Genomic DNA, 144,179 nt, shown 5'->3' with positions numbered 1-144,179 from the left:
TTCGCCACGGCCAGACTTTTCGAGATATCAAAAATCCGCTCGCAATTTAGCATCCTGGATATGTTCACTTAATGCTGACCGAGTTTGGCAATGATCGAAACAATGGCCTCGGAGGAGTATATTAAATTCCAGAGCATGCGTTTTCCGAACAACCCATAATAGCTCACTTCCTGTAGGGCTGACGCATAACTTAGAGCACGAAAGTTGTTCGGCCCGATGAGGTCTATATGTGTACCAAGTTTCAAACATGTACGTGCAAGTGTGTTTGATATATGGACCAAGTTTTCAGACCCCACTTTAGGGGGCGCTGTCGAGCCCCCCTGCCACGCCCGGGTACCAGCTTCAGCCCGGCTCTGATGGCCGCGCATTCCGACGCCTGTGCGAAGTTTCAAGAGTTTTCGAGCATGTTAAGTGCCCCAAAAGTACCCGAGAAGTCGAGAAAAAAAAAAAAAAAAAAAAAAAAAAAACAAAGAATTAAAGCTGCGAGCAGCGATGACGGGCCCAAGCCGGTGGCACCACCACGCCGGTGGCATCAGCTTAACTGTGCACGGCAGGCAATATGCATTTAAACAGGAGAATATTTTAGAATCGCTCGAATATGCCACATTTACCGCAGCAACTGGTGCCACTATCACCACAAGCCACACCCATGATGTAATTTAAATCTAGATTAATTTAAATGTCATTGGATAAAATAGATAAAAGTTATATTTTCCTGCTCAAAATTTTGTAAGTCCAGAAGGCCATTATTTAATTCAAGGTGTTTGTAGTTCTTTTTTACTAATTCACACTAAAGTGATAGTTTTTTGTGATAGTCTATGATACGAAAGGGTTAAATTATCATTCCCAGAGAGAAAGGCACACACACAAACTCACAGGGTGAGAGAGACACCCCCCCTCCCCCCCCCCCCACACACACACACACCACACACACACGTGCACGCACACACACTCAAACACACACACAGGGTGAGCCTGAGAGTGAGGGGGGAGGGGAAGGACTGAGAGAGAGGCAATCTGCACATTGAACAAGATTCACAAGATTTTAACAACAAAAAGAAATATAATCTAAATGGTGGGAGAAAGTTTTTTTTATTTCACTCTCTGAAAAAATTATTTTGAATATATTTGAAATCAATATGTGTGGTCCAATATAAAAAATAAATTACAAAATTAATAAATGGAACCAAATCACAGAAACAGCAAAGATGATTTTAATATCAGTGTTAGGTAAGAGTAAGATGCGTGTCTACATTTTATAGAAGTTTATTATAAATAGACACTTTTATAAAATCATGTGAAATTTATGTTTTAATACATTTATATTATATCAGTAAATAATTAATTTAAAGACATATGCATCATCCGTGATCTTGGCAAACACATCACATGACGTTTTTATTTCAAGTGAAAGTTATTTGTGATAGCCTATATAAAAAGGGTTAAATTATCATCATCAAGAGAGAAAGACACACACACACACACACACACACACACACACACACACACACACACACACACACACACACACACACACACACAGTGATAGAGTGAGAGTGAGGGGGAGGGGAAGGACTGAGAGAAAGGCACACAAACAAACTCACAGCGTGAGAGTGAGGGGGAAGGGGAAAGACAGGCAGAGGGCATTCCATAGACTTAATGGTTTTTATACTGTACAAACTGTACATTCTATCCCCCTACACTACCCCTAAACCTACATATCACACACACACACACACACAGGGCCGTTTGAAGAAATTTGGGGGCCCCAAGCAAAATGGACATAGAGACAGTGCAAATACTGTTGTTGCATATACTGTCCATAAAATTTGAAAACATTTGCAAAAAACACCACCGTATCATTAAAAAAAAAATTGTAAACCTTTAACCATTTTTAAAACATCTATAAACATTACATAGATAGACCGACCAGATATTCCTAACACTTTGGGAATACTTAAGGGTTACTAGTTGGTTTGTAAACTGTCTATAAACATTATCTAGATGGTTATTATAAAGTTGCAACAGATGACTATAATACCTTGATAAATAGTTAATAAACAGTACCAGTAAAACATGTGGGTTGTCCTGATACTGTACTTCAAAATTTAACAGTGTAAAAATTGCCACAGAATAAAGTAATTGTTCAAGATCCATTGGTAACTTATAAAAATAATGTCATATTTGCAAACTGTCACTACCGTATATATCCCGACACTAGCACACTAAGATAAGCTATGAAAAAAATAATGTTCCTCTGCCTCTTTCTGGTTAAATAATGTTTATAATAATTGTTAATATAGCATGCTATATTAACTATTCCAGGTTATTTATGCATAGCATAAATAATAGTTAGTATAGCATGCTATGCCACTTTCATCAAAACATATTACAAAGCTATAGCAATCTCATGTAATTTCGTCTGTTCGAAAAAAAAAAGTTGCACTAACTGTTCATTACAAGCAGCATTTGCCGTCAGGCAGGTAACGATAGCTAACATAAACATATTTTTGCTAGCCTACCTGCTGCAAACTTACACCATTTTTGTACAAGACAAGTAGAGCTATTTTATCCAGTGTAATTTATCACATACCTCTATCTTGTTTTTTTCTTATCCTCCTCTTCCTTTCTCTATTTTCTTTTCTGGCTTCCTGAAGCATAAAATTCCGCTTCAAATCTGAGGTTGTTTTGTATTTTGCCGCAGCAGAGATCGTGTGGTTGGCTGGCTGCTGTCAGCGACTACTGAGAGGGGGCCCTTAAGGGGGATCCCGATAACAGTGTCATTGCACTTTACTGCATTGACTATCAATGGGGCGCTCACACAGTTTGTCGTTTCATTTTATTCTTAACCTGTCGCTGTCTTGGGGCCCCAGGCCAGCTCGGGGCCCCAAGCAATTGCTTGGTTTGCCTGCCTTGTCGCGACGGGCCTGGTGTGTGTGTGTGTGTGTGTGTGTGTGAGTGTCCCTTGATTAGCTGACATGAGACGCATCCACACAGACAGGACACTGACACACACACACACACACACACACACACACACACACACACACACACACACACACACACACACACACACACACACACACACACACACACACACACACACATACACACACAGACAGGACACTGACACACACACACACACACACACACACAGACAGGACACTGGCATACAGCGCGCGCTCTTGTGTCTTGTCGCGCTTGGAAGCATTTACATGAATAGGAGCGTGGTGATCATGTAACGCTAAGCAAAAATGGATATAAAAACGGACGCTGCATTATTTGCGTTAAATATTTTGAATGCGTTAAGCTTCCGTTTCACGTTGACCGAGTTTGGTGGAGATTGAATAAATCGCCTACGAGGAGAACGTAAAAACTCAGACCCTGAATTATACAAATATTCACGTTCAAACAAAAACTTTCTGTGAAAAAAGACACTTATAAACAGACACTTGTAGAAAATAATGTGAATTTTGTTTTAAATAAATTTGAACTATGTCAGTAAATAATGAATTTAAAGACAAATGTGTCAAAAGTGATCTTTGCAAACACAGCACATGACCTTCTGTAAAGCACATGTATAGAAAACACACTCACACTCTGTTTTAAAAAAGAGTTCTGTCTGAATGAGTACATGAAATCACGGCTGTCAGATGATAAGAATTGGAACTCAAATGTCATTTAGAAAATTAGTCCTGTATTAGTAGTGATATAGTGTCATAGTTCATGTCCACATTAACCACTACGTTGTAATACCAGTGTATGTCATCATACACATTTGTGTCCTCATAAATCACATAAAGAAGCACAGAGAGAGAGAGAAAGGGAGTTTCAAAAATAATACAACACTGCCACCTTTTGGTGATACAGGGGAGGGCACACAAACAGCCAAAAACATTATTAAACTTTGACATGTGGCCATGGCAGCATTATTTGAAATATCAGGAATTCATTCATATGTCTCTATCTGTCATGTTTTCACATTATACTGATGAAGTTTGAAGTCAATCTGGTGAAAATAAGATGGTGATTCAAAGCATTTTTGAAAGTGACACACTTCCTGCTGCCAGTTGGTGGCGCTATAACTTTGACTCACAAAAGTCATATCCATGTGATCGGCCTCTTACAACGAACACACAGCTGAAGTTTCATCCAAATCAGTCAATGTTTGCACAAGTTATTACACACTTCCTGTTTACCTTTTCTCGCCATAAATTCGTTGCTTCGCCACGGCCAAACCGTTTAAGATATCAAAAATCCGTTCGCAATTTAGCATCCTCTGTGTCTTGACTTCATGCTGACCGAGTTTGGCACTGATTGAAACAATGGCCTCGGAGGAGTGTATTAAATTCCATAGCATGTGTTTTCAGAACAACCCATATTAGCTCACTTCCTGTTGGGCTGACACGTAACTTAGAGCACGAAAGTTGTTTGGCCCGATGAGGTCTATATGTGTACCGAGTTTCATACATGTACGTGCAAGTGTGTTTGATATATAGACCAAGTTTTCAGACACCACTTTAGGGGGCGCTGTCGAGTCCCCCTGCCACGCCCGGGTACCAGCTTCAGCCCGGCTCTGATGGCCGCGGATTCCGATGTGTGTGCAAAGTTTCAAGAGTTTTTGAGCATGGTAAGGGCCCCAAAAGTGCCCGAGAAGTCGATAAAATAATAATAATAATAATAATAATAATAAGAAACAGAGGAAGAACAATAGGGCTCTGCGCCCTTTCAGGGCTTGGGCCCTAATAATCTGAGGAAGAACAATAGGGCTCTGCGCCCTTTCAGGGCTTGGGCCCTAATAAGAAACAGAGGAAGAACAATAGGGCTCTGCGCCCTTTCAGGGCTTGGGCCCTAAAAAGAATTAAAGCTGCGAGCAGCGATGACGGGCCCAAGCCGGTGGCACCGCCACCCCGGTGGCATCAGTTTAACTGTGCACGGCAGGCAATAGGCATTTAAAATGGGAAAACATAAAAGGACTATGTCAAAGTCATCTGAATTCACCACATTAACTGCAGCAGTTGGTGCTGCTATGACCACAAACCACAACAGCTACATCTATGAGATCAATTAAATTTATATGAATTTCATGTCAGATTATGTCAAAGGTCAAATTGGAATGAGTTCAGAATACCATTCGAATGCTGATGTTGTTTTATTCTAACACTTCTCTTCATGTGTTTTTGAGCTACCTTAGCTACCGTTTGTGCACCAATCTTATGCACCATAAAACATGCTTTCATTTCAATATGGGTGGTCCAATAAATTTCTTTTAATAAAAAATGTATAAATGGAGCCAAATCACAGAAACTGCAAAGATGATTTTAATATCAGTGTCAGGTAAGAGTAAGATGCGTGTCTACATTTTATGGAAGTTTATTATAAATAGCCACTTTTATAAAATCATGTGAAATTTATGTTTTAATACATTTATATTATATCAGTAAATAATTAATTTAAAGACATGTGCATCATACGTGATCTTGGCAAACACATCACATGACGTTTTTATTTCAAGTGATAGTTATTTGTGATAGCCTATATGAAAGGGTTAAATTATGATCAAGAGAGAAAGTCACACACACACACACACACACACACACACACACACACACACACACACACACACACACACACACACACACACACACACACACACACACACACACACACACACACAAACACAATGATAGAGTGAGAGTGAGGGGGAGGGTAAGGACTGAGAGAAAGGCACACACAAACTCACAGGGTGAGAGAGAGACCCCCCCCCCCCCACACACACACACACACACAGATAGAGAGGGGGAAGGGGAAAGACAGGCAGATGGCATTCCATAGACTTAATGGTTTGTATACTGTACAAACTGTACATTCTATCCCCCTACACTACCCCTAAGCCTACATATCGCACACACACACACACATACACACACACACACACACACACACACACACACACACACACACACACACACACTACCCCTAAACCTACCATCACAGAAAACATTCTGCATTTTTACATTTTTATTAAAAAATTGTTTAATATGCTGTTAAAGCTATTTTGATTTACGGGGACACATGAAATGTCTTCATAAACCATGATTATGTTGTAATAAACACCCCTCCACCTATATATGTTATATATATATTATGTTATATATACCATGATTATATCCCAAAATAATAAATGTTATATACTATATAACATATATGTTATATACTATATAACTATATGATTTAACTCTATACTATATAGAGTATAGTAATAATAAATGATAATAAATGGAATAAATAAATAATAAATGAAAATAATAAATGTTATATTTACCCATGGCCTTCCCTGTTATACAGAAATGTAATAGTTATCAAACCTTCCTTAACTGTATAAATAATAAATGAAATATAGATGAATCATCATTAAAGCTACAATTTTCTCTGTTCCCGTTGTTCTTTGATGAACATTAATGACAGGCTGACTCCACAAAATGACTCTAATTTGCCTCTTTGAAAAATAATTCTCTAATTTAACCTTATTACTATACTAATTGTAATATAAATAATACAAATATTAGAAGAAAAATATTTTAAGTGGTCATTATTGACAATAAATATTGCACAACTAGTATTTAGTACCAAAAGATCTCCTCAAAATATTCAATAAATATTATTGAACTAAAATATAGAACATTTATTTAATTGAAAAATAGTTAAGGTGTATGGTCACATTTGACCATCAATTAGTATGAGTATGACCAATTAGTATGGAATACCTGAAGGCTAAGTACAATAAAAAACATTAACATTAATGTTAACATTGTTGCATTACTCTCCATTATAAAACGATCCTGTATGGTTGATGTAATAATCAATGCACACTATGCTGTACTGTTTACCAAAACTTGCTGCAAACCCCTGTAAAGTGGAGCTGTTGTGTATCAAGCCATTCAAATGTATTGACACAGCGCTAGAAGTATTGAGATTTCTGTGAAGCACGACTGCGCGCGCCGCCGGGAGATGATAGAGCATGTCGCAACTCCGTATGGTTTTTCAACACTCTGGCTTTAACTGTTATGCCATATTAGCGCCAAAACGCTATTTATTGTTTGAATTTCGCATTAAAACTTTAAAAAATGTAAAAGCTTAGACATTGTTTAATATCAAAAGCAGGTTTGGCAATTTGGCGTGAGATTAAGTTGGGCAGCGTGAGAGCGTGAGACAGAGCCTGAAAGCGTGAGTGTCACGCCAAATGCGTGAGAGTTGGCAACCCTAGGCAAAAGAGAACTCGATGTGAGCAGGAAACTGACGCGAGTCTATCTATGCATCGAGTGTGTGTGTGTGTGTGTGTGTGTGTGTGTGTGTGTGTGTGTGTGTGTGTGTGTGTGTGTGTGTGTGTGTCAGTGTCCCTTGAATAGCTGACATGAGACGCATCCACACAGACAGGACACTGACACACACACATACACATACACACACACACACAGACAGGACACACACACACACACACACACACACACACAGACAGGACACTAACACACACACAGACAGGACACTGGCATACAGCGCGCTCTCTTGTGTCTTGTCGCGCTTGGAAGCATTTACATGAATAGGAGCGTGATCATGTAACGCTAAGCAAAAATGGATATAAAAACGGATGCTGTGTTATTTGCGTTAAATATTTTTAATGCGTTAAGCTTCCGTTTCACGTTGACCGAGTTTGGTGGAGATTGAATAAATCACCTACGAGGAGAACGTAAAAACTCAGACCCTGAATTATACAAATATTCACGTTCAAACAAAAACTTTCTGTGAAAAAAAGACACTTATAAACAGACACTTGTAGAAAATAATGTGAATTTTTTTAAAAAATAAATTTGAACTATGTCAGTAAATAATGAATTTAAAGACAAATGTGTCAAAAGTGATCTTTGCAAACACAGCACATGACCTTCTGTAAAGCACATGTATAGAAAACACACTCACACTCCTCTGTTTTAAAAAAAGAGTTCTGTCTGAATGAGTACATGAAATCACGGCTGTCAGATGATAAGAATTGTAACTCAAATGTGATTTAGAAAATGAGTTCTGTAGTGATATAGTGTCATAGTTCATGTCCACATTAACCACTACGTTGTAATACCAATAGCCATGTCATCATACACATTTGTGTCCTCATAAATCACATAAGCAAGCACAGAGAGAGAGAGAGAGAGAGAAAGGGAGTTTCAAAAATAATACAACACTGCCCCCTTTTGGTGATAGAGGGGAGGGCACACAAACAGTCAAAAACATTATTAAACTTTGACATGTTGCCATGGCAGCATTATTTGAAATATCAGGAATTCATTCATATGTCTCTATCTGTCATGTTTTCACATTATACTGATGAAGTTTGAAGTCAATCGTGTGAAAATAAGATGGTGATTCAAAGCATTTTTGAAAGTGACACACTTCCTGCTGCCAGTTGGTGGCGCTATAACTTTGACTCACAAAAGTCATATCCATGTGATCGGCCTCTTACAACGAACACACAGCTGAAGTTTCATCCAAATCAGTCAATGTTTGCACAAGTTATTACACACTTCCTGTTTCCCTTTTCTCGCCATAAATTCGTTGCTTCGCCACGGCCAAACCGTTTGAGATATCAAAAATCCGCTCGCAATTTAGCATCCTGGATATGTTCTCCTCATGCTGACCGAGTTTGGCGATGATCGAAACAATGGCCTCGGAGGAGTATATTAAATTCCAGAGCATGGGTTTTCCGAACAACCGATTATAGCTCACTTCCTGTTGGGCTGACGCATAACTATGAGCACGAAAGTTGTTTGGCCCGATGAGGTCTATATGTGTACCGAGTTTCATACATGTACGTGCAAGTGTGTTTGATATATGGACCAAGTTTTCAGACCCCACTTAAGGGGGCGCTGTCGAGCCCCCCTGCCACGCCCGGGTACCAGCTTCAGCCCGGCTCTGATGGCCGCGCATTCCGACGCCTGTGCGAAGTTTCAAGAGTTTTCGAGCATGTTAAGTGCCCCAAAAGTACCCGAGAAGTCGAAAAAAAAAAAAAAAAAAAAAAAAAAAAAAAAAACAAAGAATAATCTGAGGAAGAACAATAGGGCTCTGCGCCCTTTCAGGGCTTGGGCCCTAATAATCTGAGGAAGAACAATAGGGCTCTGCGCCCTTTCAGGGCTTGGGCCCTAATAAGAAACAGAGGAAGAACAATAGGGCTCTGCGCCCTTTCAGGGCTTGGGCCCTAATAATCTGAGGAAGAACAATAGGGCTCTGCGCCCTTTGGGCTTGGGCCCTAAATAATAAGAAGAAACAGAGGAAGAACAATAGGGCTCTGCGCCCTTTCAGGGCTTGGGCCCTAAATATGACATCTACTCGTTCTGAAATTCACCTCCATCACTGATAAAACAATCAACTGAGCAGTAGCCCTCAATATCTTTGAAGGAATAAAACCCACGCAGGACTCCCCTTCTGCCATTGCCAACATACCCAGGTGGGCAGTCTTTAAATATTTCACGGCACCGTAGGCACTGGGTCAGTGAATACGGCACCCGGAACTCCTCTCTGTATTGTGCAGAAAATGCACTCCAGTTCACGACACCTAATTTACAAAAAAGAACAAACAATATTTAAACAATATTAAATCATTTTGAATTAAGTCAAAAGGGTCATACAAGGAAAAGATTTTCAAATGTATTTTAAAATGTATTATAGGATGGTGTTAGGAAAAGAGGGTTATTTGCTTTGTCTGTAAATTACCAAAGAGATTTAATTCATAAACAACATTAACAATAAACTAAATTAAAAAAAAGTTTGTCAAGTCAAAATTTATGTGAGCTTAGCTTGAGAAAGCATAGCATAAAAGTTTGAAGATTTTTTTATTTAATTTGAAAGTTTAACAGTTGAGGGCAATACAGTCTATCATAAAAAAATTAAATAAATACAAAAAATACATAGATGAGACAGACAGACAAACGAGAAAAGACAGACAGACACTCAAATACTTTTTACAGTACTCACTACATGTTAGAGTTAAAGACTGTCAAGCCACATGAAGTGGGCCTCTTCTCTAAATTTCGTCTCACTGACAATGTCCCTAAAAAGCTTGCATGTGAGAGAAAGTCTAAAAAAGGCCATGTCTCCATCTTCTGAGACTACTCTCAACAGGATCTGCCAGAGGATCTCGAGTGGCATCTGTCCAAAATAACCAACAAACAGTCAGTCTAAAATGTGACTGTAGATAAGACATATTAAAAAAGGAAACTGAGAGATTGACAGGATTTTATACTGTGCTTACCTTGGTCAAGGAATCAACAGGTGGGGGGGCTTCCATTGCCTCTAAATTGGAGAGTAATAAGAGTAGCATCAATGTCAAAACCCTGTTAACTGTGCTGTACAAGAATTCAAGCAGAACTCATACCTGCTCTTTCTAGTCTCCTCTTTTTCCTGAGTTGTTTTCGTTCCACGTCTGACCTTCAAATATTTAAAATATAAAGAGCTTATGAAGACAGTTTGATCTTAATGACATCCCCAGAAGAAGCACTGAAATTCACAGATTTAGACTGATATACGTAATGAAATTATTTTCACTTTATAGTTAAAACGTTATGTTGTATAAACATCTTTTCTCGTAATAACAAAGTTGTCGTTAAAAGGACAATCATCTCAAAACATCATAAAAACAACATATATCATAAAACAACATAACGTGGAAGCAATATTGGCCATCATAAAAACACTTTGTACTATTTAATTTAAATTGTTAAATTTATGTTTACATATAAATTGGCAACATTTCTCATACAGTACAAATTGATCTAACTTACTTCAATGGATAATTCCTCAGCAAAAGCATACACCACCATCTTCTAATTGTTGGCATGTCATACTGTAAAACAGAGCACAGATGAGCTAATGATAAGCTAATGATAACTAAGAATTTCTAAATAAAAGACTTTGGAATTTAAGACTTACTTCGTTGAAATCAAAATGCCCCTCAAATACAATGTAGAGTGCATACTACAATACAAATTAAAGCACGTTTTAGCAGACAATATACAATCATATACCATAATGTTTCTTTTCTATTTAATAATACCAATAAACAAAACATCAAATGCAAAATCTTTCAGATGTAGGACATTTATAATACTTTCTGGTGTGACTTTGATTACAACATTGCATGTCTTACCATCAACACAAACACTCCGCAGTTATTTGAATTGTGTTGTCTGGGAATGCCCTGAAAAATACAACAAGAAAAAAACAAAACAAAAAACACATACATAATTTTTATATATATATATATATATATATAAAGAAATTCAAACATCAAAAGCTGGTAGGCCTTAGTATAGTTGGCGCTTACTGTAATGTCATCACAGCAGTACTCCCTCCATGGCCCAGGAAAGACACGTTTTGCTAGTTGCCTGTTAAGTGTAATATCAAATAATATCAAATAAGTGTAAGTAATTTAAAAGTGTAAGTTAGCAGAAGTATACAATACATTTTAAAAACACACGAAAAAAGACAGCCAAATCTTAATTAATCCATTAAGTTAACAATAAAAATAGGGATATATGGTTTAAAACAGAACTACCATAACCCCGAACTCATGAACTTTGAACATTTCACTCGTGAGACCTGTAACTGTTCATGAAACGGCAATCACTGAAGCCATGTCCGGAGAGGGAATCAAGCCAATAGATCTCTCTATTTTTTGGCTTCATGATCTAAAACAATGTAACTTTGACATCAACTGTCAAGTGCTAGCACTTTCCTTTACATTTGTAAGGTATGAAATACCCAAGCAGAACATTTAAACATTTCATGATTATTTGATCATTAAAAGATAATTATTTTGAGACCTACACAGATCTTCCAATGATTTTCTGACCAAGAGGGCAGTAGAATTATGTCATGACTTGCTAGATTTTCCTAAAAAAAACAAACAAGTAAATATGAAATAAATGTAGACATTTATAAATAAGTTATTTAGAATATAAATATTTTTAAAATGGCTTCATACTGCCTCAGTTAAACAATGATACTCACAGGAACATTGCACATTGGGTCTGTGCACAAGGGTGGCAACCAAGTCTCTGTCAAATATGAATTAAAGACATGGACCTTTATGCCCTGTTAAGTAAAAGTGCAACAATTAAATAAGGAACCACATTCCACACATCATGCATACAGAATATTTGATCAAGGGAATTCTTTGCATTACCCGAAGGTCAGCAGTATCCTTCACAGCACAAAGACAGACATTCAAAATCTGTCAACATTCAATGAAATGCATTTACAATCTGTGAAAATTTAAAGACATAAAAGGGCACATACTACTATACTGTACTGCATGGGTTAAAGGGTAAAAATATATTATTTTTGCTGCATCTCACTGTTGCTTCTACATCACGTTGGTGTCCTAAAGTAAGGAAATCCATCCTGGTGAGGACTGTAGTTCCAACAGACGCCAAAAATTCATTGGCTGGTCCCGTCTCCATTAAGGCATGGTTTAGCTATGAAAATAACAGCAAAGTTCTACAATGTATTTTTTGTTAGTCTTAAAAAATAAAAATAAAAAATACACCTTACCTGATTCAGCTGGACTGTACTGGGTGCCTGTTTCCAGCATGCCTTGTTCGGTTGCACATCCTGTAGAGCAGTAATACCCACCGTGGAAGACTCAGAAGGGACTGAAGAGTATATAAGTGTAAATAAATTGATTAAAAAAAAACAACAACATCCAGTTTAACATCACATTACATATTTTAAAAAATGTAAATGCGTACATTGCGTACTCTTGCCTAAATGACTATCGTCCAGTGGCTCTCACATCTTTAGTCATGAAGGTCTTTGAGAGACTCATTAAAAACAACATTTGCTCCTCCATTCCTGACACTTTGGACCCTCTTCAGTTTGCCTATCGTCCCAATAGATCGACTGAAGATGCCATTTCTCACGTCCTTCACTCCTGCCTCACTCACATCGACAGCAAAAGTGGGAACTATGTCAGGCTGCTATTTATTGACTATAGCTCAGCCTTTAACACCATAGTTCCCATTAAGCTAACACACAAACTCCTGGATCTAGGCCTGAATTCTTCTCTCTGCCTCTGGATTGAAGATTTCCTCACTGGCAGACCCCAGGCGGTGAGAGTAGGCCCGTTCACCTCCACCTCCATCACCCTGAGTGTTGGAGCTCCACAGGGCTGTGTGCTGAGTCCCCTGCTCTACTCTCTCTACACCCATGACTGTTTGTCCACACACAGCTCCACCTCCATCGTCAAGTTTGCTGATGATACTGTTGTCCTGGGTCTCATCTCCAACAACAATGAGACGGCATACTTGGACGAAGTGGAGCAACTGACATCATGGTGCCAGGACAACTGTCTCTCTCTGAATGTTAACAAGACCAAAGAACTGATTGTGGACTTCAGGAAGAGACAGCATCGGTCATACTCCCCTCTCATGATCAGCGGGACACCGGTAGAGAGAGTGAGCAGCTTCAAATACCTGGGTGTGAACATCTCCGAGGATCTGACCTGGACTACACACATCCAGACACAGGTGAAAAAAGCCAGGCAAAGACTGTACCACCTGCGCCAGCTGAGGAAATTCAGGGTTTCACCAGCCATCCTGAAAACTTTCTATCGAGGGGCGATAGAAAGTGTCCTGACTCAGTGCATCACAGCGTGGTACGGGAACAGCACCAGTCACGACTGCAAAGCCCTGCAAAGAGTGGTGCGCTTATCCGAGCGCATCTCAGGCTCAGCTCTCCCGTCTCTGCAGGACATCTTCACCAAACGCTGCAGAGGTAGAGCTACTAAAATCATCAGAGACATTAATCACCCTGCAAACTCTCACTTCACCCTGCTGCCATCTGGTAAGCGCTTCCGTAGCCTGATGGCAAAGACTGAAAGACTCAGGAGGAGTTTCTTCCCCCAGGCCATCAGACTCCTGAACTCAGTCACGTGACTCACTTCACCCCCGCACACGCATAAACATACGGTCTTTCAACATTAACATCCACATACTGCAATTGCACTGCACTTTACTTTACGTCCCTATTGTTACTGCGTAACAACCTGTAATAAACCTTGCACATTATACTTCTTTATATATACATATTATATATTTTATGTTAACCACTTATTTTTAAGTCTACAGTTTATCTCACTTATCATCCACATATTTTTTATATTTTTATTTTTATCTTATTTCCTATTTTTATCTTTTACTTGATTTATTTATAATTCTACTTATGTTAATACTTTTTATTCTAACTTTATTCTATTTCTATTTAATTTCTTGTAACTGTTATTTGCACTGTCCATGGAGCGGACCTGTTTACATTTCACTGCCAGTTGTATATTGTGTATATAACTGTGTATGTGACAAATAAAACTCTTGAATCTTGAATCTTGAAAACATTGGTCATGTTTTCGCTTTTTGTCTCCTGAGGGTCTCTCATCAATTTGAACAGATTCTGAAGGTGTGCCTTTAGATGGAATAAAATTTGAAGCATTATAGATCTAGCAATGCTCTCACAATAACCAAAAACATAGTAATAAGACTAATCTTACCTACAACAATCTGACCGTTACCATTCAAAGTCAACTGATCATTTGGTGATACAAGTTTTCTGAGATTTTCTTTCACACTTTCATGTTTTGATTTGTTGTAGTGGTGGATTATGCTTCGCATTAAGAATACGTGTGCTGAAGGTGTCAGCATGTTCATAAAATAATTATTTTTCCACATTCCAGCAAACAGTTGTTCTGCAGTTTGAGTGTTCAACCACCCACTTAGTTCTGGGACTAAGTCGATTCTTCTGAGGCCATCTTTCGGGTCTTTTGTATTATATTCATGAAAGCGGTCATACAGAGCATAATGCTCAGAAGAACCGCTCAGAGGATGGCAAGTGGGATCCTTTTCCGGCTGTTTAACTTTTAACCAAGTCAAATTCACGGTCAACTTCTTTTCTTTAGCCAGCTGAATATTTTCAGGTGTTGGCTCCGCAAGTCTGCCTTCATGAGGGCTAAAGGGTAAAGTGTCTGGTTCCCGAAGATTGGCATGTGTTGCTAGTCCTCTAGCAAAATCATATATTGACACATTTGGGAAGTGTTTCCAAGACAAGAGCAAATCAGTAAAGTCTCTTGGAGACTCTGCTCTAATGTTAAATTTAATTGAGTACACTACTCCACAGGGACAAGTAATTACTGCCCATCCACCTAACAAAAAAGGAAGAAATAATTAGTAGAATGTACAAATAAGCATTAAGTAGTCTAGGAAAATTGCTTTAACTTTTAGAAATATAACTGAAGTTACTATCAAGTGTAATGAATAAAACAATATAAAATAATTACTACATTATAATCATCATAGTAAATGCCGAGGAGAGTGGAAAGAAATCTTACCAGAAGCACCCCAGATCTGCTGGAACACTTTATCATACGAGGAGCGGTTTTGCATCTCCTGTCTTAACCGTAAAACAAGGTCCATCTTTGATCCTTTCGACTCCAAACCACACTCTTTGCAGAGTTTCCTTATGGCTTCAACCTAAACCATCATTATGACAATGATAAAAAGCATTGACTAATTTATTAATAAGTGTTATCTAAGATCTCACCTTCATCTTTAAGAGCTCATCTCCAAGTCGTTCTTCAGTGATATCAAGATCCACCATATCACATGGCTTGTTTTTTTTTACTTTCGCAAATTCTGTGTTTAACACCATTTCGGATTTCCTTGTGTTGACACCAATCCACGGAGCCCAAAAATCATAACTCGGGGGAACTACGAGGGGGTTATTCTTGCCACCTTGCATTAAAAAACACATTGTAAAGCACACAAATTAACAAAAACAGTACTATAACTATTAATAACACAAAACAATTAAACCACCACCATAGTAAAAATAATAATAATAATAATAATAATAAACCAACTTCGCAGAAATCCCCGACCAACCATCTCTCGTGTCACTTGCTCCCAGAAGGACACAATGTTGGTGTTTCCCTCAAAGTCTTCAGGGGGAGTTTTTATTTCACTGACTAAAACAAATGGAATTCATATAAAAAAACAAGCACAAACTTTTAAATTTTAGGTACTGTTCAGTGAACTAACTTACAAGGCACAGTAAATACTCCTTTTTTGTGGAGGTCCATGATTACCACTTTAGGGTAATAACCACAATTTATGCAGGAGTACATGTAATCATGGTTTGTCAGTGCTTCAAAATGAATGTATGCATGAAGCACAGTGTCATGACTAGGAAACTGAGTATTTTCAGTGGCTTCAAGCAGGCTGAGGACTCTGCTAACTGCTGTGTGATTCTACAAGAACAATTCAAACATTACAGTGGCAAATTTAAATCAAAGTTCAAGGAATTCAAATGCAATATATTTCAGTTTTCAAATATTATTTAGAAATAATTATTAAAAAAATATTTCTAATAATTGATTTAAGCAGCAATACCGGGTACTATAATGGGTAACATACCTGAATAGCATTGCGAAGAATCATGCATAAATGCAGACAAATCAGCAGGTGGTCATTAAAATGATGAATTCCATCTGTGTACTCTTGATAACGGAATGTCATTCTGCAGTTGCTGCAGATTTTGTAGTAGGTGGAAATACCTTAAAAGAGTGTGTTTTGCTTTTCAAACGGCAGTCATTCAACATTTCTGAATATTGTTGTATTAAAAAAAAAGAGATTTAACAACAATAACTCCTGTGAAGGTCAGAATTTTTGCTCTTGATGTTATGAGGATCGGCTCGCTTAACATATGATTTTCCTTGCATTGTGAGCAGAAAGTCTCCTCTGGAATTAGCCTGCGTGGGAATTCACACTTAGGCCTAAGTCCATTGACCAGTTCCTTTGGCAGGTCTGCAGGAAGTCTTTTCTCTTTCAATAAATATTGGACCATTTTCTTTATGCCTGCCTCATTTGGTGGGTACTGTTGATCTTGTAGATCTTCTGTTTGGTGCGGAGGACTCGGGATGGGATCAGTCCTTTCTGTGGTCCGTACTTTTCTAAAAAGCGACTTTTGAGTTTGAAACAAATGCCACTTAGTAATCGATTTATGCACACATGACTGTTTTGTCTTGTTGCATGGGCAACTCCATGCGATTTTTTTGGAGTGATACACAACAATTACTCTCCCAAGCCGGCTATAATATGAAGTTTTGGGTTCATACACTGAAATATGTTTCTTGGATGAGGATTATGTTTCTCCACTGAAAGGGGCACACCTACAATACTGGCTGTCCGCTGCCTTTCAATGCACTGCTTTTTTCGGTCTTCCCCGAACCACTTTTGTTGCACCATCTCCGTCAGTGTTTCTTCATGTAGAGTGACAGTGTCATCAGTGCTTCGAGGACAGAAATCCAAGGATTTCATACGGTCGCATTCGAATGCCTTCAAACCACTTCGAAATGCAAATTCTATGTTTGTGTTACACTGGTCTACCTCACACATGATTCTGTGGTTTGCACCCCATGTTCTCTTCTGCACATGTATTGGCAGTGATGGCCCAAAGAAAGCAAAAATACCATTCTCACTGTCGATGCACTGACTAAGAAAGTGACGTTCGGATGTGATCATTTGTTGCACATCTGTATGTTTTCTTTTAATGTGGAGCCGTAGGTTTTTCTTATTAACCTCAATTCCACAGTGAATACATTTCACCCTGCTTTGTTTTGATCCAGTTCGGACATGGCGTTTAGGAGACACAGACGTGTGTGGTTCACTTGGTGAAGGCTGAGGTTGAAGTAAGGGTGCTGTCTGAGCAGACACTGAAGGCTGAGGTGTATTACCAATCAGAACCATGGGTGTTGCAGTTCTTTGTGGAGACGGAATCTTTTGCTTCTTTTGTTTGCATTTTGTGAGATGAATGTTAAATTGTGCTTTTCTTATAATAGTGGCAGAACAGTAGCAGCAATGAAAATGAGAAACATCTCTGCATTTTAAGTTGCACCTGATGATAATAAAATCTGAAATATTAAAAAAAGTGTGAAAACGCAAATATACTCACAAAATAATGTTTATGGATGTTCAAACACTACACACCTTCTTCCTGAACAGCTGTTTTCAGATGATCCTCCACATGTTTCTTGACACTGTACAAGTCCACTGGTTTGTAGACCCAGGTTTCGCAAAATGGGCAGTGATATTTATCACAGCATGAGATGCATTGTACTATTTTTATGTTTTCTCCTTTTCTAAGGACAGAAGCATGCATCTAAACAAAAGCACATTCACAGTCAAGTAAAGGTTTCTATATCTCACATTTACAGGATTTCTGCCAGTCACATGAAGGTAAATTTAAGAGGTAACACTTTACAATAAGGTGCCAATGGTTAATATTAGTTAATGTATTAATTAACACAAACTAACAATGAACAATACAGTTGTTACAGTATCTATTAATCTTTGATAATGTTAGTTATGTTAGTGAAAAAGATGACAACATTTTTTTGCAACGCATGTTGGCATTCAATGGCATCAATCAATGACATTACTTCATTAATATAAGTCTTTCTGCTTTATTTTAAGACATCCTTATAGGCTAATTTTAGGCGAAATAAGACTTTAAAAGACCCTTTAAAGACCAGCAGAATCCCTGTCACGTCAAATACTAACACATCATAAAACATGTCAGAAATGTTTGACATCGCGCACATTTGCAATGACACTCTCTATGATTATGACCAAAGCATCCTTACAACTAAAAGCCGTTAACACAAACACACATTTGTTTTTGTTTTTTTTTAAACATAAGTAAATGAATGTTCTTTGACTTACTGCCACCGAATCTCGAATCCACCATACATCCGGAAGTTAATGAACATCAACATGCACATGGGCACATTGCGCAGTAACGCCAGTAAGTATGGTGCGCATGCGTGTACCATATGTCACTTTGCGCATGCGCGGTAAATACATACCTGATATAAGGCTTGTTTGAGATGAGCGAAATCTGCGCAGAACCGATCACCGGTGATCAGCGCGAGATGCATTCCGGTTAGAAAAGTGTACGAGGGCGGTCCGCCTTGCTCTGATGTCATGCTGACGTATGTCAAAAAACTCTCGCAAGCGAAAGGCAGATGTGTAGAAGGAGCCAAGATGGCGTCCTGCTGAGTTTGCATTTTTCGTGCTCCGCTGACAAATCTACTTTAACAGCCAAACAACATTACTTATGATCCTGTGACGTGTTTTAACTTCTATAATTACATCACAGTGCCCCTCGTTACTTTAAAGATGAAATCTGCTTCAGACAAAAGAAAAGAAAAAGAGATGTCGCGTGCAACACGTGTATCTGACAATGTGAGCTGCCATAGTTATGCGTCCTCCCAGTGAGATCCTCTTATCTACACCCCTTCCTGAGAGCCCAGGTAAGCCCCCCTTAAAGAAGGGCAAAGCAGAAGACGACAGCGTGATTTCTACTCTCTCTCAACTTATCAATAATCGCTCGGATGCCCTGGAAAAAATGGTGGGGGACAACGCTCTTAAAATTGAAGGGCTTAAAAAAACGGTGGACTTTGTATGCGCCGAGTTGAATGATATAAAGGGGAAGGTCGGCCACGTCGAAGCCAGACTTAATACTGAGGAAAAGAAGATGGTGCATTGCGAAAATAGAATAGCAGACTTGGAAAGATATTCTCGCCGATGGAACCTGCGTTTGCATGGAGTTCCTGAAAAAGAAAATGAAAATATTAGAGCCGAATCTATCCGCATCTGTATGGCCATTTTTCCAGAGGAGGGCAAAACTCTAACTGACAAGATAGACACCGTCCACCGCATTGGGAAGAAACTTCTGAATACTCCAAGGCCGCGCGCGATCATTATCCAGTTTTCCTCACGTGTTACGAGAGATGGTGTGTGGAGAGCGGCGAAGTCGTCAGAGTTCCTACGTGCGAACGGTCTTCGGTTTACGGAGGATCTCACTGCTTTTGACCGGGATAGAAGGATGCAGCTGTGGCCTGCTGTTGAAAAGGCCCGCGAGCAGCGGAAGAGAGCGCATTTTGTGGGCCACCGTGCTTTTATCGATGGCTCCGAAATTAACCCCACGTAAGCTTGTTCAAACTGCTTACTTCATTCTAAGAGGGTTTTTTTGAGCTCTACCTTTTTGTTATGGAGCAGGACACTACGGATGGCTGTAAACTCATTTGACTTGGCCTTGTCGTCAGCTGCTGCTGTGTTTTCTACCTCAGTAAACTCCAGTGTTATTTGCTGTTCATCGTTAAGAGTTCATTCTGTATGTCTATTTCTGTTATTTCACTAAATGCCAGGGGTCTAAGAGACATTACTAAACGGAAGGCTTTGTTCCTGTATGCCAAATCGTTCAAGACTGATTTTAGTTTTTTTCAAGAGTCTCACTCCGTTGCCAGTGATGCTGCTTTTTGGAGAAATCAGTGGAACAATGATGTCTGGATGTCTCACGGTTCGGAGCGTTCAGCTGGAGTTCTGACTTTGAAAAATCTTTTTGCTGGAGACGTTTTGCATAATTTTAGCCATCCGAGTGGACACTTCCTGCTTTTGGTCATCGATATAAACAATACTGTGGTAATATTAATAAATATCTATGGTTATAATGGTTCGCATGAGAATGACTTGCTGCTTGAAGCAATAGAAGAGAAAATTCTGCTGTGGCTTAATGCATACCCAAATGCCTTCATTTTTATTGGTGGGGACTTTAATATTGTGCCCAATAATAATCTAGATAGACTGCCACCTAAACAATCTGCTTCTACTAATTCGAAATTAAACATATTAATGGATACATTTGATATTATTGATATATGGAGGGAGAAATTTCCGAATATTAAATGCTATACTTGGAGTAACAAAAGTTGTTCTAGACAGTCTCGTATAGACTATTGGCTTGTTTCACAATCTGTCAAAGATTTTAAAGTTGATGTCAGGATTCTACCTTCCCCTATGACTGATCATAAAGCAATTCTTATCCAATCCCCTCTATCTTTAGTTCTTTCTTCTTTAAGACCTAGAGCCTCATATTGGAAGCTTAACTCTTCTTTACTGAAGCATGACCTATTGAGAAAAAACATTTTACTTCTAATTGAATATTACTGGAGAAAAGCACAAAAGGAAAATAAATACGGCCTAAATTGGGAGCTTCTTAAACACAAAATTAGTAAATGTGCTAGGAATTTCGCCAGTTGTTTAACTAAATTTAAAAGACGCAAAGAGGAGGCTGTCATTTCCAAAATAATGACACTCTCTGGGAAAATGCAGGATGGGTTGTCAGAAGCTGAGTTAGTAGAATTTACCGATCTACAAAATCAGTATGACTCTATGTATAAATATAAGGCAGAGGGCTCCTTTATTCGCTCCAGAAGAAGATGGCTAGAGCAAGGAGAACAGAGTACTGCATATTTCTTCAGGATGGAAAAAAACAATTCTAGAAATTTATCTATTAACTCTTTAAAAATCAATGGTAATCTTATTTCTGAGCCTAAGGAAATCAGCACATTTTGTGCAAACTTTTTTTCTAATCTTTACATGTCTAAATATTGCAAGGACTCTGCTTTGTCTTTTTTCCAGTCTTTGAGAGATGTTAAAACTTTATCTGATGAAGATAAGATCACCTGCGATAGTGATATATCTATTGACGAAATAATTGAGGCTATCGAATCTCTCACAAATAGTAAGTCCCCGGGCACAGACGGGCTGACAGCCGAGTTCTACAAAGATTTTGCTCTAGAGTTAGCGCCTTTATTTAAAACTTATTTGGAGAGTATTGCTCTTGAAACACTTCCACCTACTTTATCACAGGGATTGATTACTTTAATACCCAAACCAAAGAAAGATATTCTTATGATTGACAACTGGCGTCCAATCTGTTTGTTGAACTGTGATTATAAGATATTAGCTTTGTTAGTGGCCAAAAGACTTAAACGTGTTTTAAACACAATAATAGATGAAACTCAGTCAGGCATATTGCTAACAATATACGCCTTGTTTTAGATTTGTTAGATTATGACGAACTGATTAGTGATGAAAGTTTTATTCTTTTTTTAGATTTTTATAAAGCTTTTGATTCCCTTGAACATGAATTTATTTTTCAATCCCTTTATAGGTTTGGTTTTGGCGATTTCTTCTGCAAAACTGTCCGAACTTTATACAAAAACGGCAACTGCTCAATTAATCTTAAATCTGGCACTTCTCCAAGGTTTAATGTTTTTAGAGGAGTTCGCCAGGGTTGCCCGGTATCACCTTATTTGTTCTTGATTGATAGTCAATTACAAGGAATTAATATAACGGATAAACATATTCTTATAACCCAATTAGCTGACGATACCACTCTCTTTTTAAAAAACGACTTGCAAATCTCTGTCGCTCTTGATCTTATTGGAAGGTTCTCTAAAGCTTCTGGTCTATCCTTGAATTTAAATAAATGTGAACTCTTACCTTTAAAGTCTTGCTCTGCTCCTTTTCTGCATAATATTCCCGTTAAGTCCCAAGTTAACTATTTGGGTGTCATCATTTGTAAAGATATTAATGCGAGAGCTAAATTAAACTTTGATCCAGTAATCACTAAAGCAAAGAAAAAGCTAAATTCCTGGCTCCAGAGAGAGCTGTGGTTACGAGGTAGGCTCTTCTTGCCAAGGCGGAAGGTATCTCTAGATTAACCTATCCTGCTCTTTCTTTACATGTGAACAAGTCCATATGTGTAGAAGTGGATAGGATGCTCTTTGACTTTTTATGGAAACACAAGAGACATTACATTAAAAAATCTGTTGTCATAAATCGCTTTGAACATGGTGGCCTTAATTTTCTTGACTTTTCTTCTTTAAACAATACTTTTAAGATCAATTGGCTGAGGCAATTTTTGAATGATTCTGAATCCATATGGAACATAATTCCCAAGTATATTTTCTCCAAAGTTGGCGGTCTCCCATTTCTCTTAGTATGTACTTATAATATCTCTAAATTGCCCATCAAACTCTCAAATTTCCATAAGCAGGTTCTTTTGGCTTGGCACTTAATTTACAAACATCATTTTAGTCCCCACAGGTATTTTATTTGGAATAACCATGACATCCGATATAAAAATAAAACACTTTTTTTTTCTGATTGGTTTAATAATAATATTGTTTTGGTTTCTCAACTTGTAAACTCTAATGGTCATCTATTTTCTTATTCTGAATTCCTAACTAAATATTGTATTCCTGTTACCCCTCGAGATTTTGCCATAGTATAAATATATATATAAATATATAAATAAAGTTGACTTGCCATAGTGATGGATGCCATCCCCAGTGGAGCGATCGCTCTGTTAAAAACTGTGTTGATTCTTTCCCTTATTTTCCATTGTGGGCACATCCCTGTGAGACAGTGATAGGGAAGATCTGCTTTTTGTCTAGTCCCTCTCTCAGGAATAAAAAAATTAGACAACTTTTTCAGAGCGATATTATTACCGTCCCTTCCATAATATCTTATTGGAGTAATTGCTTCAATGATATTCTTTGGAAGAAAGTGTGGTCTTTACCCAATAAATATTTAATCACTAATAAGGTTAAAGAGGTATCCTTTAAGTTGTTACATCGATTTTATCCTGTCAATCTTTATATCAAAAAACTGTTTCCTGAGATGGATCCCCTTTGCTGCTTTTGTGGAGTGGAAGAAGAGTCTGCCCCTCACCTCTTTTGGGATTGTATTCATGTAGCTACTTTTTGGAAGAAATTTTGTTTGTTTGTACGTGTTTCTCTCTTAGACAATTTTTCTTTGGAGTTTAAGGATGTCCTATTTGGATTTTATAACTGACATGAATCTTAAAGACTATTATTTTTTGATTAATCTATTTATTTTTCTAGCCAAGTTTTTTATACACAAGTGCAAATTTTTGTCTGTTAAACATTTTTTTACTATTTTTTGTAAAGATCTGAAATGTTATTTAGATACCATCTCTTCTTCCAGCAATGTCAAAGCTTTGAAGTCCTCTATGCTATGTACAAAATATAATATTTATGCCTTCTTATAAATGAAAAAAAAAGGCATCTTTTTTTTTTTCCTTCCGGTTTTTTCTTTTCTCTGTCTAGCTCTCTTGATCCTAATTTATTTTAAATTGTATGTCACCCCTGGCTCAATATCTGTTTTGTGTTTTGTTTTATTACTTTTTACAACCTGTCTAATGTTAATAAGTTATTGTTGTTAAATTCTTTTTTGAATTGTGACTATTTGTTCTTATATCTGTTCAATAAAAAAAAAAAAAAAAAAAAAGGCGGATGTGTCGGATTCTGCAGTCGAGCGCAGTTGCTCTCCACCGACTTGCTGACGACACAGCTTAATGCTTATTGGTTTAAACAACCGTGATGTATGGTTCTTTTTTTAAATGTTTGATTTTAAAACTCTGAGATCATGTTTTTATGTGTGAATATTCCCAAACTCTCTAGCAAAGGCGATCTCTCTGTGGGTTATGTGATTGTTGTCATATTTATAAAAAATATATATATAAAAACATGTATGTAGGCCTAATTAAAGTAAAAATGATTGATAAACACGTCTTTCGAATGGAAATAAATAACAAAAACTTTGAGTGTTTAAATTACATCAAGTTTATCAGCAACAAAGCGCACGAGTGTGAATCCCGCGATATCCGCCTTTGATCTCGCAGGTGTCGGATCTGTCCGGCTTGCTGCACTTTTTTCACTCCTCCTCCCCTCACTGCAGCCGCCTAGTCTCGGCTGAATTTCAGACGAGGCGAGGCGCATCTCAAACAAGCCTGTTGTTACCTGACGTCACCGCGCTACAGTCTGCAGCGAGGGGTGTCTCTATTGATGACCGTTAAAACGCGTCATCACAGTCCGTGAAAATGGTCCAATGGAAAGCGCTATACAACTAAATGTGATCGGATTGACTACCTAAAACAAAACTAACTTTTATAAACTACCTACTACATGTGGCGAAGTGTTGACTTACATCACGAAAATAGATTCATTAAATCATATACAAATATAAATAAATCCAATTGTTTTGAAACCGCTCAAGCGCGCCACAGAGACTTTTAATTTGAAACGTGCTCGCGCAGGAAGCGGTTGATCTGTCGCGCGCTTCGCGGCTCCGTTCTTCCTGTCTCGTGCGCGTCTCTTCAGCACATCCTATAATCATCATGGTGAGCGTTTATGAGCTTAAATCATAATTCAGCGCGGATACAGTGAGATTTAATAATGTAGCGCAGCGCGTGTAACGGCTAGCGTGTGTGTGCGGTGATTCTGCCGCGCTTTATTAAACAAAAGTGACGGTTTCTGCGCCACATGCGCGTGAACACGAACAATGAGTTGAGCAGTGCCCGCGTTATGATGTTATGCGTTATGTGTTTGCCCTCATCATCAGGTGTTTTTGTTTCATTTGCGGTGTGATGAGTTTATTCGTGTGCGTTTCAATAGTTTGTGTTGTGATTGTGCGCTATAAAGCGGATCATGGTCTGGGAGTTTCTAGTGTTTTCTGCGGAGGGCGGGGTCACTGACGTCACGGCGGAGCGTGATAGTGCAGTTATTAATATTATTACACGGTTAATTATCAATAATGATGCTAGCGTGATGTGAATATGGACGGAGCTAATATTAGTATAATAATGGAAAAACACAATTAGCACAAAAGCTTTCTAATATGTGTTTTTTATGGAGCAAACACCATCCAATCAATACTAAACTCGCTGTCTATAATACATATTCATATTATGAAGAGTGTGTGGTGTTTTCTGAGGGCCACTGAATCATTATTATTCAGATTAGCTGCGTGATAGACCATATTACACAGCATTAGCAGTAATCATAACACAAAGTGGATTAAATTAAAGGTGCAGTGTGTAATATTTATGAGGGGTCTGACTGACAGAAATGCAATATAATACACACGACTATGTTTTCAGTGGTGTGTAAAGACCGTTATGTAAAATTAACAAATTGACTCAATGACTCGCTCTTTAAGATGGTCAGTGTTTGAACGAATCAACTCAATGATTCACTCTTTAAGATGGTCAGTGTTTGAACAAATCGACTCAATGACTCACTCATTAAGATGGTCAGCGATTGAACAAATTGACTCAATGACTCACTCATTAAGACGGTCAGCGTTTGAACAACTCAATGACTCACTCATTAAGACGGTCAGTATTTGAACAACTCAATGATTCACTCATTCAGACGGTCAGCGATTGAACAACTCAATGACTCACTCATTAAGACGGTCAGTATTTGAACAACTCAATGACTCACTCATTAAGACGGTCAGTATTTGAACAACTCACTGATTCTCTCATTAAAACGGTCAGTGTTTGAACGAATAAACTCAATGATTCACTCTTTATGACGGTTGGTGTTTGAACAAATCGACTCAATGACTCACTCATTAAGACGGTCAGCGATTGAACAAATCGACTCAATGACTCACTCATTAAGACGGTCAGTGTTTGAACAAATCGACTCAATGACTCACTCATTAAGATGGTCAGCGATTGAACAAATTGACTCAATGACTCACTCATTAAGACGGTCAGCGTTTGAACAACTCAATGACTCACTCATTAAGACGGTCAGTATTTGAACAACTCACTGATTCTCTCATTAAAACGGTCAGTGTTTGAACGAATAAACTCAATGATTCACTCTTTATGACGGTTGGTGTTTGAACAAATCGACTCAATGACTCACTCATTAAGACGGTCAGCGATTGAACAAATCGACTCAATGACTCACTCATTAAGGCGGTCAGTATTTGAACGAATCGACTCAATGACTCACTCATTAAGATGGTCAGCGATTGAACGAATCTACTCAATGACTCACTCATTAAGATGGTCAGCGATTGAACAAATTGACTCAATGACTCACTCATTAAGACGGTCAGCGATTGAACAAATCGACTCAATGACTCACTCATTAAGACGGTCAGCGTTTGAACAACTCAATGACTCACTCATTAAGACGGTCAGTATTTGAACAACTCAATGATTCACTCATTCAGACGGTCAGTATTTGAACAACTCACTGATTCTCTCATTAAAACGGTCAGTGTTTGAACAAATCGACTCAATGACTCACTCATTAAGATGGTCAGCGATTGAACAAATTGACTCAATGACTCACTCATTAAGACGGTCAGCGTTTGAACAACTCAATGACTCACTCATTAAGACGGTCAGTATTTGAACAACTCAATGATTCACTCATTCAGACGGTCAGCGATTGAACAACTCAATGACTCACTCATTAAGACGGTCAGTATTTGAACAACTCAATGACTCACTCATTAAGACGGTCAGTATTTGAACAACTCACTGATTCTCTCATTAAAACGGTCAGTGTTTGAACGAATAAACTCAATGATTCACTCTTTATGACGGTTGGTGTTTGAACAAATCGACTCAATGACTCACTCATTAAGACGGTCAGCGATTGAACAAATCGACTCAATGACTCACTCATTAAGACGGTCAGTGTTTGAACAAATCGACTCAATGACTCACTCATTAAGATGGTCAGCGATTGAACAAATTGACTCAATGACTCACTCATTAAGACGGTCAGCGTTTGAACAACTCAATGACTCACTCATTAAGACGGTCAGTATTTGAACAACTCACTGATTCTCTCATTAAAACGGTCAGTGTTTGAACGAATAAACTCAATGATTCACTCTTTATGACGGTTGGTGTTTGAACAAATCGACTCAATGACTCACTCATTAAGACGGTCAGCGATTGAACAAATCGACTCAATGACTCACTCATTAAGGCGGTCAGTATTTGAACGAATCGACTCAATGACTCACTCATTAAGATGGTCAGCGATTGAACGAATCTACTCAATGACTCACTCATTAAGATGGTCAGCGATTGAACAAATTGACTCAATGACTCACTCATTAAGACGGTCAGCGATTGAACAAATCGACTCAATGACTCACTCATTAAGACGGTCAGCGTTTGAACAACTCAATGACTCACTCATTAAGACGGTCAGCGTTTGAACAACTCAATGACTCACTCATTAAGACGGTCAGTATTTGAACAACTCAATGATTCACTCATTCAGACGGTCAGTATTTGAACAACTCACTGATTCTCTCATTAAAACGGTCAGTGTTTGAACAAATCGACTCAATGACTCACTCATTAAGGCGGTCAGTATTTGAACGAATCGACTCAATGACTCACTCATTAAGATGGTCAGCGATTGAACAAATCGACTCAATGACTCACTCATTAAGACGGTCAGCGTTTGAGCAACTCAATGACTCACTCATTAAGACGGTCAGTATTTGAACAACTCACTGATTCTCTCATTAAAACGGTCAGTGTTTGAACGAATAAACTAAATGATTCACTCTTTATGACGGTTGGTGTTTGAACAAATCGACTCAATGACTCACTCATTAAGACGGTCAGCGATTGAACAAATCGACTCAATGACTCACTCATTAAGGCGGTCAGTATTTGAACGAATCGACTCAATGACTCACTCATTAAGATGGTCAGCGATTGAACGAATCTACTCAATGACTCACTCATTAAGATGGTCAGCGATTGAACGAATCTACTCAATGACTCACTCATTAAGACAGTCAGCGTTTGAACGAATCTACTACATGACTCACTCACTCATTAAGACTGTCAGTGATTGAACGAATCTACTACATGACTCACTCATTAAGACTGTCAGTGATTGAACGAATCTACTACATGACTCACTCATTAAGACTGTCAGTGATTGAACGAATTGACTCAATGACTCCCTCATTAAGACAGTCAGCATTTGAACAACTCAATGACTCACTCATTAAGACGGTCAGTATTTGAACAAATCAACTCAATGATTCACTCTTTATGACGGTTGGTGTTTGAACGAATCGACTCAATGACTCACTCATTAAGACGGTCAGCATTTGAACAACTCAATGACTCACTCATTAAGACTGTCAGTGATTGAACGAATCGACTCAATGACTCACTCATTAAGACGGTCAGCGATTGAACTAAGCGACTTAATCTCAACCTCAGAATGAGGCGTTTCTATCTACACACACCGCTGTTCCCTTACAGTGAAGCCGCCATTTTGCGCCCCCATGTTTCTACGGTAGCCCTAAAGGGACAAACGGCCACTCTGGCTTCAGAAGGGAGGGGTGGGCGGGTGCAATTCACACACGGCACCTTTAATAGCATGAAGCCGTTGACTGATGTGTGTGTGTGTGTGTGTGTGTGCAGGCGTCTCTATCAATGGCCCCCATGAACATCTTCAGGCAAGGAGCGGACGAGGAGAAGGCCGAGACGGCTCGACTGGTGAGTGTGTAGCGGGCGTGGGTGAGTACGCTAATCGCCCGATGCTAACCTGAGCTCTCTCTCTGCTTCCAGTCCTCCTTCATCGGCGCCATCGCCATCGGGGATCTGGTGAAAAGCACTCTGGGACCCAAGGGAATGGTACGTGTGTGTGGCCGTCGCCACCGCCGATTACTGCTCGCTAGGGCGGTCAAAAGATTAATCGCATCCAAAATAAAAGTTTGTGTTTACATTAGGGCTGAACGATATGGACAATTTCATATCTCGATTTTCATGCCAGATATCTCGATATCGATACAATACGATATGACTACGTGTTCGGTGAAAACCATAATCGGAATTAAAATGTGTTTGATTTAAGCCTACATTTAAAAAATTTGTGTCAGAAAATGTATTGTTTTTAAGCCTTTGGCATGTACGATCACACAGGTGTGATCAGTCTAAGCTGGAGCGGATGATCAAGAGCATCACATGATCAACAGAGACTGGCGCGCTCAGAGCTGTCATATAGCACAACTTTTCAGTGTTTTCAACCACATACTGTTTATTTTAGGTTTCAAACACATAAAGTACTAAAAAAACAATACATTTAGAGTTTGTAAAATACACACTGATGTCTATGGAAGAGGTAATAATAATCCTTTCCATTATAATTCGACACTCATATCAGATACACATTGTGTAAGTAACTTCAATGTTTACTCTACTCTATTCCCAGTTCACCAGCCACTTACTTTTCAGTATTTCGGGAGAAGTGGATGAATTCACGTGTTGTAAACATAGAGGTTGTAAATCCGATTCTCTGAACTGCGTCTGCGGCACAAACTAATGCTGCCTTCACGTGCTATCGGAAATGTGATGATTCCGACTTCTGAAATCGTGATTACGAGCGCATTGCATTCAAGTTTCAAAATGTGAGGGCGTTCATGTGCAATGTTTACCTAGGAAACTCGTATTTACGATAATTCCGAGAGCACGTGAAGGCAGCATTACACGGCGGCGCCCATCGCGCACACAGCTCAACTAACGCCATCGTTATAAAGGTGTTTAAACAACAAATATACTTCCACTCGCATGTATTTGACAATCGGAATATCAGATATTTCATGCCATAGCGAACACATTTGTCAATATTCTGAATAAAAAAGGAAAAAATGACAAAAGCAGATCATCATTCATTCAGCGCTGTTGCTGCTGCGGTGTGTCACGTGACAAGCAATGACGTGTCACCATGGAAACGCCCCCCCCCTCTCAAGTCCCTGTAGTGCGCGCGCGTGCGCTGGCTTTAGCGGTGCATTCAAGGGCACTCGTAAAACTGGTGTTTGTTGTGACGGCCAGAGTTGTATGCAGGGCGAGCGCGGAGAGGGGAAATCTAATCGTCTATATCGTTGCTTTTTTCGATAGTAATATCTTGAAAGTTCATATCTAGATATAGATACGATAATAGGGTTGGGTACCGAAACCCGGTGCCAATATGGCACCGGTACCTTTATGACCGGTATGTACCAGACCGAATCAGAACGCAGATTTCGGTGCCTCATTTCGGTGCCACTTAAAATCAAACGTGCTTTCGCGCTTTGGCCGGCGCTGAGCCATAGACAGACACGGTCAGCGCTCGTCACATATCACAACTATTCAGTGTTTTCATCCACATCATGTTTATTTTAGGTTTCAGACATTTAAATGCTCATAAGTACTAGCAAAAAATACACAATGATGTCTATGGAAGCGGCAAAAACAATCCTTTCAGACAGTTAAGATAACTTGACTAAGTGTTTTATTCACATCAGATACTCATTATATAGTGACTATACAGTTTACTCTATTCTTCTCCCAGTTCAGCACGTCACTTACTTTCATGTATTTCGTGAGATGAAGATACATGTATGTGATGTAAATCCGACAGATCCGATTCTCTGAGGCGCAAACTAACGTGGCGCCGCCCATCGCGCAGTATAGATCAACTAACACACATTTACTCACACACATATTTGAAAATCAGAATATCAGATAGTTCATGACATAGTTAGAAAGTTTGTGAATATTTTGATTAAAAAAGAAAAAGCGAAATAAACCCGATACAGCTGAGTGAGCTGTCATACAGCGCTATTGTAGCAGCTGTGTGTCATGTGAGAAGCATGACGCGTCTCCATGGAAACAATAAGGTGATGCGCTCTAAAATATTTAGCCAGAGAATATGGTCATATTTCTGCAAAATAAAGCTAAAGCTTGAAGCTGGTTTGTAGCATACCAAGAATACAGACCACTGCTGTTATTACTGTTTTTAGAGTTAAATTAGGCCTATTGTAGTTGGGTTAGGTGGCTTTAGTTTTACTGTGAATTTGTTATGTAAATTGTGTTTTGTATTTATTTATATTTACATATTTAAGTATACTTTAAACTTGTAATAAATTGTTCAATTTAAATAATAATTAAAAAAAAAAATCAATAAAAATCCTTTCTTTAATCTCATCCACCTCGTTTTGTGGCTCTTTTTTTAAAGTATCGGTTCAGGCACCGTTTAGGCACCGGTACCGTTTTAAAAGTATCGGTTTGGCACCGGTATCGGAAAAAACCCAAACGATACCCAACCCTATACGATAACGATATATCGTTCAGCCCTAGTTTACATAATATAAATAATAATTAACAGAGTACACACACATGTAAATACACACACAAGCATGTATATATTTAAGAAAAAAAAATTATTTTTATATATAAAACATTTATATTTATATATATTATAGATTATATAAATGTATATACATGCAAATTTTTCTTAAATATATACATGAATGTGTGTGTGTGTATTTATATATAAATAATAATTAACAGAGTACACACACATATATTATGTAAACACAAACTTTTATTTTGGATGCGATTAATCGCGATTAATCTTTTGACAGCCCTATTGCTCGCTAATGACCTCTGACCTCACAGGACAAGATCCTGCTGGGCGGCGGCAGGGACAGTCAGGTGACCGTGACCAATGACGGCGCCACCATCCTGAAGGCCATCGGCGTCGATAACCCCGCCGCAAAAGTGCTCGTGGGTGAGTCCAGCGGCCGAACGACTCAATGACTCACTCATTCAGACGGTCAGCGACTGAACGACTCAATGACTCACTCATTCAGACGGTCAGCGACTGAACAAATCGACTCAATGACTCACTCATTAAGACGGTCAGCGACTGAACGACTCACTGAGTCACTCATTAAGACTGTCAGTGATTGAACAACTCACTGAGTCACTCATTAAGACGGTCAGCGACCGAACAACTCAATAACTCACTCATTAAGACGGTCAGCGTTTGAACAACTCAATGACTCACTCATTCAGACGGTCAGCGACTGAACAACTCACTGAGTCACTCATTAAGACGATCAGCGACTGAACAACTCAATGACTCACTCATTAAGACGATCAGCGACTGAACAACTCAATGACTCACTCATTAAGACGATCAGCGACTGAACAACTCAATGACTCACTCATTAAGACGATCAGCGACTGAACAACTCAATGACTCACTCATTAAGACGATCAGCGACTGAACAACTCAATGACTCACTCATTAAGACGATCAGCGACTGAACAACTCAATGACTCACTCATTAAGACGATCAGCGATTGAACAAATCGACTCAATGACTCACTCATTAAGACGGTCAGCGTTTGAACAAATAGACTCAATGACTCACTAAGACGGTCAGCGATTGAACGACTCAATGACTACCTCATTCAGACGGTCGGCGTTTGAACAAATCGACTCAATGACTCAGACGGTCAGCGTTTGAACGAATCGACTCAATGACTCACTCATTCAGACGGTCCGCGTTTGAACGAATTGACTCAATGACTCACTCATTCAGACGGTCAGCGTTTGAACGAATCAACTCAATGACTCACTCATTCAGACGGTCAGCGTTTGAACGAATAGACTCAATGACTCAGACGGTCCGCGTTTGAACGAATCGACTCAATGACTCACTCATTCAGACGGTCAGTGTTTGAACGGATCGACTCAATGACTCACTCATTAAGACGGTCAGCGATTGAACTAAGCGACTCAATGACTCAGACGGTCAGTGTTTGAACGGATCGACTCAATGACTCAGACGGTCAGCGTTTGAACAAATCGACTCAATGACTCAGACGGTCAGCGTTTGAACGAATAGACTCAATGACTCAGACGGTCAGCGTTTGAACGAATAGACTCAATGACTCAGACGGTCAGCGTTTGAACAAATCGACTCAATGACTCACTCATTAAGACGGTCAGCGTTTGAACGAATAGACTCAATGACTCAGACGGTCAGCGTTTGAACGGATCGACTCAATGACTCAGACGGTCAGCGTTTGAACACGTGTGCTGATGAGTGTGTGCCTGCAGACATGTCGAAGGTCCAGGATGACGAGGTGGGCGACGGGACGACCTCTGTGACGGTGCTGGCCGCTGAGCTGCTGCGGGTACGACTGCGCCTCTCACTCGCTGTATTCCCCGCCCCCGGCGCCTCAGGCCTGATGATGATGTGTGTGTGATTTGTGCCGCAGGAAGCCGAGCTGCTCATCGCCAAGAAGATCCATCCTCAGATCATCATCTCCGGCTGGAGGAAGGCCACTCAGGCGGCCCGCGACGCGCTGCGGGAGGCGGCGGTGGATCATGGGTAATGATGGCCCGCCCTGTGTGTGTGTGTGTGTGAGAAACGGCTTACTCGGCTGTGTGTTTGAACTGTGTGTGTGTGTTCCCGCAGGAACGACGAGCAGAAGTTCCAGGTGGATCTGATGAACATCGCGCGCACCACGCTGTCCTCCAAGCTGCTGACGCACCACAAGGATCACTTCGCCCGGCTGGCGGTGCAGGCCGTCATGCGCCTCAAGGGCTCCGGGAACCTGGAGGCCATCCACGTCATCAAGAAGCTGGGCGGCAGCATGACCGACTCCTACCTGGACGAAGGTGTGTGTGTGAACTAAAATACAAGCGCCTTCATCCTGAGGGGTCAACACTATATAGGGCTGTAGCGATACACTAATCATACGATACACGATATTCAGCTCACGATATTCAGCTCACGATACGATATATATATCACGATATTCAGCTCATGATACGATGCACGGTATTCAGCTCACGATACGATATATATATCACGATATTCAGCTCATGATACGATACACGATATTCAGCTCACGAAACGATATATATCATGATATTCACCTCATGATACGATACACGATATTCAGGTCATGATACGATACACGATATTCAGCTCACGATACGATACACGATATTCAGCTCACTATACGATATATATCATGATATTCACCTCATGATACGATACACGATATTCAGGTCATGATACGATACACCATATTCAGCTCACGATACGATATATATATCACGATATTCAGGTCATGATACGATGCACGATATTCAGGTCATGATACGATACAAGATATTCAGGTCATGATACGATACACGATATTCAGGTCATGATACGATACACGATATTCAGCTCACTATACGATATATATCATGATATTCACCTCATGATACGATACACGATATTCAGGTCATGATACGATACACGATATTCAGGTCATGATACGATACACGATATTCAGCTCACTATACGATATATATCATGATATTCACCTCATGCTACGATACACGCTATTCAGGTCATGATACGATACACGATATTCAGGTCATGATACGATACACGATATTCAGCTCACTATACAATATATATCATGATATTCACCTCATGATACGATACACGATATTCAGGTCATGATAAGATACACGATATTCAGCTCACGATACGATATATATATATATCACGATATTCAGGTCATGATACAATACACGATATTCAGGTCATGATACGATACAAGATATTCAGGTCATGATACGATACACGATATTCAGGTCATGATACGATACACGATATTCAGCTCACGATACGATATAAATATCACGATATTCAGGTCATGATACAATACACGATATTCAGGTCATGATACGATACAAGATATTCAGGTCATGATACGATACACGATATTCAGGTCATGATACGATACACGATATTCAGCTCACGATACACTATATTCAGCTCACGATACAATATATATCACGATATTCAGCTCAAGATACACTATATATCATGATATTCAGCTCACGATAGGATACATGATATTCAGCTCATGATACGATACACGATGTTAAGCTCACAATACAATATATATCACGATATTCAGCTCACGATACGATGCATGATATTCAGCTCGCAAGTAACACAATATATATCACAATATTCAGCTCATACGATACACGATATTCAGCTCACGATACGATATATATCACAATATTCAGCTCATGATACGATGCACGATATTCAGCTCACGATACGATATATATCACAATATTCAGCTCATGATACGATGCACGATATTCAGCTCACGATAAACGATATTAAGCTCACGATACGATACACGATATTAAGCTCACAATACAATGTATATCACGATATTCAGCTCCCGATACGATATATACATATTGTGAGCTTAATATCATGTATCACGATATTCAGCTCATGATACACTATATTCAGCTCACGATACGATACACGATATTAACCTCACAATACAATGTATATCACGATATTCAGCTCCCGATACGATACATGATATTAAGCTCACAATACAATATATATATCACGATATTCAGCTCATGATACGATGCACGATATTCAGCTCACGATACACGATATTAAGCTCACGATACGATACACGATATTAAGCTCACAATACAATGTATATCACGATATTCAGCTCCCGATACGATATATACATATTGTGAGCTTAATATCATGTATCACGATATTCAGCTCATGATGCACTATATTCAGCTCACGATACGATACACGATATTAACCTCACAATACAATGTATATCACGATATTCAGCTCACGATACGATACATGATATTAAGCTCACAATACAATATATATATCACAATATTCAGCTCATGATACGATGCACGATATTCAGCTCACGATACACGATATTAAGCTCACGATACGATACACGATATTAAGCTCACAATACAATGTATATCACGATATTCAGCTCCCGATATGATATATACATATTGTGAGCTTAATATCATGTATCACGATATTCAGCTCATGATACACTATATTCAGCTCACGATACGATACACGATATTAACCTCACAATACAATGTATATCACGATATTCAGCTCCCGATACGATACACGATATTAAGCTCACAATACAATGTATATCACGATATTCAGCTCCCGATACGATATATACATATTGTGAGCTTAATATCATGTATCACGATATTCAGCTCATGATACATTATATTCAGCTCACGATACGATACACGATATTAACCTCACAATACAATGTATATCACGATATTCAGCTCCCGATACGATACATGATATTAAGCTCACAATACAATATATATATATCACGATATTCAGCTCATGATACGATGCACGATATTCAGCTCACGATACACGATATTAAGCTCACGATACGATACACGATATTAAGCTCACAATACAATGTATATCACGATATTCAGCTCCCGATACGATATATACATATTGTGAGCTTAATATCATGTATCACGATATTCAGCTCATGATACACTATATTCAGCTCACGATACGATACACGATATTAACCTCACAATACAATGTATATCACGATATTCAGCTCCCGATACGATACATGATATTAAGCTCACAATACAATATATATATCACGATATTCAGCTCATGATACGATACGCGATATTCAGCTCACGATGCGTGACTGTTATCATTGGACAAACCGCAGACAGATTTCTCCCCACTGTAGCGTTAGTTTCTGCGTCATCAGAGAGAAGTGCGAGGGCAGAATCCAGCTGACCAGCCTCCTCACTAGTTTAGATGGGTTCATGCAAGTTAACAACAAATGGCAGCATCATATCACGAGAATAATTCTTCTGATTTTATTACATTCAGCGATAGATAATGGATAGTGTATTTCTGGTATCAGTGTCGCGCTGCCTGACTGTTTGTGAGAAACTCTCATGGGGAAATAAAATGAGCGTAATGGCGAACGCAAAGAAATTCACAGAAACAAACTGAGGTAAAAATGCAACATGTTTAGTTTATTTATAATATAGTTCTGTAGTTAAATAATATACCAGGACAAGGGAGCTATTTTGCGGAGTATTTTCACGAGTGCACGTTACATTACAAGTTCAACAAACAAGTAGTAAAGTTACTTACATTTTAGACACAATATTCACTGTTTTGTTCAGTTTCACCAACTTTATTTTTTACTTTATTTTTCCAACTTTATTTTTTGCAGTTAAGTTAGTAGTACGGGTAACTTGCTCTACAGCGACACTAGTGGCTGGCTGACCAAATCGCTCTTCCTGCGTCGTGAACACGGGGGATCTGAATGGGACTTATGTATCGATACTCGCGGCTTAAAAATCGATACTTTCTTGGGGGGAAAAATATCGATTTATATTGCAGAAACGATAAAATTGCTCAGCCTTAACATTAGGGGTTGACTGATATGCGTTTTCCAGGACCGATATGAAAACTGATGTCAAAATTAAGAATAAGAAGGCCTCTGACAAAGACTACCTTTTAAGTTCTTTTACCATCTTTAATTGGAAGAACTGTTAATATTAACAACATTAATATTCAGTGTTGGTTCTGGGAACGTCAAAAATGTCCAGTTTCCTTGACGTTAGTGGAACGTGTTTTAAAAGGTATAATGTTCCTAAAACGTTCTTTGAACGTTCTAAGAACGTTCTCACATCAATGGATTCTATTTAAAAAAGCACGCACACACACACACACACACACACACACACACACACACACACACACACACACACACACACACACACACACACACACACACACACACACACACACACACACACACACACACACACACACACACACACACATATATATATATACTCTACAAGTTGATAGTGGTCACTGCTGCCTTAGCTTTGCGTGATCACTGCGCAGCTCCTGTTAGCAAGTGCTTTCGGTGTGAGAGCGCAACATTTTCAGCGCCTTCCGCCTTCGTTGATTGGCCAGACTCATGACTCCCAACAAATCAGATGGTGATGGGCGGGCATTAGTCTAGGTCACAGAGCGGTGCGCTCTGACAGAGGTGGCTGGATCACAGCCAGATCGCGCACATTTCAAAATTAAACCATTTTATCGGCAAACCGGTTTTGAAATTGACCGATTAGCATATAGATGCTTAATATCGGCGGCGATAATCGGTCGATCCCTGCTTAACACTATTACTTATAGTAATCTTCTGGTTCCTCGCAGGCTTCCTCCTGGACAAGAGGATCGGCGTGAACCAGCCCAAGAGGATCGAGAACGCCAACATCCTCATCGCCAACACCGGCATGGACACGGACAAGATCAAGGTAAGGCCTCGTTCGCTCGCTAGCTGAGCGCTAGCACTGACCTGTAGCGTGTAATCGACTCAGTGATTCACTCATTCAGACGGTCAGCGTTTGAACAAATCGACTCAATGACTCACTCATTAAGACGGTCAGCGATTGAACGGATCGACTCAATGACTAATTCATTAAGACGGTCAGCGTTTGAACGAGTCGACTCAATGACTCACTCATTAAGACGGTCAGCGTTTGAACGAATCGACTCAATGACTCACTCATTCAGACGGTCAGTGTGTGTACGAATCGGCTCGATGACTCATTAAGACGGTCAGTGATTGAACAAATCGACTCAATGACTCACTCATTAAGACGGTCAGCGACTGAACAACTCAATGACTCACTCATTAAGACGGTCAGCGATTGAACAACTCAATGACTCACTCATTAAGACGGTCAGCGATTGAACAACTCAATGACTCACTCATTAAGACAGTCAGCGATTGAACAAATCGACTCAATGACTCACTCATTAAGACGGTCAGCGTTTGAACAAATCAACTCAATGACTCACTCATTCAGACAGTCAGCGATTGAACAACTCAATGACTCATTCAGACGGTCAGCGATTGAACAACTCAATGACTCGAAAAACTTACATCTACTGTATATAACAAAAGTAAATAAATAAATAGTCCCATAGTTTTCAATGGCTGGCTGTAGAAGGTGATTTCATATAATAACGTAAATGTAAACTCATTGTTTTCTCTTGAAATCCTTTATTTGGTTGTTTTCGTGTGGTACTATATGTATGTGTGTGTCCCGCAGATCTTCGGCTCCAGAGTGCGCGTGGACTCCACGGCTAAGGTGGCCGAGATCGAGATGGCCGAGAAGGAGAAGATGAAGGAGAAGGTGGAGCGCATTCTCAAGCACGGCATCAACTGCTTCATCAACAGGTGCCAATCACACACACACACACACATTCTCTAATGGATGCGAGTCCTCTGGTGCCCCGGGTGACATGTGTGTGGTCCTCAGGCAGCTGATCTACAACTACCCCGAGCAGCTGTTCGCTGCCGCCGGCGTGATGGCCATCGAGCACGCAGACTTCGCCGGAGTGGAGCGCCTGGCCCTCGTCACAGGCGGAGAGATCACCTCCACCTTCGACCACCCCGAGCTGGTGAAGCTGGGCCACTGTAAGCTGATCGAGGAGGTGATGATCGGCGAGGACATGCTCATCCACTTCTCCGGAGTGGACATGGGTACGCCCCCTGAAGTCTTCCTGAAATGGTTCTAAATCTACATTTTAGGCCTTAAAAAGTCTTACATTCGCAGAAGTATTGAGTTCTAAATCATTTTAAACAGGTCTTAATTTTCCTACGTCCATGTAACGCTAGCACATCGAAATGCTCCCGCAGCGCTTTTTGTTCTTTAATTCTGGGTGTTGTAGTTCTTTCTTTCGCTAGTCCAAATATAGTTTGCTGTATTACGACTACAAATGAGACCAGCATGCATCTTATATTGCAGCCAATCAGCTTTCCTGTTATTGGCGGCAGTGTTGGGGGAAACGCATTACAAGTAACTTGAGTTATGTAAAGTAACAAAATATCTGAGTTACTTTTTCACATTAATTTGCCTTACAGCTAGAAACATAAGTGCAGAGGCGTGTGTGTGTGTGTGTGTGTGTGTGAACATGATGGTTATTGTAGTTCTAGACTAAATGTGAGCATTTATTCATCTCACTTGCACAATAAAGATTCTGTCCTCCTCAAAATGAAGAAAATCAGTCAAATGCTAAATCAGAGTAATATGCAAACCTCCAATAATTAAATGTTAAATAAAACAACTATTTTTATGCATAATCTACCTTTATATTTAATTGACCAATGTCTTGCTGCTGACCTTTGATGAAAATTGCTAGATTTTTAGTTTTTATTGGTAAAACTTTTTTCTCCTGCGTCCTCTTCTCTCATTATCCAGAGCTGCGCCCTCTAGTGTTCATGAGGGAATCTGCATCTTTACCTCAGCCTGGGGCTTATTATTTACATTTTGGTATGAAGAGGTCTTTACCGTTGCACAAAAATATAACTTTAGTTATAAACAAAAACAAGCCCAGCCCAGGTGAGAAAAAGTAACGCAAAAGTAACGTAATGCATTACTTTTCTTAAAAAGTAACTAAGTAACTCAATTAGTTACTCTTTTAAGGGAGTAAAGCAATATTGTAATGCATTACTTTTCTTTAAGTAACTCAATTAGTTACTTTTTAAGGGAGTAACGCAATATTGTAATGCATTACTTTTCTTAAAAAGTAACTAAGTAACTCAATTAGTTGCTTTTTAAGGGAGTAACGCAATATTGTAATGCATTACTTTTCTTAAAAAGTAACTTAGTAACTCAATTAGTTGCTTTTTAAGGGAGTAACGCAATATTGTAATGCATTACTTTTCTTAAAAAGTAACTCAATTAGTTGCTTTTTAAGGGAGTAACGCAATATTGTAATGCATTACTTTTCTTAAAAAGTAACTCAATTAGTTGCTTTTTAAGGGAGTAACGCAATATTGTAATGCATTACTTTTCTTAAAAAGTAACTAAGTAACTCAATTAATTACTTTTTAAGGGAGTAACATAATATTGTAATGCATTACTTTTCTTAAAAAGTAACTAAGTAACTCAATTAGTTACTCTTTAAGGGAGTAAAGCAATATTGTAACGCATTACTTTTCTTAAAAGGTAACTAAGTAACTCAATTAGTTACTTTTTAAGGGAGTAACGCAATATTGTAATGCATTACTTTTCTTAAAAGGTAACTAAGTAACTCAATTAGTTACTTTTTAAGGGAGTAACGCAATATTGTAATGCATTACTTTTCTTAAAAGGTAACTAAGTAACTCAATTAGTTACTTTTTAAGGGAGTAACGCAATATTGTAATGCATTACTTTTCTTAAAAGGTAACTAAGTAACTCAATTAGTTACTTTTTAAGGGAGTAACGCAATATTGTAATGCATTACTTTTCTTAAAAAGTAACTAAGTAACTCAATTAGTTACTTTTTAAGGGAGTAACGCAATATTGTAATGCATTACTTTTCTTAAAAAGTAACTAAGTAACTCAATTAGTTGCTTTTTAAGGGAGTAAAGCAATATTGTAATGCATTACTTTTCAAAGTAACTTTCCCCAACACTGATTGGCGGGAGTCTCTTTCGGATTGTACCACAGACACATAAAACGGATTTTATTCTTCAGATAATAGTCCTCCAGTTTTTCGCATTTCCACGATTACGAAATAAAACGAAAAATCAACAATGCATTTTTTGAGATCCTGCATAATTCGTAATTTCACTGCAAGATACCAAGATTTATGCATTTTGTTTATTCTATTGTCATGTGTGGCTATTGTGATTCTAACATAATACAGTAAATGCGGTACCCTTATTATGAATAAAACCTTGGAAATTACCTCCACAAATTCAGTCGTTTTGATCTCAAAAATCTCCAAAAAAATATCCTGGTGGGATTGAGCTATGGGGAAGTGCAAGTTTATCGATTTGTTCAATTTGAATAAATACATATACTTTGCAAGTAATTGTGTGACTGCATTTCCTTTATTTAATTCATAATGGTCTTAAATTTGTCTTAAATGTCCCGGTGTGCAGGTGAGGCGTGCACCATCGTCCTGCGGGGGGCGACGCAGCAGATCCTGGACGAGGCGGAGCGCTCGCTGCACGACGCCCTGTGTGTGCTGTCGCAGACCGTTAAAGAGACGCGCACCGTCTACGGCGGAGGTCAGTGTGTGTGTGTGTGTGTCTGCTGTCGGACGAGTGTTAGCCTGGCTCTCGCTCACACACACCGCTGTCTGTGTTTCAGGGTGCTCCGAGATGCTGATGGCTAAAGTGGTGACGGATCTGGCCAACCGGACGCCAGGCAAGGAGGCCGTGGCCATGGAGTCCTTCGCTAAAGCCCTGAGGATGGTGCGTCAGCTGATCGAGTGCACTTCTTCACCACAGTGACTCTACAATAATTTTACGATGCGACGACAATAGTTTTTGTGCCCAAAAAAAAATCTAAATAACACCTTTATCCAGCTTGTTCTTGTCTTCCGTGTGTGTCTCCACGACGCATGCGCGAGAATATGACGCAGATCTGGCGTTCGGGAATCCATGAAATGCACACTTTAGCCCCATTTTGAGAACTACGCCGAGACCTAAAGCACGATCAGTGTAGAATTCAACAGCTTAGACACGCGCGTCTTCCTCTGCTTGTAAACAAATCTCTTCTGGGTCATGTGTCCGAACGCCGGATCTGCTCATATTCTCACGCATGCGTCGTGGAGGCGCACATACGCTTCATATATTAGTTTTTTAATCAACACTTGAATGTTGCAAGTTTCATGAAAAAGCAACATTTTGAGCATAAAGCGGAGAAAATCATGTTTTTGTAAAAGATTAACGGTGCGTCCGAATGATGATCAAACACAGATGGAGTAGATGGAGTTCATCAACACCTAAAGCTTCTCAGTCCTGGGGGGACATTTGTGATTTATGCTGTTTAATGTTGATGATCGCGGTATTTTACATATGCATCTGCTTATATCGCATGTTGCTGTTGCTTCTTCGTCTGTGTTTTGATCAGGAGATTCTGTTCTCGTGCAGGAGATGCGCAATAGCGCCCCCTATGGAAAATATCGTCATTCATTGGCTATATAAATATCGAAGACAAAAGTCGCTCACTGCTCTTGACTGAATAACTTCTAATAAGGGCTAATCTATATTTATATGCAGTGACATATCATTTCATGCAGGGATATTTTACATTTGATTACTATTTTTGTACCTGATAATCTAGACCAACATGAAAATAACTGTTTATTTCATTCGTATATGTTTGTTCTGCTGTATTTATTTGCGCTTTTGCTCGTTATTTGATTTTGTTCTTTATTTTATTACTGACTGTCTTTAACAATATAGTTATGATAATAGTTTTTAGAGTCATAACCCTTATTTATTAAGCTTCCATGGCTCAAAAACAATACTTGGCCTATTTTATTTTATTTATCAGTTTTTTTTTTGTGTGAAAATTTGAACCCCTGAAAAAAATCCTAAGCATTGAGCCCTGAAATATATACAGGTCATATATTTATCAAAAAGTTGATTTATTTCACTAATTCCGTTCAAAAAGTGAAACTTGTACATTGTATTCATTCATTACACACAGACGGATATATTTCAAATGTTTATTTCTGTTAATTTTGATGATTATAACGGACAACTAAGGAAAATCCCAAATTCAGTAAAAGTAGAGTTTTGAACATAATTCATTTTATGACGTTAATAATCTCATGATGTGTCCAATCCTGACTCTGGATCAGTGTGTGTGTGTGTGTGTTCAAGCTTTCCGGCTGTTTGTCGTTGCAGCTGCCCACCATCATCGCTGATAATGCGGGATACGACAGCGCAGAGCTGGTGTCCCAGCTGAGAGCCGCCCACCAGGACAAGAAGATCACCTTCGGCCTGGGTAAGACACACACACACACACACACCTCTGATGTCAGGGTCTCCCGAATCTCCCCTGACCCTGGCCCGTTTGACAGACATGACCCAGGGCTGCGTGGGAGACATGGCGGATCTGGGCATCACGGAGAGCTTCCAGGTGAAGAGGCAGGTGTTGCTGAGCGCCGCTGAGGCCGCAGAGATGATCCTGCGCGTCGACAACATCATCAAAGCTGCTCCCAGGTCAGCAGAAACTACCACACACACACATTATTGTCAGGGGCTAGTCAGTGATTTTATTGCCGCCCGACTCCAGAATGTCAGTGTTTTTCTCCCACCACCCGCGTAAAAATCCCCGGCCCAATGACCTCCTGTTTTTAGGCAAACACCAAGGTCGTGTGGTCATTTAATTGCCGTCCGAATCCACATCTCTGAGTTTTCAAGATATCTCTTCAAAATTCACTTTTTTTATCCTTTTTGACCCCTGCAGAGCACCGTACGGTTGCGCTTTGCGGTAATTTGGATGCATTTTAAAGATCTAGACTTTCATTAGAGCGTTTTGAACGCGTGATTTGCGCACATTGACCGTTTTGAACGTGTGATACACGCAAATTGAGCGGTTTGAATGCGTGATTCGCGCAAATTGAGCGTTTTGAACACGCGATTCATGCAAATTGAGCGTTTTGAACGAGTGATAAATTGAGCGTTTTTAAGGCGTGATTCGCGCAAATTGAGCGGTTTGAACGCGTGATTCGCGCAAATTGAGCGTTTTGAACGTGTGATAAATTGAGTGTTTTGAATGCGCGATTCGCGCAAATTGAGCGTTTTGAGCGCGTGATTCACGCAAATTGAGTGTTTCGAATGCGCAATTCGCGCAAATTGAGCGTTTTGAGCGCGCGATTCACGCAAATTGAGCGTTTTGAACGCGTGATAAATTGAGCGTTTTGAACAAGTGATTCGCGCAAATGAGGCGGCGCGAATTGAGCCCTTCAAATTTATTTTTAAAAAGGTACATGTACAGGTGATCTAATAAATAATTTTGCATGTTTTTATGCCTAACAATTAACTTGTCCATATCTTTTCATTTAATTGGAAAATTCATGTATACATTATTATCTCTATATTTTAATGTTTTAATTAAAGGGTTAGTTCACCCAAAAATGAAAATTCTGTCATTAATTACTTACCCTCATGTGGTTGGACACCCGTCAGACATGAAGATATTTTAGTGTAAATCTGATGCTCTGAAAGGCCTCCATTGGCTCAATGCACTTTACACTCTCAAGACCCTTAAAAGACACTAAAGACTAAAGTTACAAAGTCCATCTCACTACAGCGGCTCTACAATAACTTTATGAATCGGCGACAATAGTTTTTGTGCGCAAAAAAACCCTAAATAACGACTTGCATAGTGATGACGATTTCAAAACACAGCATCATGAAGCTTCGAAGCGTTATGAATCACTGAGTCGAATCATGATTCGGATCGCGTGTCAAACTGCTGAAATTTGGCGATTCAAACCACTGAATCGACTCACTGATTCATAACGCTTCGAAGCTTCATGAGGCCGTGTTTTGAAATCGTCGTTATTTAGGGTTTTTTTGCGCACAGAAACTATTCTCGTCTTCATAAAGTTATTGTAGAACCGCTGTAGTGAGATGGACTTTGCAACTTTAGTCTTTAGTGTCTTTTAAGGGTCTTGAGAGTGTAAAGTTGAGCTAATGGAGGCCTTTCAGAGCATCAGATTTACACTAAAATATCTTCATTTGTGTCTGAAGATGAACGGAGGTCTGACGGGTGTCCAACCACATGAGGCTCAGTCATTAATGACACAATTTACAGTTTTGGGGGAACTAACCCTTTAAGTAATGATTTATAAAAAAGAAAACTAAAACTAGTGTGAAATAAATGTTAAAAGCTGCAAACTGCCTCTTTCCTCATTGGCTTTTGTAAAATTGGACATTTTTCCCAATTGGAAATTGTATTTTAGTTGTCAGTATATGCCTTAGTGTTACTGCATTAATGATAGACACAGGTACAGTAGGTGTTTGATATATTAGCAGTAACACACACACACACACCTTTAGCGTATTTATTGTGCTTGATTTAAAATAAAAGCTGCTTTATAAAGTCCTTGAATCTGGTGTTCATGGAAGAGTGGGAACCCTGCACATATTCCACAATGTGCCGTCTCATCTCAATCAGCCGAGAGCTTGTTTGTTAACGTGTGTGTGTGTGTGTGTGTGTGTGTGTTTCAGGAAGCGTGTGCCGGATCATCACCCCTGCTGAAGGCGCTCTGCTAGCGGCCCGTGTATTTATTGACAGGACGCCGATTCTCTTTCTCTTGTAGGTTCTTGTGCAGCTTGTCGAGCATGTCTGAACGTCAGCACTGAATTGTGACCTTTTGTTTACTTAATAAACCCGTCATGAACCAAGCAAAGCCTGTGTGTGTGTGCTTTATTTCTGAATCGCTCGGAAATAACTCCACTCCGACCATTGCTTTTCATAATGTGTGCTACAAAGTGAGTTAGCGGTGTCCGTTGTTGACCTGTGCTCTGTTTGCGGAGCGCTGAATCAACACTGAGGGCCGCGGTGACCTGAAGCCGTCCTCAGTCACCAGCCGAGCTCAGAGCGGGTCACTCCATCGCCAGCATGAGGACGAGGCTGATCCTGCTGGGGCTGCTGGGCTGTGTGCAGAGTCTGGTGAGGTGAGAAGCTCCCCCAGTGCGCCAGTGAATGTGCTTTAGCTGTGGTTTGACTGGCCTGTCCCCTCAGGGTCCCGTTGAGCCGCCGGCCCTCAGTGCGGAGCCGGCTCCGGGCCGCAGACCAGCTGGACCAGTTCCTGCGCCAGCACCAGCCGGACTCCTTCTCCCGCCGCTACGCCCACTGCTATCCTCCCGCTCAGCACTTCCTCCGCTCCGCCGGCAGGGCCACCGAGAGCCTCTACAACTTCATGGACGTGAGTGAGCCGGCTCACTCCATATCTACATATATCTGAAGACACACGTCTGCTACATTATCACATTTAAAACTTTTTTCCTTTTAATTATGACTTATGTCTCAATTTTCACTTAGTATCTCATGATTTCAACTTTCCATCTCATAATTATGACTAAATATTTAGTATCTAAATATATCTAAAGACAAATGTCTGCTAAATTATTACATTTAAAAAAAAAATCAACTTTTTTCATTTTAATTATGACTTATGTCTCAATGTTCACTTAGTATCTCATGATTTCAACTTTCCATCTCATAATTATGACTAAATATTTAGTATCTAAATATATCTAAAGACAAATGTCTGCTAAATTATTACATTAAAAAAATCTACTTTTTTCATTTTAATTATGACTTATGTCTCAATTTTCACTTAGTATCTCATGATTTCAACTTTCCATCTCATAATTATGACTGAATATTTAGTATCTAATCTAATATCTAAAAATTATCATCTAATAATGATTAAAATGTCATATTTAAGACTTTTTCATTATGACTTTTTTCTCACAATTTAGACTTTTCTCTTTTATTTATGACTTACTTTCTTATGATTTCAACTTTCCATCTCATAATTATGACTAAATATTTAGTATCTAAATATATCTAAAGACAAATGTCTGCTACATTATTACATTTAAAAAAAAAAATCAACTTTTTTCATTTTAATTATGACTTATGTCTCAATTTTCACTTAGTATCTCATGATTTCAACTTTTCATCTCATAATTATGACTAAATATTCAATATCTAAATATATCTAAAGACAAATGTCTGCTAAATTATTACATTTAAAAAAAAAATCAACTTTTTTCATTTTAATTATGACTTATGTCTCAATTTTCACTTAGTATCTCATGATTTCAACTTTCCATCTCATAATTATGACTGAATATTTAGTATCTAAACTAATATCTAATCTAATATCTAAAAATTATCATCTAATAATGATTAAAATGTCATATTTAAGACTTTTTCATTATGACTTTTTTCTCACAATTTAGACTTTTCTCTTTTATTTATGACTTACTTTCTTATGATTTCAACTTTCCATCTCATAATTATGACTAAATATTTAGTATCTAAACTAATATCTAATCTAATATCTAAAAATTATCATCTAATAATGATTAAAATGTCATATTTAAGACTTTTTCATTATGACTTTTTTCTCACAATTTAGACTTTTCTCTTTTATTTATGACTTACTTTCTTATGATTTCAACTTTCCATCTCATAATTATGACTGAATATTTAGTATCTAAATATATCTGAAGACACATGTCTGCTACATTATTACATTTAAAAAAAAAAATCAACTTTTTTCATTTTAATTATGACTTATGTCTCAATTTTCACTTAGTATCTCATGATTTCAACTTTTCATCTCATAATTATGACTAAATATTCAATATCTAAATATATCTAAAGACAAATGTCTGCTAAATTATTACATTAAAAAAAAAAATCAACTTTTTTCATTTTAATTATGACTTATGTCTCAATTTTCACTTAGTATCTCATGATTTCAACTTTTCATCTCATAATTATGACTAAATATTCAATATCTAAATATATCTAAAGACAAATGTCTGCTAAATTATTACATTTAAAAAAAAAAATCAACTTTTTTCATTTTAATTATGACTTATGTCTCAATTTTCACTTAGTATCTCATGATTTCAACTTTTCATCTCATAATTATGACTGAATATTTAGTATCTAAACTAATATCTAATCTAATATCTAAAAATTATCATCTAATAATGATTAAAATGTCATATTTAAGACTTTTTCATTATGACTTTTTTCTCACAATTTAGACTTTTCTCTTTTATTTATGACTTACTTTCTTATGATTTCAACTTTCCATCTCATAATTATGACTAAATATTTAGTATCTAAACTAATATCTAATCTAATATCTAAAAATGATTAAAATGTCATATTTAAGACTTTTTCCTCATCATTATGACTTAGTTTCTCACAATTTAGACTTTTCTCTTTTATTTATGACTTAGTTTCTTATGATTTTGACTTTTCATCTCATAATTATGACTAAATATTTAGTATCTAAATATATCTGAAGACAAATGTCTGCTACATTATTACATTTTAAAAAAATCAACTTTTTTCCTTTTAATTATGACTTATGTCTCATTTTTTCAACTTTTCATCTCATAATTATGACTTTATAATTTTTAGATATTAGATGATCCTTTTTAGATATTAGATTAGATATATTTAGATATTAAATATTTAATGCCATATTTTAGACTTTTCCCTCATAATTATGACTTTTTAAAATCTCAGTTTCTCATGATTTAAACTTTTTTCCTTTTAATTATGACGTATGATTTGGTCTCAACATTTTGACGTAGCATCTCATAATTATCACTAAATATTTAGTATCTAAACTAATATCTAAAAATGATTAAATGTCATATTTAAGACTTTTTCCTCATAATTGTGACTTAGCATCTCATGGTTTTGACGTTTCATCTCATAATTATGACTAAATATCTAATATTTAAATCTAAATGTCTGCTAAATTATTAAATTTCATTTTTTTTTCAACTTTTTTCCTTTTAATTATGACTTATGTCTCAATTTTCACTTAGTATCTCATGATTTCAACTTTTCATCTCATAATTATGACTAAATATTTAGTATCTAAATATATCTAAAGACAAATGTCTGCTAAATTATTACATTAAAAAAATCTACTTTTTTCCTTTTAATTATGACTTAGATATTAGTTGTTAAACATGTTTTATCATCTTTTGATCAAAATTATGGTGATATTTTTAAATATTAACATCTAAATCAGCTGTTTTCCAAGTGATTTATGTAGGAAAGTGTCATTTAAAGCTGACTTTATCATCGTTAGTGTCACATGATCCTTCAGAAATCATTCTCACATGAGGATCTGATGCGCAACACACTTTTATGATCATTATCGTCATGCTTTTTATTTTCAAAAGGGTCTTTCAAAAAGCTTTAAAGGGTTAGTTCCCCCAAAACTGTAGATTGTGTCATTAATGACTGAGCCTCATGTGGTTGGACACCCGTCAGACCTCCGTTCATCTTCAGACACAAATGAAGATATTTTAGTGTAAATCTGATGCTCTGAAAGGCCTCCATTGGCTCAACTTTACACTCTCAAGACCCTTAAAAGACACTAAAGACTAAAGTTACAAAGTCCATCTCACTACAGCGGCTCTACAATAACTTTATGAAGAGGCCAGAATAGTTTTTGTGCGCAAAAATACCCCTAAATAACGACTTATATAGTGATGACGATTTCAAAACACGGCTTCATGAAGCTTCGAAGCGTTATGAATCAGTGAGTCGATTCAGCAGTTTGAATCGCCAAATTCAAACAGTGGACGTGTATGAAATCAATGCCCTGTCCTGTAACAGAAAGTCATATTTTGATTAGAAACCCCATAACTTTTTCCTGAGATGTTGATTTATAACAAACAATTTGAAAATTAATCCGATTTAAATTATAATTAATGTCAGCCGTTTTTAAAGACCAAGAAGTTGTTGTTGTCCTGGTGAAACCTCCAAACATTTAGTATCTCTGCAAAGCCCCAGATGTGCTCTTTACAGGACCTCCAGACTGAGACATGTCAGAGAAACTCCCTAAAATATAACGTCCACTACAGTGGACAAAAGTCCTGGGTCCCAGGAGGATATAAAAATGACACCGCCCACTAGGGGGAGGAGCCTGCTAGAAGAATTTAAAGTACCATTTCCATTTTAACCCAACGTCTGATTTCAAAACTGGAATGAATTGAGTACGTAAGCTTTCGAATGATACCTAATTTATGATAATTGCGAAGAAGAGTGCCAGCGGTGACAGTTAAGAGGTCAGATTGCCCCCTGTTTGAATGCTCTTCAGTTAAAAAGTGTGTTTGTGCTCAGGCTCAGTTCTTCGGCGTGATCAGTCTGGGTCATCCAGGGCAGAACTTCACCGTGGTGTTTGACACGGGTTCCTCTGACCTCTGGGTCCCGTCGTCCTACTGCGTGAGCCAAGCCTGCGGTAACTCTCTCTCACACACACACACACACACACACACACACACACACACAGTGGGTGTTTGTGCAGTCGGGTCACAGTGTTCTCCTCTTGGCACAGCAACGCACCGCAAGTTCAAGGCCTTTGAGTCGAGCACGTACTCTCATGACGGCCGGGTGTTTGGCATCCATTACGGCTCCGGTCACCTGCTGGGGGTGATGGCCCGAGAGCAGCTGAAGGTGCGTGTGTGTGTGTGTGTGTGTGTGTGTGTGTGTGTGTGTGGCCACACCACGCCTCATACCCTCTGGCTCCTCAGGTGGGCTCGGTGACGGTCCAGAATCAGGTGTTTGGGGAGTCTGTGTACGAGCCGGGCTTCTCCTTCGTCATGGCCCAGTTTGACGGGGTTCTGGGTCTGGGCTTCCCTCAGCTGGCCGAGGAGCTGGGCTCTCCGGTGTTCGACAGCATGGTGGCCCAGGGCCTGCTGGACCGGCCCATCTTCTCCTTCTACCTGCGGAGCAACGGCTCGGGCCTGGGAGGAGAGCTGCTGCTGGGCGGGGTGGAGGAGGCGCGGTTCGTCCCGCCCGTCACATGGGCTCCGGTCACTCAGAAGGGCTACTGGCAGATCCGGTTAGATGCGTGAGTGAGCGTTAAACCCGCCGCTCCTCCAGGACCATTACAGGGACCGCATTAGCCCAGGATTTACTCCCCTCAAGTCATCCGAGGGGTGTACGACGTTCTTCTCTCAGACGCTATATTACAAAAGCCCAGGCTAATCCAAGCATTGGATTCATAGTTGCTTTGTTTCTGTGCGTCATATAACTGCTCCACGCGGCTCTGGGGTGTTAATAAAGGCCTTCTGAAGCGAATCGACGCGTTTGTGTAAGAAAAATATCCATATTTAAAACTTTATCAAGTAAACTTTCGGCCGACCGCATTCCCGGTTCAATTTAAGGAAAAAAGTGTTGAAAGGTTGCCTGCCGATCGAAAGACTAATGGTGCGTTCACACCGGACGCAAATGATGTGATTCGCGCAAGTGATTTTACATGTTAAGTCAATGCAGAAACGAGATTTGCGCGAATGAGGTGGCGCGAATTGAGCGTTCTGAACGCGTGATTTGCGCAAATTGAGCGTTTTGAACGCGTGATAAATTGAGCGTTTTGAACGCGTGATAAATTGAGCGTTTTGAACGCGTGATAAATTGAACGTTTTGAACGCGTCATTCGAGCAAATTGAGCATTTTGAACGTGTGATAAATTGAGCGTTTTGAACGCGATTCGCGCAAATTGAGCGTTCTGAACGTGTGATTCGCACAAATTGAGCGTTTTGAACGCGTGATTCGCGCAAATGAGGAGGTGCGAATTGAGCGTTTTGAAGGCGTGATTCGCGCAAATGAGGTGGTGCGAATTGAGCGGTTTGAATGCGTGATAAATTGAGCGTTTTGAACGCGTGATAAATTGAGCGCTTTGAACGCGTGATTCGCGTAAAATGAACATTTTGAATGTGTGATAAATTGAGCGGTTTGAAGGCGTGATTCACGCAAATTGAGCGTTTTGAACGCGTGATAAATTGAGCGTTTTGAACGCATCATTCGAGCAAATTGAGCATTTTGAATGTGTGATTCGCGCAAATGAGGTGGTGCGAATTGAGCGTTTTGAAGGCGTGATTCGCGCAAATTGAGCATTTTTAACGCGTGATTCGCATGAATGAGGCGGCACGAATTGAGCCCGAGTTGAAGAATCTGAACTTTGCCGGATATTCATGCCGCGTTAACCAATCAGGAGCTTCCGCTAGTAGTGACAACAATGAGGAGAAAATCTGTGTATTAATATCTGATTCAGACAATATGATTATCACTGTGAGAACATTAAATGACATGAAACACAACCCAGTCTCCTTTTGTTAAATGCAAGTTTATGTTTGATCAATAATACAAACGTATAAGTAAAAGGTATAAGAAGCTACACATGAAATAAAGCAAACAATTCACTCAAACATTCACAGTCAGCGCTAGTGCAAATTATTCGCGTCCGGTGTGAACACCACATAACGCGACCAGGTCCGCTCGTCATGACGTCACGCACGCATTTACTTGATAAAGTTTTAAATATGGATATTTTTCTTACACAAACGCGTCGATTCGCTTCAGAAGGCCTTTATTAACACCCCAGAGCCGCGTGGAGCAGTTATATGACGGACAGATGCACTTTCAAAAACAGAGCAACTATTACTGCAAGTCGAATGCTTTGATTAGCCTGGACTTTTGTAATATAACGTCTGAATGAAGAATGTCATACACACCTCAGATGACTTGAGGGAGAGTAAATCATGGGGTCATTTTTGGGTGAACTACCCCTTTAAGGCCACCTGATATAAAGTGTGTGTGTGTGTGTGTAGTGTGGCGGTCCAGGGGGCTCAGCGGTTCTGTGATCGCGGCTGCCAGGCGATCGTGGACACGGGCACCTCTCTGATCGGCGGCCCAGCGGGAGACATCCAGCTCCTCCAGCAGCTCATCGGGGCCACGCCCACCGCGGTCGGAGAGGTGAGTGTACCACCGGCCGGATGATGTTATTGATGAACACCTGCTGTCAATGATCCCCATGTGTGTTTCAGTATCTCTTAGACTGCGCCAGGATCAGCAGTCTTCCTGTGGTGTCCTTCCTGATCAGCGGTGTGGAGTTTGCCCTCTCCGGAGAGCAGTACGTCAGGAGGGTGAGTGCACACACACACGCACAAATTGAGCGTTTTGAAGGCGTGATTCGCGCAAATTGAGCGTTTTGAAGGCGTGATTCACGCAAATTGAGCGTTTTGAAGGCGTGATTCGTGCAAATTGAGCGTTTTGAAAGCGTGATTCGTGCAAATTGAGCGTTTTGAAAGCGTGATTCGCGCAAATTGAGCGTTTTGAAGGCGTGATTCGCGCAAATGAGGTGGTGCGAATTGAGCGTTTTGAACGTGCGTTTCGCGCAAATTGAGCGTTTTGAACGCGATACGCGCGAATGAGATGGTGCAAATTGAGCGCTTTGAAGGCGTGATTTGCACTAATTGAGCGCTTTGAAGGTGTGATTCGCACTAATTGAGCGCTTTGAAGGCGTGATTCGCGCAAATTGAGCGTTTTGAAGGCGTGATTCGCGCAAATTGAGCGTTTTGAACGCGTGATTCGCGCAAATTGAGCGTTTTGAAGGTGTGATTCGCGCAAACGAGATGGTGCGAATTGAGCGTTTTGAACGTGCGTTTCGCGCAAATTGAGCTTTTTGAACGCGAAACGCGCGAATGAGATTGTGCAAATTGAGCGTTTTGAAGGCGTGATTTGCACTAATTGAGCGCTTTGAAGGTGTGATTCGCGCAAATTGAGCGTTTTGAAGGCGTGATTCGCACTAATTGAGCGCTTTGAAGGTGTGATTCGCGCAAATTGAGCGTTTTGAAGGCGTGATTCGCACTAATTGAGCGCTTTGAAGGTGTGATTCGCGCAAATTGAGCGTTTTGAAGGCGTGATTCACGCAAATTGAGCGTTTTGAAGGCGTGATTCGCGCAAATTGAGCGTTTTGAAGGCGTGATTCGCGCAAATGAGGTGGTGCGACTTGAGCGTTTTGAACGTGCGTTTCGCGCAAATTGAGCGTTTTGAACGCGATACGCGCAAATTGAGCGTCTTGAACGCGATTCACGCGAATGAGGCGGCGTGAATTGAGCCCAAGTTGAAGAAATCTGAACTTTTCCAGATATTCGTGCCGCGTTAACCAATCAGGAGCTTGCTCTCTAGTAGTGACAACAATGAGGAGAACAGACACCGATCCCGCTTCACTCATCTCTCTCTCTCTCTCTCTGCAGGAGTTGCTGAACAACAAGCAGATCTGCTTCAGTGGCTTCCAGGCCATCGATGTGCCTTCTCCGGCCGGCCCCGTCTGGATCCTGGGGGACGTTTTCCTCTCTCAGGTGTACAGCATCTACGACCGGGCTCAGAATCGGGTCGGCTTCGCTCGTCTTGCAGAAGCACCAGAGCTCATCGTGTAGATCACATTAAAGTGTGTGTTTGACGTCCTGCATTAAAGCATATTAAATCTCTTCTGTCTCTCTCTGTGTGTCTGCTCTGGGCCATTAGATAACAGCACCTCACACATGACACTAGCAGGATTTTCATTGGGTTACACACAACTAGCCAATCAAATGTTCAATTAGTTGATTTAATTGGGTTTTTACCTGATCTCTGATCTGTTTTATACATTTGTAGACGTTTTAATTAGACATTAGTGTTGTTAATAGTGCCGTATTGGTTTATCTGAGACACACACTTAATATTCAACTTTATTAGCTGATTTAATGGCATTTGAAAGATTGTACTTTCAATGTAAAAGGTGTTTTTATGCATGTTTGTCCTGGGTTTACATCACACCCTGTATATATTAATAAAACACAATGTTACCTATTGATGAGTGTGTTGCTCTCAAGGAGGTCCAATTTAAATTTGATTGGCATTGTATAGTAAAATAAAAGTTGAAAATAAGGGGCTTTAAACATGACAAAAATGAGAAGTGATTAGTGTTTTGCTGTTTAGTCAAAATCTTCCATATATGTTTCAAACGGTTTTCTTCAGCAAGTTAAATATGAATTTCGCCACGAATTCAACTTTGAACCCCGTTTATATACAGTATGTATTATGTGTGTGTGTGTGTTTTGGCGTCTGAGCGGGACCTTTGTTTTGGTCTGGCGGTGTGACGTCATAAGAATGCGCCGCTGTGATTCTGCTAAAGAAAGGTTTGTGTTTTAAGCGTTTAAACAAGTTCGGCTCTTGTGCCGTATGTAAAACGAGTTACATATTGAATCTAACGTCGTAATACGTTTTCTAGCGAAAGCGACCGCTGTTTTTGTGCGAGTTAAAGGAACACGCCGACTTTTTGGAGACTTTGGCTTATTCCCCGTATCCCCCAGAGTTAGAGAAGTCCATACACACCATTCTCATCTCCGGACGCACACACCGCTAGCCTAGCTTAGCACAAAGACCGGAGGTAAACGGCTCCAGCTAGCCCACTGCTCAATACGTGACAAAATAACGCCAACACTTTCATATTTACATGTTGTGATGTGTATAGTCACCGCGTGTACAAATAACAAGGTCACGTGAGACACCGCCATCTTATAAACGTACACATACTGGGGACTATTTTCTCTGAAGGCGCAGCGGAGGGATTTGCTGACCCGGGAAGAAGCTCCGCGGCGAGGAGCAGAGAGTTCGCTCAGAGTTGGAGTAATAGAGTCAGCAATTACTAGTTTACAATCATGGGTGTTCGCTGTATTGTAAAGGACTGCGACCATAAACAGGGCAGACCAGGTAATACCATGATGTTTCATAGGATTCCCACCCAAAACGCTGTCCTGATGAATATATGGCTGCTGGCTCTGGATATAGATCCAAACACACCTGTGTCCATCATCAAGCACCATCGGGTTTGCTCTGAACATTTCTCTGAAGACGACTATTTTGAAAAGATGCAGTTTGCCACTCGGACCATGAAACGTGTGCTGAAGGATACGGCCATCCCATGGGTACTACAGACAGGACAACCTGCGGTAAGTGTTCCCTTATGTTTTTAGATGACTACTGTAACAGCGCCATTAGCTAGATCTAATGTAACTTTAGTGACACTATCACATGAATAGGTCAGCAAATCCCTCCGCAGAAGTAGCTGTGCTTCGCCCTCAGAGAATATAGTCCCCAGTATGTGTACGTTTATAAGATGGCTGTGTCTCATGTAACCTTGTTATTTGTACACGCAGTGACTACACACATCACAACATGAAAATAGGAAAATGTTGCCGTTATTTTGTCAGGTATTGAGCTGTAGGCTAGCTGGAGCCGTTTACCTCCAGTCTTTGTGCTAAGCTAGGCTAGCGGTGGGTTGCTCATTCATGCATGAGTAACAGAAAACATGCTTCTCATTTCTCTCTATATATCGTGAATCAGTTTATCATAAACACGAGTTTGAGCACTGATAAGTAGTTTTGAGAAAAACTGAGATTTTCTGAATCCGAGTCAATTAAACTAAATGTTTTGCAAAAAAACGCTCAGTCGTATCGCCCCAAATGCTCAGTCGACTCGCTCGAATCGCCCCAAACGCTCAGTCGACTCGCTCGAATCGCCCCAAACGCTCAGTCGACTCGCTCGAATCGCCCCAAACGCTCAGTCGACTCACTCGAATCACCCCAAACGCTCAGTCGACTCACTCGAATCGCCCCAAACGCTCAGTCGACTCGCTCGAATCGCCCCAAACGCTCAGTCGACTCACTCGAATCGCCCCAAACGCTCAGTCGACTCACTCGAATCACCCCAAACGCTCAGTCGACTCACTCGAATCGCCCCAAACGCTCAGTCGACTCACTCAAATCGCCCCAAACGCTCAGTCGACTCACTCGAATCGCCCCAAACGCTCAGTCGACTCACTCGAATCGCCCCAAACGCTCAGTCGACTCACTCGAATCGCCCCAAACGCTCAGTCGACTCACTCGAATCGCCCCAAACGCTCAGTCGACTCACTCGAATCGCCCCAAATGCTCAGTCGACTCACTCGAATCGCCCCAAACGCTCAGTCGACTCACTCGAATCGCCCCAAACGCTCAGTCGACTCACTCGAATCGCCCCAAACGCTCAGTCGACTCACTCGAATCGCCCCAAACGCTCAGTCGACTCACTCGAATCGCCCCAAACGCTCAGTCGACTCACTCGAATCGCCCCAAACGCTCAGTCGACTCACTCGAATCGCCCCAAACGCTCAGCCGACTCACTCGAATCGCCCCAAACGCTCAGTCGACTCGCTCGAATCGCCCCAAACGCTCAGTCGACTCACTCGAATCGCCCCAAACGCACAGTCGACTCACTCGAATCGCCCCAAACGCTCAGTCGACTCACTCGAATCGCCCCAAACGCTCAGTCGACTCGCTCAAATCGCCCCAAACGCTCAGTCGAATCACCTCAAACGCTCAGTCGACTCACTCGAATCACCCCAAATGCTCAGTCGACTCACTCGAATCGCCCCAAACGCTCAGTCGACTCACTCGAATCGCCCCAAACGCTCAGTCGACTCACTCGAATCGCCCCAAACGCACAGTCGACTCACTCGAATCGCCCCAAACGCTCAGTCGACTCACTCGAATCGCCCCAAACGCTCAGTCGACTCGCTCGAATCGCCCCAAACGCTCAGTCGAATCACCTCAAACGCTCAGTCGACTCACTCGAATCACCCCAAATGCTCAGTCGACTCACTCGAATCGCCCCAAACGCTCAGTCGACTCACTCGAATCGCCCCAAACGCTCAGTCGACTCACTCGAATCACCCCAAACGCTCAGCCGACTCACTCGAATCGCCCCAAACGCTCAGTCGACTCACTCGAATCACCCCAAACGCTCAGTCGACTCACTCGAATCGCCCCAAACGCTCAGTCGACTCACTCGAATCGCCCCAAACGCTCAGTCGACTCACTCGAATCGCCCCAAACGCTCAGTCGAATCACCTCAAACGCTCAGTCGACTCACTCGAATCACCCCAAATGCTCAGTCGTCTCACTCGAATCACCCAAAACGCTCAGTCGACTCACTCGAATTGCCTCAAACGCTCAGTCGACTCGCTCGAATCGCCCCAAACTTTCAGTCGACTCGCTCGAATCACCCCAAACGCTCAGTCGACTCGCTCGAATCGCCCCAAACGCTCAGCCGATTCACTCGAATCGCCCCAAAAGCTCAGTCGACTCACTCTAATCGCCAAACGCTCAGTCGAATCGCCCCAAACGCTCAGTCGGCTCACTCGAATCGCCCCAAACGCTCAGTCGAATCACCCCAAATGCTCAGTCGACTCACTCGAATCGCCCCAAACGCTCACTCGAATCGCCCCAAACGCTCAGTCGACTCGCTCGAATCACCCCAAACGCTCAGTCGACTCACTCGAATCACCCCAAATGCTCAGTCAACTCGCTCGAATCGCCCCAAACGCTCAGTCGACTCACTCGAATCGCCCCAAACGCTCAGTCGACTCACTCGAATCGCCCCAAACGCTCAGTCGACTCACTCGAATCGCCCCAAACGCTCAGTCGACTCACTCGAATCGCCCCAAGCGCTCAGTCGAATCGCCCCAAACGCTCAGTCGACTCACTCGAATCGCCCCAAACGCTCAGTTGACTCACTCGAATCACCCCAAACGCTTAGTCGACTCACTCGAATCGCCCCAAACGCTCAGTCGACTCACTCGAATCGCCCCAAACGCTCAGTCGACTCGCTCGAATCGCCCCAAACGCTCAGTCGACTCACTCGAATCGCCCCAAACGCTCAGTCGACTCACTCGAATCACCCCAAACGCTCAGTCGACTCACTCGAATCGCCCCAAACGCTCAGTCGACTCACTCAAATCGCCCCAAACGCTCAGTTGACTCACTCGAATCACCCCAAACGCTTAGTCGACTCACTCGAATCGCCCCAAACGCTCAGTCGACTCACTCGAATCGCCCCAAGCGCTCAGTCGAATCGCCCCAAACGCTCAGTCGACTCACTCGAATCGCCCCAAACGCTCAGTTGACTCACTCGAATCACCCCAAACGCTTAGTCGACTCACTCGAATCGCCCCAAACGCTCAGTCGACTCACTCGAATCGCCCCAAACGCTCAGTCGACTCACTCGAATCGCCCCAAACGCTCAGTCGACTCGCTCGAATCGCCCCAAACGCTCAGTTGACTCGCTCGAATCGCCCCAAACGCTCAGTCGACTCACTCGAATCGCCCCAAACGCTCAGTCGACTCACTCGAATCGCCTCAAACGCTCAGTCGAATCGCCTCAAACGCTCAGTCGAATCGCCTCAAACGCTCACTCGAATTGCCCCAAACGCTCACTCGAATCGCCCCAAACGCTCAGTCGACTCACTCGAATCGCCCCAAACGCTCAGTCGACTCACTCGAATCGCCCCAAACGCTCAGTCGACTCACTCGAATCGCCTCAAACGCTCAGTCGAATCGCCTCAAACGCTCAGTCGAATCGCCTCAAACGCTCACTCGAATTGCCCCAAACGCTCACTCGAATCGCCCCAAACGCTCAGTCGACTCACTCGAATCACCCCAAACGCTCAGTCGAATCGCCTCAAACGCTCAGTCGACTCACTCGAATCGCCCCAAACGCTCAGTCGACTCGCTCGAATCGCCCCAAACGCTCAGTCGACTCACTCGAATCGCCCCAAACGCTCAGTCGACTCACTCGAATCGCCCCAAACGCTCAGTCGACTCACTCGAATCGCCCCAAGCGCTCAGTCGACTCACTCGAATCACCCCAAACGCTCAGTCGACTCACTCGAATCGCCCCAAACGCTCAGTCGACTCACTCGAATCGCCCCAAACGCTCAGTCGACTCACTCGAATCGCCCCAAACGCTCACTCGAATCGCCCCAAACGCTCAGTCGACTCACTCGAATCGCCCCAAACGCTCAGTCGACTCACTCGAATCGCCCCAAACGCTCAGTCGACTCACTCGAATCGCCCCAAACGCTCAGTCGACTCACTCGAATCGCCCCAAACGCTCAGTCGACTCACTCGAATCGCCCCAAACGCTCAGTCGACTCTCTCGAATTGCCCCAAACGCTCAGTTGACTCACTCGAATCACCCCAAACGCTTCGTCGACTCACTCGAATCGCCCCAAACGCTCAGTCGACTCGCTCGAATCACCCCAAACGCTCAGTCAACTCGCTCGAATCGCCCCAAACGCTCAGTCGACTCGCTCGAATCGCCCCAAACGCTCAGTCGACTCACTCGAATCGCCTCAAACGCTCAGTCGAATCGCCTCAAACGCTCAGTCGACTCACTCGAATCACCTCAAACGCTCAGTCGACTCACTCGAATCACCCCAAACGCTCAGTCGACTCACTCGAATCGCCTCAAACGCTCAGTCGACTCACTCGAATCGCCTCAAACGCTCACTCGAATCACCTCAAACGCTCAGTCGGCTCACTCGAATCACCTCAAACGCTCAGTCGACTCACTCGAATCACCTCAAACGCTCAGTCGACTCACTCGAATCACCTCAAACGCTCAGTCGACTCACTCGAATCACCTCAAACGCTCAGTCGACTCACTCGAATCACCTCAAACGCTCAGTCGACTCATTCGAATCACCCCAAACGCTCAGTCGACTCGCTCGAATCACCCCAAACGCTCAGTCGACTCGCTCGAATCACCTCAAACGCTCAGTCGACTCACTCGAATCACCCCAAACGCTCAGTCGACTCACTCGAATCGCCCCAAACGCTCAGTCGACTCACTCGAATCGCCCCAAACGCTCAGTCGACTCACTCGAATCGCCTCAAACGCTCAGTCGACTCACTCGAATCGCCTCAAACGCTCAGTCGACTCACTCGAATCACCTCAAACGCTCAGTCGACTCACTCGAATCACCTCAAACGCTCAGTCGACTCACTCGAATCACCCCAAACGCTCAGTCGACTCACTCGAATCGCCCCAAACGCTCACTCGAATCGCCCCAAACGCTCAGTCGACTCACTCGAATCGCCCCAAACGCTCAGTCGACTCACTCGAATCGCCCCAAACGCTCACTCGAATCGCCCCAAACGCTCAGTCGACTCGCTCGAATCGCCCCAAACGCTCAGTCGACTCACTCGAATCGCCTCAACGCTCAGTCGACTCGCTCGAATCACCCCAAACGCTCAGTCGACTCGCTCGAATCACCCCAAACGCTCAGTCGACTCACTCGAATCACCCCAAATGCTCAGTCAACTCGCTCGAATCGCCCCAAACGCTCAGTCGACTCACTCGAATCACCCCAAACGCTCAGTCGACTCGCTCGAATCGCCTCAAGCGCTCAGTCGAATCACCCCAAACGCTCAGTCGACTCGCTCGAATCACCCCAAACGCTCAGTCAACTCGCTCGAATCGCCCCAAACGCTCAGTCGACTCACTTGAATCACCTCAAACGCTCAGTCGACTCACTCGAATCATCCCAAACGCTCAGTCGACTCACTCGAATCACCCCAAACGCTCAGTCGACTCGCTCGAATCACCTCAAGCGCTCAGTCGAATCGCCCCAAACGCTCAGTCGAATCGCCCCAAACGCTCAGTTGACTCACTCGAATCGCCCCAAACGCTCAGTCGACTCACTCGAATCACCTCAAACGCTCAGTCGACTCGCTCGAATCACCCCAAACGCTCAGTCGACTCACTCGAATCACCTCAAACGCTCAGTCGACTCACTTGAATCACCTCAAGCGGTCAGTCGAATCGCCCCAAACGCTCAGTCGACTCGCTCGAATCGCCTCAAACGCTCAGTCGACTCACTCGAATCACCCCAAACGCTCAGTCGACTCACTCGAATCGCCCCAAACGCTCAGTCGACTCACTCGAATCGCCCCAAACGCTCAGTCGACTCGCTCGAATCGCCCCAAACGCTCAGTCGACTCACTCGAATCGCCCCAAACGCTCAGTCGACTCGCTCGAATCGCCCCAAACGCTCAGTCGACTCGCTCGAATCGCCTCAAACGCTCAGTCGACTCACTTGAATCACCTCAAACGCTCAGTCGACTCGCTCGAATCGCCTCAAACGCTCAGTCGACTCACTCGAATCACCCCAAACGCTCAGTCGACTCACTCGAATCGCCCCAAACGCTCAGTTGACTCACTCGAATCGCCCCAAACGCTCAGTCGACTCACTTGAATCACCTCAAACGCTCAGTCGACTCACTCGAATCATCCCAAACGCTCAGTCGACTCACTCGAATCACCCCAAACGCTCAGTCGACTCGCTCGAATCACCTCAAGCGCTCAGTCGAATCGCCCCAAACGCTCAGTCGAATCGCCCCAAACGCTCAGTTGACTCACTCGAATCGCCCCAAACGCTCAGTCGACTCACTCGAATCACCTCAAACGCTCAGTCGACTCGCTCGAATCACCCCAAACGCTCAGTCGACTCACTCGAATCACCTCAAACGCTCAGTCGACTCACTTGAATCACCTCAAGCGGTCAGTCGAATCGCCCCAAACGCTCAGTCGACTCGCTCGAATCGCCTCAAACGCTCAGTCGACTCACTCGAATCACCCCAAACGCTCAGTCGACTCACTCGAATCGCCCCAAACGCTCAGTCGACTCACTCGAATCGCCCCAAACGCTCAGTCGACTCGCTCGAATCGCCCCAAACGCTCAGTCGACTCACTCGAATCGCCCCAAACGCTCAGTCGACTCGCTCGAATCGCCCCAAACGCTCAGTCGACTCGCTCGAATCGCCTCAAACGCTCAGTCGACTCACTTGAATCACCTCAAACGCTCAGTCGACTCGCTCGAATCGCCTCAAACGCTCAGTCGACTCACTCGAATCACCCCAAACGCTCAGTCGACTCACTCGAATCGCCCCAAACGCTCAGTCGACTCACTCGAATCGCCCCAAACGCTCAGTCGACTCGCTCGAATCACCCCAAACGCTCAGTCGACTCACTCGAATCGCCCCAAACGCTCAGTCGACTCGCTCGAATCGCCCCAAACGCTCAGTCGACTCGCTCGAATCGCCTCAAACGCTCAGTCGACTCACTTGAATCACCTCAAACGCTCAGTCGACTCACTCGAATCACCTCAAACGCTCAGTCGACTCACTTGAATCACCTCAAACGCTCAGTCGACTCACTCGAATCGCCCCAAACGCTCAGTCGACTCACTCGAATCGCCCCAAACGCTCAGTCGACTCACTCGAATCGCCCCAAACGCTCAGTCGACTCGCTCGAATCGCCCCAAACGCTCAGTCGACTCACTCGAATCACCTCAAACGCTCAGTCGACTCACTTGAATCACCTCAAACGCTCAGTCGACTCACTCGAATCACCTCAAACGCTCAGTCGACTCACTTGAATCACCTCAAACGCTCAGTCTCTTGCTGGTTAAACAGTGTAAATAAAACCAGAACAAACGAACACAAACGTGTAATGAGATCTCCTACTAAGCGTGCTCTATTACATGTAATCTAAAAGTTATTAAATAAATAAAGGGTTTGAGCTCTTTTATTAATGTGTAGTGCTAGTTTTGAGTGTTTTCAGGCCATTAACTTGAACTCTGATCGACTCCTTTCCCATTATCCTCACCTTAAAGATGGCGTTTATTAAAGAGGAGGCTGAAGACCTGAAGATTGAAGAAACATTGAGTGTCAAACATGAAGAAACTGAGGAACAAACAGGTTGGTTTCATTCTCAATTGCAATATTGACAATAAATTTACAGATAATTGTAAATTGGGTGAGCACACTTGTGTTCTCATTTCAGATGTTCTGAGTAAATTAATAAACTGATTTGTGAGTTCAGTGTTGGACAGATCAGATGTTCTAACCAGTCGTTAAAATGATTCGGTTCAAAGGAGTCATTAGGTGGTGAATCGGACATTAGCAGACGTGTTGTGTGTGAATCCCGTCTGGTAGAACATCGCGAAAGATTTGTCAACACACAGAAAACACTTCATAACCGGATAGGATTTGTTTCTCGTTTATTGAAAGTATGCTTTATGTCAGCTGGTCAGAGAAGAGGCAACGTTTTTGAGAGCAGCAGCGGTGATTCAAGGGAAAAATTGTCCGAATGCGCCACGTGCAACATGGATTCAGTCTTCCGACCTTTTGATTTGGATTAATATGTGAATTAGGCTATGAGAAGGAACTACAGTGGTTATTTTGAAGACCCAGAGACTGCTCTCTGATCGTTCTCTCTGTCACTCAGATAACATGCGCTGCAGTCATCTATTCTACATCACTCATAAATCACAATAACTCATCAAATTGGGCTTTGGCATTTGTTTTTAGGGTTGGTCGATGTGGGAAAACAAAATTACATCTCCAAAGTCTCTGAACTTTACACTTGGCACAATGCAGTCAGGCAAGTCCCGTTGTATGTAAACGTTCCCACGAAGTTGGGTGCATGAAATTAGTATTCGTGTATCGCGATCGCACAGGCTGACGATATGCCGATCTGAAAATGAAGATGTTAGCAGCAGTTTCTTTAAGTCCTGTAAGTTGTGAGGCGCGGCCTCCATGGATCGGACTTGTGTGTTCAGCACATCCCACAGATGCTCGATTGGATTGAGATCTGGGGAATTTGGAGGCAGAGTCAACGCCGCAAACTCTGCATTTGTGCTTTGTGGCGGCGCATTATCTGCTGAAAGAGCCACAGCCACCAGGGAATACCGTTTCCATGAGAGGCTAGACATGCTGCTGCATTCTGGATCATTCGAAGTGTTTGGATCGCATAAGAGGGGAGTCCAGCCAGAAGCGCATTGCAGTAGTCTAATCTAGAAATAACCAGGGCCTGGACAAGAAGCTGTGTTGCGTGTTCTGTTAGGAACGGTCTGATCTTCCTGATGTTGTAGAGCGCAAACCTGCAAGAGCGAGCTGTCTTAGCAATGTGATCTCTGAAGGATAACTGGTCATCAAATGTAACTCCAAGATTTCTGACTGATTTTGAAGGGGAGATCAGGGATGCACCTAGCTGGATGGTGAAGTCATGTTGCATAGTGGGACTGGCGGGAAAGATGAGGAACTCAGTCTTTGCCAGGTTGAGCTGTAGGTGATTTTTACTCATCCATGCAGAGATGTCAGCCAGACAGCTGGAGATTCGTGCAGCTACTGTGGGGTCGTCTGGTTGGAATGAAAGGTAGAGCTGAGTGTCATCAGCATAGCAGTGATATGAGAAGCCATGTGCCTGTATGATGGGACCTAATGAAGTAGTGTAAATGGAGAAAAGGAGAGGACCAAGCACTGAGCCCTGAGGAACCCCTGTGGTCAGTTGATGCGCTTGGGATTCCTCTCCTCTCCAGGTAACATTGAAGGACCGTTTCCATTAACCAGCATTAACTTCCAGAACCAGCATTAACTTGAGCAGTTTGAGCTCCAGTAGCTCGTCTGTTTGATCGGACCACACGGGCCAGCCTTCGCTCCCCACGGGCAGCCTCGGCCGCCCATGACCCTGTGGCCGGTTCTCCACTGGTCCTCCATGACCCTGTGGCCGGTTCTCCACTGGTCCTCCATGACCCTGTGGCCGGTTCTCCACTGGTCCTCCATGACCCTGTGGCCGGTTCTCCACTGGTCCTCCATGACCCTGTGGCCGGTTCTCCACTGATCCTCCATGACCCTGTGGCCGGTTCTCCACTGATCCTCCATGACCCTGTGGCCGGTTCTCCACTGGTCCTCCATGACCCTGTGGCCGGTTCTCCACTGGTCCTTCATGACCCTGTGGCCGGTTCTCCACTGGTCCTTCCTCTGAGCACTTTTGATAGAGGCTGACCACTGCAGACCGGGAACACTCCACAAGAGCTGCAGTTTTGGAGATGCTCTGACCCAGTCGTCTAGCCGTCACAATCTGGCCCTTGTCAAACTTGCTCAAATCCTTACGCTTGCCCCTTTTTCCTGCTTCTAACACATCAACTCTGAGGACAAAATGTTCACTTGCTGCCTAATATATCCCACCCACTAACAGGTGTTGATGAGATCATCATCATTGTTTTTCACTTGACCATGTTATGTCTGATCGGTGTATATGGCACTGGGTTCTAGTACCAAACCCTAGTGCTGTGTGCTCTTCTCTAAAGGCCCGGGTATACTTCAATTACCGCGCCCGGACGTGTCATGCGCGCAGCCCTGTCCGCGCGTCTTTCAAAGTATACTACACAACGGATGCGCGCGGATGATCGCGTTCGACACATGCGCAGTAAAAAGTGTCTATGCTCTACCAGACATCGGAGGGCAGCACTGAGTCCTGTCATCAACGGGACATTCGCTGGGCATGATCGGAGAAGAATTGTAGTGCATCCACCATTGCTACATAGTTTGGAAGAAACACTGAAGAATCAAAAATTCTCTCTTTTTTTTCCAAGCGTGTTGTTTTTAAACCGGTCTTTGCACACTCTTCTTCGACGGCTGAACACTGTGCTCAATACTGTGTTTATTGCCACCTAGTGGACTCTTCTGTACTGCTGGCGCATGCGCTGTTGCGCGCGGACGGGGTGTGCGGCCGGCCGCGAGCCCTCCGAGTGACGAAAATTACGTCATTTTTGAAAATTACGTTTCCGTCATGCGGGCGGTGCACGAACGCGGACGGCCGAAGTATACCCGAGCCTTAAGTCTATCGTTTTGGCATCCATTGGGATCTAGATGTGTGGAGATTTTTGGTCTTTTGTCTTGTCAGAATTAGCACAAGAAGATTATTAGCCATCTCATATTTGATAGCTTTAATAAAACTTGGAGAGCTATTTAGTTTGTTTAGGTGGTGAGGAAATCTAACACTCAGTGTCATTGACGTAACATTGAGATCTAATGATAATGACTCCCAAGGGAAGCATGTACATGTAGAAAAGCAGAGGACCTAATTCTGAGCCCTGTGGCACACCATACTTGTGTTTGATGAGACATCTCTGCATTTACACAAGCAAAGTAGCGGTCGGATAGATAGGACAAGTAAACCATTGTAATGCTTGTCCATAAATGCCAACATAATTATCAAGCTGTCCAAAAAAAAGCGGTAGTCTTTGTTACTGATAGATCTAATAGTACTTAAAGGAAGATATAGCCTTGACTAGATGCCAAAAGCAGGTTATTTATGTATAACTTTAAAAGTCAACTTTATTTATATAGCGCTTTTAACAATGTAGATTGTTTCAAAGCAGCTTTACAGTGTTAAACAGGAAAATAATGCAGCATAATTTTATTCAGCTTGTCACGGGGTGAGGAATCACACGACAAGGCAGGTTGAGTGAACAGGCCCCGGAGGGTGGGTTTTATTTACAGTGCACGTGAACAGGTGAAAACAGACAGTGAGCCGGTGCGTGGTGGCTGGTGATCCTAGTGCTCGGTGGTGCTCGATCCTCGTGAAAGTGGGTGTCCAAACGTGCTCCAGTGAAGTGGGCTGTCGGTCACTCGCTGCTTTCTGGGGGAGAACAACAAAGAGAGGTAAGTCCAGCAGTGCATTCAGCTCGAGACCAGAGTCTGTCCGTCTGCTCAGCCGTAGCTGCTTTTATGTCTCTGAGCTGATGCGGTGCAGCTGTGACCGATCAGCCCATGGTGATGATGTGCAGGTGTGTAGTTGCCAGGGCGACGCTGATTCCTCTGGGTGGACTCGTCACATTCCCCCCCCCTAAGCGTTGTTCTGGTCCTGCGAACATATGGAGACAGTAGGGGTGAAACAAAGGGAGGGTGGGGAATGACCCCTGACAGACCTGCATAAGCTGTCCATATTCTTGAGAGGCCGTCGGCGTTCGCGTTGGCGGCCCCGGCCCGATGACGTACCTCAAAGTGGAAGTCCTGGAGCGCTAGGAACCAGCGAGTCACCCTGGCGTTGGTGTCCTTGGCGCGGGCCATCCATTGAAGGGGCGCATGGTCGGTGACCAGGGTGAACTTGCGGCCTAACAGATAGTACCTTAGCTCCAGGACTGCCCACTTGATGGCCAGGGCCTCTCTCTCGACGGCGGCGTACCTCGTCTCAGCCGGGGACAGCTTCCTGCTGATGTAGATGACCGGATGCTCCTCGCCTTCCTGGATTTGCGACAGGACGGCTCCCAGTCCTGTGTCGGAAGCATCCGTCTGCAGCAGGAAGTGGCAACCGAAGTCTGGAGCGCGGAGTACCGGCGACGACGTCAGGGCTGTCTTGACCCGGGCGAAAGCCTCCTCGAGGGCTGGGGTCCAGCAGACTTTCTCCGGCTGCCCCTTCCTGGTCAGGTCTGTCAGGGGGGGCGGCTAGAGAGGAGAAGTTGGGGATAAAACATCGGTAATACCCTGCCAACCCCAAAAAGGCCCGTACCTGGGTCTTCGTCTGCGGTCTTGGGGCGGAGTGGATGGCCTCGACTTTCTTCTCCTGGGGCTGGATGAGGCCCCTTCCGACTCGGAAACCCAGGTACTTGGCCTCGGAGAGGGCGAGGTGACACTTGCGGGGGTTGGCAGTGAGTCCAGCCCGCCGGAGCTCCGAAAGCACCCTCCGCAGACGTTCCAGGTGGTCTCCCCATGCCTCGGAATGGATGACGACATCATCGATGTAGGCCGCCGCGTAGGCCTGGTGGGGCCTTAGGATGATGTCCATCATCCGTTGGAAGGTCGCTGGGGCCCCGTGGAGGCCGAAGGGAAGGGTCCGGTACTGCCGGTGGCCACTGGGGGTCGAGAAAGCAGTCTTGGGTTTAGCGGTTTCAGAGAGTGGTACCTGCCAATAGCCTTTGGTAAGGTCCAAGGTGCTGATGTACCGGGCCCTTCCCAGTCGATCCAGCAGCTCGTCGACCCGAGACATGGGGTACCCGTCGAATTCGGAGACTTCGTTCAGGCGTCGGAAGTCGTTGCAAAAGCGGAGGGTGCCATCCGGCTTTGGGACCATCACAATGGGGCTGGACCACGGGCTCCGGGATGGTTCGATTACCCCCAACTTCAGCATTTGTTGAATCTCTTCCTCAATAGCCTGCCGACGAGCCTCCTGGACACGGTAGGGCCGTTGCCTGACGATGACTCCTGGTGGTGTTCTGACGTCATGTTGGACCACGTTGGTCTGCCCGGGCTGGGTCGAGAACACATCCTGGAACTGACTGACCAGGTGCTGCAGCTCCGCCTTCTGGGCAGCCGAAAGATGGGGGTTGACGTCTACAACCACGGGATCGTTGATGCTTAGGGCCGCCACCTGGTCCCGGGTCCCCACCCACTTCTTCAGGAGGTTGATGTGATAGAGTTGCTCTGTCTGGCGTCGTCCAGGCTGTCTCAGGCGGTACGTGACTGGCCCAATCTTCTCAATCACGGTATACGGACCCTTCCAGGTGGCCAGGAACTTGCAGGCAGAGCTGGGGACCAGGACCATGACGCGGTCTCCCGGCTGGAACTCCCGTGGTTGGGCTGCCCGGTCATAACGGCGTTGCTGCGCTTGTTGAGCCTTGCTGAGGTGTTCCCGGACTAATGGCATCACCCGGTCGATCCGTTCCCTCATCTGGCGGACGTGCTCGATGAGGGTGCGATGAGGGGCAGGCTGCTGCTCCCAAGCTTCTCGGGCGATGTCCAGGAGCCCTCGTGGTTGGCGGCCGAAGAGAAGCTCGAAGGGGGTGAAGCCAGTTGAGGCCTGGGGTACTTCGCGGATCCCGAAGAGCACATAAGGAATCATGAGGTCCCAATCCCGCTTATCCTCCGCTGCCACACGTCTCAGCATCTGCTTGAGGGTCTGGTTGAACCTTTCCACCAGCCCGTCCGTTTGTGGGTGGTAGACTGTGGTCCTCAACTGCTTCACCCGCAGCAGCCTGCAGAGATCTGCCATTAGCCGGGACATGAACGGAGTACCCTGGACCCTGGTCAGTCAGTATCTCCGTTGGTATGCCCACCCGGCTGGCCAGCAGGAACAGCTCCTGGGCGATGTTCTTCGCGGTGGCCTTGCGGAGGGGAATCACTTCGGGGTACCGGGTGGCATAATCGACGATGACCAGGATGTGCTCGTGGCCACGGGCAGACTTTGGCAACGGCCCCACTATGTCCATCCCAATCCGCTCGAAGGGCACCTCGATGATGGGCAGCGGAATGAGTGGACTGGGGGGAGGAGTCCTGGGCGACGTGACTTGGCAGGTCGGGCAGGCCTGGCAGAACCTCTTCACCTCGGCCTCCAGCCCAGGCCAGTGGAACTGGTCGCGGATGCGTTGGGTGGTGTTAGCTGCCCCGAGGTGACCTGCCATAGGATGGGAATGGGCCAGCTCCAGGATGGTTTCGGTCTTGGTCCGAGGAACAACTAACAATTTTTTCTCCTCCCCCCTCCGCTGTGCGACACAGTATAGCAGGCCATTCTCAACGACAAAATGCGGGAGAGGATGGGGCCGTGGGAGGACGTCTTTCCCGTCGATGACCCGCACTTGGGACCAGCAGTGCTTCAGGCGATCGTCCTCCCGTTGTTCCTTGGCGAACGAGCCCCCTCCGGCAGCCTGCTGATACACATCAAGAAATGGATTAGTGGATTGGGAGGGGGACTCACCATCTCTCCCGCTGTCGGAGGCTAGAAGGGCTGGTCGGCGGCGGGGTCCACGCGGCCGTCTCCGTCTTCGACGGTTCCTCTCCCGGCTGGCAGGCTGAGTGGCGGCGGTGAGCAGGGCGTTGAAGCCCGGCCAGTCTCTACCCAGCAGTACGGCCACTGGAAGATCCTCGACCACGCCGACTTCCACCGGCCAGGTGCCTTGGGGCGATGAGATGGTGACTCGACGGGTTGGCACTTGGCGAGTGTCTCCGTGCACACAGGTGATGGGGAGGAAGCTCTTCTCGCCTCCTCGGGACCCGCACAACCCTGGCTGGATGAGGGTGACCGTACTGCCGGAGTCCAGCAGGGCTCTGAAGTGTCTCCCGTCGATCACCACGTCTGCTTCCGGGGCTCCCGATGGCATCCGCTGGTGGACGATGCAGCCTGCCAGCCACGCACGCGGAGGCGGCATGGATTCGGCGCTGGGCATGGGCTCGTCTCGCGGCGGGGGAACCGTCGGCCTGCCTACTGGTCGTGGGGCGCCTTCGAGCGGCCGTCGCTCCTGGACCACCCTCCGGGGGAACGGCAAGGCTCGCTCCCCTGCCTCACGGTGGTGAATGGCATCCGCCAGCTCGATCGCCTCCACGAGTTCCGCGGTGTTGGATGGATTTCTCATACCGACCGCCTGCCGGATGGGACGGGGAAGAGCACGGAGGAGGCGATCGACCACCACCCGTTCCGCTACCTGAGCTGCCGTGGGACCTCCTTCCATCAGCCAATGTTGAGCGATGCGTTTGAGTTCGGCGGCTTGGGCACGGGCTGGCACCCGGGGCTTGAATTCCCATTCGTGAAACTGCTGGGCGGCACAGATGGATGAGAGTCCCAACCTCGCTAGGATTTCACGCTTGACTTCGCCATAATCCTCAGCGATCGCACGGGGAAGTGAGAAATAAGCCCGCTGGGCTTCTCCAGTGAGTAGTGGTGCCAGCGCGCGTGCCCAATCGCCCTCTGGCCACTCCTCACTTTGCGCAGTCGTTTCAAATACCTGCAGGAAAGCCTCCACGTCATCATCCGCCGTCATCTTCGGCAGCAGGCGGGTGGCTTGGGCACGCGGATCAGGTAGCGGAACGCGCTGGGCAGCGGCAAGACGGATGGCGGTCAGTTCATCTTCCGTCCTGCCCTGGCGGGTGGCGAGATGTTCCGCGATTTGTTGCTGGCGGATGCTCACCTCCGTGAGGCGCTGCAACACTTCCTCCATCTTCGGGGAGCGAGCGCGCTACTTCCGGGTCCTGGCGTGCAGAAAAAAAACAAACAGAAAAGATTAGGATTTGGGTGCGGTGAACTTGTCGGTGATTCCTCACGCTTCTGCCCGCATTCTCCACCACTGTCACGGGGTGAGGAATCACACGACAAGGCAGGTTGAGTGAACAGGCCCCCGGAGGGTGGGTTTTATTTACAGTGCACGTGAACAGGTGAAAACAGACAGTGAGCCGGTGCGTGGTGGCTGGTGATCCTAGTGCTCTGTGGTGCTCGATCCTCGTGAAAGTGGGTGTCCAAACGTGCTCCAGTGAAGTGGGCTGTCGGTCACTCGCTGCTTTCTGGGGGAGAACAACAAAGAGAGGTAAGTCCAGCAGTGCATTCAGCTCGAGACCAGAGTCTGTCCGTCTGCTCAGCCGTAGCTGCTTTTATGTCTCTGAGCTGATGCGGTGCAGCTGTGACCGATCAGCCCATGGTGATGATGTGCAGGTGTGTAGTTGCCAGGGCGACGCTGATTCCTCTGGGTGGACTCGTCACAAGCTGTATAGCCATTCTGGAAACATTTCAAGTATCATACAGTGACAGTGTGGGCTTTAGATCAATAATTTGATCAGTAATTTAGTTTAAATGGTTAATTTAGTTTATTATTTAGATGTATTTCGATGTTTAGTTGAAAAATTTAGTGTCCCCAACTGAGCACGCCAAGCCAGAGGCAACAGTGGCAAGGAAACCAAAACTCCATTAGGTGACCTAATGGAGAAAAATAAACCTTGGGAGAAACCAGGCTCAGTCGGGGTGCCAGTTCTCCTCTGGACAATTAACAAACAGCGTATTATTATTATTATTATTATTTTGGCAGTTTTACAGCTCGGAGGTCATAATAGATCAGAATATTCGAGGGACCGGGGGCAACATGCTGGAGACGGGTTTATTGAGGATGATGTTGATTAAATAATTATTAAAGTGCTATATTCGAATGATCGGAGGCAACACGCCGGAGACGGGTTTATTGAGATGCCGTGTCGATGAGGCAGTTGCAGGGGGAGTCTAATCACGGTCTCTGCAGACACTTCAGGGTCTTGTGTTGGTCTTCTCTGGGCGCAGGTCCACTATCTGAACTGGATACGGCCCGGATCCGGCTGACTGCAGTAAACCTCGGGATAAAACAGAGAGACTATCATTAGCGTAGATTCCATTCTTCTGATGATGTAACGAGTACATCAGGTGTTATGGGAAGTGTTCCCGGTTCCGGCTGACCTAGTTAATGCAGCCTAACAATCATTTCATTGAAAAAGTGTTTTATGTGTATGCCACAGTAAAGAGATGTGTTTTTAGTCTAGATTTAAACTGACAGAGTGTGTCTGCTTCCCGAACAATGTTAGGAAGACTGTTCCAGAGTTTTGGAGCTAAATAGGAAAAGGATTGACCGCCTGCAGTTGATTTGGATATTCTCGGTATGATCAACTGGCCAGAGTTTTGAGACCGCAGTAGACGTGATGGAGTATAATATGTTAAGAGCTCGCTCAAGTATTGGGGAGCTAAACCATTTAGTGCTTTGTAAGTAATAAGTAAGATTTTAAAATTTATGCGATGTTTAATAGGCAGCCAGTGAAGTGTTGACAGAACTGGGCTAATATGGTCATACTTCCTGGTTCTAGTAAGAACTCGAGCTGCTGCGTTTTGGACCAGCTGGAGTTTATTTATTAAGCGAGCAGGGCAACCACCCAGTAGAGCATTACAATAATCTAACCTTGAGGTCATGAACGCATGAACTAACTGTTCAGCATTGAGAGCATGTGCCGTAATTTAGATATATTTTTAAGATGGCAGAAAGCAGTTTTACAGATGCTAGAAACGTGGCTTTCAAACGAAAGATTGGTATCAAAGAGCACAACCAGGTTCCTCACTGACGACGAGGACTTGACAGAACAGCCATCAAGTGTTAGACAGTATTCTAGGCTTCCAATAATTAAAAATTCAGTTTTTTCTGAATTGAGTTGCAGGAAATTACCAGTCATCCAATGTTTTATATCAGCTATGCATTCCGTTAATCTTGTGAATTGGTAAGTTTCTTCAGGGCGTGCAGAAATATAGAGCTGAGTATCGTCAGCATAACAATGAAAACTAACGCCATGCTTCCTAATGATATCTCCCAGTGGTAGCATGTACAGGGTGAAGAGTAGCGGTCCTAGCACTGAGCCTTGTGGTACTCCATACTGAACTTGCGATCGGTGTGACATATCTTCATTTACTACTACAAACTGATAACGGTCGCATAGGTATGATTTAAACCATGATAATGCAATTCCACTAATACCTACATAATTTTCGAGTCTATTCAAAAGAATGTTGTGGTCGATAGTATCAAATGCAGCGCTAAGATCGAGTAACACTAATAGAGAGATACAGCCACGATCGGATGATAAGAGTAAATCATGTGTAACTCTGACGAGAGCAGTCTCAGTGCTATGATACGGTCTAAATCCTGACTGGAAATCCTCACAGATACCATTTCTTTCTAAAAAGGAACATAATTGTGAAGACATTGCCTTTTCAAGTATTTTTGACAGAAAGGGTAGATTTGAGATTGGTCTATAATTTACTAAATCTGTAGGATCAAGTTGCGGTTTTTTAATAAGTGGTTTAATAATAGCCAACTTAAAAGTTTTCGGTACATATCCTAATGACAAAGATGAATTAATGATATTAAGAAGAGGTTCTATGACCTCTGGTAGCATCTCTTTTAATAGCCTAGTCGGTATAGGGTCGAGCATACATGTTGTCGATTTTGATGATTTAACGAGTTTAGCCAATTCTTCTTCTCCTATAGCAGTGAATGAGTGTAATTTTTCCTCAGTGACACTACAATGCTCTGTCTGATGTGATGCTGTATTAGACGGCTGCATGGTTAAAACATTTTTCCTAATATTATCAATCTTACATGTGAAGAAGTTCATAAAGTCATTACTGCTGTGCTGTTTACAATCATCAGAAGTTGAAGCTTTATTTTTGGTTAATTTAGCCACTGTATCAAATAAATACCTTTGGTTGTGTTTGTTTTCTTCCAAGAGAGTTGAGAAATAAGCAGATCTAGCAGTTTTTACAGCCTTTCTGTATGTGATCATGTGCTCTTTCCACGAATTACGAAATACCTCTAATTTTGTTTTCTTCCAGCTGCGCTCCATTTTTCTGGCTGCTGTTTTAAGGGCCCGGGTGTGCTCGTTGTACCACGGCGTTGGACTATTTTCTTTAATCTTCTTTAAGCGCAGAGGAGCAACTGTGTCTAAAGTACTGGAAAAGAGAGAGTCAATAGTTTCTGTTGCAACATCGAGTTCTTCTATACTATCTGGGATGCTGAGCAGATGATACTGATGAGGGAGATTATTTAAAAAGCAATCTTTAGTAGCGGCAGTGATTGTCCTGCCATTTTTAAAGCGAGGGGGCGGCTTTGCAACCTTAGCTAAATTAAGTATACATGATACTAAGTAATGATCTGAGATGTCATCGCTCTGCTGCAGAATTTCAACGGTATCAACATTTATTCCATGTGACAATATTAGGTCTAAAGTATGATTATGGCGATGAGTGGCTCCTGACACGTGTTGCCTAACTCCAATAGAGTTTAGTGTGTCTTTAAATGCTAATCCCAATACGTCTTTTCCGTTGTCTACATGGATATTAAAATCACCAACAATTAGTACTTTATCTACGGCCAGTACTAACTCTGATAGAAAATCAGCAAATTCTTTGATAAAGTCTGTATTATGCCCTGGTGGCCTGTATACAGTAGCTAACACAAATGTTGAATGGGTTTTATCATGTACACTACATAGCGTTACATAAAGCACCAAAACTTCGAAGGAATTATATTTGAAACTAGACTTCTGAGTAATACTGAAGATATTATTATAAATTACAGCAACCCCTCCCCCTTTACCTTTCAGACGCGGCTCATGTTTATAACAATAATCTTGGGGGGTGGACTCATTTAAGGTAATGTAGTCGTCAGGTTTTAGCCAGGTTTCTGTCAAACAGAGCACATCTAGATTATTATCTGTAATGATATCATTAACAATAAGCGCTTTTGGGGAAAGGGATCTAATATTCAGCAACCCAAGCTTTATCAATTGTTCATCTGTATTATATATTTTGTTTATTTGTTGGACATCAATTAAATTTTTACTGTTGAATGGTTTTGATGTTTTTTTGTATTTACTAATTCGGGGAACAGACACAGTCTCTATATGATAATATCTAGGTGAAAGAGTCTCTATGTGCTGGGATTTATCTGACTCCGGTAACGTGAGACAGCTAGCAGACGGTCGGTTTAGCCAGTTTGTCTGCTTCCTGACCTGGGCCCTAGTGAGTCAAGGTTTAGCTCTAAGACTATGTGCCAGATTACTAGAGAGAAGAGCGGCACCACCCCAAGAGGGATGGATGCCATCCTTCTTCAACAGGTCAGGTCTGCCCCAAAAACTTTTCCAATTGTCTATGAACCCTATGTTATTTTGCAGACACCACTTAGACAACCAGCCATTGAGTGATGATAGTCTGCTAACTATCTCATCACTCCTTTTTACAGGGAGCGGTCCAGAACAATAAACAGCCTCTGACATCGTACTAGCGAGTTCACACACCTCTTTAATGTTAATTTTGGTGATCTCCGACTGGCGAAGTCGAACATCATTAGTGCCGACGTGAATAATAATCTTAGAGAATTTACGATTGGCTTTAGCCAGTACTTTTAAATTTGCTTTGATGTCAGGTGCTCTGGCTCCCGGTAAACAAGTGACTATGGTGGCTGGTGTCTCTATTTTCACGTTCTGTGTAATAGAATCGCCAATGACTAGGGCACTTTCAACAGGATACTCAGTGGGTGCTTCACTGAGAGGGGAGAACCTGTTTGATGTTCTAACCGGAACGGAAAAGCGGTTCTTTGGTCTGCGACTATGCTGCCTCACTGTTACCCAGTTTCCCTGCTGCGAGGGCCCTGCAGCCGGAACCGAAGAATGTACAGAGTTCACTAAGCTATTCGCATCCAAATCAGTGTCTAAAGCTGTTACATCCTCACTACTCTCAGATAAAGTATGGATGCGTGTTTCTAATTCTGAAATCTTCTCCGTCAGCCTAACTATCTCCTTACATTTATCACATGTGAAGCCCTCTTCGCTAGCGGAGAAGCCTATACTGAACATGCGACATGCAGTGCAGGTGATAATGACAGGAGAAGACATGACTTACCGTGTTTGTTGATTAATCCAATTTACAACTTACCACAATCGTTTGCTGGACACAATTTACTAATCCAAGTTATGAACTCAGAAAAAGGGAGACCCGGGTGCAGAGATAACAAGCTAACAGGCTAGCAAAATGCTAACGTGTGATGGTGATTTAGATTAAAAGCAAGCGATGTCAAATTTAACGTGATAGGCAATTTTTAAACAATGTACGGTGATGAGTAAGTTATATTTAGCAGAAGAAGAAAGAGGAAATATCAAAATAAATATTCAAACGTAAGCAAGGCTCTACAGAGCTACAGACGTGAGCTACAGAGCAACAGACACAGCAGGCAGACAGGAGCAATCGATCAGCCAGGAGCAAACATAAACAATGAGGCTTAACTTCTGACTTATATTGCCGACAAATCCCTTTCTCTGCAAAACTGAACACAATTGAGAGGCCAATATTTTACTATTTCAGACATAATTGCCCGCTTGAGGTCTGTCTATAATTAAACAGTTCTTGGTAAAACTGGGTTTTTGATCAACCAAGCTTGAAAGTATTGGGGACGTGTCCTAAACAAAGTAAAGAGTAGGAATGGGTATGATTAATCAATAATTGATCGTTAAGAATTTTTTTGATCACGTTCATTTGTTATCGATTAATGTAATGCATTTTTTTTATCTAATGCAGATTGCGTTGCGTAGTGTGAGTCTTGAAGCAATTAAATGAATTTCACCTGTGTGGTGAAGTTCACTGCAAACATTGCGATACCGTGTGTAAGTACAACACGGCCACGACTCTAATGATGTACCACTTAAACAAAGTGCATCCGTCCCTGGTTAATGTCGGTGGCGGTGCATCCTGCTCTCAGTCTCCACCTAGCATCAAGTCGGCGTTAGCACAGACTCGGAGCTGTGATGCACAACGAGCAGAGATAATTACCCAAGGGATCTGCAAGTTCATTGAGTTGGATATTCTGGCCTTAAGTATTGTTGAGGGCAATGGTTTTCGAGAACTGATACATTTATTGGAACCAGCATATCAAATTCCATCACGACGTACCATCACCAGACTGGTAGAAACTCACTACGAAGAGCGAAAGCAGCAGCTGTTAAAAGAATTGAGCAAAGCTGAGAGAGTTTCTCTAGTAATACAGACTGCTGGACCGCTTTAACAGCTGAGAGCTACATCACCATAACCTGCCACTACATCATTCGCCGCGTTTCCATTACAGATTTGCCCAAAACGTTTTCTTCTCGTGATAGTCATTCCAAAAATGATGCAATGTATGTTATGTTTATGTAGGCTATATCCCAGCCACCGCACGCCATTATTATTAATGGAAGGAGACGTGTGTGTTATCCAAGCATTGATGGCAAGGAAAGCCCCTTATACTACTTGAGCTTAATAAAGAACTGTCTCGTCTTCTGTCCAAACATACCATCATCTGTAAAGAATGATCGACTTTGACGCAGTGCCACATAAAGAGACTAGCAAAAAGTTTGAATCTTCATGATGATACCTCAAAGGTTTTTTATACCACTTCGTTATTTTGGCTCGGAATTTCGTTTGTTGGAAATATAAACTGAATTTAGAAATGCTTTTGAAATTAAAAACTTTGCGTTTAATAAATATATTTTTGAAATGAACAGCGATTGTAGTGGAGTGCAAAATAATCTGTTCCCAGAATCCACGGCCTTTGCCGTTATTGTGAGTGTACACAAATAAAAGTAGAGAGTTTACTGTTTATTATAATTATGTCTTGCACTTATCTGTAGTATGGCTAGACATTATGGAGAATTGTGATTTGTATCCACTGTCATAAAGGAAAAAATCCATCAGAAGGCGCCGACGACTTCGTTGGACAGAGGGTTAAAGAAAACGTAGCCTATTTAATTTCATATAGTTAGGCTATGTTTAAATATTATATTTTTTAAATTTCATATGTTGATTATGAAAAGTGAGCAAACTGAGTAAACATCGATGCGCATATTTCTGGGGACATGGATTTTGAGGACTTCGTTGAATTGTGTTTTCTAGAAAGTCTTTCTTTAATATTAGAAAAGTAGCTGAAACTATAGCGTCTTTCTGTTTCATTTCTTGAATATGTCCTAATTACAGTAGGCCTATAGATAGTTTTGATATTTGTGTCTGCACCGGGGTCTGTCATTAGCCTACTAGGTTAAAGTTACGCCACTGCCCTTATTATAAAATATATGTCGTTTTAAGAGCTCGTTATTACTTGAGTGGAAAAAATATGTGTGGGAGCAACGTGTGACCGTACCAGGTGACCTGAATACGAGAGAACTGTTTCCATTGCAGTTTTGCGAAAATTTCCTTTTTCGAATTGCCTGAAAACCCACCTCATGCGAGCGTAAAAACTTTTTTGTGATATATGGGAGTTTTTGCGAAATTGAATGGAAACACGGCTAGTGATGATTGGCAAATGAACTCATGGGTCCTGTTCACAGAAAGCCTGCCAGTTTTGACTGACAAAACCTGTCAGATCTAAGTATTATGTTTTTTGTTTAACATGATTCTTTTTTTATTATTATTATTTTGGAACAAATGCGGCCTCTGTTTAAGAACGCCGGCTCGCAGCTGCAGGTTCAGCTGCTTTAGAGCACACGCATTATATGTTCGGTTTGCCTAACTGAACGTAGTTTAACTGTCTTCCACAAGTTGATCTTGTAATAAAGGTCTAATCGAGGAAAAACACGTTGTATTTTTGTATTCATTGCATTTTTGAATTATAAAAGTTAAATGATTAATCAATCGTTAATTCTCCAGACGATCGACTAAGAAAATGTAATCGAATGCCCATCCCTAGTAAAGAGCCAGAAATATTGACACGGTTCTGAGATTACAGGTAACACCCTCAGTTGCTTAGTGGGTATAGGATTCAGCATGTCTTGATGTCTGTTGTTTTGTGTCATTAAACTGGGATTAACTGGTATTGTCTCTCTTCTCCTTAGACCTGGTGGTGTTGAAAGAGGAGAGTGAAGTACTGAGTGAAATGGAAGAGAAAGATCAATATGAGGAGCATGAGGATTTCTCAACTGGCGAAAAACAGACTGAAAAATCTCCCTCACAAGAAAGAGCCCAACAGACAGAAACAGTAAGTTATTTCATCTGCCCTCAGTGTGGAAAGAGTTTCCCTAAAAAAGGAACCCTCAAAGCCCACATGAACATTCACACCGGAGAGAAACCACACATCTGCCCTCAGTGTGGAAAGAGCTTCACTACAAAAGGAATCCTTAAAGGCCACATGATGGTCCACACCAAAGAGAAGCCCTTCACCTGCCCTCAGTGTGGAAACGGGTTCACTCAAAAAGGAAGCTTTAACAGACACATGAGAGTTCACACTGGAGAGAAGCCGTACATCTGCAAACTGTGTGACAAGAGTTTCACAACAGAACTAAACCTAAGGTATCACATGAACAGTCACACCGGAGCGAAGCCGTTCACATGTGATCAGTGTGGAAAGAGTTTCCGACATAAAGTAACCCTTAGGAAGCACCTGAGGACTCACTCAAGAGAGGACCGTTGTGCATGTCATCAGTGTGGAATGAGTTTCACAGACAGAAATCACCTTACGATGCACATCATAACTCACACCGGAGAGAAGCCTTTCATGTGCCATCACTGCGCAAAGACCTTCTCCAACAAAACAAACCTTGACGTTCACATGAGGATTCACACCGGAGAGAAGCCGTTCACCTGCCCTCAGTGTGGAAAGAGCTTCAGATTTAAAGGAAACCTTCAGACGCACATAAGAGTTCACACCGGAGAGAAGCCTTACACGTGTCTTCAGTGCGAGGTCTGTTTCACGTATCAAAGAGACCTGAAGCGTCACTTGCAAACTCATTCTGGAAATGGTGCAGTGTTCCTCAATGTGGCAAGACGTTTAGAAAAAGGAACAATTTAAGTCATTTGTGGACGGAAATGTACGGCTTTTTGTGTTTTTACTGTACTTCTGAAAGAATCTCCTGATAAAACACAGGCGAAGATGAAGCAGAAACAAGTGATGGCATAGGTTAAAAAAACACGATCACCAACATTAAACAGCTCTAGGACTGTGAAGCTTTGGGGGGTGTTGATGGACTCCATCTGTGTTTTCATCCCATCTGGATGTAGTCTTTGACAAAAAAGGCAATTTTTGCTCAAAATGTTGCTTTATTAAGAAACGTACCCACATTCAAGTGTTGATTAAAAAAAAGAATGCATGAAGCTACAATAAAACAATTATTTTTTTGTTTAAAAGCAGACGGTCTGTTCCTTCTTTTAATATATTATATGTTCAGATATTCATACAACAAAATATTCTGGGGGCCATGAAACTTTAGTGAAAATGATGAAAAATGCTGGCGGTGGTTTGCCATCACTTACAGATGAGTGAAAAATCATGCAGATACAGAGTTTTAAACGGCTTGACGATTTTTTTTACCAAATCGTATTTTCTACTCAAAAATAAACAATCAAATGGTTTGGCTGTTAACATGACTCTTTAAATGTGTCCCATGAACAGTTGACGCTTCTACACTCCAGCATGTCATTTACTTGTATCCGTCACTTTGCCTTGAGGCTTTTATTAGCTTTCGTCATGTATATGTGAATGCCCATGGCCACACCTGACCGTCTCCTTTGCTAAAGGTTTAAATATTGAGTAGTTGTGGGAGACGCCCTGTAATTTCTAAGGTTGTATTGAAGCATCCTCTTATATTTCATTCGGTTGAACACCTCAAAATCACAATACTAGATAAATAAACTTGTATCTTACTGTGAAATACAAAATAATAAAGAACACCAGATTTGTTGTGCCTACTTGTAGGGATGCACAATTTGGCCCAAAAAGGTATGATAATAACATTTCAGTAGAGAAAAATATATAGATTATTGTATGTTTACTTCAATTTTTTAAATATAAAATATATTTTTTCCCCAAAATTGGGTGTTGTGAGCATTATTGAGCATTAAAAACATGTTATGTATGTCATTCATCCTGAAAGCCAGAGGGCGCCCTCAAGCAGAAAGCACATAAATTCACACTGGTCTAAACCCTCTAATACTCATATTACTTTCATATTATTTATTATATTGTACTGTTTTATATATTAGGGCATAAAACATCCTTGTGTCGTACATTTATATTTATCTATCTTTGAAAAGTTTTCTATTTCACACATTTTCATATGGCAATAGTTCAATTAATCAAATGTGTACAGGTTTATGTAACAATAACATGTTAACTAATGTAAGTGAGAATAAATGACTTGCCTCCGCTGGATATCAATCGCATTCTGTCAAGCGATTACATGAATCGATTAATTAATTGGCGATTAATTAATTGCACATCAAATTTGGCTGAGAAATGATTCCCAAAAGATAATTTAAAGTCATTGTGTAAAAAAATAAATATCTAATAGACATTACAAAAATCTTCAGAAAGAAATATTTTTGGGCGATCTATACCTCAGGGCTCGACATTTAAGCTTGTTCACATGCTTGTCCTTCAGACAAGTAAATCTGTCATTCACTTGTCCGAGTAAAGCATTTGCTTGTCTGAATTTTTTATTTTTATTTTTTTTCTGTGTGTTGTAAATATAATCTATTCTGAAGCAATATTCTCACCAGTGTTCAATCAGCTTTGACATTTAAATCTGCATATTTGTGATATTTTTACCTTTTTATAAAGGGCATTTTTCCATAATCTTATTAAATATAGGTTATGCTTCATGTTTCATTTTATATTCTTGAATTGGATCTATAAATTAAATTAGAATAAGACACTATAGGCTGTTATCAATCAAATTAAATTATTTACACTGAAAAATTACAACTGCATTAAATAATGTTATGAGATTATTTTAAATATTTTTGAATATACAAATAAGAAATGTTGGAAAGAGATCCTGAACGGTGACGAGCGCATCGGAGCTGTCGTGCTGCACGCGGGAACGAACGACACCAGGCTGCGGCAGACGGAGGTTCTGGAGAAGGACTACAGGAGCCTGATCGAGACGGTGCGCAGAACATCGCCTGAAGCAACGATCATCGTTTCTGGACCGCTTCCCACATACCGACTAGGACATGAAAAGTTCAGTAGATTATTTGCTCTAAATGAATGGTTAATGTCATGGTGTAATGAACAGAAAATGAAATCTGTCATGTTGCGCCACGTTATCGACCAGGCAGAACAATCCTTCCAACCACTAGAGATAGATTCTCAAATAGCTTACCAGGGGCCTATACCATGAAGCCGGTTTAGCTGGCTAGCCAGATATGTTTAAGCTTAGTTTGTGGTAATCCTGGGTTTTAGGTACCATTAAAGTGGTTTGGCTTTTAGCTGTGTTCATCTCCATAGTAACTTACGCTCCACGGCTAACCTGCTCCAGGGCAGGTTGTGTTCTGGATAAGGGATCTCAAACTGAAATTGGACCAATCAACTGTGAGCAAAGTGACACGCCTCTGATGCAATAAAGTCACTCCCCCTGTTTCTACTCCAAATTAAAGGTCACTACATAGCAAATGGCTATTAAAGACTAAAGTGTCTGGATTTGAACAATGCTTATTTATAATAATAGTAATTTTGAATGATTTAGATATAATTTATGTAATTATTATACCCTTAATCAATTACACATCATTTTAGTTAATCAATCATTAATAGGCACTTAGTTGAAATTAATATAATTAGCCTATACAAATGTCTTACAAATAAGCTTTAAAATCAATACACAAAGCTATAAAAATTACTACATTACTCAATTCTCTATATATCAACTAAACCAACTTCATAACATTTACTTGCATTGACGTAGTGAATATTTTCTTTAAGTTGTACTCTTTTATAGACAGCTCTTTTCTTCTTGCTGTGTAAATTTGTTTAAATTCTTAATATTTTTCAATCATGAAATATTCTGTAGAAGAGAGAAATCAATCTCACTGCTTCTCTCGCGAGAAGTGAATCTCAGTTTCATTGATCCACAGCGTGTGATTGGCTGTTCACTGCTGATGTCACAGCTAAACTCCTAAACTCAGGATCAAAGCCTGAGTTGACAGAGAAAGCGGATAATCAGCATCATGGGACCAACAAAGTCTGAATAGATTGGTTTGGTTTTGTCAACTCTAAACTAATCCTGTAACCCTGAGTTTGTTAAACTACCATCATGGTACAGGCCCCTGATCTGTCTCAGCTGCTCAAACCCAAACAAACAGAAGAACTAGAGGAAAGAGTTGTTACCTGTAGTGGAAGAGCCTCTTCTCAATATTATTAACTCGTCTTTATCTTTAGCTCATGTTCCAAGAATATTCAAGTTGGCAGTCATAAAACCTCTCATTAAGAAGCCACAATTAGATCATAATAACCTAGCAAATTACAGACCAATTTCAAATCTTCCATTTATGTCTAAAATACTAGAAAAAGTTGTGTCCGCTCAATTGTGCGCTTTCTTGCAAGAAAATGATATCTATGAAAAATTTCAATCAGGATTCAGGCCGCATCATAGCACAGAAACTGCACTCGTTAAAATCACAAATGATTTACTTCTAGCTTCTGACCAAGGCTGTATCTCAATACTAGTTCTACTCGATCTTAGTGCTGCGTTCGATACTATAGATCATAAAATACTATTAGATCGACTTCAAAATTACACTGGTGTTCAGGGACAGGCATTAAACTGGTTTAGATCGTATTTATCAGACCGCTACCATTTTGTCTGTCTAAATGGGGAAAAATCAAAGATAACATCAGTAGACTATGGGGTGCCACAAGGATCCGTGTTAGGCCCTCTGCTATTCTCTATATATATGCTGCCACTTGGTAATATTATAAGAAAACATGGAATTAATTTCCACTGTTATGCTGATGACACTCAATTATATATTTCATCACGACCAGATGAAAACGCTAAATTATCTAAACTGACAGCTTGTGTTGAAGATATTAAATACTGGATGACGTGTAATTTTCTGCTATTAAAGGGTAACTAAACCCCTGCTCAGAGCTTAACTCCACCCACTGGCAATTTTCAAAAAATGCTGGAAAAGTGGGCAGAGCCCAGCGGACACAGAGGGGACGAACCGAGGGCGGGGCTGAGCGGAGGGCGTGCACCTGAGACCCGCAGGGACGGGTTGATTGACAGCTGTCAGACTCGCGAGTCGCAAAGATGGAGAATGACTGGAGTGACGCCAGCTTTGCAACAGAGCGGTCATTTCTCCTACCTTCACCTGAAGTGGAGGAGGGTGGATTGTCTGTAACAGACACAAACCCGGAGCCTTATCAATGCGAGCCGCTGCTCAAACTGCGTTAACTCCCGATGCCGACGATGCTAGTGAAGCAGCCGCGCAAGAGAACTGACCTAATCTATCTGCGTCCGCGGCAACCACTTGCGTGTCAGGGTTTGAAAGCGCGTCTCATGTATGAAAATTATCTGTACACATGACGGGCGGCAATAATATCGCAAGAAAAGCCTGACGTGTACTGACAACTGCATTATTTAACCGCATTTTCTTCAATACAATGTTAAAGCAAGTGTCAAGTGAGTTTCATTCATAATGTTTACTTCATGTAACATGACAGTTCATACTGGAGTGAAGCCGTTCTCATCATGTGATTGGGGGAAACATTTCTGAGGGCGTGGTGAGCTCGTACTAGGGGCGCGGATAGTGAGCCATTGGAGGTACCATCATACGTCACGATGTACCACAACGTCCAATAGGAAAATTCAACTGCAGTAGCCACCGTTCAACCTTAAGAGGGCAGCACTTTGGCGGTTTTACACCATATTTTATAGAATTAAAACACTTTATACTCAAATGTCAAAACATTTACTCGAATCAATGAACAGCATTAATAAAGCCCCAGTTTTACAGATCATTAACTAAAAAAAGTTGGTTTAGGGTTTAGTTACCCTTTAAATTCAGATAAAACGGAGGTATTACTTATTTGTCCAAAAAACTGCCCACAAAACCTCTCACAATACAATTTTACCTTGGAAGGATGTCCTGTCGCTTTATCCACTACAGTAAAAGACCTGGGTGTTATATTAGACCGCAACCTGACATTCGAAAATCATATTTCATATGTTACAAGAACGGCATTTTTCCACCTTAGAAACATTGCTAAGCTACGTAACATGCTATCTATTTCTGATGCAGAAAAGTTAGTTCATGCATTCATGACCTCGAGACTAGATTACTGTAATGCTTTATTAGCTGGTTGTCCTGCATCCTCAATAAACAAACAACAGTTAGTCCAAAACGCAGCTGCTAGAGTTCTTACTAGGTCAAGAAAATATGATCATATAACACCAATTCTATCATCTCTACACTGGTTACCTATTAAGTTCCGTATCAAGTATTGCTACTGACCTATAAAGCCCTAAATGGTTTAGCTCCAGTGTATTTAACGGATCTACTATCGCCCTACAATCCATCGCGCTCTTTAAGATCACTAAACTCTAGGCTTCTGGTCATTCCTAGGATATCTAAGTCCACTAAAGGAGGGAGGGCATTTTCACATTTTGCTCCTAAACTCTGGAATAGTCTTCCGGATATTGTTCGAGGTTCAGACTCACTGTCCCAGTTTAAAACTAGATTAAAGACGCATCTCTTTAGCCAAGCATTCACATTATAATTACCTTTTACGCTACATTTAAATCGGATCAAAAGCATTAATATTCTGAACAGCAGCTATGCTAATTATTTCCCATCTGCTTTTCTGTTGTTATCTCGGGACACTAGTCCCGAGGTAAATAGTTCATCAGCTCCAGTTTGTATCCAGCCTCTCATGGAGACTTCAGATGCCCCAACACCTGTGATGAGACGACTCGACGCCTGTGAAGAGACGACTCAACGCCAGCGTTGTTATGGCCTAAATTAATATATGATTGATTAACTTATTCTAACATTTTTCTTTAACATTCTCTTTCTAACATTTTTCAATGTACATTTATGAAATGCACTTTCTGTAAAACTGCTTTGAAACAATGTGTATTGTGAAAAGCGCTATACAAATAAATTTGAATTGAAATTTGAATTGAATATACGGGTAGAATAAAAGAGTATTAGAGAAGCCAAGCACGTTAAATTGGAGTGCTTAAGAAATAGAGGCTACACGCCAGTTCGTACATTTATTTTCAGTGTTTATTTAACAAACACATTTTTAATCCTACAATTTTAGAGTGTAAACTGTATATGACTGTGCTACTGATTTATTGTTAAAGTATTCAAGCATACACCACAGCAGTGACAATTATAAGTTCCAAAGTTGTTTTTATAGAACACAAAGAAGTAGGAAAATATAAGGGGGAATGCCACAAAATGCATTTGTGTTAATTTACTTAATAAGTATTAAAACAAGCTACACTTTTTTATTTTCAAAAACAAATTACTGTTAGACAGGGACAATAACACCATTTCCCTTTCAGGCATTCCACGCTCCGCCCCGCGGTGCGGGTATAAATAAGGAAGTGTAATGCTAGAATGCTTTCTACTTCGGAGCCGAACATTGAATATTTCCTGTTTCTACGAAGAGTGTTTACGAGTCTCGTGAGAGGAACTGCTTCCAGTGCGGATGTGACGGTGCGTCTCAGCAGGTGGTGCCTTTATACTGTGTGGTGCCGCGGTCATCTCCCTGAGTGCTTCAGCACATACAAAGAGCAGTTTCCTTTCTAAAAGAGCAACACGGTTTGACCCTGCGTCTTTTTCAAGATGTCATTCAAACCATGTGTTTCTGGATGCGGTCGATTTCTGTCCCCAGTTGACGGCCACGCTCGTTGTCTCACGTGTTTGGGCGTTCAGCACGCTGAGGCAGTGTTCGTGAATGACTCATGTTCCCACTGCGGGAACATGACCATCGTAGTTTTACGGTCCAGACTCCAATAGCTCGAAAGAGGTGGAGCGCCATCGCGCATCCCCCGATCTAGTGGTCCTCCCGCTGCAAAGCAGAGGGCTGCTACTTTGGCTGATGGCCTTGTAGGGTTCCGCTCAGGGTTCCGCTAAGCCGGCCGGCAAGCGCAAGGGTAAGCGGCCCTGAGACGGGCAGCCCAGGGAGAACAGGAGCTGCTCCGAGGGAGATGATGTCTGCATCCCACCCCCACTACCCACATTTTCTATAAAAGAGCAGTTTCCTCTCTCCCTGGCCCCCAAAAGGGCCAGGTTGGCAGTGTGCGACGCCCCCGGGCCTTTGTCACTCTTTTCTGCCAGGGGGCAGCAGTGTGGGGACCGAGGACGCCCCCGGGCCTTCTCACCCACACTCTGCCCCACCCTGGAATACTCAGACAACACTCCGGGCCGCCTCCGGGCCTCCCGAGTCGGGTCTGTCTATTCCGCCTCGCTGCCCCACCCCGGGTACGTCTCTGGGGGCTTGGCTACAGCTCCCCAGGCCGTCTCGCTGGCTCATCCGTAGCATCAGACTCGGCTACGCGATTCAGTTCGCTCACTGGCCTCCCAAGTACAAGGGCATCCTCTTCACCTCCGTGCGAAGCAGCGATGCTCAGGTCTTGTGGTCAGAGATCGATGTCCTACTGACGAAGGACGCGGTCGAGCCGGTTCCTCCAGCCGGTATGAAGGCGGGGTTCTACAGCCCCTACTTCATTGTACCCAAGACAGGTGGTGGGTTACGACCAATCTTGGACCTGCGTATCCTGAATCGGGCCCTGCACAAGCTCCCGTTCCAGATGCTAACGCAGAAACACATTTTCGAATGCATCCGTCCCCAAGATTGGTTTGCAGTGATCGACCTGAAGGATGCGTACTTTCATGTCTCTATCCTTCCTCGACACAGACCGTTCCTACGCTTTGCATTCGAGGGGAAGGCATATCAGTACAAAGTCCTGCCCTTCGGGCTGTCGCAGAGGCAGCTCAGAGAACGCGGCGTTCGCATCCTCAACTATCTCGACGACTGGCTCATACTCGCCCAGTCTCGGGAGCAGTTGTACACAGGGACATGGTGCTCAGTCACTGGACTGCGTGCCTTACGGAAGAGCGGGTCCGGTCGGTGTTGAACTGCTTGAATTCGTTCATATGAGACCGCTTCAACACTGGCTTCATGGCAGAGTCCCGAGGTGGGCGTGGCAGAGCGGCCAGTACCGGGTCCCAGTGACTCCTTACTGCCGCCAAACTTTCAGCCCATAGACCGTAAAAAAATATGGACGACGCGACTTCATTGACTTCCGCTGACCATAGTTGAACTTTCGTAGGCCCGCACACGGCGCTGACATCTTGGGACCGAGTCTGCGCAGTAGCAATCTCGGGACCGGAGTTGCGCAGTAGAGAGCAGGAAGTAGAGGCGCGATTATCAAAAGCCCGCCCACACTCTCACAGATGCAGAATAATTAATTATGTTGGTGTGAAATAAACAGGTATAGAAATGTAGAAATTAAAGCTAAAGCTCCAATCTCCTCCCTAAAATCCCGAAAAAAGTCCGTTAGTGCCTCAGTGACAACTTCACTCAGAGAAGCCATCAATCTCACCTGTTAATCATGACGTCACACCCCCCGTTTTTATAGCATCAAATATCTCACTAAAACTAAACCTATTTAAAAAACACTTGAAATTAAATCATCGTAATAAAAACTGCCTAAAATGACAGAAACCATCTCTAGGAAACAATTATTTGAAGTGTAATTGAATTGTTTAGTGTGTCTTGCATCCATTCTAATACATGGAGGGGTGGGGTTTAGGAGCTATACTGAGACCGGCCATCGGGGGGCGATCGAGGCGTGGAAGCTTCAGTTTCTGACAGGAGTGCTGCAGGCTTGTTTCAGCCCGTGGTCCGACGCTTCGTTTCTCAGGGCCGGGAGCTGTGCTCTTCACGGATGCCTCCTCCATGGGCTGGGGGGCCACGTACAACGGGCATGCAGTTTCAGGTCTGTGGATGGAACCTCAATTGCATTGGCATATCAATTGCCTCGAGTTGTTAGCAGTGCACTTGGCACTGCGCCTCAAGGAGCTCTCACGGCAGCTGACACCTCCGGGAGAGTGGCGACTTCATCCCCAGGCGGTCCAGCTGATATGGGACCTCTTCGGAGCCGCACAGGTAGACCTGTTTGCCTCTCCGGACTCGACCCATTGCCAGTGGTACTATTCCCTGACCGGGGGCACCCTCGGCACGGATGCACTGGCGCACAGCTGGCCTCGGGACCTGCGCAAATATGCGTTTACCCCAGTGAGCCTTCTTGCACAGACCCTGTGGAAGGTCAGGGAGGACGAGGAGCAGGTCTTGTTAGTTGCGCCCTATTGGCCCAACCAGACCTGGTTCCCAGAACTAACTCTCCTCGCGACAGCCCCTCCTTGGCCGATTCCCCTGAGGAGGGACCTTCTTTCTCAGGGACGGGGCACTCTATGGCACCCGCGTCCAGACCTCTGGAAACTCCATGTCTGGTCCCTGGACAGTACGGGGAGGTTCTAGGTGGTCTACCACAGGCAGTGGTGGACACCATCTCTTCTGCTAGAGCCCCCTCTACGAGGCGCCTCTACGCTTTGAAGTGGAACCTGTTCGTTGAATGGTGCTCTTCCCACCGGGAAGACCCCCGAAGGTGTTCGGTTAGTGTCGTGCTTTCTTTCCTGCAAGATGGGCTGGAGCGAAGGCTGTCTCCCTCCACCCTCAAAGTGTACGTCGCAGCAATAGCGGCGTATCACGATGCAGTCGAAGGTAAGTCCTTGGGGAAGCACGACCTAATCGTTAGGTTCCTCAGAGGTGCGAGGAGGCTAAATCATCCTCGTCCAAACTCGTTACCCTCTTCGGACTTGGCTCTAGTGCTCAGAGCACTTCAGAGCCCTCCCTTTGAGCCTTTGCAGTCTGTGGAGCTTAAAATCCTGTCAATGAAGACAGTGCTTCTGACGGCATTGGCCTCCATCAAGAGGGTAGGGGACCTGCATGCGCTTTTGGTCAACGAATCGTGCCTAGAATTCGGGCCGGACAACTCTCACGTTGTCCTGAGACCCCGGCCTGGATACCTGCCCAAGGTTCCTACCACTCCCTTCCGGGACCAGGTAGTGAACCTGCAAGCGCTGGCTTCGGAGGAGGCAGACCCAGCCCTGGCTTTATGTCCCGTCCGCGCTCTTCACGCTTATGTAGACCGGACTCAAAGCTTTCGGACCTCAGAGCAACTCTTTGTCTGTTACGGAGGCCAGCAGAAGGGAAAGGCTGTCTCCAAGCAGAGGTTAGCCCACTGGATAGTGGATGCTATCGTCTTGGCTTACCAGTCCCAAGACGTGCCTTGCCCGTTCGGGTTGCGAGCACACTCAACAAGGTGTGTTGCTACCTCCTGGGCGCTGGCTCAAGGCGCTTCGCTGACAGACATCGGTAGAGCTGCGGGCTGGGTGACATCTAACACGTTCGCTAGATTCTATAGCCTCCGTGTAGAGCCGGTATCTTCCCGCATCCTCGCCCCCAGTGGCCAGTAGAGCTAAGTACCCATTCTAAGTGTCGGCTTGCAACGCCACTCCCGCCCTCTGGGCCGGATACGTACGTCTATTCTGCTCCAGTCGTGTTCCCCGGAAAACGGCTAACCCTGTCGAGCTCCTCCGTCACCCCTGCGGTGCCAGACGTTGCGGCCGTCTGACGCCAGGCCTGCACCCGAATGCTTGTGAAGCGTGTGTGTAGGCAGGGTTCCATATGTAGCGGTCCCCTCACGGCTACCCCATATGTGTATTCTTCCACGGTACCTGCTAAACTACTCGGCTAGCCCCGTGTCTTTCCCTTGACAGAGCCCGCTCTGTCGTCTTTGGGCATGTTCTTTCCCCCCTGGAACCAGGCTGGAACCACCCCAGAGACTGCCATATGTTGCACTACCCTGCTCGGTTAGTCCTTTTGTGTTTCACCACCAATCCTTCCACTGAAGGACGTGGCTCCGCAGCGTACCATCTCCCGATGGAATGCGTGGATCGCATGCCAATCTCCATTGGCTCGTTTTTAACACTCGAAGTAGATTGGTCTCTGAGATCAGATCCAAATTCGTCGGTCAGTTCTGTAAGGATCGGTTTTGGTGCTAAGACAAAAGCTGAGATACACACCCCAGCAATTGAGCAATAAAAGTCACTAATCTTGAGAGAAGATCTCACAGAAACTGTGTGACAACACCCTGACAAACATTTCTCCCCCTTCCCCATTTTGCCCTCTCCTTGGTTGACTTTTCAAGTCACCAAATGCAGATATACCAGTGATGATGTATCTGTAAATCTATTGTTTTATCCCTTTCATGTTTGATGTCTTTTTAAAGGTCTCAGTGTGAATGGTAAAATGGTCTCAGTTTCACTGCAGTCACTAGTAGTATTAGAAAGATTGAAAACTAATGAGAATTCAGTTCTCCTTTTGAGGAATTTCTTCAAAGATATCTGATCCACTCCCCCAAAACCAGGTGGGGGTGTTGCAAATATTTACAATCCTTTTGTTCTAGTTGAAGTATTTAAGGCTGGATAATCTAACTCTCAGGGGGAACATTCTGTAGTCAGAACCCCCCGTGTGGTGCAAACTGCATGTATTGTGCCAGACATGATGACTCTTTTAAATTATTTTCATATTGCTTTGCAATTGTGTTTTATATTTTTACGCTGATCAGTTGTGTACCATAAATTCTTGTTTACTTATTTACTTTTCCTGTCTGGCCAAAATAAATGTTAATCTTGATTTATCTTGTATGATTCTGAAATCATTATTCTAGTATGGATCGATGTATACTCCTTTATTACCGCAAAATCTAGGGTTATGATAGATCACACCGATGACGCCATGACTGAAGCATGGGGCGCAGCGTGCACGATATTCTGATTCCTGACTATTGCTGGATTGGCAAGTTGCAGTTCGTAAATATTATTAAAATTACACTTTTTGTTGAGTAAGCATGTGCAACCACTTAAAGGTAAAATATTCACTCTGCATCCTCTGACTAATTACAGAAGTATACATTTTGTGCCCGTGAGCGCGCGGTCCGGACGCGTCTGTCTCTCTGCGATATTGGGTCTCTCGATGAACGAATATGAAAACTAGGAAGATACAAAGAAAATCAACGATCTAAATTAAATCGCAACTAATCTTAAAATCAGCTGATAAACTTTAAACGTAACACACTTTATGGAGTCACATAGAATTGGAGTCAGATAAAATTATTAATGGAGTCAGATTTAAAATGAGATATCAATAAATTAAGAGAACTTCACCGAAAGGCTGAAAAGGCTTACACGCAGAATTCCTTTTGACCAAGCCATTAGTATCCGGTTTTTGGGCTAAATGGATGGAAATTTACAGTGGTGACCTGTCCTCCGTGATCTCCCGGTGGCGAGTGTCTTTTCAGCTAAATATTGGGATTGCCACAAGCGAGAGGTTTGATCTTCTTCTATTTCTTCAGCTGTTATGGTAAGTCCATTCTTATTTGCCTTTTAGAAATGTTGGGAGTGTATAGTACTGAATACTGTATAAATCTGATGGGGCGTGAAAAGTAGACAACCATATTGCTTATCAGGGACATGAAAGCAACAGCGTAGAGTAGAAATGATATCCCTTGCTTAAAAATGCTCCTTGTTTGCATACGCAGCAAGAGAGGAAATTTTATTTCTGTATTCAAGAGAGCTCTGTAAATTAAAACCTTGAATTCTGAGGAAAAATGTCCAGTTACATTTGTTTATTTGCTTTGCTGCAACAACGCGACAAAGAAAAAGAACAAATGGTCACGTTAACTTGTGAATGAAATCTTGTGAGTAGATGAGCTAAAATATAATTGAAAAGATCTCACTGGAATCCTTTGTGTGTAAAATGTGAAGGTGGACAAAACTGGTTCAGGTCTGATGTCACAATTACAAATGTCTTATAAAATATTGCGTTTTACTATGGTCTTACTTCAGACTTTGCAATCGCTGCACTTTTGTGTGTTTATTAATGTCTCAGAAGAGACTGAGAAAATTAACAGACCAAAGATAATCTTTGTCTTTCTCCATCAGACCTGTGTTTGTCAAACCTTCCTTTTCATATGCAAATAGATTCTCCAAAGAATGCAATTGATAACTTCTCAGCCTAAAACAAGAAAATTGTGCCCAATTCTATATTGTGTAGTCACAAAAATCTTTGAATTGAGCAATGATTTGATCTGTGCTCTCAGTGTTTGCAGTTTATTGAATGTTCACAGCAACTAAGTTTATAACTGGCTTCCAGTTTGGTCTTGTTGCTGTGCACCCCAATGATCAGGCCAGCACAGCAGCAGCTGCAGGACCAATCTAAAGATCAGTGAGATGATAACAAATTATTATGGACAAATGACTCCTCTTGAGACCAGCAAATAAAATAATTATTTAATTCATACTATTTTAATATAATATGATTTATATTATGATTATAATGTAAATTATATTATAAATGCCAGAAATGGTTTTAATCTCAGGATAATTCAGCATTATTTAGAAGAGGAAAGAATGTTGGGAAAGTATTAGAAGGATTAGAAGGTAGAAAGAGGGGATATGCCAGTAGGGAAAAGCTTCTTGAATGGAAATAAGATGGCAAGAGCACTATTAGTGTTGAAACGATGGGAAGGGGAATATAAATGGTTAAAGAAAGAATTGTTAAGGAAGAAACTGAAGAGAAAAACTTAAAGAGAAAGAACTTCTGTACCTTCTATTTGTGCAAACATTTAAATGAGAAAAATTACAATGCCCAGTTAAATGAGTAACCTGATTGTTGTAACTTGAATAGGCTGAATTCAGGCAAGGCCTAATAATTTACATTTCATTGATCTCAACCCAATGAGAAAGGGGAGGTACAAGTTTTCCATTGCAAAGAAACTCACAAGTGTTAGCGAATTCCTCTCTGGGAGCAGCAGATTACATGGGACCTGATTGGGGAAGTAATTTTACTGGGAATGTAATGAAAGTTGTGTGTTATGTTAACTTAAGGCATTCACTCTACAGGGGTCACACAGAGATCCAAAGGGTCAAGAGTTCAAATGACACCATAAACACCTGGTGACCTGATGCTCTAAACACAGATCTGACTTGTATAAACAGCATCATTTAAAGAGATTGCCCCAGGGGACCTGGGTGTGATAATGATCACAATACAGCAGATTGTGTAAACACAACTGCAACAGCAACTTAAGGTGCAACTGGTCTGACTGCATTTACACACAGTCAGATCTGACCATTATAAATCAGTTTATCTGACCTTTTTCTTAACAGAAACATGATCATGATTATGATACATGTCTTTGTAAACTACAACAAATGTTCTCATAATGGCATAAAACCGTAACAGGTTAAAGCCATCTACAACAACTATCTGACTAAGACCAGTAAAGGAAAAATAAGATAGCACCATCCATCTTAATTAAATTTGTGTAAAGGGTCAATATTAAACTGTATTTCTCTCTGTGCTTGTTTTCCTTTCAGGTAAATGGCTGCCACCCTTCAGATCCAGATTCCACTGGGTCTGAAGTCAAGACACACACACACACACACAACTTAATATCTAGGAGATGAGAGTGAAGAGACTTCATGAAGCCATTCACACCTCACAGCACACATAGTTAAATGGTTTCCCAGTATAAAAACTGGAATAAAATTATACAACACAAATTATGGTAGGATAGACACCACCCATCTCCTATACACATACACACATACATACACAACACACATCCTTAATTCTATCACCGCACAACATATTTTTCCTGGCATAGATCATGGGACTATCCAGGCCAAAATCATTCACATAATGCAAATTTATCATACACTATTAATCTTCATACATACAGGACAAAATGAATTATTTTCATAATTCCCTTTTTATTTGGTTTGAACAATTTTACGGCTTACAGCCATGTCAACTTCATGTATGTAAACGCTGCAAGATGCATAAAACATGTGCATGGCTTTGTCACACAGTAATTGATGGACAATTAATTGATCAGTAAACTGATGGACAAAATGTTTAATATGTCCAGTCCTTAGCATTGTTGAAAACTGGAAGGGCCCCTAGTTTGCAACATATGACTAATGACAATAAAAATATATCTAAAAACTTAGATCTGGGATCTGACAGATGTAAATCTTGTGTATTCAGACATAGAGCAGTGATAATGGTGATTCGTGGATTTCCATAATTTAAGTAAACAATTCTCAGTCAGACCTGCATCATTGAGTGTGACTCCGCCTGTACAGCAAATGCGCAGAAGATGAGTGCCAAAGTTTAACTAAAGATTTTAAATCTATTTTTCTGTAAATCTCATTCTCTAAGTAATCTGATTGAAACATAAGAATTCAATAATGATTTGCATTTAAAACAACTGATGCAAACAATTTTATAATGGCAATTATCCAATTGTGTATTTCCATGTTTAATTATGTGATATATTTTAATTATGCATACTGCTGGTAAACCGTCTCGGTTACGTATGGTAACCCTCGTTCCCTGAAGGAGGGAACGGAGACGTACGTCGGACGTACCGACGAATTGGGATCACTTCTGGGAGCCCCTATCAGCTTCGAGCTATCTAGAACCGGCCAATGAACAATTGGCGTGCGAGATTTGCATCTCGCGCTCCGCCCCGCGCTGCGGGTATAAACAGGAAGCGAGAGCGAATGCACGCTGTTTTTCACTGAGGAGCCACACGTAGTGGCTCGACCTGCAGTGATGGTACAGCAACTGTGGCGACGGGACGTACGTCTCCGTTCCCTCCTTCAGGGAACGAGGGTTACCATACGTAACCGAGACGTTCCCATTCAGTCGGTCACGTTCGACGTACGTCGGACGTACCGACGAATTGGGATCCCCTATGGAAAACGCCATGGTTACTACCACTTCCAGCGCCCAGCGATGAGCCCCACAGACCCCGATCTGATGCGGGCGGGTAGGTTCACGCAGGGAGAGTCAAAGCTGCTGTTCCGCAAGACCCACTCAGCTGACTGTATTGGATAACGCTGGTAAGCGTACCTGTGAAGGCAGCTGCGGAAGCGACATCATGCCCAGAGGGAGTTAACATGTGGAGAATACACGTATGGGCTGGCCGTGGGCAGCACAACATACGGAAGTCCCAGGGGTGGCCCCGGCCAATTCGTGGAGGGGGAACAACACGTACCTGGGACGGCAGAGGAACTCTGCCGAGGGAAAGACACGGGCTCGCCGTAGGGAGCCGTACCGTGGAAGAATACACATATGGGACCGCCGTGGGGGTCACTACATACGGAACCCAGCCTAACACAAGTTCCACCAATGCATACGAGTGTTAGACCTGGCGTCGAACGCTCCGCCGCGTCCGACTGCCGCGGGTTGCGGAGGACTCAACAGGGTTCGCCGTTCCGGAGAACTCGACTGGAGCAGAATAAGCGCACGCATCCGTCTACCATAGGGGAGGGAATGGCGCAGCAAGCCGACACTAGAACGGGTACTTCGGTGTTACTGACTATGGGAAGTGAGCACACAGGAAGAGACCGGCTCTACACGGAGGCTATAGAATCTAGCGAACGTGTTAGGTGTCGCCCAGCCCGCAGCTCTACAAATATCTGTCAGCGAGGCGCCACGAGCCAGCGCCCAGGAAGAGGCAACACCCCTAGTGGAGTGGGCTCTTAACCCGAGCGGGCAGGGCAAGTCGTGGGACTGATAAGCCAAGACGATGGCGTCCACTATCCAGTGGGCCATCCTCTGCTTGGAGACAGCCTTTCCCTTCTGCTGTCCTCCGTAACAGACGAAGAGCTGCTCTGAGGTCCTGAAGCTTTGCGTTCTGTCCACGTAAGTCCGGAGAGCACGGACGGGACAAAGAAAGCTAGGGCTGGGTCTGCCTCCTCCGAAGGCAGCGCTTGCAGGCTCACCACTTGGTCCCGGAAGGGAGTGGGCACATATCCAGGCCGGGGTCTCATGATCACATGAGAGCACGATTCGTCGACCGAAAATGTCTGCAGGCCCCCTACCCTCTTGATGGAGGCCAACGCAATCAGGAGTATAGTCTTTGACGACAGGATTTTCAACTCGGCTGACTGCAGAGGCTCAAAGGGTTCTCTCTGTAGTGCAGTAAGCACCAGAGCTAAGTCCAAAGAGGGTATAGAGGGAGGACGAGGAGGATTTAATCTCCTCGCTCCCCTAAGGAACCTGACGATCAGATCGTGCTCACCTAGAGATTTTCCATCTACGAACTCATGATTAGCGGCGATAGCGGCGACATAGACCTTGAGGGTGGAGGGAGACAGCCTTCGCTCCAACCCATCCTGTAGAAAGGTAAGCACAGAAGCGATCGAACATCTTCGGGGGTCTTCTCGGCGGGAAGAGCACCAATCGACGAACAGGTTCCACTTCAACGCATAGAGGCGCCTCGTAGAGGGGGCTCTAGCGGAAGTGATGGTGTCAACTACCGCTTGTGGTAGGTCACCTAGAACCTCCGCGTCCCGTCCAGGGACCAGACATGGAGTTCCCAGAGGTCTGGACGCGGGTGCCATAGGGTGCCCCGTCTCTGAGTCAGGAGGTCCTGTCTCAGAGGAATGGGCCAGGGAGGTGCTGTCGCAAGGAGCACTAGTTCCGGGAACCAGGTCCGGTTGGGCCAATACGGAGCAACCAACAGGACCTGCTCCTCGTCCTCCCTGACTTTGCACAGTGTCTGCGCAAGAAGGCTCACTGGGGGAAACGCATACTTGCGTTCTTCCCGGGGCCAGCTGTGGGCCAGGGCATCCGACCCGAGGGTCCCCTCGGTCAAGGAATAAAACCACTGCCAGTGGGTCGTCTCTGGGGAGGCAAACAGGTCTACCTGTGCGGCCCCGAAACGACTCCAGATTAGCTGGACCGCCTGGGGATGGAGTCGCCATTCTCCCGGAAGTTCCTGCTGACGTGACAGCTCGTCGGCCGCACAATTGAGCAGGCCCGGAATGTGAACAGCACGAAGCGACCGCAGATGCTTCTGACTCCATAAGAGGAGATGGCGGGCGAGTTGCGACATGCGACGGGAGCGTAGACCACCCTGTTTGTTGATGTACGCTACGGCCGCAGTGTTGTCCGTCCGGACCAGAACGTGCTTGCCTCTGAGCGGCACTTTGGAGCGGCTGAGTGCAAGACGAACTGCTAACAACTCGAGGCAATTGATATGCCATTGCAGCTGAGGCCCCGTCCACAGACCTGAAGCTGCAAGCCCGTTGTACGTGGCACCCCAACCCGTGGATGAGGCATCCGTGGAGACAACGGCGTGCCTGGACACTTGCTCTAGGGGAACTCCCGCCTGGAGAAACAAAGGGTCCGACCACGGGCCGAAGGTTTGGCGGCATCTCGGAGTCACTTGGACACGGAGGGAACCGCTGTGCCACGCCCACCTCGGGACTCGATCGTGTAGCCAGCGTTGAAGCGGTCTCATATGAAGCAACCCGAGCGGCGTTACTGCGGCTGCGGATGCCATATGCCCCAGGAGCCTCTGAAAATGTTTCAGTGGTACCGCTGTCCTGCCTTTGAACGAATTCAAGCAGTTCAACACTGACTGGACGCGCTCCTCGGTGAGGCGCGCTGTCATGGCGACCGAGTCTATCTCCATACCGAGAAAAGAGATCCTCTGTGTGGGACAGAGTTTGCTCTTCTCCCAGTTGACCCGAAGTCCCAACTGGCTGAGGTGACTGAGCACCTTGTCCCTGTGTTCGCACAACTGCTCTCGCGACTGGGCAAGAATCAGCCAGTCGTCGAGGTAGTTGAGGATGCGAACGCCATGCTCTCTCATGGGAGCAATGGCCGCCTCCGCAACCTTCGTAAAGACGCGGGGCGACAGGGACAGGCCGAAGGGCAAGACGCGGTACTGACATGCCCGTCCCTCGAACGCGAAGCGCAGAAAGGGCCGGTCGAGGGGAAACGAGAATGAAAGCACGCGTCCTTCAGGTCGATCGCTGCAAACCAATCTTGGGGACGGACGCACCTGAAGATGTGCTTCTGCGTTAGCATTCTGAACGGCAGCCTGTGAAGGGACCGGTTCAAGAACCGCAGGTCCAAGACCGGCCATAACCCGCCGCCTTTCTTGGGTACAATGAAGTACGGGCTGTAGAACCCGGACCTCATATCGGCTGGAGGGACCGGCTCCATCGCGTCCTTCGCCAGTAGGACGCGATCTCCGCCCGGAGCACGGGGGCGTTCTCCTTCGCTACTGGGAAGTGAACGCCCCCAAACTTAGGGGGACGCCTGGCGAACTGAATCGCATAGCCGAGTCTGATGGTAGACAGACGTACCCGCAGCGGGGCAGCGACGCGGAATGCAGGGATCCGACTCGGACGGCATGGAGCGGCCCGAAGTGGGATCTGAGTGTGCTGTGCAACACTTACCTGCGTCCGCGGAGGGGGCGTGTGAATGTGGGGAGGCCGCTTGAGTGCGTTCCCACAGCCGGCGCCCCCTGCTGGCGAAGGGAGAGGCGTCTGAGGGTGGCGGGGCATGGGAGCGTCGACCACCGCCAAGCGCGCTCCCAAATGAAGGAGGGGCTGAGCGTGGCAAGGCTTTGTGGCGTTGCACACGGTCTGCCTCACCTCCTTCCTCAGCGGGGAACAAGAGTGGCGAGGCATAGCGTCGCGCACTGTTGTCCACGCACCGCTGAGAAGAGGGGAATGAGAGTGGCGAGGCTTTGTAGCGTCACACACTGCCATTCTCGCCCTCTTGTGGGGAGGGGAATGAAAGCGGCGAGGCTCTGTAGCGTCACACGCTGCCATTCCTGAACTCCCGAGACCCAGAGGTATTGGAACTGCTCTTTTTTTTTTTTTTTTTTTTTTTTTTTTGGGTACCACTGGCTGTTTTTAACATCAGTGGCGGAACAGAATTACTAATGGTTTTCCACCCGGCCCTCCTCCGGGGAAGAACAGTTCCAGACCAAATCCGGGTCAATTGTGCTTCTGGACCAGGGTGAACATCGTCTAGCCAAGGGCCAGCGCTGTGCGCAGCTCAACCTCAGCTCAGAACTACCCTCATGCACTAAGCAGGGCGGAGGTGGCCTGCCAGTGGCACTGCCACCCCACCGATGAGGGTAGTGAGAGAGAGGAAAACTTTATATAGATTATGGCCCTATTGGTGTTCCATATTCTGGCACCAATAGTTCCACAACGCCAAAGCCTTCCAATGCACATCCGAAAAAAGGCAAGGGGCAGGCAAGGCGATTTACGCGTTGCACTATGCCTCAGCCATCCGGGAAAGCATGGCTGTCAAGTATGAATCTGATTCAGCACGAGCGCCCACTATTACGGTGGGAATCTCAGCATCATCTTCATTTTCAACACATAACAGCCCTCTCTCCGATGCAGCGATTGACATCTGTCCTCTGCTAGAGCCCCAAATGAAATGCTAGGTCCCCTTTCAAGGACCAGCAATCCCATCTGTAAGCTACCAGCAGACACGTGAGACAGTGGGCGTGGCCGTGAGACGGCACACGGCGCGCTGAACACTCAAGCCCTTATGAAAAAGGCAAGACGAACAGCGCGCCGACGTGGCCATGCTCTCGTGAGAGAGCATAGACCACCCACGAACACAGTCTCAACATGCTTGCGATGCGATAGAGGAGTGAGGGGCCCACAGAGATGTACGCGGCGGGGAAGCCTCACTGTAATCCTCAGGCCACCCAGGCTTATCAGCCAAAATAGTCCCCCCTCTGGTGCACCAGAAAAGAGACTAGATCGGGGTATAAGCAAAGGGACTCAACCCCGTTTGAGGCATCATAGTCTCGACCGCGCATCGGAGGCGCCGAGTGACGCGCGCAGAGTTGCCGTGGCAACCCGCGCTGTCACCCGGCAGCCAGACGGCACACGGCGCGCTGAACACTCAAACCCTCACGCGGAAGGTGAGATGACCAGCGCGTCGACGTGATCCCGTTCCCCTGGGAGAACATGGATCACCCACGACACAGTCTCAACATATTTATGCGAGATGGATCGTGGCCGTCAGGACAGGAAACAACCGCATCCAGAAACGCACGAGTGGTAAGACATCTTGAAAAAGACGGCACGTCACCCGTGAAGCTCTTTTGTGAGGAAAACGCTCTGTGCTGAAGCACTCAGGGGGAAACGCGACAGCGCACGGGATTGTTAGTGCAGCCCGTGCCTGTACTCAGCAGGAAAACGCTCTACCCAGACCAACAGGTTGCTGTGATAACAGCAGTTTTTCTGCACTCAGAGGCAGCTCGATGAGTTCAGCGCGATCCCACTGAAAGGTGCCGTTTCTCCAACACGCGTCCTCCTCTGGCTTTCCGGTGTCTGTAGACAGTCTTGCTGATAGCAGCGAAAAATACTCGTCTTGATTGAAGAGAGTGAGTCCTTCATACGCCTGTGTGGCTCCGAAGTGAATGACAGCGTGCATTCGCTCTCGCTTCCTGTTTATACCCGCAGCGCGGGGCGGAGCGCGAGATGCAAATCTCGCACGCCAATTGTTCATTGGCCGGTTCTAGATAGCTCGAAGCTGATAGGGGCTCCCAGAAGTGATCCCAATTCGTCGGTACGTCCGACGTACGTCGAACGTGACCGACTGAATGGGAACTACTGTTCTATTGACGGTTTTGATACCCTTCCTTCAATTCATCCAGACCATGTTTAAATTCCGCTTCAATATCACTAGTGGTATTGAAGAATCTGGCGATCAAATGAGACTTGCTCACTAAATATATGACACTGAGAAATGAGACCGTTTTTACCACTCGCACTTCTGACAGGAGTTTATCATGTGTTGTTATTTTGATGTTCTTGTGATTATTCAACAACTCTCATTTCCATCTCACAATAACCAAAAGTTAATCAGTGTTCAATTATTGCATGGTTATTCAGAATTTGTTCAGGTGTCTAGCACACGATGGAGCATCATCAGTGAAATGATTCCTTCACCCATGGAGATCTGACCTGCCCGGCAAACCAAACCTTCTGCTTGAAGGTGACCGAGGATTTCTCTAAGGGTCAGCTATTGATAAGAATCCTGGGGAGGACACAGATGTTTCCTCAAAGTGTAAAGACTTTCCACTGACACTTTCTGCTCATGCTTACTAACGCAACTGACTTGGGACAACAAGTCAGTCTACAGACTGAAAACCCTCACAATCATCGGCAGGTGGAAACAAACCTGACCAACGGGATAACAGATATCCTGCCTAATTGCTACAGCATCCAATCAGCACAGTACGCCTACACCTAAAGGGACTGTGCCGCTGAGGTGTATTTCAGCAGTGTTTTCATCTTCATGTTCAGCCTGTCTTAATGTTGTTATTTCAGGTGACTGCTTGAATCCGGCACCCATTGATTTGTGCTGTTAACTCCAGGATCAGCACCATGAACACTTTGGAAAGGACATCCAAAATATGGAAACAAGGAATGTCCAAGTATGTCCCCTTGGGAACTACTCTGAATTTGTCCCAATGGGCCAGGGGCCGCCTGTAAGGATCAGTTTTGGTGCTAAGACAAAAGCTGAGATACACACCTCAGCAATTGAACAATAAAAGTCACTAATCTTGGGAGAAAGATCTCACAGAAACTGTGTGACAACACCCTGACAAGCATTCCTCCCCCCTCCCCATTTTGCCCTCTCTTTGCCCTGTTTTCAAGTCACCAAATCCAGATATACCAGTTATGATGTATCTTGTAAATCTATTGTTTTATCCCTTTCATGTTTGATGTCTTTTTAAAGGTCTCAGTGCGAATGGTAAAATGGTCTCAGTTTCACTGCAGTCACTAGTAGTATTAGAAAGATTGAAAACTAATGAGAATTCAGTTCTCCTTTGAGTAGTCGTTTCAAAGATATCTGATCCACTCCCCCAAAACCAGGTGGGGGTGTTGCAAATATTTACAACCCTTTTGTTCTAGTTGGAGTATTTAAGGCTGGATAATCTAACTCTCAGGGGGAATATTCTGTAGTCAGAACCCCCCGTGTGGTGCAAACTGCATGTAGTGTGCCAGACATGATGACTCTTAAATTATTTTCATATTGCTTTGCAATTGTCTTTTATGTTTTTACGCTGATCAGTTGTGTACCATGGATTCTTGTTTACTTATTTACTTTTCCTCTCTGGCCAAAATAAATGTTAATCTTGATTTATCTTGTATGATTCTGAAATCATTATTCTAGTATGGATCGATGTATACTCCTTTATTACCGCAAAATCTAGGGTTATGATAGATCACACCGATGACGGAACGACTGAAGCATGGAGCGCAGCGTGCGCGATATTCCGATTCCTGACTATTGCTGGATTGGCAAGTTGCAGTTCGTAAATATTATTAAAATTACACTTTTTGTTGAGTGAACATGTGCAACCACTTAAATGTAAAATATTCACTCTGCACCCTCTGACTAATTACAGAAGTATACATTTTGTGCCCGTGAGCGCGCGGTCCGGACGCGTCTGTCTCTCTGCGATATTGGGTCTCTCGATGAACGAATATGAAAACTAGGAAGATACAAAGAAAATCAACGATCTAAATTAAATCGCAACTAATCGTAAAATCAGCTGATAAACTCAAAACGTAACACACTTTATGGAGTCACTTAGAATTGGAGTCAGATAAAATTATTAATGGAGTCAGATTTAAAATGAGATATCAATAAATTAAGAGAACTTCACCAAAATGCTGAAAAGGCTTACACGCAGAATTCCTTTTGATCAAGCCATTAGTTTTCAGTTTTTGGGCTAAATGGATGGAAATTTACAGATGTAAGTAATTACCTTGACAAACTATACATAATTTAAAAGATCTAAGACTCAAGCTTCCATTTTTGACCTCTGTTTTATTCTCAAAGTCATATAGTGACCGTAATTTGTTAATATGTGTCAGGAGTTATGAATATGAAAACCGTCGGTACCTTCTAAAGATAGTAATACAAGCGTCAGCTGCTCTCATTCATAAAAAACTCTTCATACTTCATACTGGCAGCCGGAGGGCGCTCCGTGCACATGTAGTCCATATATAGCACGCATGAAGAAGATATCTTCTTCATGAGTTTTTTATGAATGAGAGCAGCAGACGCTCGTATTACAATCTTTAGAAGGTACCGATGGTTTTCATATTCATTGATCGATTTCTGGAAGCTGTTTATGTCAATGTCACATGGTATCACAGATACGATTTTGGCTGTATTATTTGTGTCCCCTTCAAAAATTGCTCTTGAGAAATTTCATGTTTATTGTCCCCCCTAACTGTTAGATGAAATTTACGCCCCTGGTCACATGGTATCACCATGTGACATTGACATAAACAGCTTCCAGAAATGCAGATAGACAAGTTTGAAGATAATAAACACACAATCGCGACAATATATTGCTTATCTGTGTTATTTATACCATGTTGGGTGTTTTCATAATAGATTATATTTATAATGCAATGCTACTCAAGCTTTTATAATTATGCAGAATATTGTAAAATATATTTTCTGTCTGATTTTTTGATCCAAAGCCAAATGAGATCACATAAGGTTATTTAAAAGAATTGGTGTAATAAATCATAAATTACAGTTTAATAAATAATAAATTGTTGTGGCAGAGTATATAGATCCTTTGCTCTGTTGCTCTCTGTCACATAGGCCTACCTGCAGCTCATTCATTATGCAGCTCATTAATGCGAGTCCTTTGTTATCTCAGGTGCTATCTCATCATTATTCATTAGATACCACGCCTCCTCGCATATTGGCTTTGTGAAGAGAAACTGTCTTACAAATTTTAAATCAGTGTATTGTTTTATGTGAATGAGTAGGCTCAGTGATTCTCACATCAGTATAAAGAAAAAACTCTATGCAAATACAGACAGGAGTCAAAAGTCTTGGGAACAGATTTCTATTGTGTGTTTTGAGGCCTTAATTTTAAAACAAATGTTTTAGTTTTTTCAAAATCTGTGCATAAACATTTTTCTCTCAAAAATACAAGCATGTACACACAAGTTGCTCACATATTATGGCAGCCCAGTTTGTGCTGAATACAGTGTGATTACACTTTTGCCATTAATGTGTTTATAAGCAACTGAAAAAACACAAATGTCAGAGCATGTCAAAACTTCTAAAGAGCCCCAAAACAGCTCAGACTCCTAGGGGTTAAATATTGTTACAGTGCGTCGCATCTCGCCACATCCAATGCAGAAAGCATTGCTTTCGTTTGAGGGTGCTCGTACCAGGTATAGACAAAAAGTTACCTGATTGTGACAGATGGCCGAATTCACATGACACATTATAAATTAGCATTATAGTCTGCCATAGCCTACCCTACAGTATCAAAAAGACCAAAGCCCTCTGATGCAGGGAAGATGAAAAATGGGGATAAAGACAGAGGTAAAGTGATGTAATGAATGAACAGTTTATCTAATTGCATAGTATTAATACTAGTAAATGAATGGCAGTTATTTTTACCTTAAACTTTATGCAAACAATTGTCCTGGGTTGTCTAGAGGCACCATTAGTAATAAATTAGTTATAATTATAAATTAGTAATAATAGGTTATTTATATAATAGCAACATTTTATGTCAAATGCAAATAAAAGATCTACTACTCAGTTTCATTCATAGTGAAAATATGAAATGTGCCACAGTTTAGTGGAAGATTGCTGCTAGAAAACAAACATTTTTGCTAGTGCTAATGAATAGTTTGTTATTAATCTAGCTATGTGTAGGGGGGTGTACTCATAAAGTTTCTTCAAGGTCGGCAGGTCTGCTACTGTATTGTGTGACATTATGTCATTCAAAGTATAGTGTACAATGTATAGCTAAGTAATAATACATTATATTGTTATTGACTACAAAGTGTTAATTTTTTTGTATTTAGGGAAGGTAAAGTAAATAAATAACCCTGAAAAAAATAATACATTCATAGTATATTGCTTGTGCCTTGTGTGTTTTGAAGACACACTTTATTAATTTGTAATGTACTTAAAACACAAATAAAGTATACTTGTAACACAAATAAATATACTTATAACACAAATAAATATACTTATAATACAAATAAAGTACACTTAGCACAAATAAAGTATACTTAAAGCACAAATAAATATACTTCTAATAAAAATAAAGCACATTTAATATCACTAATCAAGCATGTAATTATGCTGCCTTCACGTGCTATCGGAATTATCGTAAATACGAGTTTCCTAGGTAAAAATTGCACATGAACAATATAATGTATTATGTATTATTATAATGTATAATTACAATATAATGTATTATTACTGATGGGAAGTTTCGGAAATAATTTTGATGCCCCAATTCCCGAGATGGGCGTGTCATAAGCTTTAAACATGGTGGCGGGGAGAACTAGACTGCTGTGGCAGGTGTGGTTTTATTCGTTTTTTTTCCAAAACAGCTTGGTCGTCTTGAAATTAATGTAGTACATATTTACATGTATGAGTAACCATATGAAGCGTATTGTATGTTTGGGACACAGCGAAAATAGCCTGCATTTGACTGAAATTATTGAATCAGCAGAAAGCGGACTATCTGGAATGTTTATATGGGTGTCGGTGCATGGGAGACTACATATGATGTTGGTTTTAATAAGATTTTCCCAATAAATAGGCAAGAATAACCATGATTCCTGTTCACTCCGACAACAAAGCACTTGAATGCAACAAGCTAGCAATCACGACTTCTAAAGTGGGAATTAGGAAATTTCCGATAGCACGTGAAGGCAGCATTAGTCTCTATACTTAAAGCGTACTAAGTATACTTAAAGTTGTTCCAATTTAGCACATAAAAGTACACAAAATACACTTAAAGCTATGCTTTAATACAACTTATTTACAACTAAAATATACTTAGTACAAAATTAGTTGTTTCAAAATAGCACATTTCAAGTTATCTAATCATTAACACACTTCAAGTATACTGATCATTAGTCTTGCTGCAAGTATACTTAACATACTTTATTTTTCACTTGGGCACTCAGATGCTGATAAGAGATGTTGACAATTCCACTTTGGACAGAGTATATTTAAAGTTAAATCTCTTGTTAGATTGTGCCAGAATGTTAGATCGGATGGATCACCACGTCAGAAATATCAGATATAGATTCGACCCCGGACGCCGAATCCCTGCCAGAAGATTTAAGTCTTCTATCAGAGTTTGACTGAGAAAGCCAGAGAAGAGCAGAAGCAGGAGATGAAGTGATGCTAATAAAAGAGCAGAGTTTATTGAATAATCTTAGTTGTGTTTGTTTCAATGCTCAGACTTTGTCTAGATGTTACACTTCGTCTGACCAGTACAATTCCAACAAGTGTTGTTATACCAAGGGGAAAACAATGGAGAATGACTGCTTCACAACATCGTCCTGTGACGTTAAAAACCTTGAAATGGAGACATCCTCTCATCTCCTACACGTGAAGACAAACATCCCTTCAAACCACACAATCATAAGATTAAACAACAATAACAAGCATTGCAAGGAAATGAGTAATATAAAATCATATGAATAAATGATGTAAATCAAATAATATGAATAAGTGATAAATCAACAACATGATGACTAATGATGATAAATGATTATGAAATAAAGAAAATAAAACACACAGGCTGTTGTTGAAAACCCTTAGATCCTTCACATGTCATCATTACCTTTTATAAAGCATATCTCATAAAGTACACAAAGTTGTTGGTTAACAATCACAATGATGTTTTTATTGAGTCAGTTGGCTTGGCTGCCAAGCTGCTGATGACATGAAATTGCCCACCAATATCAAAATCAAACCTATGCCCTTGACCAATATTATTCATTCTGTGATTCATTACATTGAAAAGACTGAATTATTTACCCTTAACCTCTACAGGGAATGTGTGAATCAAACATTATGATTACAATAAGAGCTCAAAATGATTATTCTGATTAAAGCTAAGATTAACATTGATTGTAGATTATATGTAAGCTTCTTCTATAATTAATAACACAGACAGATGTAAATCTTGTGTATTCAGACATAGAGCAGTGATAATGGTGATTCGTGGTGATTAAATCTCCAGCAAAAGAAAGCAAAGCATCAGGATGATCAGAGAGGAAGCCGTTCTGCCACTGGAGCTGCACAATTTGCCCACACACTCGCTAAAAGAGGAGAGGTGGGAAGATAAACGGCATTAATGCAATAGAAAAATACTCATTTACAGATGTACATTTATAATGTGCAATATATCACTTCACAAAAAAACAGTGAGTCAGAAACACACAGTGCAACCAGTGTAGTCTGATTATGATGGGACGTCACTGTTTAAAATAATGTTGTAGACTTACCCCTCATTGGGTCCTGGAGTAGCTCCAGTGCTAGTTGATGTAGTTGTTGCTGTAGTTGGTGTACGTGTAGTTGTTGGTGTAGTCGTTGGTGCTGTAGTTGGTGCTGTAGTTGTTGGTGTAGTTGTTGGTGTAGTTGTTGGTGTAGTTGTTGCTGTAGTTGTTGGTGTAGTTGTTGGTGTAGTTGTTGCTGTAGTTGTTGCTGTAGTTGTTGGTGTAGTTGTTGGTGTAGCTGTTGGTGTAGTTGTTGGTGTAGTTGTTGCTGTAGTTGTTGGTGTAGTTGTTGGTGTAGTTGTTGGTGTAGTTGTTGCTGTAGTTGTTGGTGTAGTTGTTGGTGTAGTTGTTGTTGTAGTTGTTGTTGTAGTTATTGGTGTAGTTGTTGCTGTAGTTGTTGTTGTAGTTGTTGGTGTAGTTGTAGGTGTAGTTGTTGGTGTAGTTGTTGTTGTAGTTGTTGGTGTAGTTGTAGGTGTAGTTGTTGGTGTAGTTGTTGGTGTAGTTGTTGGTGTAGTTGTTGTTGTAGTTGTTGTTGTAGTTGTTGGTGTAGTTGTTGGTGTAGTTGTTGGTGTAGTTGTTGGTGTAGTTGTTGGTGTAGTTGTTGGTGTAGTTGTTGCTGTAGTTGTTGTTGTAGTTGTTGGTGTAGTTGTAGGTGTAGTTGTTGGTGTAGTTGTTGGTGTAGTTGTTGTTGTAGTTGTTGGTGTAGTTGTAGGTGTAGTTGTTGGTGTAGTTGTTGGTGTAGTTGTTGGTGTAGTTGTTGTTGTAGTTGTTGGTGTATTTGTAGGTGTAGTTGTTAAGATCGGTGGAGTTGAGGGAAGATCTCTAAGAAACACACAGAAATACTGTCAGGTTTTTATCATCAGATGCATCAGTTTCTCTCTGAACTCCTTCTGTCCAGTGTTTGATGGCATAATCTAATTTAGATCTTGATTCATAGCCTACTGTACATATAAGGGGAAAAGAGCTTTTTTGGCACTATTTTAAACTGTTCTTGGCATAAATTCAGTGTTGCTTGCATTCATTAATATTCACTGGTGTGTGTTTATACGAGTATCATTAAAATATTTGGATGTAAGTAGGTAACTTTCTTAAATTCCACATTTAAAAACATCTAAGAATGTTATGTCTCAATCATGATCATGTCTCAATATTTACTAATGCAAAACCTAAAAATAAGTAAGCAGTTATGACCTGCAATACTCATGAGCAAGCAGACTAGTGGATATATGTATATATATATATATATTTACATATATATTTATTAAAGAGCCATACAGGCACCTAGTGGGTAAACCATGAAATTACAAATGAAAATTAATATTTCTCCGCACCAAGGTTATTATGGTTTTGTATTTTTCACTAGTTTTTATTTCGTTGTGACTTTTTGTTTTCAAATTCAATTTAGTTTTAATTCGTTTTTAAAGTGGGTTTGCTAGTTTAGTTTATTTTTAATAGTGTTAGTTTTAGTCTTGTATTTAGTCTAGTATTGTGTAATAATAACTCAACAAAAACATTATACAATTTTAGAAAATATTCATTCAAAAATAAAACCAGTACATAAAATGTACATATGGGCACAAATACGTAAACAGTCTCAACACGCCGCAGTAAGTGCAAAATGTGTCAGTGACGTGTGCCAGTGTGACGTGTGACATTATTTCATATTTGAATCACAGCTGATCAGAGGTGTAACGTAACAAAGTAATAATACTTTGTTACAGTACTTTAGTATTTTTGGGGAGAATCTGTACTTTACTTGAGTTTTTATATTTCTGTCAACTTTTACTTTTACTCCACTACATTTCCTCAAAACATTTTCGATACTTACTACAAAATAAATTCGATAGACTGCAAGCAAACGTATAGCAAATTTTCCATTGCTATAGCGACTGACATGTGAGACTGCGCTGCTGCACAGAGCGGCACATTCTTAAACAGATTTAAAACATAGACAACAAAACTGTATGTTATACGCTACAGTACATGTTTTCCTGTCACTATAAAGTTATAAATCTGTTGACTAGATGCTGTATTAATGCCATCGAGGCTGAGAGGATGCTAACATTAGTACCTCAAGTGGTTAAAACAACGTGACAAAACACACGCAAGTCTGATCCAAATGTTTAATGTCACGTTCGTTACCATCTAGCCTATTTGCATTATTTTATATCCGCTTTTATGCAGTCGTTATGCAGCGAAGTGGCGTATTTGACATGAGAAATCAAACCGTATCCTCACAGAAACATATAAACAAATCAGAAACTCATTCGATTTCAGCTTTTTTATTATTACTGTTACATATTTAGAAAATAATCAAGTGTTCTAAAGTAGAAGCAAATAAAGTCTGAAATATACATATAATACACATATAACATTACTGTGTCTAATTTCAATGCTATGACTTGTGAAGATATGAAGATATGTTTGGATTTATATGATATGGTAACATTTTGTAATAAGAGTCCATTTTTAACATTAAGTAAGGTTGATTAAAACATTTAACATTTTAAAGTCGTCTCTTACATTAAGTCATATGTAGTCTTATCATATGAAAGGCGTCAGTGACGCGCATTGAGTACACAGCGCAAACAAAGACACAACAGCGCAGTAATCGAATGTAATCCAGTTTATTGTGGGGATAGCTGGCTAGCCTAGCCCGGATACCCTCACGCTTACCCCCCTTTTGCTTAATCTCGCGCCGCGTATGGCGCCTCCGCTGTGGGCCAGATGCAGTACTGGGGGTCGGTGATGTTGAAGGCCGAACGGTCAGTGCAGCCCGAGCTTCGTGCAGCGTGAGGTTTATCTCTAAAGATGTGGCTCTGCCGATGTTGAGCAGAAACTCACGACTGTATGCACATTTTAGAACAGATAGACGTACAAAAACACTGACTCACAAAATAGAAAACGTCTTGGTTACGTATGTAACCCTTGTTCCCTGAGGAGGGAACGGAGACGTAACTTCAGTGACTGATGAATGGGGGGTTTCGCTTAGAAGCCAATCATCTTCGAGATCTTAGAAAACGGCCAATGGCAGTGCCAATACCATGGGCATGCGGAATTTGCATGCGTAACTCCACCCCACCGCGTGGGTATATAAGGAAGTACACTGGCAATATCGCATTATATTTACCTGCTGAGGAGCCAGGACTGAACTCTCGGCCGTTTCAGCAGCACAGCGGATGTGGCAGAGGGACGTTATGTCTCCGTTCCCTCCTCAGGGAACGAGGGTTACATACGTAACCAAGATGTTCCCTTTTGTTCAGTCACTCCGACGTAACGTCAGTGACTAACGAATGGGGGTCCCAATATAATCACGCCACTCGGCTGTCTTCCAGTGCCCTGCGTAAGTGCGAGTGCCCTGTCATAAGACATAAGTACGGACGAAGGACTCCAACTTAACACAGGAATACCAAGGTACACTGGGAAGCATATTCCAGGTGGAGATATGCTAAGACGCCTACCCGTAGGGAGGACTTAGAGAGTACACATATGACGCGCTAAGGGCTGCATATGGGAAACGCTGGGGAACCCACCGAAGGAGGATTTTTAACCCCAGGGTGGCAAGGGCTTGCCAAGGGAAAGACACCTGCTCAAGGAGGCTTACTGTGGAAATACACGTGTGGGGGTCGCCCAGAAGGGAACCATGCACACGGAGGCACCTGGTCTGACACAAGGGTCTGGGCTCGAGAGGGCAGACTTACTGGTGTCGTCGTCGACAGTGCTGGAGGAGCTCAGGGCTTCCGGGAAAATATCACACGTATCCAGTCCGTGGTGTGGAATGGTGAGCAAGCGAAGACACCTGAGCCTGGTCCATTACCGGCCACTAGTAGAGGCGGGTACATAGTCGGACACAGGCTCCACCCAGAGATTGTAGAATCTGGCGAATGTGTTCGGTGTCGCCCAGCCTGCAGCTCTGCAGATGTCTGTTAGCGAGGCATGCGCTAGAGCCCAAGAGGAGGCAGAGTGGAGTTTGATCTGACCCCAAGGGGGCATGGACGGCCCTGCTGCTGGTAAGCCAAAACAATGGTGTCCACTATCCAGTGAGACAGCCTTTGCTTTGAGAGAGCCTTTCCCTTCCGCTCTCCATCATAACAGACAAAGAGCTGGTCTGAGGTCCTGAAACACTGCGTCCTGTCTACGTAAGCGCGGAGAGCGCGTACTGGACAGAGCAGTGCCAAGACTGGGTCTGCCCCCTCCAAGGACAGCGCTTGCAGGTTCACCACCTGGTCCCTGAACCTGGTGGTGGGAACTTTGGGCACATATCTGGGCAACTCGAGGCACGCTTCGTCAACCGAAAATGCCTGCAGGTCCCCTACCCTCTTGATGGAGGCCAATGTGGTCAGGAGCTCTGTCATCATCGACAAGAACTTAAGATCGACTGACCGCAAAGGCTCAAAGGGAGGCCTCTGCAGAGCATCTAAGACTACTGAGAGGTCCCACGAGGGTACGAGAGGAGAGCGAGGAGGATTCAGTCTCCTCGCTCCCCTCAGGAACCTGATGACCAGGTCATGCTGACTTACCTTTTTGTTCTCCAAGAGGTCATGGTGGGCAGATATTCCGGCCACATATACTTTAAGGGTGGAAGGAGACAGCCTTCGTTCCAACCCTTCCTGGGGAAACGAGAGCACAGACCTGATCGGTCATTTCCAGGGGTCTTCTTGGCGAGAACAACACCAGGTGACGAATAGGTTCCACTTCGATTTGAGACATATGGCGGGAGCGTAGACCAGCCTGGTGGTTGATATACGCTACTCCGTGTAGTCTGACCGGACTAATACATGTTGACCCTTCAGCAACGCTCGGAAGCGGTGCAGGGCGAACCGTACTGCCAATAACTCGAGGCAATTGACATGCAGAAGGCGCTGGGGTCCTGTCCAGGAGCCCGCGGCAGCACGTCCATTGCACATGGCACCCCAGCCCATGGTGGAGGCATCTGTTGATACAACAATTGGCCTGGAATCTCGTTCTAAGGGCACACCAGCCCGCAGAAACTGAGGTTTGACCACGGGGTGAGGGTCTGCAGGCAGGCCCGAGTCACTGGGACCCGGAGCATGCCCGAATGCCATGCCCATCTCGGGACTCGATCGCGAAGCCAGTGCTTAAGCGGTCTCATATGAAGCAATCCGAGCAGCGTTACCACGGCTGCAGATGCCATATGCCCCAGGAGCCTTTGAAATAACTTCAGTGGAACTGCACTCTTGCTCTCAATTTAACGGAGGCAAGTCAGCAGTGACTGCGCGTGCTCGGTGGTAAGCTGCACGCACATGGCGACCGAGTTGAAAACCATACTGAGAAAAGAGATCCTCTGCACGGGGCAGAGTTTGCTCTTCTCCCAGTTGATCCGAAGGCCCAGACGGCTAAGTGCTGGAGCACTAGGTCTCTGTGTTTGCACCCTGCTCTCAAGAGTGACTCAGTATGAGCCAGTCGTCGAGGTATTTCAGGATGTGAACCCCGTGCTGCCTGAGAGGCACAAGGGCTACCTCGACAGACTTCGTGAAGTCGCGAGGGGACAGAGCTAGCCCGAATGGGAGGACCGCATACTGGAATGCCCGCCCCTCGAAAAAAGACCGTAGGAATGGCCTTTGTCGAGGTAGGAAGGAGACATGGAAGTAGGCGTCCTTCGGGTCGACTGCTGCAAACCAATCTGCTGGACTAACACATTCGAGAAGGTGTTCGCTGCCAACATCCTGAACAGAAGCCTATGAAGGGATCGGCTCAGGATGGGCAGATCCAGGATTGGCCGTAACCCACCGGTTTTCTAGGGTACAATTAAGTAAGGGCTGAGGAAGCCGGAGTTGGAGGCTGGAGGGACAGGCTCGATCGCACCCTTCCCCAGTAGGGTGGCAACCTCCGCGCGAATGACAGGGGCATTGGCCCCAACCATGGTGTGGCGGACTCCCCAGAAGCGGGGAGGAGCCTGCGCGAACTGAATTGCGTAGACGAGCCTGATGGTCCTCGCGACCCAGCGGGACAGCCCCGGAAGCTGAAGCCAGGCTCCCAGAAACTGCACCAGCGGGGTCATTCGGACCACAGACGTACCCAGGGCGGGGCAGCGGGGCAGCGTTACCGGCCCAGACATGGGAGGCGTAGCGTTCCGGTGCGGGGGCATGGTTAACAGCTGCGTCCTGACAGAGGAGACCAGGTAAGGACGCACGTTCCACTGGGGTCTGCTCTGAGAGTAGGCTGGCGACAGAGAGGGATGTGGGTGGCGGGGCCCGGGGGCGCACAGACGGGGACACAAGTTCTTTCCAAGCACCGCTAGCCCGAGGGCCAGCAGCGGAAGGATTTTCCCCCGGCCCTCCACCGGGGGAAGGAGAGGCCCTCCTGCCATCCCCTGGAAAGAACTGGAACCCATCTCTGAGTTGTCCACCTCCAGCCTGGCGTTAGTCAGGCTGTGGAGCGGACTGGACGTCATCTTGCAACCACCTCCATGGCAGCTGTCAGGTGCCGCCCCCAAAAACCAATCGCCCAACCACGAGCGCTCGTGACAGGGCGGAGTTCCACACCTGCCCGAGATAACATGGCTATCAACTCTAGGTCGGATCCGGCAACGCTGGCACACCCGAAGGCGGAGCAGAGCCAAATCGTCATCCCCAAAGGACTCTAGTCCACCTTGAGATGCAGCGATCCACATCTCGCTGCTATCTGGAGGGTGAACTAAATTAACGGGGTGTCAGAGACTGTCCCGCCGCTTCAGTCCAGCACTCGCGGGAAGCGATGTGCGAGAGGGGGGCTTGGCCCGAGGAATGATCGTCGAGGTTCTTAATACCACGGCACCGCCCTCAGGTCACCCTGGCCACCAGCCAAAGTACCACCTCTCTCGGAGACGGTAGATTGGGGAGTGGCAGAGGGAACTCTCTCTCCTCACGGAGGTCACTGAGTCTCAACCGCGACATTGCGATGGTCATGTTCCCGCAGTGGGAACATGACACATCCACAAACACTGCCCGAACGTGCTGAAGCCCAAAAACGTCGAGCAGTGAATGTGCCCATAGACAGCAACGGAGATTGATCGCACCCGGAAGTGCGCGGGCGAACCATCTTGAAAAAGACGTGCCACGCGCAAGCTCTTTTTGTGAGAGGCAATGTGAGATCGCTGGAACGCGCCGTCACACCAACACCCTGGAGAGCCGCTCGTCTCGAAGACTGAAGAGAGGACTTCAGAATTCAGGCTTGCAGGAGTGAAGAGATGCTCTTGGCTCCGAAGCAGAAACATATTGCGATATTGCCAGTGTACTTCCTTATATACCCACGCGGTGGGGCGGAGTTACGCATGCAAATTCCGCATGCCCATGGCACTGGCACTGCCATTGGGCATTTTCTAAGATCTCGAAGATGATTGGCTTCTAAGCGAAACCCCCCATTCATCAGTCACTGAAGTTACGTCGGAGTGACTGAATGAAAGGGAACACAAAAACACTGTTCTGTCGGGAGAGAGAGAAGCTGCAGCTTGTGCACAAATAATTAAGTTTAGATTAGATTCAAGTTTATTGTCATTACACATGTACAAGTACAATGCAATGAAATGAGTTAATGCAAGTTCTGTGTGAACTTGAATGATTAGCTACACATCAAAAATCACTGATCACAGATCAGAAGGAACTGAAAAAAAGACTTCTGTTTTCATTTGTACATCCAAACACTGAGAAACTACCAGCATTCACTCGTTCACAAGCCATGATCTCTCGAGGTCAAATATAGCGCTCGCATGGGCATGCCAAATTCTCTGGGCAGAGGAAAGGGAGGTAACAGTTCCTGTTATGACGACATAACAGGAAAATTAAAGATCAGCTCGTCTGAGCTGTCATTTTCTCAAAGGCAGAGAGAGACAGCCAGAACTCGGTTTACATCGATCAAAATTTCTAGCCACTTGGGGACAATATTCAGGCTAGGGGAACTCATATTAATGTTGAAAAACCTCATAAAATGAACATTTCATGCTATGGGACCTTTAAGTATGTTTAATATGAAAAAAATACTTTTGTTACCTAAGTACAATAAATATCACATACTTTAAAACTTTTACTCAAGTAATATTCTAAACACTGACTTTAACTTCTACCAAAGAAATTTTCTGGCAAGATATCTATACTTTTACTCAAGTCAGGCTTTTGAGTACTTTATACATCACTGCAGCTTATATCGTGTTTTGACATCGACAACCCAAGTGCATTTTACCTCAAACTTGCGACTAGTTAACTTTCTAAAGTAGCAATCACTTCTTGGGTCGACATTAACACACTGACAAAATTATATTCACAATTAAAAATATTATAACCTTGATCCGCACACAAAATGACTCTATTTTGTCTCTTTGTGTTGGAATTTAAACCCTTTTCTCCATTTTAATCTTAAATACTCATTCTAATATAAATAATTAAAATATTTGGGGGAAAATAGCCAATAATTATTGCACAAATAGTATTTAGTACCAAAAGATCTGCTCAAAATATTAAATGGATATTATTGAACTAAAATATGGAACATTTATTTAATTGTAAAGTAGTTGAGGTGTATGGTCACATCTGATACTCCTCAAGTGTGCGATTAGTAGGAATATCTGAGGGTTAATACAAGAGAACATTGACATTAAAGGGTTAGTTCACCCAAAAATGAAAATTCTGTCATTAATTAGTTATCCTCATGTCGTTCGACACCCGTCAGACCTCCGTTCATCTTCGGAACAGAAATTAAGATATTTTAAATGAAATCTGATGGCTCTGAAAGGCCTCCATTGGCTCAATGGCACTCTACACTCTCAAGACCCTTAAAAGGTACTAAAGACGTCGTTACAAAGTCCATCTCACTACAGTGGTTCTAAAATAACTTTATGAATCGGCGACAATAGTTTTTGTGCGCAAAAAAACCCTAAATAACGACTTACATAGTGATGACGATTTCAAAACAAAGCATCATGAAGCTTCGAAGCGTTATGAATCAGTGAGCCGAATCATGATTCGGATCGCGTGTCAAACCACCAAACTGCTGAAATTTGGCGATTCAAACCGCTGAATCGACTCAGTGATTCATGTCTGAAGATGAACGGAGGTCTGACGGGTGTCGAACGACATGAGGATAAGTAATTAATGACAGAATTTTCATTTTTGGGTGAACTAACCCTTTAATGTTGCCTCTCCAGAATAAAATAATACTGTAATTATCAAAGCACTCAATACTGCAAATACCTGTTAGTGAAGTTGTTGTCTATCCGCTTAAAGCCATTCAAATGTATTGGCAGAGCTGGTTTGTTCATGAACCATGTGACCGAGTAACGGCGAGATCAAATCATGTCACAACTCTGTTGTTCAGTGGCTCCGACTTTAACTGATGCGATACAGCGATCTGTCATGCCATATTATGACAAAACGGTATTTATTGTTTGAATTTCGTATTAAAACGTATAAAATTTGAAAGCTGAGACTTAGTTTCATATCAAAAGCAGGCGTGAGATTTCGTTGGGCAGAGCGAGAGCCACATGTGTGAGAGTTGGCAACCCAGTGTGTAAAGAAGAGGAGCTTAAGAGATAACAACAACTTTAATGGAGTCAGATTAATAACTGAATTATGAATGTCATGCTTCACCTTGTAGCAGCGTAAGCTCCCAGACTATATCCACACAGTATTGCATGTTCTCTCCTACATTAGTTCTTAAATATAGTGTGCATTAGTCACATGTACAGCAGAGGTTAAAGGACATTCACCTCGCAGGACATGGTCCCTGCTGGACACTTGCGTCAGGAGAAATGGGGAAGTTCTTCACTGTTGCTTTAGGGCAGGGTAGAGAGTCGCTCTGGAGCAGCCCTGAGATATCTGGATCAGTACAACATTCATAAAGATGAGAATATCATTCCTGCTCAATCATCATTCATAAAGATGAGAATATCATTCCTGCCCAATAATCATTCATAAAGATGAGAATATCATTCCTGCCCAATCATCATTCATAAAGATGAGAATATCATTCCAGCCCAATCATCATTCATAAAGATGAGAATATCATTCCTGCCCAATCATCATTCATAAAGATGAGAATATCATTCCTGCCCAATCATCATTCATAAAGATGAGAATATCATTCCTGCCCAATCAACATTCATAAAGATGAGAATATCATTCCTGCCCAATAATCATTCATAAAGATGAGAATATCATTCCTGCCCAATTAACATTCATAAAGATGAGAATATCATTCCTGCCCAATCATCATTCATAAAGATGAGAATATCATTCCTGCCCAATCATCATTCATAAAGATGAGAATATCATTCCTGCTCAATCATCACTCATAAAGATGAGAATATCATTCCTGCCCAATCATCATTTATGGAGCCGGATCTAAAATCTTTATACAAATATGTATATATCAAGTTTTTGAATTAATGTCCATGTCACTGTGACCCTGATATTACTACTAATAACATAAACAACAACAGACCACATCACATAATTGTTGTTATTAAATGAAATATCTGGACATTGAACACTTATTAATAACATTACAGACTGATCTGAATAAACAGGTGCAGCTTTGGTGTATAAGACAGCAGGCTAACCGCTAGCTGTATTTTGTGCTAACGATATAAATCATAATGTGATTTAGTAGAAACTGTAATCAGGTGCTGGAAAAAGAGTTTGCATTAAAATGTCTTTACATGAAGGACCCGATCATGGAGCAAAGCACAGGACAAGCGTTGAGCTTCTTGAGTCTGGTCAGTAAGGAGCGTTTTGATTGGAGGATTAAAAGCTCACCGCGATTGGCTAAACAGAACATCCTCAAAAAAAGATATTTATGAATCTTAACCTGACAAGAAAGTCTCAAAAATAACACACATTCAAAGCAAATGCAGATTCAACGATCCATAAATGTGTCTTCATTCATAAATGTGTGATGGACATTAAAGGGGTGGTAAACCACGATTTCACTATTCTAACTTTAGCTAACGTGTAATGTTGCTGCTTGAGCATAAACAACATCTGCAAAGTCACAACGTTCAAAGTTTAAAGCAAAGGGAGATATTTGCTTTTAAAGAAATCAGTTTCTAAGGACTACAGCAAACGGCCAGTAGGCGACTACACACATTCTTCCAGGTTTTGCTGACATCAGCAGGCCCAATATTTACATAAACCCCTCCTCCGAGAATATTAACTAAGGGGGGGTGAGGCCATTTTGTATCGCGGCGCTGTTGTGGTATAAGTTAGTTAGGCCGGAGTGTTGTTGCCGCGATGCCAAGGAAACGCTGTTATATTCATCCGGATTGCAGGTCTGGGGTACTTGCTCTGTTCAGCCTTCCTTGTGGGACGGGGGTGCGTTGCAGAGCGTTTAACATACAGCATGTTATATGCACGTGTGTTTGAGTCAGCGGGGAATCAGGCGCGCGCAGGGCTCTCTGCAGCACATCTGAGGAAAACATCCACCGTCTTCGCGATTTCAATGCCAGATTTGCACAACGTCAGCTGCGTGAAAAAAACACTGCCGGTGCCTGGATGCACGACGCGCGCGCTGCACATTTCACGGAGGACAACACAAACTTCGCGAGTTCAATACAGGATATGCACAACGGCTTGTCCTGAAAGCTGGATTTACAAACAGAAGCTGTTCACGGGCCACAACCTGTAAGTCTGATTTATTTTTCATCGATGTGTTTTCCTGTAATATGTTGTAGCAAGGAAGTAAACAGATGACAACACTGTTCTGCAAACCAGTCTGTTAAAAGCTCATTCATACTTAACGTTATCCGACGAACTCCTAACGTTACAAACACTAACGTTTAAATCTCAACAGCGAACCTGGCATTAGTGTAAATGATTCTTTGATTAGAGCTTTTATGTATTGTTTATCTACAGGCATGCTAAACATGGTTCTGTGATTTGGCTAACTTACTAGTTAAAGCCAGTGCTTAGTGTTCGTTTTGGGTTAGTTCTTGGGACAGATATTTGGCTATAATCGTTCTAAAAATACAAAAGTTAAAGTGCCATTCAGTAGCGATCATTATAGATCCGCAGTCTTTACTCTTGAGGACTGAACAGGTTCTGCTCGATCATCTTCACTCAAATGTTCTGGGTCTGATTCGGGCTCAGATTGGTATGGTTTTATTGACGCCGTTGTTTCTAACACTGACCAAAGAAAGCACAGTCTACCGGTGAAGGGAAGGGGCGTGACGTTTCCGACATACGTGCACTAGGCGTTTAGCGAATCACAACACACTGGGCCAGCTAACCAATCAGAGCCCACTGCGTATTTTTGAGGGACTGGCTTCATACAACCCGGAAAGCATCAGACCGTTTTACAAGGAGGGACAGAGCAGTGTAGAATAAAGGTCAAATATATGAAAAATAAGGCAATTTTTTTTTAAACGAAGCATGAACACATGTTACAGTGCACCCCACAAACACAGTCAAGCCTTCAAAAGAATGTGGTTTACCACCCCTTTAACTCAAGAACTTGATATAGACACATTTGTGTACAGATTTTACATTTATTTAGGGAAGATGCATTTGTGTAATATTTATGCTTTTATTTATGAACTGTGTTTTGTAAATGTATTATTTTTGAGGCTGATCCGGCTCCATATCATTCTAATAAGGCCCAGTTTGCTCTTAATACAGCAGATAAACCTGTTCTCTGAGCTCAAATCCTACCTTGCATGGTCAAGAGAAGTATGATGTCATCGCCCTTGATAAACTCTCTTCTAGTGAGATCATCTATTGTGAGGAGCCGAAAATAGGCTGATGCTATGAAAAATCCACCCCAAAATACAGACTCGCCGTCGATGTTGATTTGAAGTCCAAAGTTTCGAGGATTGTCCCAGTAATACTTGCCGCCTGTTAGAGCAAAACATGGCTTTTAAAATAACCCTGAAAGCTTCAGATAATAACTTTGATTCTCATCTAAGTGAAATGCTGCATATAAACACATGAATAATGAGAATAATAATATCAGATTGCATTAAAGATCTAACCTTCATTAGGGTCGGTGGTGATGCTTTGCTCAAAGGACATGCGCTTCTGTATGTGTGGATTCTGGTCAAGGATCTGGACGGTTATTTGTCTCCATGGACAAGGCCACTGCAGCTGCTCATCGTTTGCACCAGATACCAAAGAAACACTCATTGAAAGTTCATTCCCACCCAATAGTAACGCAGCCCTAAAGCGATAACCATCACTGGAGTAATACAGTGGACTCAAAAGGCCCAACCCACTGTCCAGTTTCTTCTTAAAGTCTCTTATCTGCCATGTGAAGGGACACTCGGTCTCTGAAACATTGATATCATCCAGTGAGAAGCCTCCACTGGAGTTTCCTGCTCCTTTACGGCCTTCAAACACAACTTGGAAAGATTTATTGGCGTTCAGTGGCACATGATGCAGCTTCCAGTAATTCCCAGGGTTTTCTGCAAGAAATGAAGCGGTCAGTCACACTGAGACACAGGCCTATATGAGTGTGTGAAGAAGAGACAGACCTGTGATCTGATCCATGAGTCTGAGAGTTCCTGTGCTGTCGGCTTCATTCTGGTACTCTCGGATCCAGATGTTGAGCTGGTCAGACTCATTCCCGCTGTGATAGTAGTAGAACTGCAGGCACTGGACTTTGCAGGCTCTTGTAGGGGTCAGTGTCTTGCTCTCCAATCTGGCTGCGTCCCCCTGGTTTCTGCCCTCAGTGCTGAAGTGCATGAACAAAGACGAGCCTGCGGGCATGAAGACAGGTGTGTAGCAGCTGTGGATGGAAGTGGAGCATTTCTACTGACTGACTGTAATAGATCTGACCGTTCTGCTCTCTGCCCAAGTACGTGTGGTCAGTCACACTGATGCCCTTCACTGAGTTCACTCTCTGCCAGCCATAATCAGCAGCAGAACAGACGCTCATCTGACACAGAGATTCATCATCAAAACTACAGTGGGCAAGGAAAGAGACGGACGAATCTGCAGTGCACACAAACACACACTGAGACTACAGCAATTCATCACCATTTCAGTTCATCACAATGGCCCTTGCTCTCCCTGGCATCAAATATTGCTCCGGGTGAGGTATTCAGAACGGTGACATGTTCGGTTCATTTAGTTTTGCTGTGGATAATTAGGTAAATAAACACACACTGAGATTTAATAAATGAAGTCTAACCAATTTTCTATTATTTCCATTTTTGTCTTGTAGTTTGCGCCGTGGGCTGTACCGCAGTAAATGCATCCTGTAAAAAAGGCCACCCTTCACAAATGGACTCTTCCAAACTGCCCCACCTCTGTTCGTGATTTGGACTGTTCCAAAACTTTCCCCGGAGTTGTGAACAAGATATCAGTGCGGGAGGCTGCACAGATGCGATTGTATATAGTTATTAGCATTTAAATTAGCCAGAAGTGGCATTAACAGTTTTTGTGGATTGTGTGTGCGTGCAACTGATTGTAAATATTTCGCGTCATTATTGATTATTGCCTGCAAGCGTGGCGTGAGCGTGGCGTTTCTGTTGTGTGTCAGCTGCGGCGTTTCTGTTGTGTGTCAGCTGTGGCGTTTCTGTTGTGTGTCAGCTGTGGCGTTTCTGTTGTGTGTCAGCTGCGGCGTTTCTGTTGTGTGTCAGCTGTGGCGTTTCTGTTGTGTGTCAGCTGTGGCGTTTCTGTTGTGTGTCAGCTGTGGCGTTTCTGTAGTGTGTCAGCTGTGGCGTTTCTGTTGTGTGTCAGCTGTGGCGTTTCTGTTGTGTGTCAGCTGTGGCGTTTCTGTTGTGTGTCAGCTGTGGCGTTTCTGTTGTGTGTCAGCTGTGGCGTTTCTGTTGTGTGTCAGCTGCGTGGCGTTTCTGTTGTGTGTCAGCTGCGTGGCGTTTCTGTTGTGTGTCAGCTGTGGCGTTTCTGTTGTGTGTCAGCTGTGGCGTTTCTGTTGTGTGTCAGCTGTGTGGCGTTTCTGTTGTGTGTCAGCTGTGTGGCGTTTCTGTTGTGTGTCAGCTGTGGCGTTTCTGTTGTGTGTCAGCTGTGGCGTTTCTGTTGTGTGTCAGCTGTGGCGTTTCTGTTGTGTGTCAGCTGTGGCGTTTCTGTTGTGTGTCAGCTGTGGCGTTTCTGTTGTGTGTCAGCTGTGGCGTTTCTGTTGTGTGTCAGCTGTGTGGCGTTTCTGTTGTGTGTCAGCTGCGGCGTTTCTGTTGTGTGTCAGCTGTGGCGTTTCTGTTGTGTGTCAGCTGTGGCGTTTCTGTTGTGTGTCAGCTGCGGCGTTTCTGTTGTGTGTCAGCTGTGGCGTTTCTGTTGTGTGTCAGCTGTGGCGTTTCTGTTGTGTGTCAGCTGCGGCGTTTCTGTTGTGTGTCAGCTGTGGCGTTTCTGTTGTGTGTCAGCTGTGGCGTTTCTGTTGTGTGTCAGCTGTGGCGTTTCTGTTGTGTGTCAGCTGTGTGGCGTTTCTGTTGTGTGTCAGCTGTGGCGTTTCTGTTGTGTGTCAGCTGTGGCGTTTCTGTTGTGTGTCAGCTGTGGCGTTTCTGTTGTGTGTCAGCTGTGGCGTTTCTGTTGTGTGTCAGCTGTGTGGCGTTTCTGTTGTCAGCTGTGGCGTTTCTGTTGTGTGTCAGCTGTGGCGTTTCTGTTGTGTGTCAGCTGTGGCGTTTCTGTTGTGTGTCAGCTGTGGCGTTTCTGTTGTGTGTCAGCTGTGGCGTTTCTGTTGTGTGTCGGCTGTGGCGTTTCTGTTGTGTGTCAGCTGTGGCGTTTCTGTTGTGTGTCAGCTGTGGCGTTTCTGTTGTGTGTCAGCTGTGTGGCGTTTCTGTTGTGTGTCAGCTGTGGCGTTTCTGTTGTGTGTCAGATGTGTGGCGTTTCTGTTGTCAGCTGTGGCGTTTCTGTTGTGTGTCAGCTGTGGCGTTTCTGTTGTGTGTCAGCTGTGGCGTTTCTGTTGTGTGTCAGCTGTGGCGTTTCTGTTGTGTGTCAGCTGCGTGGGGTTTCTGTTGTGTGTCAGCTGTGGTGTTTCTGTTGTGTGTCAGCTGTGGCGTTTCTGTTGTGTGTCAGCTGTGGCGTTTCTGTTGTGTGTCAGCTGTGTGGCGTTTCTGTTGTGTGTCAGCTGTGGCGTTTCTGTTGTGTGTCAGCTGTGGCGTTTCTGTTGTGTGTCAGCTGTGGCGTTTCTGTTGTGTGTCAGCTGTGGCGTTTCTGTTGTGTGTCGGCTGTGGCGTTTCTGTTGTGTGTCAGCTGTGGCGTTTCTGTTGTGTGTCAGCTGTGGCGTTTCTGTTGTGTGTCAGCTGTGGCGTTTCTGTTGTGTGTCAGCTGTGGCGTTTCTGTTGTGTGTCAGCTGTGGCGTTTCTGTTGTGTGTCAGCTGTGGCGTTTCTGTTGTGTGTCAGCTGTGTGGCGTTTCTGTTGTGTGTCAGCTGTGGCGTTTCTGTTGTGTGTCAGCTGTGTGGCGTTTCTGTTGTGTGTCAGCTGTGGCGTTTCTGTAGTGTGTCAGCTGTGGCGTTTCTGTTGTGTGTCAGCTGTGGCGTTTCTGTTGTGTGTCAGCTGTGTGGCGTTTCTGTTGTGTGTCAGCTGTGTGGCGTTTCTGTTGTGTGTCAGCTGTGGCGTTTCTGTTGTGTGTCAGCTGTGGCGTTTCTGTTGTGTGTCAGCTGTGTGGCGTTTCTGTTGTGTGTCAGCTGTGGCGTTTCTGTTGTGTGTCAGCTGTGGCGTTTCTGTTGTGTGTCAGCTGTGGCGTTTCTGTTGTGTGTCAGCTGTGGCGTTTCTGTTGTGTGTCAGCTGTGTGGCGTTTCTGTTGTGTGTCAGCTCTGGCGTTTCTGTTGTGTGTCAGCTGTGGCGTTTCTGTTGTGTGTCAGCTGTGGCGTTTCTGTTGTGTGTCAGCTGTGTGGCGTTTCTGTTGTGTGTCAGCTGTGTGGCGTTTCTGTTGTGTGTCAGCTGTGTGGCGTTTCTGTTGTGTGTCAGCTGTGTGGCGTTTCTGTAGTGTGTCAGCTGTGGCGTTTCTGTTGTGTGTCAGCTGTGGCGTTTCTGTTGTGTGTCAGCTGTGGCGTTTCTGTTGTGTTTCGGCTGTGGCGTTTCTGTAGTGTGTCAGCTGTGGCGTTTCTGTTGTGTGTCAGCTGCGTGGCGTTTCTGTTGTGTGTCAGCTGTGGCGTTTCTGTTGTGTGTCAGCTGTGGCGTTTCTGTTGTGTGTCAGCTGTGGCGTTTCTGTTGTGTGTCAGCTGTGGCGTTTCTGTTGTGTGTCAGCTGTGTGGCGTTTCTGTTGTGTGTCAGCTGTGGCGTTTCTGTTGTGTGTCAGCTGTGTGGCGTTTCTGTTGTGTGTCAGCTGTGTGGCGTTTCTGTTGTGTGTCAGCTGTGTGGCGTTTCTGTTGTGTGTCAGCTGTGTGGCGTTTCTGTTGTGTGTCAGCTGTGTGGCGTTTCTGTTGTGTGTCAGCTGTGGCGTTTCTATTGTGTGTCAGCTGTGGCGTTTCTGTTGTGTGTCAGCTGTGGCGTTTCTGTTGTGTGTCAGCTGTGGCGTTTCTGTTGTGTGTCAGCTGTGGCGTTTCTGTTGTGTGTCAGCTGTGGCGTTTCTGTTGTGTGTCAGCTGTGGCGTTTCTGTAGTGTGTCAGCTGTGGCGTTTCTGTTGTGTGTCAGCTGTGTGGCGTTTCTGTTGTGTGTCAGCTGTGGCGTTTCTGTAGTGTGTCAGCTGTAGTGTGTCAGCTTTTTTTTTTTTTTCAACGGGACATGAGAGACTGCAACATCTATTGTCTGTCCGAAACATGGCTCACGCCAGCGGTCCCGGATACAGCCGTGACGCCGTCCGAGAACTTCTCTGTTTTTCGGATGGACAGAACAGCCGAGGCCGGGAAATCTAAAGGCGGTGGAGTGTGTTTCATGATAAACAAGAAATGGTGCGATCCTAGGAACATCTCCATTCTTTCGCGATCCTGCTCGCCTCACTTGGAACATTTAACTCTCATGTGCCGGCCTTTCTACCTGCCGAGGGAGTTTTCCTCGGTCATCTCCACTGCCGTTTATATTCCACCACAAGCAGACACGGGGCTGGCTTTATCTGCCCTCCATGATGTGACCAGCGGCTTCATAAACAAACACCCCGACGCTGCTTTCATCGTCGCGGGTGATTTTAACAAAGCAAACCTAAAGAAAGTATTGCCAAACTTTCACCAGCATGTCTCCTGTCCCACACGAGGAGCAAACACACTGGATCATTGCTACTCTCCGTTTAAGAACGCCTACAAAGCTCGTTCACAGCCAGCTTTTGGCAAATCGGACCATGCCGCCATTTTCCTCACACCGGAATATAAACAAAGGCTCGTTCAAGAGCCCCCGGTGAGGAGGGAAGTCAAACGCTGGTCATCCCATTCAGAGATCACGCTACAGGCAGCTCTTGATGACGTCGACTGGGACATGTTCCGCGCGAGTTCTGAAGACGTCAGCGAGTTCACAGAAGTGGCGCTCTGCTTTATTAACACACTGACAGAGCAAGCCACACAAACATTAACTATAACGTCCTTCCCTAATCAGAAACCGTGGGTGGACAGTTCAATTCGCACTGCAGTAAACTCGCGCACCACCGCTTACAATGCCGGTCTCCTAACGGGGGATATGAGGGAGTACAAAGCTTCATGTTACGCTCTCCGGCGCGCCGTTAAAGCCGCAAAACTCCGCTATAAAGACCGAGTGGAATCTCATTTCCAACTCAACGACTCCCGGCGGATGTGGCAGGGACTGAGAACCATCTGTGCTTTTGGAACTAAATCCTCTGCAGAGGTGAGAGCTGATCCGTTACTGGTGAACGAGTTAAACTCTTTCTACGCTCGCTTTGATGGTAATCGCGGCAGCGCGACTCCGGCGAGTGACGCGTCAGAGAGAGTCCCTCAGAGCAGCAACGGTCACGTGATCTCTGTCACGGAGGACGAGGTTCGGAGGGCACTCAAACGTGTGGATGTCAGGAAAGCTGCTGGGCCGGATGGTATTTCAGGTCGTGTTCTGCGGTCCTGTGCTGATCAGCTCGCAGGGCTCTTTACATCCATATTTAACGAGTCCCTTGCTACATCTGTTGTCCCCACCTCCTTCAAACGATCCTCCATCATCCCTGTACCTAAGATCAGTAAACCCTCTTGCCTAAATGACTATCGTCCAGTGGCTCTCACATCTTTAGTCATGAAGGTCTTTGAGAGACTCATTAAAAACAACATTTGCTCCTCCATTCCTGACACTTTGGACCCTCTTCAGTTTGCCTATCGTCCCAATAGATCGACTGAAGATGCCATTTCTCACGTCCTTCACTCCTGCCTCACTCACATCGACAGCAAAAGTGGGAACTATGTCAGGCTGCTATTTATTGACTATAGCTCAGCCTTTAACACCATAGTTCCCATTAAGCTAACACACAAACTCCTGGATCTAGGCCTGAATTCTTCTCTCTGCCTCTGGATTGAAGATTTCCTCACTGGCAGACCCCAGGCGGTGAGAGTAGGCCAGTTCACCTCCACCTCCATCACCCTGAGTGTTGGAGCTCCACAGGGCTGTGTGCTGAGTCCCCTGCTCTACTCTCTCTACACCCATGACTGTTTGTCCACACACAGCTCCACCTCGATCATCAAGTTTGCTGATGATACTGTTGTCCTGGGTCTCATCTCCAACAACAATGAGACGGCATACTTGGACGAAGTGGAGCAACTGACATCATGGTGCCAGGACAACTGTCTCTCTCTGAATGTTAACAAGACCAAAGAACTGATTGTGGACTTCAGGAAGAGACAGCATCGGTCATACTCCCCTCTCATGATCAGCGGGACACCGGTAGAGAGAGTGAGCAGCTTCAAATACCTGGGTGTGAACATCTCCGAGGATCTGACCTGGACTACACACATCCAGACACAGGTGAAAAAAGCCAGGCAAAGACTGTACCACCTGCGCCAGCTGAGGAAATTCAGGGTTTCACCAGCCATCCTGAAAACTTTCTATCGAGGGGCGATAGAAAGTGTCCTGACTCAGTGCATCACAGCGTGGTACGGGAACAGCACCAGTCACGACTGCAAAGCCCTGCAAAGAGTGGTGCGCTTATCCGAGCGCATCTCAGGCTCAGCTCTCCCGTCTCTGCAGGACATCTACACCAAACGCTGCAGAGGTAGAGCTACTAAAATCATCAGAGACATTAATCACCCTGCAAACTCTCACTTCACCCTGCTGCCATCTGGTAAGCGCTTCCGTAGCCTGATGGCAAAGACTGAAAGACTCAGGAGGAGTTTCTTCCCCCAGGCCATCAGACTCCTGAACTCAGTCACGTGACTCACTTCACCCCCGCACACGCATAAACATACGGTCTTTCAACATTAACATCCACATACTGCAATTGCACTGCACTTTACTTTACGTCCCTATTGTTACTGCGTAACAACCTGTAATAAACCTTGCACATTATACTTCTTTATATATACATATTATATATTTTATGTTAACCACTTATTTTTAAGTCTACAGTTTATCTCACTTATCATCCACATATTTTTTATATTTTTATTTTTATCTTATTTCCTATTTTTATCTTTTACTTGATTTATTTATAATTCTACTTATGTTAATACTTTTTATTCTAACTTTATTCTATTTCTATTTAATTTCTTGTAACTGTTATTTGCACTGTCCATGGAGCGGACCTGTTTACATTTCACTGCCAGTTGTATATTGTGTATATAACTGTGTATGTGACAAATAAAACTCTTGAATCTTGAATCTTGAAGCTGTGGCGTTTCTGTTGTGTGTCAGCTGTGGCGTTTCTGTTGTGTGTCAGCTGTGTGGCGTTTCTGTTGTGTGTCAGCTGTGGCGTTTCTGTTGTGTGTCAGCTGTGGCGTTTCTGTTGTGTGTCAGCTGTGGCGTTTCTGTTGTGTGTCAGCTGTGGCGTTTCTGTTGTGTGTCAGCTGTGTGGCGTTTCTGTTGTGTGTCAGCTGTGGCGTTTCTGTTATGTGTCAGCTGTGGCGTTTCTGTTGTGTGTCAGCTGTGTGGCGTTTCTGTTGTGTGTCAGCTGTGGCGTTTCTGTTGTGTGTCAGCTGTGTGGCGTTTCTGTTGTGTGTCAGCTGTGGCGTTTCTGTTGTGTGTCAGCTGTGGCGTTTCTGTTGTGTGTCAGCTGTGGCGTTTCTGTTGTGTGTCAGCTGTGTGGCGTTTCTGTTGTGTGTCAGCTGTGGCGTTTCTGTTGTGTGTCAGCTGTGTGGCGTTTCTTTTGTGTGTCAGCTGTGGCGTTTCTGTTGTGTGTCAGCTGTGGCGTTTCTGTTGTGTGTCAGCTGTGGCGTTTCTGTTGTGTGTCAGCTGTGTGGCGTTTCTGTTGTGTGTCAGCTGTGTGGCGTTTCTGTTGTGTGTCAGCTGTGGCGTTTCTGTAGTGTGTCAGCTGTGGCGTTTCTGTTGTGTGTCAGCTGTGGCGTTTCTGTTGTGTGTCAGCTGTGGCGTTTCTGTTGTGTGTCAGCTGTGGCGTTTCTGTTGTGTGTCAGCTGTGTGGCGTTTCTGTTGTGTGTCAGCTGTGTGGCGTTTCTGTTGTGTGTCAGCTGTGGCGTTTCTGTAGTGTGTCAGCTGTGGCGTTTCTGTTGTGTGTCAGCTGTGGCGTTTCTGTTGTGTGTCAGCTGTGGCGTTTCTGTTGTGTGTCAGCTGTGGCGTTTCTGTTGTGTGTCAGCTGTGTGGCGTTTCTGTTGTGTGTCAGCTGTGGCATTTCTGTAGTGTGTCAGCTGTGGCGTTTCTGTTGTGTGTCAGCTGTGTGGCGTTTCTGTTGTGTGTCAGCTGTGGCGTTTCTGTTGTGTGTCAGCTGTGGCGTTTCTGTTGTGTGTCAGCTGTGGCGTTTCTGTTGTGTGTCAGCTGTGGCGTTTCTGTTGTGTGTCAGCTGTGTGGCGTTTCTGTTGTGTGTCAGCTGTGTGGCGTTTCTGTTGTGTGTCAGCTGTGGCGTTTCTGTAGTGTGTCAGCTGTGGCGTTTCTGTTGTGTGTCAGCTGTGGCGTTTCTGTTGTGTGTCAGCTGTGGCGTTTCTGTTGTGTGTCAGCTGTGGCGTTTCTGTTGTGTGTCAGCTGTGGCGTTTCTGTAGTGTGTCAGCTGTGGCGTTTCTGTTGTGTGTCAGCTGTGTGGCGTTTCTGTTGTGTGTCAGCTGTGTGGCGTTTCTGTTGTGTGTCAGCTGTGTGGCGTTTCTGTAGTGTGTCAGCTGTGTGGCGTTTCTGTTGTGTGTCAGCTGTGGCGTTTCTGTTGTGTGTCAGCTGTGGCGTTTCTGTTGTGTGTCAGCTGTGGCGTTTCTGTTGTGTGTCAGCTGTGGCGTTTCTGTTGTGTGTCAGCTGTGGCGTTTCTGTTGTGTGTCAGCTGTGGCGTTTCTGTTGTGTGTCAGCTGTGGCGTTTCTGTTGTGTGTCAGCTGTGGCGTTTCTGTTGTGTGTCAGCTGTGGCGTTTCTGTTGTGTGTCAGCTGTGGCGTTTCTGTTGTGTGTCGGCTGTGGCGTTTCTGTAGTGTGTCAGCTGTGGCGTTTCTGTTGTGTGTCAGCTGTGGCGTTTCTGTTGTGTGTCAGCTGTGGCGTTTCTGTAGTGTGTCAGCTGTGGCGTTTCTGTTGTGTGTCAGCTGTGGCGTTTCTGTTGTGTGTCAGCTGTGGCGTTTCTGTTGTGTGTCAGCTGTGTGGCGTTTCTGTTGTGTGTCAGCTGTGGCGTTTCTGTTGTGTGTCAGCTGTGGCGTTTCTGTTGTGTGTCAGCTGTGTGGCGTTTCTGTTGTGTGTCAGCTGTGGCGTTTCTGTTGTGTGTCAGCTGTGGCGTTTCTGTTGTGTGTCAGCTGTGGCGTTTCTGTTGTGTGTCAGCTGTGGCGTTTCTGTTGTGTGTCAGCTGTGGCGTTTCTGTTGTGTGTCAGCTGTGGCGTTTCTGTTGTGTGTCAGCTGTGGCGTTTCTGTAGTGTGTCAGCTGTGGCGTTTCTGTTGTGTGTCAGCTGTGGCGTTTCTGTTGTGTGTCAGCTGTGGCGTTTCTGTTGTGTGTCAGCTGTGGCGTTTCTGTTGTGTGTCAGCTGTGGCGTTTCTGTTGTGTGTCAGCTGTGTGGCGTTTCTGTTGTGTGTCAGCTGTAGTGTGTCAGCTGTGGCGTTTCTGTTGTGTGTCAGCTGTGGCGTTTCTGTTGTGTGTCAGCTGTGGCGTTTCTGTTGTGTGTCAGCTGTGGCGTTTCTGTTGTGTGTCGGCTGTGGTGTTTCTGTTGTGTGTCAGCTGTAGTGTGTCAGCTGTGGCGTTTCTGTTGTGTGTCAGCTGTGGCGTTTCTGTTGTGTGTCAGCTGTGGCGTTTCTGTTGTGTGTCAGCTGTGGCGTTTCTGTAGGTGATCCACTTGTCCGTGCAACTGTCGCGCCGCACTGCACTTTATTCGACTTTAACGCACCCGCAAAGCATTCTGGGAAGGCGGCGCTGCATTTTAACAAATGCCGCGCTTCTAAAAAGCTCAACTTTATGCAAATGAATCCGTTGAACGCGATGCAACTATCCAATAGAAGTAGAGCGCATGGAGACGGAGGGACGTCTATCGCCGGGCCTTTTTTTTTCATTCCCCGGTGGCTCAAACGCACGCCCATAGCGGTAAACTTGAGGAACGCCCCTCAACACACACATGAGGGGAAGCGTCACAACACCGCGCTTCAGTCGCGCCGCAAAAGTGGATCAGTATCGTCAGTCTTTGCACACCAGAAGCGTGTCTGACGCGGCGCTGCTGCTGCTGCTAGGTGGCGTAGTGGAAGGCCTATACTTCATGCTAAACCAGGGGCGGATGTCTTCAAAACAACCTGTCAAAATAGTAATCTCACAGCCTTTTAAATCCACTCACTCATTGCGTCTTTATTTATTATGATGATTATTATTATTATGCCTATTAAACCTATTAAAATTTTTACATATTAAAATTTCATTAAATAAAATGAAATATATAGATTATTTTTTATTTTTAATTAGGAGTTAAAATGATTATATTAATCTATATAATAGCCTATTATATTATGCGTGATGGTGCCTATAAACAGCATTCAAATTAGGTTTGCTCCCAATAAATTATAAAATAATATGTAAAAACATAAAATATTACTGGTCCACATGATTTTTTTTTTATCCATCCCATCTCACAGCCTTTTAAATCCATTCAAATATATCGCCTAATATGTTAAATTCCCGTAAAACTCCTGTGTGCCCACATAAATACAGTCATAAAGTCAAAACTTTACTGGCATGATCTGCAGTTACAGTATTTTCTAACATTTTCAACTAAATATCGAAATAAATCTAAATTAACCATATAAACTAAATTACTGATCTAATTCCCACACTGTCACTGTATGATAGTTGAAATGAACTGAGGACTTTTTTTTCCCCAGAATGGCTATACAGCTGAATAAAATTATACTGCATTATTTTCCTGTTTAACAATGTAAAGCTGCTTTGAAACAATATGTATTGTTAAAAGCGCTATATAAATAAAGTTGACTTGACTATTTATAAAATATATACTTTAAGTAACATAATATGCAGAGAGTTAATTAGGGTAAATATTAAATATAAAAATAAAAGGCCAGTAAATGGATTTAAAAGACTATTGGGTGGGATAGATAAACATGTTTTATAAGACATATTCTTTTAATATTTATTGATAAACTTCATTAATATAATCATTTCTTATTTACACACTTTTCTTAATTAAAATTATAGGTCTGTCCATTTCAACACTTGAACGGTTTAGAACAGTTCAGTCCGATTTGGTGAACTGGTTCACTAAAAATAACCCAAAGAACGATTCGTTCGCCAACCGGATATCACTAGTAAACATATTATATAAGACATTAATAACTATTCTTTTAACATTTATTGATCAACTTTATTCGAATGCTGTCTATAGGCACCATCGCTCACAAACACAATATTATTATAGGCCTTTCCATTTCTGATAATTCCAGGTTGCTGTGGTTGTTTATGCATTGAACTCGTGTCCATGAGAAATATATATAATCCCCTCAACATATGATCTCGAGGCCATGACATATTATCACGTTCCCTCAAACCGAACATGTCCCCTCCCGCTCACCGTAATTCAACAACCACCGCCACAAAATGAGTGGCTAAAAACCCAGGTGATAACGTGAGCTCCACTACTAAAGGAGTAGTATAGTACTGATAATATTTACACTATATTTACACTATAGTAGGCCTACTGATAATATTTACAATAATGCATTGAATTTGATAGGTGTCTGTCACATTGTCCCACAGCAACAATACAATAGTGTACATTAATGTACAGTGTTGTATAATAATCATTTATTCTATTTAGTGTCCAATTCATTCATTTAACATATTTAATATTGGGAGTTTTGAAAGTTTTGAAAAAAACATGACATTCATGTTACTTTCCCTGGTAATGAGTTACTTTTATGATGATGTAACTCAGTTACTAACTCAGTTACTATTTGTAATAAGTAACTAGTAACTATAATAGGGTTGGGTATCGTTTGGGTTTTTTTCGATTCCGGTGCCAAACCGATACTTTTAAAACGGTTCCGGTGCCTAAACGGTGCCTGAACCGATACTTTTTTTTTTTTTAAAAGGCCACCAAACGAGGTGGATGACATTAAATGGCTTTTTATTTATTTATTTATTATTTAAATTGAACCATTTATTAAAAGTTTAATGTATACTTAAATGTATGAATATAAATAAATACAAAACACAATTTACTTATTTACAAATTATAATTGACATATTTACAAATTCACAGTAAAACCTAAGCCACCTAACCCAACTACAACAAGCCTAATATAACTCTAAACAGTTACAGTAATAACAGCAGTCGTCTGTATTCTTGCTCTGCTACAAACCAGCTTCGAGCTTCAGCTTTATTTTGAAATATGATCATATTCTCTGGCTAAATATTTTTGAACGCATCGCCTTAATGTTTCCATGGTGACGCGTCATGTTTCTCACATGACACACAGCAGCCGCAATAGCGCTGACAGCTCAGCTGTATCGGGTTTATTTCGTTTTATTCAAAATATTCACAAACTTCTTAACTGTGTCACGAACTATCTGATGTTCAAATGTGTGAGTGAATGTGTGTTAGTTGATCTATAAAGCGCAATGGGCGGCGCCATGTTAGTTTGCGCCTCAGAATCGGATCTGTCGGATTTACAACACTTGAGTTCATTCTCGTCTCACGAAATACATGAAAGTAAGTGACCAGTGAACTGGAAGAAGAATAGAGTAAACTATATAGTTACTATATAATGTGCATGCATCTGATGTGAATAAAACACGTAACGTTAGTCAAATTATAACCGTCTGAAAGGATTGTCATTGCCGCTTTCATAGACATCAGTGTGTGTTTTTTGCTAGTAGCCTACTTATGAACATTTAAATGTCTGAAACCTGAAATAAACATGATGTCGTTGAAAACACTGAATAGTTGTCATGAGTTGTGATGTGACCAGCGCTGAGCGTCTGTCTCTGGCTCAGCCAAAGCGCGAAAGCACGTTTGAATTTTGGCACCGAAATGAGGAACCGAAATCTGCGTTCTGATTCGGTCCGGTACATACCGGTTATATAAGTACCGGTGCCATATTGGAACCGGATTTCGGTACCCAACCCTAAACTATAACTAATTACTTTTTTAAAGTAGCGTGCCCAACACTGGCGGTCAAATACTCACTGCATTTATAGAGTTTGTTGAGCTCAATCACATCATATTCACTCATTTCCATTAGTTGTCCGATCACATCCTGGAACTCAGGACTCTTGGTAATGATCGTGGGTCCTCCTTTGCTGAAGGCGTTTTTATCAAAATGCATCACAGAGTAATAATCATACGGGGTGCCTTGGGTGACGGACACGTTATCACTGGATTTACTGAGATAACTCTCATAGCCTGAAAATAAAGACTATAGCAGTTATTAATGTGATGGTTCATAAGGAATGGCTTTTTCTCTAAGCGCTCTTTAGTAATAATGACACTCGGTATGTAAAGCTAATTGATAATAAAATGATGTGGCAACCTTTGGTGATGTTTCCATAGTTTATGGTCACATGATCATCTCTGTCATATCTTGTGTGCTGGTGGGAGAATCCCAGTGCATGGAGAAACTGGTGCTCAACAATGGCTTTTCTTCCACAGTCATCTCCAATGGAAAGAGTCTGACCTCCAGGAGACGAGCGTCCGATAGATGACCAGCACCTGCCAATCCAGTCAGAGATACCAGCACATTCATATAAAACTATATCGCCCACATCTCATAACAACAACAATAATACAAACTGTGCTTTTCATTTCCAGACACAATGGCCCTCATTTATCAATCTTGCGTAGAAACGGGTGTATATGCTGGCGTAAGATTATGCTTACACTCCTCTCACCACCTGATTTATGAAGCTGTGCGCACCTCTGAAATCCAGGCGTACGCAAAACCTGCCCTTGATAAATGCCGCGGCTGAAAACGATCGTCATTAGAATAACACGCCCCTATATATTCAAGTCTCCGCCTCCCCCACGCCCTCATTTTACACCATGGACACTCGGAAGACGGCAAAGAAGCGAAACTTCTCTGACGTGGAGATCGAGACCATCACCAGGGAAGTGGAAAAAAACAAAATTGTTTTATTTGGTAGTTTAAATAATGGGATTAAAGGCGCCCACAAAAACAAAATATGGTGTACGGTGGAAATCCAGTTTAAATAGCTGTTTGGATGAGAAATTACCTCACAATTCATTATTTTACAGCACGTGTTTTGAAATAATTAGCATTTAATTTCGTATCACGTCACATGTATTGGGGTGTACAATAGTGATGATGATGTGATGTGGAGTACCATTCATTCACATTAATAATTGCATGACAATTTGTAAGATTCTTATTATTATTATGATTTGTAGCTATTATTAATGACGCTTATTGTTATTTAGAAGAAGAATGTCGTTATTATTATTATTTATTTTATTATTATTTAAAAGAAGAAGACTGTCATTTTTATTATTTTGTCAGTGTGAATTATTTTCAGTCTCAGTCCGTGCGCAGCTGCCGGGCCTAACCTTGAACCGTCAGGTAAAGCGCACAGGCTCGCAACTGGAGGAATACATATGCCTACAAATCAAATGCTTTGGTAAAGTCACACAAATTAAACCTTGAAGTCCATGTTGCTCAAAAATAAACACAAAAGTTTAGAATTACTATAGCCCTATTGGCACGGGATTAGTAGCCTATTAGGCCTATGTGGGGACCTCTGGTGATTTGTAATAATTGCAGAGAATGTCTGTGATCTTAATCCTGTGCGAATCGGCCATGTCTGTAATATGTAAAGTAAAAATTCCCCCGCAAATGACCTACCATATTTCACCAAACACAGGTCCTGTGATAACATTAGTCCCGTGCGAATCGGCATCTCTATTTGGCCAGGATTAGGCGGATCGTATATAATTTTTGCAAGGTTTTTGTTTCCTGTGCGCGTTTCTATCTTTATCTTTCACGAAGAATGGAGCTAGGCTGCATATAATGCGCACCGTTATGAAGTCCTGTGCGGCCGCGCAGATACTTTCACTTTAGAATGAGCACCAATTTGGGAGTAAATTGCTTGAATGGTGTGTTTAATATTATTCTTAATGAAAAACACAAAAACAGAACAGGACAATGACAAACTCGCTTAAATGGGCGCTTTTACTTTTAGCGTTGAAACAGAATCTTCCGTCGTATATTGTTATTATATTGCTCAGTTACGTTTTTAATTGTGTCTGTTCTCTAACTGAACAAAATTATTTGTATTACTATAAAACAATCAAAATGATATCGATACGACTGTTTATAATTTCATACAGCTATATCTATAACGAAAAAACATTTTCAAGTCATATCCGGGAGATAAGTCAGTAAATTCGAGTAAAATCACAGGCTTGCTTATCCCGTGCGAATGCGCCACGCAAAATTCAGATGTGGGGGAGTCATTTCTAAATCACACAAGGTCCCCAGATAATAGCCTACTTATCCCGTGCGAATAGAGCTTTAGTTGCTGTTGTAGTTGTTGTTGTTGTTGTTGTTTTACAGTGGGTCATAATATAGCATATCTTTGTCAGTGCGTTTTGTGGTATTAGGAATTGTTTTTCTGCGAATTTTCGCACTAACTCAAAACGTGCGTACACCACCTCCTGAGCTGGTGTAGGATTTGAGCGTGCCGTATGCCAACGTCCATATTGAATATTCCATATTCCATAAATCTCAAAGTCACCGTGGTTTTGGGTGTACGCTGGAATTTTGGTGTACGCACTTTTGATAAATGAGGGCCAATATGTGCTTAAATATCTTATATCTTAATCTTTTGACTGGTCAATAATTAAGTCAGATATTTGCCTCTACACATTCAGCACAGCACAGGCTACATCAGATCAGTCTATAATAATATATGACTAATATTGTTGATTAGTAACTGTAATCATACTGTACCCTTCACGACTCTCCACAGAGATGTAAAACTCTTCTGCGGCTCTGGGCTTAAAGTCAATACATGATTTCAGTCTGAACTGCTCAAAGGCTCTCAGAATGACTCCTCTACGGTTCATACCTAGAAACACAAACTAAACTGAGTGGAAAACAATATGAAAGTTACATTAAGTGTTTAAAAGTAGATGGAAGCGTAAGTGAGAAATCAGAAATCTTACTGAGATTGGCACTCAGCTTATAGGGGACGGGAATATCCCACAGATTCCCTGGAATGACGCTCCCTTGCCTAGGCTTTAAAGCAGATCATTCATCACGTCTCCTGATCTTATATATATATATATATATATATATAGACTTTCCTCCATTTATATGAACAGACTTACCTCCATGATGTCTCCTTCTCTGAGATTTAACCCTAATGCTACAAGAGTGTTCAGATCACAGTAAATATGCTCCAATAAAACATGAGGAAAAGTGATAGTCCATAAAAAAAATTGATCAAAGTTATCTCACTGCTTATATAAATGTATTTGTGTTCTTGAGATTATATAATAGTTTTACCTGTGTTTATATCCGGAATGGCCTTCCATTTCTCATAAATACCTGTGAGGAAATTATATTGAAGACAACAAAAGACACAGAGAGGGAATGAGCATTGAGTGCTTTGAGTGATTGACCAAATGTGACTTTAGTGAAACCGTATAAAAGTAAGATGATGAATGATCAATCTCCTCATCAGACAGTAATGAGCAGTTAAAACAGGATATTTCATCCTGCACGCTGGAAACATATTACAGTAACTTTACAGCAGATTAATGAGACTGTGCTGTACTCACCGTATGGCTCCTGAGAACATGAGATATGAAAACAAGACATAAGGAAATAGATTTAGTGTAAAATATCAGCAGCTGTACATGGCTTCAACAATAGCCTTATTCTGACGGTGAGTGTTTCTCATGTGGACGTCTGTAAGAATAAATGTGCACCTTAGTGACTAAACTCACATGATTGTCTGCTGTACATCAAATGTCATACGCTTGGAATAATACATTCACATTTAATTTAATAGTAGGAAAAGTATATCCTATTTATTATATGATTATCTAGATATCCTGTTTAATAGGAAGAGACACGCTATAGTTGAAACGGTCCGTCTTACATTTGACCTCAAAATGACCGATTTCACTTTAAAACTGTGGAAATAAGTTAATGCAGACTCTTATTTACATGACGTAAACATAAAGCTGTTTGGTTTATATATTTAATGTATTTAATTTGTATTGATCTCTTCTTGTAAACTCAGAGATGTGGGGACCCACTTTATATTAGGTGGCCTTAACTACTATGTACTAACATTTTAATCATTTAATCATTTGATACAATGCACTTATTGTGTACATACATGTTTTTACATTGTACTTACATTTTAAAAAATACCTGCATGTAATTACATCTGTAATTAATTTCTGTAGTTACATTTGTAATTACACTGTTGACACTTCCCTTACACCTAACCCTACCCTTAATCTTACCCACACCACCACACCTGTCCCTAACTCTACCCTTAAACTTACCCACACCACCACACCTGTCCCTAACCCTACCCTTAAACTTACCCACACCACCACACCTGTCCCTAACTCTACCCTTAAACTTACCCATACCACCACACCTGTCCCTAACCCTACCCTTAAACTTACCCATACCACCACACCTGTCCCTAACCCTACCCTTAAACTTACCCATACCACCACACCTGTCCCTAACCCTACCCTTAAACTTACCCATACCACCACACCTGTCCCTAACCCTACCCTTAAACTTACCCATACCACCACACCTGTCCCTAACCCTACCCTTAAACTTACCCATACCACCACACCTGTCCCTAACCCTACCCGTATCCCACCTCAATATCAGCAAAGGTGTTTTGCAATACAATTTGAACACAGTAAGTACATTGTACTTATTTTTTGATGTAAGTACATAGTAGTTAAGGCCACCTAATATAAAGTGGGGCCGATGTGGATTCAGACAGCAATTACCACACAACCTCGGTGTTGTCAAAAAACAGCATGTCATGATCCTGGCTCTTTCCTTTCTTTCTTTTCTCTTTTCTCCCTCTTCTGGTCACACTCATTATTACATTCTGTTACGCACACACATTAGCATTCATTTACTCAATCGTTTTCAGCTGTCTCTCATCACCTCATTCCTTACGTACTCACAGTCTTGTTCATTATCTCTATCGTTCTCATCTGTTGCCCACTTTCTCTGATTGGCTTCTCTATTTCTTGTCCTTCCTTTCTCTTGTTCTTCGTCGGATTATTGCCTTAATGTTACGTACCTATTTTTCTATCACTGTCCCGTCTTAGTCCCGTCTGGTGCATGTTCATTCCTGACTGATTTGTTATCACCTCGTATCTGCTCTATGCGAAGTCTCCAGCTACGTGAGTGGTTTACGGCTTGGCATTCCTTGCTCTCTTCGGACCCAGCCTGTCTCTCTGCCGCCGAGGATTTCCCATTGCCGTTCCTGACCGGGCGGCTCTGTTCCTTACGTTTGATGAACTTTCTGTTGGATTTAAATGCCTTGTAGCTTCCTGAGTAATTCTGCCCTGAACTGAATTAAAACTTTGTCAAATCACCTTCTGCTTTTGGGTCCTCATCTCCTGTACGTGACAGAATAATCCGACCAAGAGGAATGGACCCAGCGAAGGAGAGTCATCTTCAAGCAGCGCTCGAACTTCAGGGAGCTTTTCTGGGCCGTCATGAGGAGGAGCTGGCTGCTGCTCGTGAGGCCATGGATTCCCTTGCAGCTCGCATGACCGAGATTGCGCAACAGCTTCATCACCTCCGTGTTGAGTTTTCTTCTTCCAGTGGTCAGGGTGTTCCAGAGCCCAGAGTCAACAACCCGCCGTGTTATTCCGGTGAGCCAAGGGAATGCCGATCATTTTTGACCCAATGTGAGGTGGTTTTTTCTCTGCAGCCTTCCTCGTACGCGTCCGAGGGCTCTCGCATCGCCTTTGTCATCTCACTGCTGACTGGCCGCGCCCGGGAGTGGGGAACAGCGGTATGGAATTCTGAGGCCAACTGCCTTAGTCGTTATATCAGCTTCAAGGAAGAGATGCTGCGGGTCTTTGACCGCTCCGCGTTCGGAGCAGAGGCTTCCCAGCTCCTGTCCACGCTTCGCCAGGGGAGAGGTTCAGCAGCCGATTTCTCAATTGAATTCCGCACCTTATCTGCCTCCTGTGACTGGAACGAGTCAGCCCTGGTAGCTCGTTTTCTCGAGGGGCTTAATGGCGAGATTAAGGATGAGATTCTTGCTCATGGACTACCGACTCGACTGGATCCTCTTATTGACTCTGCCATTCGCATTGAGAAGCGTTTTGAGATTCGTCGCCGCAGTCGCACTCTGGATGGATCACTTATTTCCTCTCCGGTGCTTTCATCTCCACCATCTCCTTCGGCTGATAAGTCCGAGCCAATGCAACGGGGTGGTTTGCGAATCTCTGCTGCTGAGCGCCAGCGCCGCATCTTGGGACGCCTATGTATGTACTGTGGGTCTGCATCTCATCGAGTCGCCACCTGCCCGGTAAAAGCCAGAGCTCACCCGTAGAGAGAGGGTTACTGGTGAGCGCTTCTACTTTAGACCCTCCGCCACGCACACGCACTACCTTCTCCGCTCTCATCCGCTGGTTGGGAGATTCCGTTTCCTGCCCGGTGTTGATCGATTCGGGAGCCGAGGGAAGTTTTGTTGATGAGACTTGGGCTCGTGAACAGGGGATTCCCCTCATTGAACTTAAAGACTCCACCCCTGTACACGCTCTTGATGGTAGTATCATCTCTAGAGTGCGCTTTGCCACAGTTCCGGTGAGTCTCACCATATCAGGCAATCATCAAGAGACAATTTCTTTTCTTGTTTTCCATTCTCCTTATTACCCTGTTGTTTTAGGACATCCCTGGTTAGTAAAGCATAACCCTCAGATTGACTGGTCCAGAGATTCCATTCTTTCTTGGAATTTGTCTTGTCATGTTAACTGTTTGTCGTCTGCTGTTTCTCCTGTCTCTTCTATTTCTGTTTTCCAGGAGGAGCCGGGTGATTTGTCTGGGGTCCCGGAGGAGTACCATGATCTTCGGGCGGTTTTCAGTCGTTCCAGGGCCACTTCTCTTCCTCCGCATCGACCTTATGACTGTAGTATCGACCTTCTTCCGGGTACCACTCCCCCTCGTGGGAGACTTTATTCTCTGTCCGCCCCCGAGCGCGAAGCACTTGAGAGATATTTATCTGACTCGCTTAACGCCGGTACCATTGTACCTTCCTCCTCTCCTGCCGGTGCGGGTTTTTTCTTTGTTAAAAAGAAGGATGGTTCATTGCGTCCCTGCATTGATTATCGAGGCTTGAATGACATCACGGTCAAGAATCGCTATCCCTTGCCGCTGATGTCATCTGCCTTCGAGATCCTGCAGGGGGCCAAGATTTTTTCTAAGTTAGATCTCCGCAATGCTTACCACCTTGTACGCATAAGGGAGGGGGACGAGTGGAAGACAGCGTTTAATACTCCGCTAGGGCATTTCGAATATCGCGTTCTTCCGTTCGGGTTGGTTAACGCCCCTGCCGTGTTCCAGGCGTTAATTAACGACGTTCTTAGAGACATGCTGAACATTTTTGTTTTTGTTTATCTCGACGATATTTTGATTTTCTCACCCTCTCTCCAAGTACATACTCAGCATGTTCGTCAAGTTCTTCAACGTCTCCTAGAGAATCGATTGTTTGTTAAAGCAGAGAAGTGTACTTTCCACGCTCAGTCTATTTCTTTTCTCGGTTCTGTGATTTCCTCGGAGGGGGTTAGCATGGACCCTTCCAAGGTTCGTGCTGCCACTGATTGGCCGGTACCCGACTCGCGTGTCGCCCTTCAACGTTTTTTGGGTTTTGCTAATTTTTACCGTCGGTTTATCCGCAATTTTAGTCAGATCGCCGCCCCTCTCT

General features: G+C 43.3%; 4 protein-coding genes across 7 annotated transcripts; 3 read left to right on the top strand and 1 right to left on the bottom strand.

Annotated features, from left to right (window-relative positions):
- Nucleotides 1-25,063: 25,063 nt before the first annotated feature.
- Nucleotides 25,064-46,706, top strand: cct2 (chaperonin containing TCP1, subunit 2 (beta)). The gene is made up of 15 exons (XM_079817783.1): nucleotides 25,064-25,146; nucleotides 29,239-29,313; nucleotides 29,386-29,451; nucleotides 32,257-32,368; nucleotides 33,710-33,786; nucleotides 33,871-33,983; nucleotides 34,071-34,273; nucleotides 38,712-38,812; nucleotides 39,614-39,741; nucleotides 39,824-40,047; nucleotides 42,439-42,567; nucleotides 42,650-42,753; nucleotides 44,197-44,296; nucleotides 44,373-44,514; nucleotides 46,531-46,706. Exons 1-15 carry the CDS (start codon nucleotides 25,144-25,146, stop codon nucleotides 46,559-46,561), a joined length of 1,608 nt encoding a protein of 535 aa, XP_079673909.1. The 5' UTR covers nucleotides 25,064-25,143; the 3' UTR covers nucleotides 46,562-46,706.
- nots (nothepsin) lies at nucleotides 46,531-55,353 on the top strand. Its single transcript, XM_079817784.1, has 8 exons — nucleotides 46,531-46,980; nucleotides 47,048-47,231; nucleotides 51,203-51,320; nucleotides 51,417-51,535; nucleotides 51,613-51,932; nucleotides 53,692-53,836; nucleotides 53,908-54,006; nucleotides 55,120-55,353. The coding sequence occupies exons 1-8, from the start codon at nucleotides 46,925-46,927 to the stop codon at nucleotides 55,300-55,302; spliced, it is 1,224 nt and encodes a 407-aa protein (XP_079673910.1). The 5' UTR covers nucleotides 46,531-46,924; the 3' UTR covers nucleotides 55,303-55,353.
- Nucleotides 55,354-55,964: 611 nt separating this feature from the next.
- LOC307126419 (uncharacterized protein) lies at nucleotides 55,965-83,439 on the top strand. 4 transcript variants are annotated; one of them, XM_079816923.1, is made up of 4 exons: nucleotides 55,991-56,043; nucleotides 56,640-56,856; nucleotides 64,401-64,485; nucleotides 80,698-83,127. In XM_079816923.1, exons 1-4 carry the CDS (start codon nucleotides 56,015-56,017, stop codon nucleotides 81,648-81,650), a joined length of 1,284 nt encoding a protein of 427 aa, XP_079673049.1. In that variant the 5' UTR covers nucleotides 55,991-56,014; the 3' UTR covers nucleotides 81,651-83,127. The 4 variants fall into 4 exon arrangements, with proteins under 4 accessions (XP_079673051.1, XP_079673049.1, XP_079673048.1 ...); XM_079816925.1 differs by lacking the exon at nucleotides 56,640-56,856 and having other exon boundaries at nucleotides 55,965-56,043; nucleotides 80,698-83,439; XM_079816922.1 differs by lacking the exon at nucleotides 55,991-56,043 and having other exon boundaries at nucleotides 56,494-56,856.
- A 36,127-nt stretch (nucleotides 83,440-119,566) lies between these two features.
- LOC307126350 (meprin A subunit beta-like) lies at nucleotides 119,567-141,858 on the bottom strand (the record flags this gene model as incomplete). The annotated part of the gene is made up of 11 exons (XM_079816813.1): nucleotides 119,567-119,679; nucleotides 122,509-122,691; nucleotides 122,829-123,257; nucleotides 123,327-123,551; nucleotides 123,631-123,786; nucleotides 136,420-136,635; nucleotides 136,763-136,941; nucleotides 139,196-139,313; nucleotides 139,754-139,795; nucleotides 140,029-140,038; nucleotides 141,838-141,858. 11 exons carry the CDS (start codon nucleotides 141,856-141,858, stop codon nucleotides 119,567-119,569), a joined length of 1,692 nt encoding a protein of 563 aa, XP_079672939.1.
- Nucleotides 141,859-144,179: the final 2,321 nt, after the last annotated feature.

The sequence above is a fragment of the Gobio gobio genome (genome assembly GCF_949357685.1).
Source record: "Gobio gobio genome assembly, chromosome: 5".
Lineage (NCBI taxonomy): Eukaryota > Metazoa > Chordata > Actinopteri > Cypriniformes > Gobionidae > Gobio > Gobio gobio.
This window is presented reverse-complemented; position numbering and strand designations above follow the sequence as displayed.

What these genes read in the sequence shown, in the direction of transcription:
- cct2 (XM_079817783.1), top strand. An exon ending in AGGCCGAGACGGCTCGACTG is followed by an intron (nt 29,314 to 29,385) that starts GTGAGTGTGTAG and finishes CTCTGCTTCCAG; the next exon opens with TCCTCCTTCATCGGCGCCAT. An exon ending in TGGACACGGACAAGATCAAG is followed by an intron (nt 38,813 to 39,613) that starts GTAAGGCCTCGT and finishes TGTGTCCCGCAG; the next exon opens with ATCTTCGGCTCCAGAGTGCG.
- LOC307126419 (XM_079816922.1), top strand. Translation starts at nt 56,566, where the DNA reads ATGGGTGTTCGCTGTATTGTAAAGGACTGCGACCATAAACAGGGCAGA. An exon ending in TACAGACAGGACAACCTGCG is followed by an intron (nt 56,857 to 64,400) that starts GTAAGTGTTCCC and finishes CTCACCTTAAAG; the next exon opens with ATGGCGTTTATTAAAGAGGA. An exon ending in AGAAACTGAGGAACAAACAG is followed by an intron (nt 64,486 to 80,697) that starts GTTGGTTTCATT and finishes TCTTCTCCTTAG; the next exon opens with ACCTGGTGGTGTTGAAAGAG.
- nots (XM_079817784.1), top strand. Translation starts at nt 46,925, where the DNA reads ATGAGGACGAGGCTGATCCTGCTGGGGCTGCTGGGCTGTGTGCAGAGT. An exon ending in TGGCAGATCCGGTTAGATGC is followed by an intron (nt 51,933 to 53,691) that starts GTGAGTGAGCGT and finishes GTGTGTGTGTAG; the next exon opens with TGTGGCGGTCCAGGGGGCTC. An exon ending in CGCCCACCGCGGTCGGAGAG is followed by an intron (nt 53,837 to 53,907) that starts GTGAGTGTACCA and finishes TGTGTGTTTCAG; the next exon opens with TATCTCTTAGACTGCGCCAG.